General features: G+C 33.7%; 8 protein-coding genes, 1 long non-coding RNA gene and 2 pseudogenes across 9 annotated transcripts in view; 5 read left to right on the top strand and 6 right to left on the bottom strand.

The window, feature by feature from the left end:
* Positions 1-5,592: 5,592 nt before the first annotated feature.
* On the bottom strand, positions 5,593-8,825 carry LOC107648044 (putative glycerol-3-phosphate acyltransferase 2). Its single transcript, XM_016352070.3, has 2 exons — positions 7,923-8,825; positions 5,593-6,619 (listed from the first exon to the last, which is right to left on the bottom strand). The coding sequence occupies exons 1-2, from the start codon at positions 8,703-8,705 to the stop codon at positions 5,720-5,722; spliced, it is 1,683 nt and encodes a 560-aa protein (XP_016207556.1). The 5' UTR covers positions 8,706-8,825; the 3' UTR covers positions 5,593-5,719.
* Positions 8,826-24,233: 15,408 nt separating this feature from the next.
* Positions 24,234-25,046, top strand: LOC107646058 (uncharacterized). Its single transcript, XM_088490393.1, has 3 exons — positions 24,234-24,377; positions 24,618-24,717; positions 24,859-25,046. The coding sequence occupies exons 1-3, from the start codon at positions 24,234-24,236 to the stop codon at positions 25,044-25,046; spliced, it is 432 nt and encodes a 143-aa protein (XP_088346519.1).
* A 2,991-nt stretch (positions 25,047-28,037) lies between these two features.
* On the bottom strand, positions 28,038-31,796 carry LOC107646057 (Zinc knuckle (CCHC-type) family protein). The gene is made up of 6 exons (XM_016350251.3): positions 31,440-31,796; positions 30,881-31,209; positions 30,261-30,705; positions 29,564-29,865; positions 28,733-29,090; positions 28,038-28,430 (listed from the first exon to the last, which is right to left on the bottom strand). Exons 2-5 carry the CDS (start codon positions 31,181-31,183, stop codon positions 28,755-28,757), a joined length of 1,386 nt encoding a protein of 461 aa, XP_016205737.1. The 5' UTR covers positions 31,184-31,209; positions 31,440-31,796; the 3' UTR covers positions 28,038-28,430; positions 28,733-28,754.
* An 11,997-nt stretch (positions 31,797-43,793) lies between these two features.
* On the top strand, positions 43,794-46,899 carry LOC107646594 (uncharacterized; annotated as a pseudogene).
* A 6,137-nt stretch (positions 46,900-53,036) lies between these two features.
* On the top strand, positions 53,037-59,434 carry LOC107646059 (flowering time control protein-related / FCA gamma-like protein). Its single transcript, XM_088491787.1, has 15 exons — positions 53,037-53,424; positions 53,809-53,879; positions 54,044-54,122; positions 54,267-54,349; positions 54,459-54,510; positions 55,369-55,416; positions 55,550-55,614; positions 56,234-56,282; positions 56,611-56,690; positions 56,771-56,835; positions 57,184-57,243; positions 57,359-57,656; positions 58,130-58,294; positions 58,377-59,009; positions 59,179-59,434. Exons 1-15 carry the CDS (start codon positions 53,211-53,213, stop codon positions 59,233-59,235), a joined length of 2,019 nt encoding a protein of 672 aa, XP_088347913.1. The 5' UTR covers positions 53,037-53,210; the 3' UTR covers positions 59,236-59,434.
* Positions 59,435-65,297: 5,863 nt separating this feature from the next.
* Positions 65,298-67,838, top strand: FLN1 (fructokinase-like 1). Its single transcript, XM_016350253.3, has 2 exons — positions 65,298-66,131; positions 66,864-67,838. The coding sequence occupies exons 1-2, from the start codon at positions 65,391-65,393 to the stop codon at positions 67,554-67,556; spliced, it is 1,434 nt and encodes a 477-aa protein (XP_016205739.1). The 5' UTR covers positions 65,298-65,390; the 3' UTR covers positions 67,557-67,838.
* A 605-nt stretch (positions 67,839-68,443) lies between these two features.
* Positions 68,444-69,760, bottom strand: LOC107648045 (uncharacterized). The gene is made up of 2 exons (XR_001621703.3): positions 69,603-69,760; positions 68,444-69,510 (listed from the first exon to the last, which is right to left on the bottom strand). It is a non-coding gene; the product is annotated as an uncharacterized LOC107648045 (long non-coding RNA).
* A 297-nt stretch (positions 69,761-70,057) lies between these two features.
* LOC107646595 (uncharacterized) lies at positions 70,058-70,642 on the top strand. The gene has a single exon (XM_016350772.1). It carries the CDS (start codon positions 70,058-70,060, stop codon positions 70,640-70,642), a length of 585 nt encoding a protein of 194 aa, XP_016206258.1.
* A 23,340-nt stretch (positions 70,643-93,982) lies between these two features.
* LOC107646061 (WRKY transcription factor 71) lies at positions 93,983-95,780 on the bottom strand. The gene is made up of 3 exons (XM_088492141.1): positions 95,002-95,780; positions 94,772-94,918; positions 93,983-94,668 (listed from the first exon to the last, which is right to left on the bottom strand). The coding sequence occupies exons 1-3, from the start codon at positions 95,412-95,414 to the stop codon at positions 94,308-94,310; spliced, it is 921 nt and encodes a 306-aa protein (XP_088348267.1). The 5' UTR covers positions 95,415-95,780; the 3' UTR covers positions 93,983-94,307.
* An 18,976-nt stretch (positions 95,781-114,756) lies between these two features.
* On the bottom strand, positions 114,757-115,957 carry LOC148554592 (uncharacterized; annotated as a pseudogene).
* A 3,801-nt stretch (positions 115,958-119,758) lies between these two features.
* Positions 119,759-121,896, bottom strand: part of LOC107646064 (stachyose synthase-like) — a 2,942-nt gene continuing 804 nt past the window's right edge. The window contains exons 1-4 of the mRNA XM_016350256.3: positions 121,224-121,896; positions 120,967-121,144; positions 120,523-120,890; positions 119,759-120,328 (exon numbers count right to left, since the gene is read on the bottom strand). The exon at positions 121,224-121,896 is cut by the window's right edge and continues 804 nt beyond it. Coding sequence (XP_016205742.1) covers positions 119,759-120,328; positions 120,523-120,890; positions 120,967-121,144; positions 121,224-121,896 — 1,789 coding nt within the window. The remainder of the gene's footprint in view (positions 120,329-120,522; positions 120,891-120,966; positions 121,145-121,223) is intronic.

Raw genomic sequence — 121,896 nt, 5'->3', positions numbered from 1 at the left:
AATTTACTTATCACCTGAGAGAGCTTTTTTTCGGTCCACCTAAATCATATATACCAGTAAGTATTTACCTCCAATTTTTTGGTGTTTACATATTATTCACATAGACTATTACATCTTAAGTCCCAAAATTAACCAAAAAAGATAATATATTCTTAAAAGACATTTCAATCTGCTAAAAACACCTCATCCTTCTAACATTATAGCCCAAACAGCTAACCTATAAGCCTAATAACAATTAGCCTAGGTTAATTATTCAGACCTAAACAAATTTAACAAATTCTTACCTAAACCCATCACGTAATACACTGGACAAAGATACTGTACAGTGCTAAAAACTGTTTTTTATTGGGACATTTGTTGTACAAGGACAGGATTCCAACACATTTCTATATGTGTAGAACTGTCCCTCCATTCTACAGAATTCACCTACAATAAATGTAAAATTAGCGTAGTCAGACACGACAAGAAGAGGCGGTTGATGAAGGTGGCGGAATAGGTGTTTTCCGGCTAGTTAGGTGTTGGATGCATAAGCTTCCTCAACATACACACTCAAACTCGCCAGTCGCCACTTACCAAATTAGCAGCAGTAAGTCAACTGCCTCATGATTGTTATTAAAAATTGTTTTCATATTTTCGATTGGCTATTTAGTTCATCATAAACAACAAGTTAAACCCTAAAATGGTTTCTGAGATTGGCGTTATACACTAAAATCGCCCATGAGATTCCATTGCACTAATTACATTCCTGAGATTGAAAAAAATGCACCATATTAGTCCCTAACCCATTTTCCATTAACGACGTTATGACATGGTACGATGACGTGGACTGTAAGTGATACGTGTCACTTCATGATTTGGCCACGTGTAATGGTATGATGATGTGGTGACCAGTGACACGTGGCATGCTGACGTGGATGGTTGTGTCACGTGTCACAATGTTATTTGGCCACGTGCTCGTTTGTGCTACGTGTCACAACAGTATTCGTCCACGTGTCATCCATTATGTCATCGTTCTATATGTACCAAATTAGTCCCTCACTTTATAGTAAGTGACTCATTTTAGTCCCTGAAATTAAATGTCGTGCACCAAACTAGTCCTTTCACCAATTTTTTCTCATTTTTTTCTATAAATTCAGAATTCTTAATATTTTTGAATGCATTAATTTCAATTATATTTTTTCACATGTTCTTCAAATAAAAGTGTTTTTATAAAATATTTTTTCTCTTGCGAATACCCTAACCGCCGACTTGGAGTTGACGTGAAGGCTTTTCAAACACCTTTACTACCATCTCCGACCTCTTTCAATACTTTTATAAAATATTTTTTTTCTTGCGGATACCCCTAATAACTGTCGTCTTGGAGTTGACGTGAAGGCATTTCAAGCTTCCCTCATTACCATCTCTGACTTCTTTCGTCTAGACTGCAGAGGTTAAAGATCGTAGTGAGGGTGTTTGAAGTGCCTTCAATTTAGCTCATTTACACATAACGAAAACGTGTATTTCATAAGAAAAAAATGTTTATTTTAATTATTAATTTCTTGTTAAAAACACATGTTTTTTTATTAAAAAATGTGTCTAATCAATCATATAATTATTTTTTTATAATAACATACTTATATATTACAAAATTTACCAATGGTAAATTATTAAAAAAAATTATATAATTAAAACTAAAATCTTAAAAATTTTTATGAAAGCACTTGTATTTAAACAATATATGAAAAAATAGAATTGAAATTAGTGTATCCAAGATATTAAAATTTTAAATTTAAAAAATGAAAAAAAAATTGGTGAATAAGGAACTAGTTTGGTGCACGACATTTAATTTTAGGGACTAAAATGAGTCACTTAATGCAAAGTGAGAGACTAATTTGGTGCATATAGAACGATGACATAATGGATGACATGTGGACGAACACTGTTACGACACGTGGCACAAATGGACACGTAGCCAAATAACATTGTGACACGTGGCACAACCATCCATGTCAGCATGCCACGTGTCACTGGTCACCACATCATCATACCATTACACGTGGCCAAATCATGAAGTGACATGTGTCACTTACAGTCTACGTCATTATGTCATGTCATCACGTTGTTAATGGAAAATAGATCAGAGACTAATATGATGTATTTTTTAATCTCAGAAACGTAATTGATGCGATTAAAATCTCAGAAATAATTTTAATGCATAACGTCAATCTTAAAAATTATTTTGGGGTTTAACTCCATGAACAACATAGATATACGGATGATTTGGTTTATCTATGTTTTAATTTTTGCATGTTAATTTGTGACTGTGATTTGGTTCATCTATGGTCATTAGCAATATGATCGATCGCAATGCAATATAGTTCAACGAAAGTGGATTACATGCTCAACGCGTACTTTACTCGTAAAGTTTTGGGGGTTGAAAAGTTAGGATCTTTCCCTAGCATTGAAATTAAAAAGCATATGCATTATATTGTTTAACTTGTGATGTGACTCTCTCTCAAAGTGTTGTCGCTTTCTTTCTGAATTCTGATTGGCTTAATGGCATGTCCGCTACGGCACTGCGTATCTTAATTAATTAAGGTTTAAATTATAAATAATGGTCATAAACTCAGAATAAATAGCAACGGAAAATAGCTGGAGAGAGTAGTTATTAATTAATTAAGGAAAATAATTAAATAATATCCCTATCCGACTATTAGACTGTACGTAGCTTTCTTCATATTAATAAGGACATGGAAGTCACACATATGCATGGATTCATTTGACTATCATTATTCTTTGATCTCTCTTTTATATATATATATAGTGGAGATTCAGGTGCAATTGTATTTATATGAAAGTAAAAATTTATATCCAGTTGTATTTATATGAAGTTGATAATTAAAAATTGTTAGATGATAATTTAGTCAAATTTATTAAATTATTTATTAAATTTTAAATGTCAACTTTACATAAAAATAACTACATATAAATTTTTATTTTATATGAAATTAATAACTAAAATTATTAAATAATTTGACATGCACAATTAAATTAAAATTTAACTATTTTTAATTATTAATTTTATATAAAGATTACTGCATGCATGTGAGTTACAAAATTTTAAAGTAATTTTTTTTTAACCTCTTAATTAAGTATGGAAAGATTATGCCATTTGAGCTATAAGTTTGGCATGCCATTTGAGCTATAAGTTTGGCAAATTTTAAAGTAACTTGTTAAGTTATTTTTGTACGATCTCATCAAAGTTATGATGAGTTTAAATTGTAAAATTAACGTCTCATGATAATTATCAAGTTAGGTTATTATCTAGGTTATATATATAATGCGTCAATTAGTTTACATAGTTGGATTATATCTCTTAGTGTATTATATACTACGTAAATAACAAAACCATTTTTAGATTTTTTAGCCGTGAGAGAGAGAGGAGAGATTATATTAACTCTTCCTCTCCTGGGATCCTTTGCCTTTTCAATTCCTAACGCATCATTAGAGTGCGTAAATACTTACATATATATCAAATCCATTGCATTCAAAACATATGAGAAATTTACTAGAAGAAAAGCAAACATACATGGGAGAAATAATCAAAGAACAATAACTAATTCACAGAAATAGTAATAGTGTTGAATAATGAATGGTATATAGAGAACTTAGATCAGAGAAGCTCCACGTAAATATACATGTATTCACATTTTTCTTTTGGTAGATGAAGTATTTAAGAAGACATTACTACCTGAGCCTGAGATTTTTCATTTTTTATGTAAGCGTAAATCTCTGTTAGTGAGGTTGTCGGCATAAATCTGTCTCGTTCACTTTGTCATCACGTGGGTGAAATTTAATGGTGTGTAGTACGTATTAATAATCTGCGCTGCGATCATAACTAATTATATCTACAATAATCTATAGGGTAAAAAATATATGAAAAAACTAGACGTTAAATTATTTTTTAAACTAAATTTTTAATTAAGTCATTACAGGCTTCTATTTTTTCATTTTTTTGCATGTACATACTACCTTTTTTTTTTTTTTTACATATTTCTTTCTTCAATCGTTATTATTGCTGTCGCTTTTTTGTTCTCTTTTAAATGTGTCTTTTACGAATCTTTTCCAAAAAACTAAAGCATATCTTATTTATAGACAGAAATAAAAAAATCCAATTTTTTTTCATATTTCAGACAAGAGAAATATGAATAATTTTATTTTCACATGCCAGAAAAAAAAACATACTAGATTGTATTAATTGTTTAATTTCTTTATTTTTTTGTTTTATGTATATGTTCTAAACATATTAAGTACAAAATTGTTCATCATGTATCATTATTATTCTTAATTTTGTAATGATGAACAAAACTTGATCTAATTTAAAATTACAAAAAGAAATTAAAATTAAATACGTATCTTAACGTTCAATAATTTATTAGACGACTGCGCCTATACGGGATATATGAATGAGATGACCAAAGTTGGGTTGGCGAATTAATTTTTAAATGTCCCGCACCCAAATATTGTTGGATTACCCTACTACAGCAAATACGAGCCCATTTAATTTTGTGAAGTCATATTTCAGTCCAAGAAAGCTCGATCAATCATATCATATCCAAGTGTATTTAATTTCAGTTAAATATAAAACAATCAATGGCATCATGTAGTAGAGAGTCAAGACTTAAGACATACAGAGGCGTTATACGGAGAAATAAATAAATAAATAAATAAATAATGAACCTTAGCTACTGACATGGTAGCTATAACTAGGTGAGCCATGTCGTTCAGATACTCCATCCATGGCCACACGACATTATTTCAAAATAATTAGATGAAACAAATACTTAAAGCAGGTTAGGACTTAGAAGGGTCGACACTTCATTAGTTGCAACAATGAATACCCAACCACCATATAGGCCACTATACATACGACATGGAACATTAACATGAGGAAAATACAACCTATAGACACTTGTGTAGACAACACTACCCCATTCAGGTTATATTATTGACATTTTAGAATGTTAGAGATATATATGATTATTCATGTTATTCTTTTTTATTAGTTTAAATTTTTTGAAAGAATGATTTCTTAATATGATATAAGAGTTTTATATTTAAAAAATTTAGATTTTGATTCTTAATAAATTTTAAAATTAAAAATAATTAGCATAACGTAATTAAATAAAAAAATATACAAAAATCAATCCACTTCTACTATAAACTTAAACTTTTCATAAGAGTGATTTGATGATATAAAAACATATATATAATATAAACTATCAATAATTATGTTAAAATTTAGAAAAAGTATAGGATACGAATATATTATCTGTCAACTTATTGTTAACAATAATTAATTATTATATTTTAAATATATGTAAAAAGAGACACATCCAGAAAATATATATATAAAGACACTTTTATTAAACACGGTCATAAAAAAGATATTTTTATTAGACATATCCATAAAGACACTTCTATTAAACACAGTTATAAACAAGAGTTAGCAGAAATTGAGAGAAATACAGTTGGTAACATAGTGAGATTGTAAAATTTATTTTATTATTCTTAAATGTTGGCATAATCTCTATTTACATAACGAGAAATACATGAATAAAAATCAATTTTTATTATTATTATTATTGCTTTACATATGTACAAGGATAATAAATGGCAAAAAAAATTAATAAACAAAATGAAAAGTATCTCCATCTCTCTCATTATATATATATGAGTACTACTTGTTGGAACTGCTGGAAACAATGCCTTCATTACCCGCCAAAATCAAGTACTTGTCTTTTCTTGTAAGTTTGGTGCATTGAAATCCCAAAGCCTCAGCAATCTGACTCTGAACTCGATTAGCAACTTCAAACCTACTGCTGACATCATCATCATCATCCGAAGAAGAAGTGGTGACACTGTGAAGAAGGTGAACGGAGTAAGAAGGGAAAGGGTTCATGAGAAAGAAGAGAGGGTCCATGCACTTAAGACCCCCAGCGGTTGTACCATGAAACATGCTCACATGGCTATCAATTGCAACCGGTGATATCTCATCACATAGTTCAGAAAACAAAGGACTAAACCTTAATAAATATGGCTCTCTACATGTGGTCCCTTCAGGGCACACAACAAGGTCCCCTTCCATTAACAACTCCTTCATCATCCTCGCATCTTCCTCGCGCTTCCGAGTTAACCTCACCGTCTTGATCGGCGCTAGTATCTCCGACATTCTGCTTAAGCTATATGTTACAGCTACTACTTTCTTGCGCAACAAGAATGACAAGTACAAAGGGTCCAGCAATGTTCTGTGGTTACACACGTACATGTTTCCCTTTACTTTCTCTTCATTATTATCACCATGTATTTTATTTGTTTGCGCCGGGAGTGAACTGTCCAGACGCATGCCGGTTAGGGCTAATAGTGGAATTGAGATGTCAAAGGGGAGGGTGAGTCCGGCAACGATTCGGACGACGGCGAGGACGACTGCGAACGGGAACCATGTCAAGATGAAAAGAGAATCCAATGGTGTGGGTCTGAGTGCTAATCTTCCGTCATGAAAAATGAGTGATTTAGGGTATTTGTTTCTTGATAGCTTTTGCCAGCTCTTTTTGTCTCCATCGCTCACCAAGTACACTTCCTAATAATTATTGGTCACACAAAACAGACAAATTAGACGAAATTACTTGTGCCTTCTTCTTTCATAATCAACATATTTTCATGATCCTATGTACTTTTTATTTAGATGCATGATGCTAATTACAAGATAGAAAATTTATAGGACTTTAATTTTTCATATTAATAATTTCATTGGACATATAATCATTTATGTGTGTTGTTTTATCAATTAAAATTTTTAAGACAAAAAATTTAAGGTTTCTTTATATTGATTCTCAAATAAAAAATAAAAAATTATGTAAAATCCACACAAACTCACAAAATAATGTAAAGAGATTATATTTAAAATATAATTATTGATGTATTTTTTTTATCAGTCTCATATATAATTGATATTCTATCTTTTGCAATCCATTCTCACGGTAGTTAACATGTAATAAATCAAGCCACAAAAAAAAAAAAATCATGCTCTAGATCAATTAATAGTAAATTTGCATACTGATGATGAATGAGTTTAATTTCATACACCAACCATTACTATTCAATTAAATTCATACATTATTTAAATGAGTTTAAAAACAATTACTTTCACGGATACGATAACAAATGATTAGGTGTTTCTTATATAGAATTTCTTTATATAAATAAGCATGTCTATAATTAACCCTAAAATTAATTAATCACGTATTACATACAAAACCAATCTCGACCACTATATATATGGTAACTCTGTGAATTTTAGCTAAGGTAATTGTTTTTCCTTAGTTTAATAATGAAACTTGAATACAAATTAAAGTTTACAAACACTTTATGTTAAAAATAATTGGGTCTGTACATATGTAATAGGATTTCTTATGCAGAAAATGAAAATTTTCTTTTATAAAGTACTTTTAATTAAAAAAATATATAACTATTTATATTATCTTCATCTATCAATTTAAATTTTTTTTAAAAATAATATCATAACATAATATTAGAGTTTTATGTTAAAAGAATAGTATGAGATAAATAAATAAAAAGTCTATGCAAACAAATTCAAACAAATAAAAAAAAAAGATTTTGTTTAAGAAAAAGGGTTAGAGATATAAACAGATTAAATTTCTGAAAAAGTAATATTATAACATTATTATATTAATCTTGTTATGCATATATACAATAAATTTATGAACATATAAAAATTTTTTACACTTAATATGATCGAATAAAACACCACAAGCAAGAAGCGATAAATGCACCCAATAAGTTATATATTATATATAAATTAACTATATACGAAAAAGTTAATAATAATAATAATAATAATATAATTCATATAGAAGACCAACCTTGCAACGGGAAAAGATCTCATGATGACGAAAATCCTTATTACGGAATCCTGAAATTCCAATAATATTGGAAGAACAACTTCCTTTCCCTTCTTGAACAAGCTCCAAAACATGCTGATCCACATTATTATTATTTTTTCTCTCTTCCATAAACCCTAAGAAGTAACCACAAAACTCTTTCATTTCTCTTCCCACAACCAAGTCAACATTCAAATACTCCTTCAAGAAACACTCTACCATGACACGTGGCATCTTGCTCAACCCAACTCTCTTTCCAGCACCATTCACCACCTCAAAAATCTCTGAACCTACGTCTTCCAACAAGAATTTTGGAAGAACAGCACTCCCAACTCTAAAGTTTTTCTCTTTTATCCCAAAGAAGCACACCATCACCATTATCTTCATCCCCAAGTCTTCTCCGACTAAGCAAACAAGTGGGTACGTGAGAACGAGAACAATGGCTCTTACGAGCCCTCCGGCTTCGAAAGCAACGAGCATGAAGTAAGGGAACACCGAAGAAGACCTCAGGAGCGCACCCTCTACGTCGAACAAGAGGGTGTGCTCGTTGAGGTCTGAACGGTGAAGAAGAGAAGAAGAAGAAGAAGAAGAGAATTTGCGGTACTTATTGAACGATGATTGAGTGGTTGCAATGGTGGTGGTGATGTAACTAATACTATTGGTTCTTTGGAAGTTCTTGAGCGGCTTGAAGAAGAACCGGTACCAAAAGAAGAAAAGGGATTTGAAAAAAAATTGAATGGTGAACATTTTAGCCATCTCCACCATATAATATTGTATGTGCGTGACAACTTGATTTAAATATCTTAGAGAATGTGCAAAGCTAATGTTAAGGTTGCAAAGGATACAAAGCAATATGCTTGAGAAATGTTGTGTGATTGCTAGCTTATGTCCTTGGACTTTATTAAACACTATGTATTTATACTAGGATCAATCCAAAAAAAACCCTTGTTTTCCCTATTATTACGAAAAGTGCCATGCATGAACCATTTCTTATTATTATACTTTTGTCTTGGTCGTTAAGGGTCAATTTTCATTGACCTGGTTTTGGTTGCAACTTGCAAACTAATTACTTTTCTTAATCAGAGAAAAATATACAATTGTATCTTCAATACGTCTCTTTATGTAAATTTTTATATATTTTTTTAATTATAAAAATTTTAATATCATATTATAAAATTACTTGTTTCAAAATCTTATACGCTAATGATTATAATTCTATCGCATATTAAAGTAGTACTACTTCAATCCAGGGTCGTTAACAATTAGACAAGGCTATTCCTTCTAGAAATTTAATTTTCTTATTATTTTAGGTATTCTATCGTTTTTAGATGTTATTATAGGACACCTGCTGCATGATTTAATTTGTATAGCTAGCTAATGATAAGTATAAATTATTGGTAATAATGACGAGAGGCAAATTTTCTCTTAAATTTTATTTTTAACAAATTATCTTAATTTAATCTTTGTACTTATGTTCAAATATTGGGATTATTAGTATGTTCTGCCATCAGGTGGTTAAAAATCATACAAGAGAGCTATGGTTGACTTTTTTTTTATCACTAACTTAATTAGCTAGTACGTAGTAACTTGATTACTGTACTGGCAACAGCCGATTTTATTGAAAATTATATATGTGGGTGCTAATTAATTAAAGGCATTAATTACTGAACATCTATTACTATTTGCATACAGTATACCTACACATAGGACTAACACTATAAAAGTTATTCAGTCAATTTTAGCTAATATTATAATAAATTATGAAATAAATTCAATATAAAACTCATTAAAAATTAAGTTTTATTGAGCTTTTGATCTCAGATATTTCTTTTAATTAAGTTTTAGATGTTCTTAATTTTTAAAATTTTAGATATTTTTTTTTTGTTAAATCTTATCTATGACATTGATCGTACAATGTTGACTTGAAGAACTTTTTCTTTTCTATAATTAGTTATATTTAACTTAATTAGGTAAAGGATCTTAATGCATATGATATTGATTATTTTGCCCCCATATATAGCAACTCTGTACATGCAAGGTTATAAATACAGAATGAAGATAAAGAAAAAACTTTGGGCCACGAAGCTGTGCACAGAGAATAATTTTTCGTATAGTTTCAGGAAATTCTTGTTATATTATGAAATTGGTGACAGATCACAGATAGGGTGGTGTGCGTGTTGCATAAATCAAAGTAGGAACACATTACACATACATGCAAGGAAAGAGTCAAAAAGAGGTGGAAGACTTTGAAATGATAATATAAACGAGTAAGAGAGTATAATGAAGCTTCTCTTCTCCAGCTAGTTTCCGTGCCTAAGTCGCATATTAATAAGGGGCTAGCTAGTTGTGTGAGAGAGTATTATGGCTGATAACTACTACTCAACATACACCATTCATTAACTCATTATTACTCTTTCCCACTTTCCTAATAATACCTATAGCGCGTCTCTTATTTGACAAAGTCAATCTATTACTACTCAAGGTGGGTTATTAAGTATATGCGGTTCTTTATTACACTACATTGAAAATTCTTAAAATTCTTCATCTCATGCATGCATACACCTTATTAATTATTAGTCATTCATGAGAAATGAAAAATATCTTAAAATCATTATTATTAATTACGGTAATGCTAGTAAAAAAAATCTAAAATTAATAGAGATAATTAATAAATATTAAACAAGATAAATTTAAATAATTTTATCTGATTATTTTAGTTAATATAAATATTTAAGAAAAAATAAAAAATTAATTGATAATTTTAAAACATATGTTAATTAAATTTGTGTTATTATTATATCTTACTTTATATAACCTAACATAAACTTCATCGATCATTATTACTAAAATATATTTATATATTAATTTTGATGTACTATTATAGTTTTATGTATACATTTAATTATATAATATTATATTAATAAAAATAATTAATTTTTATATTAATTATATAAATAATCATAAAAAATAGATATAATTATATATTTATGTAAAATATTTTATACTCTTAGTATATATACCTCCGAATTTGGCGTGTTTCAATTACTTCATCAATTTTCTTCTCAATATGCTTGGCACAAGTACTATGAATTGAATAATTTGTGCATGGCTTATGAATACGTTCACTCACTATGTTCATATCTATCTATGGAAATTGTTGGAAAGAGATGGACAGATAAGTTGGATTTGTCAACGCAGAAGAATGATGTGGATGGGTTCAAGCCGACCGCCATTCGGGGACAAAAAAATGCTACAAAATGGTCTTTCTGTTATTTTTGTTATATATAATATGAAATTAATTTCTATGCATGGTAAATATAAACCTTTTTTATATGGTTTGCCAATAACATTTTTCTAGGTGAAGTGTTTCCACTTGTGACAACTCCATGCCACTTTCCTCGCACCGTTGTGGATCCAGACAACTGAAAATTAAAATGGACAAATTATTATAGAATAGAAACTCAGATAAAAAAATTCAAAACATATTAAATAAATTGTTATGTATTAGTTTATTAATACATAATATAAATTAAAAATATTGTTTTTATTAAAAATATTGTTATATTTTTAAAATTTTTAATTTAACTTTAATATTAATTTTTTAATTTGTTTAAAATTTAAATTTTTAATAAAAATTTTATTAAAGGATTGTTTTATCTTTTATTATTTTTTATAAATTTTATAATATTATTTTTTGCTTTTATTTTATTATTATTTTAATATTTTTTATTTTCTAAATTTAATAATTTTTTATAAGTTGAGTTTTTTTTATAATTTTTATAATTATTTTCTTTTTTATTTTTAAAGATCTATATTTTAATGCATCAACTCTTATTGCTAATTATTTTATTTTTATTCTAGTAATTTTTATTTATTTTTAAATTATTTAAATAAATTTATTATAAAATTGAGATTTTTTACAAAATATTTTATATTAATTTAAGAAATTTAGTACCGTTTGAATTAATATTAATTAAAATTATTAATATAATTTTCTAGATCATTACTTTTATTTATAATATACATTTTAATTATAAATTTATATTTTTAAAGTATATTTTTTAATTATATTTAAATATTTAAAATTATTTTTGTCATTTTTATACAAGCGGTGCTCTTGTTATGAGGTGCCGTTGATGATGTGAGTGACTCCTTATGACATAATAGTACACCATGCCACGTATTGTGCAAGCAATAATGCAATAATAAATGCCTGAAGTTGAATTTGGATAAATAATTTAATTAATTTTTTTTAAAATAATAAATATTTATATTAAAAATAATTTATAAATAAGTTATTTTATATTAAAATTTTTTATTTTATAAAAATATGATAAAAAAAATAATAATATTATAAAATAAAAAAGTAATTTTTTTTAATTTTTTTGTAAACTTTTAAATAAACTTTTACAAAATAATAATTTAATTTTAAAAATTACATCAGATATAATACTATTATTTTTTATAAATCAAAAATTCAAAAAAATTATTTTTAACACTTTTCAAACCGGCGTGAGATAAATGGCTAAGGTTGGTAACTTAACATACAAAAAGATGAAAATGCGTGCACTATACCAGAATCGGATATTCTTAAGACTCTTCTCTTCGTATACGAGCGATATTCCAAGACTAGTAAGACACGATCATGTCAAAGTTTGTTTCGTTTTTTTCTTTTTAACAACTGAATTTGGAAGACTACTTTGTATCGCAGCAGCGGTACTACTATCATAATTTAGGAAGGTTTTTAGGTATGTCATCGTACTTTTTTGATATATTGGTATTTCAATTTTCATAACCATTGAGATTTATATTAAATAATATATAGGATTTAAATTGAGTTGATAAAATTATTGTAAGCATGTAATTTGAAAAGTTTATAAAATATCTACAATTAGTCTTTTTCTTTTTTCAGTTTGAATTGATTCAAAATTTTATGTTTGTGTAGTTTGTATTTGTATTGCAAATTTTTTAGTCTTTTTCGAAGTCATGATTTTTCATAACCCTTTTGGTATGTCAGAAGTTAGAACCAAATAAAAATAAATATGTAATTAATATAAAAATAAAAAAATGATAATTAGAAATTAATATTCTTTGACAAATCATTTACTAATCTTTAGTCATATTAAAAAATATACTATAAATTTAAAATATATATATATATATATTGATATTATTTTTTAATAATTATCTCTATATTTTTAAAATAATTATATTATACTATGGAAATAGACCAAAGAGAATAAATGTTATGTTATTTTGATTTAATTAACAAGTATATATAGTCTATTATATGCGGTTATAATAATAATAATAATAATAATAATAATAATAATAATAATAATGTCATATTTTTTAATAATTATTTACATAAATTATATTGGTCCAAATTTACTTCTACTCAAAATTAATTTTACAAAATTAAATTCATTCAAACTTCAGTTTACAAATATCAATTCAAACACACACTTAGATATATAAATTAGTGCCAATTATATATGAGCAATACCCATATTGATATTTAAAGAATTTTTTGTGAAATATTTTAATTTTTAATAAATTTTAATTATCAAGTTATTTTTTAAACTTTTATTTCGTTAAAAAATTTATCCTTATATTAGATTATTATTGATCTATAAAGATGCTTAATTTTTATTAAATAACAACTAAGATTAATTTATCTAATTTTTTAGTAAAATTTAATATAAGAATTAATTTGTCTAACAAAATAAAAATTTAGTAATAAAAATTTGTTAAAGATTAAACTTTTCGACCAAAAATTTTTAAAAATGATTTAATATATTACCCTTATTTTATTGTTTCATGCATAATAGATAACTAATTAATTATTGAGTAATGTATATTTGTTTAGTCATTATAATCTGTATATTAGAACGCTAAGCTTTAGAAAAGGTACTCGAATCTCTATAGTCACTAAACCATCGCCGCCGCAGCCCATGACTTTGTCGACGTCTCTAGGTCTGCCACTGTCAACCCCTTCTATTGCCATCTCTATTTGGTGTGTTTTCATCTCTTTCTTCTCACTATTGGTTATGGTGATTCAACCACCACATATCTTATATTTTTCACGTTCTATCTTATTTTACTTCGTCTTAGAACTTAATTAATTTATAGTTTTCTTTAGAAAAATATATAACATAAAAGATAAGCAAATTGAATTCAATTAATGTTGGTATAAATTTTGACTTATAAAAATTCAATTCATAGAAAGTTAAAATACAATTAAAATTATTGTCACTCGATTATAGAAATCCTCTTTCAACTATGAACAAAAATCAAAGATAATTGAAGTCAAAGAATTGCTAGTTTAAAGTAAGTCGAGCGTCAGGGTCGATATCACGGGATTTAATATAAACACCCTGCAAGAATATGAGATTTGAAGGGTAAGACAAGCTAGAACGTGGGGATACTATATAAAAATTCTTTAGGGTCAAGGTAAAATTATGGCATGAGAAAAAAAAAAGGAAGAAATAAGGTAGTGGTCAAAATTCTTCAAAAGCAGGTTCACTTTTGAGGTCTATAAATAAAAGAAATTCAGAAGAGAAAATGGGACTTCAATCAACAACACTAGATCATCACACAAATTCATAAAAATTCTCAGTCTCAGTGATGCAATAGAAGAACATGAAGTGCAAGTGCATGTGAGTGTTAGAAGTCAACTTCTAATTTATTTTCTTTTGTTTTATGTTTAATCCATTTTCTTTAATTTCTTTATGTTTTGTGTCATTATTCTATTTCCTTAAAACTCAGTTTTACACTTTTCATTTATTTAAAGCTTTTCTTTACTTATTCATTTGTTCATCTTCCTTTACTCCCTTGAAATTTTGAAAAAGTGTGTTTAATTCAGCAATTTTCATTATTAATAGAATTTCTACTACTGTTCTACATAATATCTCACTTTTTAAGACCTTGTATGGAAAGACTCCAATTATACTATGTTAAAAAAATTTTATTGTACTTATTTTCCATGTTTAACACCCTTTAATAAAATCAAGTTTGATTATAAATTAAAATTATGTCTTTTTCTAGATTATAACTCACAATACAGAGGTTACAAATGTATGAACAAAGAAGGTAGAGTATACATATGTCAAGGCATATACTATTTGATGAATTAGTCTTTCCTTATGTTAGAATGTTCACCACCAGATTGGATAATGTAACTGACTCGGGTACTTCTATTTCCTCTTCCTTATCTTCATTTATTTTTTAGCAGAATTCTCTTATTCATGATATACGTAATTCAAATTTTACTCTTGATAATACTACTGATTTATCCCATACTATTATCACTTTTGGTACTTTTTCTGCCTCAGCATCCATTGCTAATAATTTCACCACTAATACAGCTTCAACTTTCACTACACATATCTCACAAGACCATGTTTCTGATAATTCCATTCCAATTTTTGGAATTGAACTTTGTCTTTCTCTGTTGGTGTTGCAAGTGTGAGGAGTGTTAAAATTAGTCCCACATCAAAGAAAGCAAGGAAGAGTGAGGAGTTTATAAGATGAGAGACCCATTAACTTACTACCTTAAGGTTTTGAGTTGGATGTGGTGTCTTCTCATCTTATGTTATCTCACTTGACCCCTCTCCGAAATTTTTCCGGTGGTCGAGAGCTCTCCACGGTTGGCCCAACAATTGGCATCAGAGCTCAGTTTTGGGTATTTGGTTATAACTTGCTTGAAAGATTGAGGCAAATAATTCTACTAGAATGATAAGTTTGAATGGCACTAATTACCATCTATGGAAGGGAAAAATGAAAGATTTGTTGTTTGTCAAAAATCTACATTTACCCGTATTTTCTATACAAAAACCAGAATCTAAAACAGATGAAGAATGGGAGTTTAAACACCAACAAGTTTGTGGTTTTATTAGGCAATGGGTGGATGATAATGTTTATAATCACATTGCTAATGAGACTCATGCTAGGGCTTTGTGGAATCAAATTGAATCCTTGTATGCTTCCAAGTCTGGTAATAATAAATTGTACTTGTTGAATATGTTGTTGAATTTGAGATACAAGGAGGGGTCACAAGTATTAGATCACTTGAATGAATTTCAAGGAGTTTTGGATCAGTTGTCAAGCATGGGAATCAAGTTTGAAGATGAGGTTCAAGGATTGTGGTTGCTAAATACTCTACCAGATTCTTAGGAGACATTTCGCATCTCTCTTACTAATTCTGCTCCGAATGGTAAAGTGAGCATGAAACTTGTTAAAGGTGGTATTTTAAATGAAGAGATGAGAAGGAAGACGCATAATTGTTCGTCACACTCTGAAATGTTAGTCACTGAAACCAGGGGGAGAAATCAGAATAGAGTTCAAAAGGATAGAGGTAAAAGTAGGAGCAAATCCAAGGGAAGATATAAGAATGTTGAGTGTCACTACTGTCACAAATTGGGTCACGTTAAAAAATATTGCTATCTTTGGAAAAAGAAAAACAAAGGTAAACAAGAAAAGAAGGATGATATTGGTAATGATCGTGTATCTTCTATTTCAGATGATCTTCTTACTCTTGATATTGCTGATTATGAGTACAAGGTCAATCTTGTTTCTGATGATGAGTTCAGCTGGGTAATTAATAGTGGCGCCTCAATACATGTTACACCGAAAAAGGAGTTCTTCACTTCTTATACTCTAGGTAATTTTGGAGTACTTAAGATGGGTAATGATGGTTTGGCCAAAGTTATTGGTGTAGGAGATGTTTGTCTTGAGACCAATATGGGAATGAAGCTACTACTTAAAGATGTTAGACACGCTCCAGATGTTCGCTTGAATTTGGTTTCAGTTAAAAGGCTTGATAATGAAGGATTTGTAAACACTTTCGGCTTTGGACAATGGAAGCTTACTAAAGGCAACTTAGTGGTGGCTCGAGAAAAAGGTACTTCAAGTTTGTATGTGATGCATGCCATGATTGCAAAAGGTAGTGTGAATGCGATTGAAAGTAAAGAAGTTTGTAGCTTGTGGCACAGACGACTTGGTCATATCAGTGAAAAAGGACTTAGCTGTTTGGCTCGAAAGGATGCTCTTTCAGGTTTGAAAAATGCAGAGTTGGAGAAATGTTCTCATTGCATGGCTGGCAAACAAAGAAGATTATCCTTCAAGAAGCATCAACCTTCAAGAAAATCAGATTTCTTGGAATTGGTGCACTCCGATATTTGTGGTCCTTTGAAGGTACGGTCTTTTAGTAGAGCTATTTACTTTATTACTTTTATTGATGATCATTCAAGAAAGCTTTGGACTTATGCTTTAAAAACAAAGAACCAAGCTCTGGAAAAGTTTAAACAATTTCAAGCTTTGGTTGAGAGGCAAACAGGTAAAAAGCTTAAATGTATTCGCACTGATAATGGTGGTGAGTATTGTGGACCATTTGATGTGTATTGCAAGCAGCAAGGCATTAGGCATGAAAAGACACCTCCTAAAATACCTCAGTTGAATGGTTTGGTAGAAAGGATGAATAGAACGTTGATTGAAAGAGTTAGGTGTATGCTTACTGAAGCTAAGCTACCTAAAGTCTTTTGGGGTGAAGCGCTACTTACAGCGGCTCATGTGATTAATGTGAGTCCTACAATTGCTTTGAACAATGATGTTCCGAATCATGTTTGGTTGGGAAAAGATGTCTTGTATGGTCACTTGAGAGTCTTTGGATGCAAAGCATTTGTTCATGTTCCAAAGAATGAGAGGTCCAAGTTGGATGTGAAGACAAGGCAGTGCATTTTTATTGTATATGGTCAAGATGAGTTTGGTTACAGGCTTTATGATCCAGTTGAGAAGAAGCTTGTAAGAAGCCGTGATGTAGAGTTTGTTGAAGACCAGACCATTGAAGATATTGATAAGGTAGAGAAGAGTCAATCACAAGAGAGCAGTGACTTGACTGATGTAGATCCAGTTCAGCCGCCTCCTTCGTCAGAACAAACAGAGAATCAAGATCACGAGCATATGCAGCAAAATGAGCCTTTGGTTCCTGATGACCAGGAGATTGGAGATCCAATTGATGCTCCAGTTGATGATGATGCTGATAATCAACCTGAGCTACCTGAAGATCCACCAGGTTTCCATCCTAGGAGGTCTACTAGAGAACGGCGACCTTCAACGAGGTATCCTTCTAATGAGTATGTAACATTTACTGATGGATATGTGACCTTGACTGATAGAGGAGAACCTGAATGTTATGCGGAAGCTATGGAAGGTGACGACAATAAGAAATGGTTTGATGCAATACAAGATGAAATGAAATCCTTGTATGATAATCAAACATTTGAGCTTGTGAAGTTGCCAAAAGGGAATAAAGCTTTACAGAACAGGTGAATTTATAGGTTGAAGCATGAAGAAAATTCTCAGTGTCCAAGGTACAAGGCTAGATTGGTGGTCAAGGGCTACAGGCAGAAAAAGGGAGTTGACTATAATGAAATTTTTTCACCGGTTGTGAGAAGATCTTCTATTAGGACTGTTTTGAGTTTGGCTGCAAGTCTTGATTTAGAGATAGAGCAGATGGATGTGAAAACTGCTTTCCTTCATGGTGATCTTAAGGATGAAATTTACATGGAACAACCTGAAGGTTTCATGGTAAAAGGCAAAGAGGATCATGTTTGCAAACTGAAGAAGAGCTTGTATGGTTTGAAGCAAGCTCTAAGACAATGGTACAAGAAGTTTGAGTCTGTTATGGCAGAACAAGGCTACAAGAAGACTACTTCTGATCATTGTGTATTTGTTAAACAGTTTGCTAGTAATGATTTTATTATCCTTTTGATATATGTTGATGACATGCTTATTGTTGGTCAGAATGCTTCTAGGATTGATATGTTGAAGAAGCAACTTGCAATGTCATTTGCAATGAAGGACCTTGGGCCAGCAAAGGAGATTCTTGGTATAAGAATCGAGCGTGATAGAAAGGAGAAGAAACATTGGTTGTCACAGGAGAAATACATAGAGACAATGTTGCACAGGTTCCAAATGGAGAAAGCAAGGCCGTTAGTACTCCTCTTGCTACACACTTCAAATTGAGTTGGAAGTAAAGTTCATCAAGTGAAGAAGAGAAGAAAGACATGGAAAAAGTTCCATATGCATCAGCCGTGGGTAGTTTAATGTATGCTATGATGTGCACAAGACCGGATATAGCTCATGTTGTTGGTTGTGTTAGCCGTTTTGTTTCAAACCCAGGAAGAGAGCATTGGAATGCTGTAAAATGGATAATGAGATATCTTCGTGGTACTTCTAACATGAAGTTGTGTTATGGAAGTGTTAAGCCTATTCTAGTTGGTTACACTGACTCAGACATGGCAGGAGATATTGACTCTAGAAGGTCCATTTCAGGCTTCTTGATCAACTTTGCGGGTGGAGCTGTGTCTTGGCAATCAAGATTACAAAAATGTGTTGCTTTGTCTACTACTGAGGCCGAGTTTATTGTCATTACCGAAGCGTGCAAAGAGATGCTTTGGATGAAGAAATTCTTGAAGGAACTCGGGTCTACTCAAGAGAGGTATGTGTTGTTTCGTGATAGTCAAAGTGCTATACATCTTGGTAAAAATTCTACTTTTCATTCTCGATCCAAACATATTGATGTGAGGTATCATTGGATACGTGATGTTTTGGATGCTGAGTTGTTAGAACTTGAAAAGGTTCATACTGATGAGAATGGTTCTGATATGATGACCAAGGCATTACTAAGATGGAAGTTTGAAGTTTGTTGCTTAATCGCCGGATTGGCGGTTACCTCCACATAGTCGTGAGGAGAAAATTTGTTGGGTTTTTTGGGCTCCCTTCCTATGTGGAGAAAAAGCCCAAATGCTAGTATCCAAGCCCATGAATAGTTGAAGTGGCTGAGGTGAGTTAGGGTTGGATGAGAGAGAGGTCATTTTGCAAGAGAACACCAAACACTAGAGAGAAGAGAAGAGAGAAAGTTATTTTCGCACATACACAAAGCTGTCTCTGTAAATTGGTCACTGCAGATTCGTTAACCATTGGATCGAGCTCAAATTTGGACAGTGCATTCTAAACATCTGGTTCTTTGATTTCACCGTTCCGATCTTCAATTTGACATCTGTAGCTAGAGATATTGGCCACGCACAGTAGCTCTGTTTTTGTAGTATTTTCATCTTCTTGTTCTTGTTTTGAAAGCTTTGAAGCTTGGATTGTTTGGCTTGTTGTATCCATGATTTGTGCAGTAATTTGTGACTCTCTTGTACCCTATTTTTCATCATAGTGAAGCTATATCCTGATCTTGGTGACTTGTGGTTTTTACTTCTCTCATTGATGAGGTTTTCCACGTTAAAAATCTTGGTGTATTAGCTTGTTTTTAATTTCTGGTTTATGTGATTTTTTCGCTGCTATTGGGTATTATTGTGCTGGTGTTAATACTTGTTGTGAGTGGATATTGTTGCTCCTCTGATTCTTGCAAGTAGGGAATTGTATATTTTATTCCTATCAATTGGTATCAGAGCCGATGGTTTAATCAGTCTGGTTTTAAGGGGTATTCAAGGTGAAGCATCGAAAGTCTTTCCGGCAAAGGTGGTTCGGGCAGCGTGTCCCGCAGTGTTTTGCGGCGGTGTGATGGACGAATACCCGTGGTGGAGGAGCTAGAAAAAGGGGGAGTTGATGCTTGATGTGGAGGCTCACACTTGAGGGGGAGATTGTTAGTGTTGCAAGTATGAGGAGTGTTGAAGTTAGTCCCACATCAAAGAAAGCAAGGAAGAGTGAGGAGTTTATAAGATGAGAGACCCATTAACTTACTACCTTAAGGTTTTTAGTTGGATGTGGTGTCTTCTCATCTTATGTTATCTCACTTGATTCCTCCCCGAAATCTCCCCGGTGGTCGAGAGCTCTCCACGGTTGGCCCAACATTCTCCTCCTACCTTCCATACTAATACTCACAAAATGATTACTAGATCAAAATCAAATTTTGACCATCCATATGCCTGTAGTGATACAATTTATCCATCTTTAGATCTTATTAATAATTTACCCAAAACTATCCAGCAAGTTCTTCAATGTCCCTCACGAAAAGCAGGCTATGGATAATGAATATAAAGTTCTGCCAAACTTGGGATCTTGCTGTTCCACCATCTAATGCCACTGTTGTTGGCTCTAAATGGTTGTTTTCCATAAAAAAGGATCCACAAGATAATATACTTTGATACAAAGCTCCTTTAGTTGCTCAAGGATATCACCAAGTCGAAGGTGTTGATTATGGACATGTCTTTAGTCCTGTAATCAAGCCAAGTACTGTGAGGATTGTTATAAGCATTGCGCTATCGTTTGGTTGGCCAATGCGCCAATTTGACTTTGACAATGTCTTTCTTAATGGTAACCTTGAAGAACAAATTTATATGACACATACAACCACCTGGTTATTCTAATGTTGATTCTGTTCAGGTTTGCCAACTTAAGAAGGCTATTTATAGCCTCAAACAAGCTCCACGAGCTTAGTTTAACACTTTAAATAGCACTTTACATCAACTTAGCTTTACTCATACGAAATCATATCATTCCTTATTTGTTAGACATCATTCAGGATCTATTATTTTACTCTTGGTTTATGTCAATGATATTGTAGTTACTGGTAGTAGTAGTGTTGAAATTGTTTCCCTTATTTCTCAGTTAAATTCAATTTTTTCTCTCAAAGATCTTGGTGCTTTTTATTATTTTCTTGGATTTGAAGTTCACACCCTTTCTAATCATTCTATGCTTTTGAATCAACATAAATATGCCTCTGAACTCTTAAAACGTGCAAACATGACTGATTGTAATCCTTTGCCCACATCAATTATTGCTGGTTTAAAATCAAGTTCCAATGATTTTAAAGTTTTTGACAAACCAAAATTTTACAGATCCATTATTGGGGTCCTTCAATATTTAACAATTACTTGGTCTGATTTAGAAATATCTATTAATAAGGTCTCCCAATTTATGTATCATCATAAGCTACTGTATTGAAAAGCTGTAAAAAGGATATTATGATATCTTAAAGGATCCTTAGCTCATGAAATGTGTTTAATAAAAGTACTAATTTTTGAATCATGGCTTTTTCTGATACAGATTGAGCAGGGGACATTGATGATCGAAAGTTTGTTACAGGCTATTGTATATACCTTGAAGATATTCTTGTATCATGGAAGAGTAATAAATAAACCAAAGTCAGTAGAAGTAGTACTCAAGCTGAGTATCGTTCAATGGCTGCTGCTCAAAGTGAGATTGTTTCTATCAAATAGCTGCTAGGTGAACTCAGAATCCATCAATCAATTTCTTCAACTATATTCTGCAACAACTAAAGTACACGTCTCCTAGCTGCTAATCCGGTTTTGCATAGAAGATATAAACATCTTGAGATAGATCTTCATTGTATTCGAGATATGGTAAACAACAAAGAACTTCATTTAATTCATATTCCTTCTTTGGATCAAGTTGTTGATGTTCTCACAAAAACCCTTTCTCTACCATTATCAACAAATTCAGGAACAAACTTAGAGTGATGTCTCCACTCCATCTAAGTTTGAAGGGGGTGTTAAAGAATAAGAAGTTAGTTTGTTAATAAGCTGCTAAAAGTTAATTATTAATGCTTCTGCTCTTGTATTATTTACTATTAATCTACTATTATATGTATTCTAGTCTTATATCCCCCCAAGGATAGATTACACTTTGAGAATTCATTAAAATTTATTCAGTTTACTCTTCTTTCAATTTTGTTTTGTTCTGCTTCTGCTTCTGCTGCTTGGCATAATGCTAAATTTCATCAGCTTGTCATCTTCACTTCTATTACAAGCTTAGTATAGAGATCCTCTTTCTACTACGAATGAAAATGAAGGACACTCTAGGTCGAGGAATCGCTGGTTAAAGTAAGTTGAACGTCAGGGTCGATACCATGTGATTAAATACAAACATCATGCAAGAACGTGGGATTTGAAGGGTAAGGCAAGATAGAACATGGGAGTACCATATGAAGATTCTTTAAGGTTAAGATAAGATCATGGCCTGAGAAAAATGAGGAATCAAGGTAGTGGTCAAAATTCTTCAGAAACAGGTCCACCTTTGAGATCTATAAATAAAAGAAAGATTTAATTACTCTGTTGGTCCCTATAGTTTCGCAAAATTTTCAATTAAGTCCCTATACTTTTTTTTCTTTTAATTGGGTCCCTATACTATTTTTTTTTCAATTAAGTCCCTACCGTGACCAAACAGTTAAATTTAACAGAATATTCCGTTCCTAAATTAAAGATTCTCTAACTTTTTCTTAAATCTCTAATTCTCTTTCACACTTATTTTCTGAAATACCAAAATAACCCTCCCACACTTAGAATAAAAAAACCTAGCTAGCCCTCAGTTGCTCTGTGGAGATCGCATTCGCTATCATCTCCTGCGTCGGTCCATCATCTTCATCCATCTGTGGCGTCGTCTGCAGCGGACGCTTGGTGGTCGGCCGTCCGTCGCCTCCTTATCTCTACGTTGGTTTGTTCTGCGTTATTCTGTTCGGAGGTCTTCTGTGCTATTTTCCCATCTAATCCGTCACCGTCCCTCCCGGTGCTTTGCCTTGCCTAACGTCGCTGCACCGCACCGCACCGAGCCTCGCCGCGCCTGACCTCTCGTCTGGCCTCTCGTCTCCGTGCTGCGCCTCTCCTCGATCTCCCTGTACTCGATCTGTCACAAAACAGGTAACATATAACATTTATTTTTTTTCCAGCTTTTAAAACTTGATGTAACATGTTCATGCTAATTTTAATTTTCAAAAAATATGGCATTGGTTGAGTACCTAATTTTTGAATTGATTTCTGAATTGTTTTGATATAGTAATTTAGGATTTACAAAATGAATATTTATGTACAGAAATTTTGTTAATTAGTGAATTGACATATAAATTAATTTTTTGCTGATGATAAATTTTGTTTATTGTTGATTGTTGATTGTTGTTTGTTGTTGCTGGGATGATGCTGCTTTATTAGAAATAAGGAAAGAGGTGAGATTGGAGATAAGGTGTTTGATTAAATGCCTTTGAGAGAGTTGAATTGATTATGAGTTCTGACTATGTATTTTATCTATAATTAATTGATTATGAGTTTAATTGATCATTGTCATAGAGGCATACAGGACTCTCAGAGATCATGGTTCCTATCCTGCTGCTCAGGTCGTGAGAGATTTTCAAGGCAAATTTGCGTTTATTCCATTTGATAGTGGTTCTAAAACCGTGTTTATTGTTGCAGTGAGTAATCCTTGGTCTATTTATTTTGCTCTCATATTTATTTGCCAGTAATTTGCTTTTATATGACTATACCCTGGGATACAATGCATCTTCCTGCTCTTTCTCAAGATGCTGATGGGTGTGTTCCCTTCTTTTGGGGAGCTGATGCTAATGGAAATCTTGTTCTTGCAGATGAGAAAGAGGTTGTAACTAAGAGCTATGGGACATCTTATGCACCATTTTTAAAGGTAATATTAAAATGATTTTATGTGAAAAATTGGTGACTGTTTTGTGCCTGCTGTGCTGAGTATTTTTTGTGAGAATTCACGTTTTAAAGATATGCTCGCGAAAAGTGAATTAAGGGGAAGAAGAGAAATTATTTATCCTCCTAATGGTTCCTTTTAAGCATCTTAACTAAATGATAGAAAAACCTATTGGCTTTTAAAATTTTCAGAACATTGAAATTATATACTTCTTATTTCATTTAGCATTTAGAAGGATGTTTAGGAATTCTAGAATGCTATATCAATATCCTTACTCGGGGAAGAAAGGAATTAAGAGTTGGTAACCCAAGAATGGAAAATGTAGGTACATAGATATTTTCTTTTTCCTCACCCACCTTTGTTTTTTATGGTTTACTTTGCAATATCTTTCCCATTTTAAGGTTCTCTTATTATTCCAAATTATACATCATGCGGCAAAAAATAACTTGTATTGCTGCTTGTTTAGGATTTTTCTTTACAACATCCGGAGGTTTGAGCAATTTTGAGCATCCACTTAATGAGCTGAAGTCTATCCCAAGAGTTGACAGTTCTGGTCAGGTGTGTGCTGCAACTTTTAAAATGGATGAGGCTAAGAAGGAATCAACTGGCATGTCAAGGGTTGGAAGTGCTGCGAACTGGTCGAATAATATCTAAATATGAATTCTGTTTGAACTAAGGCTTTTATTATATGCTAGACTCGGTTGAATTTTCATGTTCTAGTACTAAAAAATATGTTGATGTCAAAGCTAGATCATATAATTGCCAAGCCTATACCATACTTGGTTAGAGATGGCCTTGGAGCTGCATTCCCTTTCTTTTATATTGAGCCAAATGTAATATTATATTATCATAATGAATAATTAAAGGATGGAACTGAATTTTATATATATTTATTATTATTATTTCTATTTTATTTTATCCATTCTTTTTTTTTTATGTTCTTAAGATAAGGTATTTTAAAAATAAAAAAAGATATTTTTGATACAATTTATATATAAATAAGCAAAAAAATGATAGTGACAAAATAAAAGAAATTATAGGAATATCTTTCATGTTGTAGAATCAATGAATGAGGATTATTATAAAAATATCTTTCATTGAATATTTATGGTTTTACCGGATTTTCAATTAGGTCCTTATATTTTTTTTCTTTTCAATTTGGTCCCTAAGGGTATACAAGTAATTTCACAATTTACTAACATTTTTTTAACGTTTAACATTAAGAGGGACTAAATTGAAAAAAAATGTATAGGGACCCAATTAAAAGGAAAAAAAGTATAGGGACCTAATTGAAAATTTCGCGAAACTATAGGGACTAACAGAGTAATTAAACCTAAAAGAAATTCAAAAGAGAAAAGGAGACTTCAATAAACAACAATAGATCATCACACAAACTCATAAAAAATCTCAGTCTCAGTGACACAACAGTAGAGCATAGAATGTAAGTGCATGTGAGCATTAGAAGTCAACTTCTAATTTATTTTCTTTTGTTTTATGTTTAATCCATTTTCTTTAAGTTCTTTATGTTTTGTGTTGTTATTCTGTTTCCTTGAAACTTAGTTTTGCACTTTTCATTTATTCAAAACTTTTCTTTACTTATTTATTTATTCATCTTCCTTTATTCATCGTAAATTGCCACTAGTGTTTCGACGCAATTTCTTTTGACATTATTACTAAGTAATTCTCGGGTCGGGCTCCCTCTTTTTTAGTAAAGTCGTTTTTGCTTCTCGAATTGAGATCTTGATACAAGCTCAATTCGACATTCCGTCCAAAAGTACCAAATAATTGAGTGAAACAACTAATTAATAAAGTTCCAAACATGATGAAGTACTTCAGAAGCATAAATAAGTATAAAGATAATTCTAAATTATTCACAATAGTACATAACATATAAAAATTAAATACATTTTACACATAATTAACACACATAATTAACATATATATACATGACAAGACAGGTAATGGAGCGGAGAGACCATTACCCACACCTTTCCTATATCCAAACAAAAATAAGCAGATTTTATCCAAACTCGCTATATATTCAATCAACCGTTGAAAAAACCTGTCCTATTTTGATAGGACAGGTCAGTTCAAATTGATCTGAATTGCCATTTTTTTTTATTGACTAATTTATTATTATTATTATTATTATTATTATTATTATTATTATTATTATTATTATTATTATTATGTTGTAAACAGTAAACATGTCAATCAATTTTTAAAATATTTTATCTTAGATACCTTAAATTTTTAATATTTTATTATTCTAAAAATCTTTAAAGTATACTTATCAAAACTTTATGACTCAGTAAAATTTTTAATATGCGTATTAGATATAAATTCATAATAATTTTATTATAAAATAATTAAATTTTTAAATTATATTGTATAAAACAAACTAATTTTTCTTACATAATGATAAATACAATTCGAGAATTTTTAGAATGATAAAATTTGTTAAAAATCTGAATATCTGATTTAAAATTTTTTAAAGTTTAATTTAATATATATTACATACGTCATATGTAGGAGTCTATAAAACTAGTGATGCTTTAGATTTTATAACATTCGTTATAAACTTTTTATTATTCTTTAAAAAAAAATTTCTTGGAGGTAGAAGCCCGTCATAAATATTGAGAAATAGTTATCGTGGCAAAGGGATACCATGAGATTATCTTTTAGTAAATAGTAACAACTAACAAGGACGAGATGGGCTTGCATGATCTCGTAATGTGAATTCGTGAATAGAGCAAAACTTATAAATTTCAAGATTGGTGGCAGTGTGGCCCTGCCCAATATGCATTGCTTACTACTGGTTTTTCCAGCCTTTACGTTCGCCGAATCAATGGTACGGGAGTGTATATATATATATAATATCCGGCGACTATATTCGTAAATTGTGCAGAGAATTTGTGGAATTCAATTTCATTCAATGTTATTCCCAAAATGCTAATTTGACCTTGAAGAAATTCAAGAGCTTAACATCGTTTGGGATTCACAACTCGTATGACCTAACTAGAGGAATTGAAATTTGTGGACAATTACACATTTACTAAAATTGCAAATACGAAAGTGAAAAATATTAAAATGATAAAAATTGATGTTTTTAGTACATTTAATATATATAAATTTTTTAAATTTTCATTATTGGTAATGTTGTAATTTGGTCGGTCCAATCTCCCCACCCCGCTTCTTTATTTGTCTTATCAGTGTAATGGCATTTTATTAACTTATTTAAGTCTCACAATATTAGACCACGTATTAGTAGTTTAATGTAGTATACGATTTGAGCGAGAGGAAATAATTGTTGCGTAACTATATCTCTTATGCTGTTCCAGCAAGACCTTGTACTAGTAAACTCATGCTACATAGCTAATAATTTTGTAACTAACATAAAACTGAGGGGGGAAAAAACATAAAACTACAAACTAATCTATATAACTTCTATTTGTAAAGGGGGAATGAAAATAAAATTGTCAAGTACATGTTAAAAGATTTATCCATCGCCTGATTTTTTGTTGGGAGATTAATACTACTTGAAACATATATGAAAATGTCAATTCCAATTGATGAATTTTATATAAGTGAATTGTCTCATAGTTGAAAAACAAAATCAATCCATCTAACCGACAAATCTTAATATTGCGAGGAAACTGCGTTGTAGATATCAACCAAATACCAATGAGAACCCTGAATAATTTTGTAGCAAGAGCCAACCAACATACACCTAGAGAAGCTAAACCCCAATAAGCATTCTCTAATAGTACAATATACGCATGAACCTCGTTCTACCAAAATCAATGTTACTACTGAACACAGAGTATGTCTACACAACAATAACCAGGCGGAAAAGCAGTACCACATTACCAGTTTCGGATAACAAAATATTCCATTGAAGTCCTGACAAAACTAATTTACCAGGTAACTGAATTCATCAACCACACTGCATGTCCCATTCTAACCCTACCGTTTATTCAACATACTTACCTACCTTGGCCTCCCCATGCATTATACTTTTCTCCATCAAGCTGGACCCTGAAAATTTTTGGAGTGACATTAAGGTTTACGCAAGAAAAAAAGAATCTGCAGTATCCACTATAGCAAACAGCTTGGTCAACCGAATATAGTACACTGAGTACAGAAGACTAATATATACAAGAAGAATTAAATATACTCAGACTCCAGGTCAAGATTCATATCTGAGGTATGAGGTTCAAAATAATACCACAAGGAGTTACCCAACTGTACAATTAAGAAAGGAACCCACTAATGAAGGCCAATAAACTAAAATTCAAGTTTTTAGCAGGTTTGCAAGACCAATCAATTGAACAACTCACCACTTCATTCACATATAACATTTTAATATCTGTTGAAAGCTTTTGCAAAATCTCCACCACGCCTCTGAAATTCACCAAAATTATCATGAGGCCTGGTAGGATAATTCTCCATGTCTGAGAACCTGTTCCTCGATTCCAAGGGTAAGTTGGGCCCAGCATAGTGAGGATTGACAGCAGAACCATCATATTCGGTGAAATTCTGCTGCTTATAACTGCCAAAACCAGAAGGGATTTGTTGGATTGTGTGCTGTTGATGCCTGTGGGCTTCAAGCTGAAGAAACTCTTCCCATTGTTTAGCATGTGAGACCCTTAACATAGCAACTTTGTTCATGTAGTTCTCCCTCAAGTCTCGAACAGCCTTTCCAGCAGTAAACATAATATTAGCAATCATAAAGTAGCAGTAGGTAAACATCAGACCAGTATTTTGATAAATATAAAACTCATTTTGGAAATAGAGCTCTAGTGGATAAGACAACAGATAATTACAAGCTTAACTACAACATCGGCTGGTTTTTCTTTTCCTCGGTAAAAAATCCAATATATAAAATACCAGAAAAACTTGCAATAAAAGCCAAGGTGCTTGATTATATTATTTTTACTGAAAATTAGAAAATCATAATAAGGAACAAGACTACATTTGCATTCAGTTAAAGTGATTCCTGACAAACACATTTTTAAGTATGACTGTTCAAGTATTCGCAGCATCATATACGAACAAATTAGCAAACAAGTAACATTACATTTGATAGAACCAGCATGGCTTATGCAAGAATGACGATTGTTAATTATGACTCAAGCTGTGGTAAAAACATGAATGATAAATGATCATACCTCACGATGCTTGAAATTTTCTTCATCTTCTTCCCTGTCACGGTTTTTCATTAGCTCAGTTGCCTCTTTCTTATACTCCAACTCTAATTCTTCTAAAGTCTTGGGGGAAGTGCTATAATCAAACTGATGACTGGGTTGGATCCCTGCAGATTCTCTTCTGTGAGAATCCCACCCATCATTCCTATAAGATCCTATGTTCTGATTGCGGCCATCAATTGAATTATATGAGTTCCCTGTGTAAGGGGGCTGTCTTGGAGATCTTGAATGGCTTGACCGACCTCTTGCTCCACTATTACCATAAGCTTCACGAAATGAAGAGTATGTTAAGCACTTGATTCAGGATGCCAACATAGATGGTTTGCTTTAATTCAACAAATTGCACTTGATTCAAGATGCTAACATAGCTTTAATGCAAAAATTATCTTTATATTCGCATAGTGAAACCATGGGAGCCAATCCTTTCAGTAAATATGTTCGTAATGGAGGCAACCCTTCAGGACGGTGATAATGCTTGAAAGCTAAGAACTTACCTCTTGCTGCAAGTAAATTACAAGCAATAGCAACATCATTACAATGCTGGCCATTTCTGTGCAAAGTTTACTCAAAATAATAGAATTGTACAGAATCCTAACAAGCTACGAACATGAGATTACCAGCTTTCTAAGGATGCCGTAAACATATCCTATGCTGTCCCTACCTTGTGGAGAACCTCTTGCAAACTTTTGCATGTCCTCTCGCACGCGGTCTTCAACAGCTCTCTCTTGCCTACCAAACCTTTGTTGAAACTGAGATGCATTTCGCGGTCCAGAATGAGACCTCTGGGGCTCAGATCGTTGAAACCGAGCACCAACAGGACTTTGCTCAGGAGACCTTGACCTGGCCATGTGAGAACTAGAAGTTCCTCTTTGTTCACCCTCCTCTCTAATCTTGTGTACCGCATCAACACCTTTTGCCAAAATTAATCTATCCTTACCACTGACAATAATAAATTTCTCATCCATCTTAATTTTGCAGCCAATTTCCCTTTCAATCTTGTTTAGAACTTTCTCTGTGAAAAGCGCTCTTACATTTTTATCCCTTGCGGGTATCCTTTCAAAGAAATCTTGAGACTTGCGGTTTGCTCCAAGAGTAGTCGGACAACCCTATGTTATCAAGAAAAATGATATTCAACCAAAATAATTATGAGACGTTAATGATATTATACTCAACTAGCAACACCTTATATATCATCAATAGAATTCACAATACAGAAGCGTGAATGTTTGCAAAGGGGTTACAACCCGAAACAAAAGCCGCAGTAGGAGCTGTGATACATACCTGAGTGAAATGCCCTGATTCTCCACAAAGTTTGCAGATCATTTCCTCTTCTTTCCTTTTCTTCCAATTCCTCTCAGTAGCCTTTGACTTAGCCTCCCAAACCTTAGCCTCTCGGCTGGTGAAATCGGTTGGAACAGCATTAGGGTCCCGTGGCTCCTCCTCTTCATCTGAACCAGCATGAGACCTTTTGTTTGATTTTTCCCTATCTTGCGTATTGGTAGGAGCAGATCCCAGAGGACCAGTGTACTCCTTGTAAAGATCACGCAAATCGTCGTCAATATCAGGATCAGCTCTATTTGCCATTACAAGGCCTTATCTATATTGAACTCCTGCATTCCCACACAAAACACAGCAATACTGAAATCCGCATCGTTTAATTAAAAAAATAGATAAATCATGGCTTAATTTATTATTTCTTACGAAGAACACAATAACCGATAATATTTTTCACACCATAATAATCTCAACCGAAGCGTTAGAAAACCTATCAATTACATCAAATTCTAACTACTTCTTAACAACAACAACAATAACATAAAGGAGAAAGTGAAATTGGAACCTGGTGGCCGCTAGAGAGAGTGGCTTCCGCCCGTGGTTTGGAGTTTGGTCGCCACCTATGTGGATGGTGGAGAAAGAAGACTCAGAGAAAAGAAAACAGCTAAGAGATGAGATTATCGAAAATGCATGAAACGAAAGGTAAGAGATGGTGGTAGCCGGTGCGTGTGCGAGAGATAATTTGATTTGAGAAACAGCAGAACGAGAAAGACATGAGTTGTGACTTGTGAGAGTGAAACCCTATGTCTCCTTAGGGGTGCGGCCCAAGGCTCTCAGTCTCAGCCCATCTCGCTTTTTTCTTGCTTAATTCTACGTTCGCCCTTCAAGTTTATGTTATGTTCACGTTAGCCCGTAAAAGCGTAAACTTTACAAAATGCAGATCAAATCCTATAAAATATGATATTTCGAAAACGGTTCCGAGAGAATAGACAACGTGAATAATGAGTTAATTCTTTTATCTTATTTTTTCAGATTTTAACCATCTGCCACTTTACTGATTTCGAAATTTTAAATTTTAAATGGTTGATTTTTAAATTTTAAAATCTGTTAATAATTATTTATCTAATTAAAATATTAATTTTAATTTCACCGTTGGTTTCTCTCTCATCAGTTAGCCTCAAGTCCTCAACGTCACGGATTTTTTTCTTCATCAAATTTTTGGTTTATAATAAAAATAATCATTTACATACCTAATCTAATAAAATGAACATTCACATTCGAAAAAAAGAAAGAAGAATAAAAAAAGGAGAAAAAGGAGAACATAGCAATAGAAGGATGACGACAACAAGACAGCAACAGCCCCACCCAAAGATTACGAGGCAGCATTAGCAACGCCACGTATACAATCCCAAACACATTAATAAGGGTGTTTGTGAAGCAACGATGGCAATGAATGGAACTGTAGTTGAAGGAGCTACGACGATAAGAGTTTGGAGGCGACGACTGTGTCTAGAGAGGGAGAGATCGACACTAGTAAAGGATGCTAGTGGATGTGAGAGCAACTAGCGCGAAAGCGTGGTTGTGGCGGGATTAGGAATAACTATATGTAATATGAACGTGTTTAGGTGTTAATTTTAATTTTTTAAATTTCAAAATCTGTTAATAATTATTTAATTAATTATAAATTGTTGTGATAAGAATGGGACGTGGATGCCCATTCCTATGAGAAGCTAACATTCTCAAGATAGAATGTAATTAATAATGTTGAAGAATGTTAGACTTTCACAAGTATAAATAGAAGGCTTGATCACAAGCCATTTACACAGCAATAACAAATATTCCTACCTCTCTCTTCTTTCATATATTATAATATTATAAAGTCTATTTTCTTCTCTCTCTTCGTGGGTGCTAGTTTATAAATATTAATACATATAATATTAATACATTTTATTAGTGTGAGATATTGATGTGGTGAATATTATTATAAAATTATCTATTTACATATTTTCTTTTATATCTAGTACATCTACCTTATTTATTTTACAACACGTTATCAGGACGAGACTCTGATCAAATTTTAGGAAGACTCAGGTAACAAATTTTCATTATGTCGAAACTCTCTCATCTTGAATTCAATGCTCTTGCTATATCTGGAAACAATTATTTATCATGGATACTAGATGCTGAAATCCATCTTGATTCAATGGATCTTGGAGATACCATTAAGGCTGAAAATAATGCATCCCAGAAAGATAAAGCCAAAGCCATGGTTTTTCTTCGTCGTCATCTTGACGAGGGATTGAAAAATGAATATCTCACATTAAAAGATCCTGCAGATCTTTGGAAAGACCTTGAAAAAAGATACAATCATCAAAAAACGGTGATACTTCCTCAAGCCCGATATGAATGGACGCACTTGCGTCTGCAGGATTTTAAATCCATAAATGAATATAATTCTGCAATGTTTCGTATCACCTCACGAATGAAATTATGTGGGAAAAAGATAACTGATCATGATATGTTGGAGAAAACTTTCTCAACCTTCCATGCCTCGAATGTGCTCCTGCAGCAGCAGTATCGAGAAAAAGGATTTAAAAAATATTCTGAGTTAATTTCTTGCCTTCTTGTTGCTGAACGCAACAATGAGTTGCTCTTGAAAAATCATGAAGCGTGCCCAGCTGGCGCCGCCCCATTTCCTGAAGTAAATGCGGCAAATTATCCCAGAAGAGGTAAATGGCAAGGTTTTAATAACAAGAAAAATTATGGAAGGAAAAAGAATTATATTCAAAAGAGAGGATCTCACCAGAAGTGGGATAAAGAAAGAAATATTGGGCAGAATAAATCAACAGAGGATAAGTATTTCCATTGTGGTGGAAAGGGCCATTGGTCACGTACCTGTCGTACCCCAAGTAGGGGTGGCAAAGCGGGTTGGCCCGCCCCAACCCGCCCCGCCCCGATTAGGCCCGCCCCGCCCCGCCAATTAAAATGGGTTCAAAATGCTAGCCCGCTTGACTCTTTTTTTTTTGAAAAATAAAATTTATTAAAATTAACTAAAAAATAATAATTAAAAAATCAAATACAAATAAAAAATAGTCAAATTATAATATAATTTTTTACTATATATTTTTTTTATTTTTAACTTCAATAAAATTGTTCAAAATAATATTTGTCAATAGAATCATCTTTATTTTAAAAAATAAGTCACATAATTTGAGCATATATACGAAATTGTAAAATAAAATAAATAAAGTTAATAACTAAAAGAAGAATTAAAACAAAAAATGAAAAAAAAAAGTGTTTAAAAATTTTATAATTATTAGTTTTATAATAGTAATCACTTTTTTATTTAATAAAAAAAGAAAAATAAAAATCTTTGGCCCGACGGACCGGCCCGCCCCGCCCGCCAAAACCCGCCAATTTGGCGGTGCGGGTTTGGCAGATTTTTTTAATTTGGCGGGATCCAAATCCTAGCCCGACCTGCCTTTTTTAGCGGGTTTAGCGGATCGGCCCGATGGGTTTGACCCGTTTTACCACCCCTAACCCCAAGGCACCTAGTCGATCTTTACCAGGCATCTTTGAAAAAGGATGACAAAGGAAAGGAAACAAATTTTGTTTCAAATGATGCTGAGAATTCCACCACTCATTATGATGTATCTGATTTCTTTGAGGATCTTGAAGGAAATATTGGTCATTTGATCAATGATGGAATATTTTAATATGTGGAATTGTGAAGTATCTATGTAAATAAATAATGTAAATAACTTATTGTTAAGTTTTATTTTCCATGTATTTAAGTTTCAAATGTAATGTATATAAATAATGAAATATCAATGTTTATGAATTTTGAAATCAATAAATATGTCATGTTTTTAAAATAAAATTTTAGTATATGACATTATTTTATGTGCAGTATTTCTTAGAAAAATAATTCCGATCAAGTATTCAATTTAACTGTGCATACTACTCATTTTATTATTATTTGTCTTTGAAGAGAATGACAAGGATATGTAATGAAGATGTATGCCTTGCGGATAGTGCAAATTCGCACACTATTCTTAAAAGTGATATATATTTTACCCATCTTGTGCCAAAAGAAGAATATGTTAATACTATTATTGGCTCGGGCAATGTGATAGAAGGCTCCGGAAGAGCTATAATTTTGTTTCCTGGAGGAATAAAATTCATAATAAATAATGCACTATTGTCTACCAAGTCTCGAAGAAACTTGTTGAGTTTTAAAGATATTCGCCGAAATGGATATCATATTGAGATTATGAATGAGGAAAATCATGAGTACTTATGTATCACAACTCATGATTCAAATAAGAAAGTTATATTAGAAAAATTACCCTCACTTTCATCTAGGTTGTATTATACCAAGATTAGTGCAATTGAATCACATGTCATTGTAAACCAGAAGTTTACTAGCCCAAATGAATTCATAACTTGGCATGATAGATTGGGTCATCCGGGAACAACCATGATGAGGAGAATTATTGTAAACTCTCATGGACATTCACTAAAGAACCAGAAGATTCTTAAAACTAGTGAATTTTGTTATGCTGCATGTTCTCAGGAAAAGTTAATTTTAAGGCCATCACCAGTAAAGATTGGATTTGAGTCCCCTGAATTCCTAGAAAGGATTCAAGGTGATATATATGGACCTATTCATCCACCATGTGGATCTTTTAGATATTTTATGGTCCTGATAGACGCATCTTCGAGATGGTCACATGTGTGCTTATTATCATCTCGCAACCTGGCGTTTGCGAGATTACTGGCTCAAATTATTCTATTAAAAGCACAATTTTCAGAAAATCCAATCAAAGCAATTCGTCTTGATAATGCTCGTGAATTTACTTCCCAAGCTTTTGATGCTTATTGTATGGCTAATGGAATAAGTGTTGAACATCCAGTAGCTTATGTTCACACACAAAATGGGTTAGCAGAATCACTTATTAAGCGCCTCCAATTAATTGCTAGACCCTTGCTTATGAGAACAAATCTCCCAACCTCGGTTTGGGGCATGCTATTTTACATGCCGCAGCACTTATTCGTTTGAGGCCAACGAGTTACCATCAGTTCTCTCCTATGCAATTAGTTTTTGGCCAGCAGCCAAATGTCTCCCATTTAAGAATATTTGGGTGTGCGATATATGTTCCCATTGCACTACCTAATCGTACTAAAATGGGACCCCAAAGAAAATTGGAGATATATGTTGGATATGATTCTCCCTCTATAGTGAGGTATCTTGAGATACAAACCGGAGATGTATTTAAAGCCCGGTTTGCAGATTGTCATTTTGATGAATCAAAATTTCCAACATTAGGGGGAGAGAATAAGCTTCCTAAAAAGGAACTTAATTGGAATGCATCATCCTTGATGCATTTAGATCCTCGATTAGGGCAATGTGAACTAGAAGTTCAAAAGATTATACATTTGCAAAGAATAGCAAATGAATTGCCTGATGCATTTTCCGATACAAAGAGGATAACCAAATCTTATATACCAGCAGAAAATGCCCCAATTCGAATTGATGTCCCAGTAGGACAAGTAACCACTGAAGCAAATTCACGCCAGAAGCGTGGCAGGGCGAAAAATGCCCCAATTCGAATTGATGTCCCTGTAGGACAAGTAGCTACTAAAGCAAATACACGCCAGAAGCGTGGCAGGCCTGTCGGTTCCAAAGACAAAAATTATCGAAAGAGAAAAGAGGTAAATAATATTCCTGTTGGAAAAGACATAGTAGAGACACCTGTAGTTGTCCAAAATTCTGATATAACGCCAGAAGACGTTCAGGTACCTGAAAATTGTGAAAATGACGAGATCTCGATAAATTATGTCTTTACATAAGAGAAATGGGACCGAAATAAGACAATTGTCAATGAAATATTTCCATATAATGTGGCATTAAATATCATGCATGAAAGTAAGGATCTTGAGCAAAGATCAGTCGAAGAATGTCGACAAAGGAATGATTGGCCAAAATGGAAAGAAGCCATGAAGGCTGAGTTAAACTCACTTGCTAAACGTGGAGTCTTTGGACCTGTAGTCCGTACACCTGAAGATGTAAACCTGTTGGATACCGGTGGGTATTTGTGAGAAAACGAAATGAGAAAAATGAAGTTGTGCGCTACAAAGCCCGACTTGTGGCACAAGGTTTTTCACAAAGGCCTGGTATAGATTATGAAGAAACGTATTCCCCTGTAGTAGATGCGATAATATTGCGTTATTTGGTCAGTTTATCTGCATATCATAAACTGCATATGCATTTAATGGATGTGGTAACAGCCTACTTATACGGCTCATTAGATCGGGATATCTATATGAAAGTCCCTGAAGGAGTAAATATATCTAAACCATCCAATGAATATTCACAAAGGTTATACTCAGTCAAATTGCAAAGATCTTTATATGGTCTAAAGCAATCTGGACAAATGTGGTATAATCGTCTTACTGAGTATCTGGCCAAAAATGGATTCAAGAATGATGATATCTGTCCATGTATTTTCATAAAGAAATATGCATCTAAATTCATTATAATTGCTGTGTACGTTGATGATTTAAATATCATTGGGACTCCTGAAGAGATTCTAACAATTATAAAAACTCTAAAAGAAGAGTTTGAAATGAAAGATCTTGGAAGGACTAAATTCTGTCTCGTCCTGCAGATCGAGCATATAAAAAATGGGATCTTTATTCATCAAACAACATACACAGAAAAGATCTTGAAGAGATTTTATATGGATAAGTCACATCCATTAAGTACCCCAATGATCGTAAGGTCTTTGGATGTGGAAAAGGATCAATTCCGTCCTAAAGAAGAAAATGAAGATATCCTTGGTCCTGAAGTACCATATCTTAGTGCCATTGGAGCGCTAATGTATCTTGCTAATAATACACGACCTGATATATCATTTATTGTGAATTTACTAGCAAGGTATAGTTCCTCTCCAACCAGAAGACATTGGAGTGGAATCAAGCAAATCTTTCGATATCTTCATGGGACGGTTGATATGGGATTGTTTTATCCCTATGAATCTAAGTCACAACTAGTTGGTTATGCAGATGCTGGATACTTGTCTGATCCTCACAAAGGGAGATCTCAAACAGGATACCTGTTCACATATGGTGGTACAACTATATCATGGAGGTCCACAAAACAAACGATTGCTGCAACATCCTCTAATCATGCCAAAATACTGGCGATTCATAAAGCTAGTCGCGAGTGTTTTTGGTTGAGGAGTCTGATTCAATATATTCTGTCATCATGTGGACTGATTGATCATAAGATAGCTCCAACTATCCTGTTTGAAGATAATACAGCATGCATTGCTCAACTTAAGGGTGGATACATCAAAGGTGATAGAACGAAGCATATTTCTCCCAAATTCTTCTTCACTCATGATCTTCAAAATCAAGGGACAATTGATGTTCAACAGATCCGCTCAAATGACAATCTGGCAGATTTATTCACAAAGTCACTCCCAAAATTCTTCTTTGAAAGATTGGTACATGAGATTTGGATGCGCCGATTTCGAGACATTAAATGATGTCGACAAGAGGGGTAGACTGTATTCTTTTTCCCTTGGTCAAGTTTTTTTTCCCGTTGGGTTTTTCTTGACAAGGTTTTTAATGAGGCAGTCCCTATCACAAAGGATTTTGTACTCTTTTTTCTTCACTAAAGTTTTTTCCATTGGATTTTCTTTAGTAAGGTTTTAATGAGGCATAATCCTAAATGGGCATCCAAGGGGGAGTGTTGTGATAAGAATGGGACGTGGATGCCCATTCCTATGAGAAGCTAACATTCTCAAGATAGAATGTAATTAATAATGTTGAAGAATGTTAGACTTTCACAAATATAAATAGAAGGCTTCATCACAAGCCATTTACACAGCAATAACAAATATTTCTATCTCTCTCTTCTTTCATATATTATAATATTATAAAGTCTATTTTCTTCTCTCTCTTCGTGGGTGCTAGTTTATAAATATTAATACATATAATATTAATACATTTTATTAGTGTGAGATATTGATGTGATAAATATTATTATTAAAATTATCTATTTACATATTTTCTTTTATATCTAGTACATCTATCTTATTTATTTTACAACAGAAATCTGAATTTTAATTTTAATTTTATTTTTCTTCTTTAAAGAGTTATTCATATTGTTCACTGTATGTATTGTTTATTTATATTTTCTCTTCAAGAAATTATACCATTTTTATCTCAAATAATAAATTACAAAATAACTCAATTATAATTAAAATAATGTCCAATTAAAATGTGACACACCATGAATATTATTTTTGAGGGGGTTAGGTAGAATTCACCAATTAGTATTTGTCAACTTTTGATTGCTAATTAACATTTTTCTTTTATATATAGAGTTCAAATATTATTCAATTATACATGAAGAATGTTAGAAGGCAGTAGATCGCGACGACGTCAGCGCTTCTTGTCATGACCGGGACGATAATATTTAAAAAGATCGAAATTACGTAATAGAGAAAGAATGAAAGAGTGAAAATGTGCTTTAATTAATAGGAGTGAAATTTTTATATTTTAAAAAATTAATATAACACATTATAAAAAATAACTTATATATTATTTTATAGGAGTCGGATAGAGCCAATGAGTAATAGCTCAAATGGCATAGTCTCCCCATATTCAATTAAGAGGTTGCGGGTTCGAGTCCCCTATCTTTAGTAAAAAAATAAAATAAAATAAAATAATAGGAGTCGGATAGAATTCATCTTTATTTAATTGACAAAGTGGTATCCTTAGTTGTTGGTGGTATATTATATATTTGACTCGTTCATGCCTAACACAACTTAATCCAAAACAAATTTGTTACTTGCAGAACATTATTCTTCAAATTAAATTAAATGGATCCGTAACAAACTATAAAGTCCGATTGGTGGTATACTCTCTTGTTCGTATAACTTCAATTGGCGGTCTACTATAACTGCTTTATTTCACCGAATTAGTTTCCAAAGAAATCAGGCGCACGTATGAATACGAATTGATCGATTTCTCACTAAGAATTAACACAGTACGTAATTCGACTAAGCTTCACTTGATAATTAAACCAATATAATCTTCAAATAAATGTGTATCATATTCCTTTATTCCTCCAACTTGAACGTAACTGATAACAAGTTTGTATCAAGTTTGAATTTCTGATGATATTGCCACCAAGCCTAACATTCGCGCTTTGGCGCTGTAAAATTTAGACTCCACCTAGCTAAGTACCTAACTATACGTAGAATTAATTAGCTGGTAGCTCTATATACTTAATGGCTTCATGCATGTAATCCTATATATAATATATAATAATAATAATTATGTAAGAGTAAGACCAAAATTGATGAACCCCAGTTTCCTATAAATACTTCAAATTGCACATCCATTCTTCATCACAATCACATCAAACAAATAAAATCAACTTCAACAAGCTTTCCTGTCTCATATCCTATATCCTATACATATATACACAAGAGCAGAAAATGAATAAGTTGTTGAAGACCCTTTTTCTTGTGTCCATGCTAATAATGGCGTTGGCAATTACTATGCCAACAAGAGTAGAATCTTTCGAAACCAATAATGAGAATGATGAGGAACCAAATTCTCTGAGAGGAACAAGCCGGTTCCTGTCCCAGAGAAGCAGCAAGGCAACTCTGACATGTGACAGAAACCCAAAGGTTTGCTATAGCATAAGAGGGAGTGGAGGTCCTAATTGCTGCAACAACAAGTGTGTCAACTTCAACACAGATGAATTGAACTGCGGAAAGTGTGGGAAGAAATGTGGATATTCCAAGATATGCTGTGAAGGTAAGTGCATCAATCCAAAGACTAATGAGAAGCACTGTGGCAAATGCGGCAACAAGTGCAATTCCAAAGGCTCTTGTGTCTATGGCTTGTGCAGCTATGCTTAGAAGTTTACAACTCTGTGGCAGCAACTTGATCAGTGCTTCTACGTAGCCGGATTGTTTGCATTATTTATTATTTCTCTGCTGAATTGGTGTAATTTGAATTGTAACATTATTGCAATTCTTTAATTGTACGAAAAATGTAATGTCTCCTTTAATTTATTGTTTGTTTGTTGTTAATAAGTACAACTTGTAATTTGTTTATCAAATAAATGAATGCATCTACTCCATTGTTTTTTAGTGTAGTTTATTTTGAAGTCGTGCACGGAAGTGCATGAGTTTGTGCCTTGGGGACAGAAAGACACATATAAGAGACATGATGGTGGATTTTCTATATAAGTCCCAAAGTGGTCCCTAAAATTGTACTCGAATCTCGTAGTAGTCTCTGAACTTAATAGTTACTTATATTCGTCCTTAAAGTTGCACTCCGGGACTCAGATTCGTCCTTACAGCACATTCCGTCCACCTGACACTACCGAAAAGCTGATCTGGACTCTTTCGTGACATGCTGGCCAGGTCACGGCTAACTGACGGATTAGTAAATTTTTATGGTGCAATTTGGTCCCTAAATCAAAATTAAAAATTTTAATCCCCAAATTTAATTATTATTCTCTTCTCTATAGTAGTAACCCCTCTCTTTTCTTTTCTTTTCTTATCTTCTCTTCTCCATATAGATGTGAAAGAGACTACAAATTACAATTTCATTGAAAGTATGCATATGTTTTGTTAATTAAAAGTCACATACTATGTCTTTGTATTTAACATTTTATACACTCATTTAACTCTAGTTTAATTAAAATGTTTTACAAAATTCAATTTTATATTTTTATATGATTTTACAAAAATCTATCTCTTGTATTTACAAAATTAAAAAGTTACATCGCGTTATTATTATACATTACATTTCCTTTCGAATCCTGTTCCAAAATAACCATGCATTATCCTAATTTAACTGTTATTCACATAGTATTAATATAAAGTGTTATATTATGGCATTTCAAATCGTATGACATCTCCATTAAAATGACGTGTCTAAGATTTTATTATAATTAAATAGGTATTTCAAATTAATTAAGGGTAATATTAGAGAAACAAAAAAATAGCAAAAATTTACCTAATTTAATATTTATTATTTTAGTCTCTAATTAATAAAAAACTAATTAAGCAAAATAATATAATTAACTTATTTAAGACACTAATTTGATTATATTAAAATATTAATCATATCATCTTTTTGTTTGCAAATGTCATGTTAACAGTCACAAAAAAAAATGTCATGTTAACATTTTAACATTTTATATTAGCATTAGAGATGAGTTGAGATTCACAATTTATGAATTTAGGAATCAATTTAATCATTTTTAAAAGTCAACAAATTTTTATAAAGTTCACAATTTTAGAAACTAAACTTTGCATTATTTTTTAATTATATATATCACATAACCTTTTTTATGTTATAATCTCACCATCTTTCTTACAAAAAAGGGGATAAAAGCGGTTAAACTTGTTCAAATAATGGTTGTTAAGAAGACTCTAGTTGTTGTTATTGTTATAAGATACTTCAACTAAAAATAAACAAAAAGAAAAATTTTGTGAATTTGGGATATGAAGATCTATGCCTGTATAAAAAAGAGGGATTACTGTAGAGAATAGAATGATAATTAAATTTGAGGATTAAAATTTTTAATTTTGATTTAGGGACCAAATTGCACCATAAAAGTTTACTAATCCACATCAGCTAGCCGTTACCTGGCCAGCGTATCACGGAGGAGTCCAGATCAGCTTTCCGGTGGTGCCAGGTAGACGGAATGTGCCGGAAGGACGAATCTGAGTCTCGGAGTGTAACTTCAGGGACGAATATAGGTAATTTTTAAGTTTAGAGACTACTATAAAATTCGAGTGCAATTTCAGAGACCACTTTGAGGCTTATCTCGTGGATTTACTTAAAAAAAATGTTATTGAGAGCTTTACTCCCCTCAATAAACTACTTTATCTCTTATTAGATGGATTAGAATTACAAATACCTACATTAAAAAAAGTAACAAATAATGATAAAAAGAGCAACAAAATGAAATTATGCAAAGGATTATTCAATTTTCAATTCAGGAAAATAAGTTAAATAATTGTGGTATTCTTTAAAATAAAATCAACATGTTTCATGTAATTAGTCATATAAAAACATTAATTACGTTAGTATAAATAAAATTTATGTGTAGGGCTAGAAGTGAGTCAAGCCAGTTCGAGTTCAATTCGTTAATAGCTCGATAAGTTAAACTCGTGAGCTGGTGGACCAAGCTTGAGCCTGAAATTGAGCTCATAAATTAAATGAGCCAAACTTGAGTTTAGATAAGCTTAGCTCATTAGCTCGTGAGCTTGAATAAACTCAGCTCATTAGCTTGTAAGATGACTCCATTATATATATATGCATTTAATCTATACCTTTAATATTATATATATTAATGATCTTAATTATTTAAAATTTAAAATTTATTTATAGATAAACAATATATAAAATTTATCTTTTTAAATATTTTTTAAAATATATAAATTATAATTTATTGTTATAGAATTATAGATTATATTCCTATTATTTCAGTCAGCTCGTGAGTTCGAGCCAGTTCATGAACTTTCGGTGAGCTAAGCTTGAGCTTAAGAAATAGGCTCGATTGTTAATGAGTCGAGCTGTGAACCAAGCTCAATTTTTATGAGTCGAGCTTGAGTTTGGTCTAACTCGACTCATTTCCAACCCTAACTTATGTGTTAGACTCACACTCATATACAAATTGAAAATATGCATAGCATATAGAATAAATATAAAAAAATAAAAAATATATTTTTTATATAAAATATAAATTTATTCTCTTTATAGTTTTATGCATTTTCAATATGCATTAGAATAAGCATCAAGTGAAATGATGAAATGACACCGATATTAACTTAGAGATACGATATTACCTAAGAGTTAAGAGTTAGGAAAAAAAATGACAACCGAGAGTTATGCTATGGTTTCGACAGAAGAGGTGGATCTAGTTCAACGAAGTACGAAGAAGGTCAAGTCTCGTGAGGAAATAGACCTAAATCGACAAGGAGACAGGGTGGATCTTGATCAAGACAATTCTCATAAAATAAATGGCAAATCAAAAAGTTCGTATAAGGAGAGCCTTCTCTCGTCCCCAGGTGGCTTGTTAGATGATATGTCTCCTCATAGCGATGACATGGGTGAGGATCGGCCTAATCCAGAAGATCAATGGTATAGGGAAGAGGAAGATCTGAGTGATAAACCTTTCGACCCATGCCCCACTATTCTAGTGTCTAAGGGAGAGTTTGAAGATTGGTGCAAGCCTTGGAAGAATGCTATGATCGTTAAAGTTCTTGGCAAGAAAGTAGCCCTCGGTTTCATCGAGCAACGGTTGCAGCGTGACTGGGCACAGAAAGGGAAGATCAGCATGATTGACATGGACTGAGACTACTATCTAGTGCATTTTGCTGAAGAAGAGGACTATTCCCATGCTCTCACGGGAGGACCATGGATGATAGCAGGACACTATCTTATTGTTCAAAGATGGAGACCTTTTTTCCTAACGACCGAGAACCATGTGAGAAAGATTGCGGCCTGGATTCGCATCCCCAACCTCCCTATTAAGCTATATAACCACCACTTCTTATGGAGGGTAGGATCTACTATTAGGCATATGCTGAAAATTGATCGCGCTACTTCTATACATTCGAGAGGAAAATTCGCGAGGATTTGCGTCAAGATTGACTTGTCAAAGAAATTAGTACCCAGAATATCTATCCTTGGAAGTACGCTTAATATTGAATACGAAGGTCTACATCTCATCTACTTCTCTTGTGAAAAATATGGCTATAAGGTGGAGCAGTGTAGTGAAGCTGGTGAACATAAGCTAGATCAACTGGTGGTGGAGATGGCAGGCGAGGAGGAGAGAGCGACGGCGGCAAGGAGAAGGGCTGATGTTAGCACTGGGGAAGTGGATCGAGAAACTCCAGCTAATCAGGAACGCATTGATGATCATATCGTGCAACGGATAAATAAGAATCCCCCTGATTTTGGTCCCTGGATGATGGTAAGAAGGAACCAAAGAAGGAAACAGGAGGAAATCCCGAGGAAAAATAAAAAACAAATTCAAATCTCTAATGTCATGCCTAATAAGGAAACTAACGGTAGTATGAAGAACACCTTTAATGAGGGAGGATCCAGATTTAATGCCTTGTATGAAGAAAGGGATAATGAGATGCAGGATAATTTGCAACCGAAAGAGGCCATGCAAAGTGGATCCAAATTGGCAAACTCAAACCAGGCCTTGAAAAAGAATCTCTCTCATAAAGGACTAGATTGTCCCAAGCCTATTAACCAGGCCCCTGACCGAGCTCTTGTCTCAACTCTTCCCAGATCTAATAGGAGCAATATTGGGCCGTTGAATCAAACCCGAAACCAATTGAACAAAGAGGAAGGAGCTAAAGTGGTTCTAAGGAAACCAGGAGCGGGTAGAAACCCGCAGGGACCCCAAAAAACTGCTGCCCTGAAGATTGGGCCTATGCTAACAAAAAAAGGCTTTAAACCCAAACAAAAAATGATGGACAAGGGTTCACTCTCCTTATGGGCTGCTATCCATAGCATGGACAACGCGGTGTCTTCATCCTCCAAGAGCACTGATCGAGAGATTATGGAAGGAGTCATTCTTGATAGGATGAGGGAAGTCACGAAACAGTAATAGGAAGACTACCAATTGGCAAAGAATCTTAACAAAATCCTCGAGACCAATGTGAACCACAACCCCCCTCTAAATCAGAAAATTCTGTGCCGTGGTACCCCTGTGTTGACGGTGGAGGATGGAGACGGTAGATGGGCTCCAAGCGAACAACCAGGCACAATCAAGGAGGGAAATAAAAATTCTACCAAGGGTAAGGAACCGATGTTCCATGCAAAGGCTTCCGAGGATATGGAGGGCAGCGCATGGAGGGCAGCGCCTAGTCCGTCTAGTGAAGGTATCTTGGGTCTTGAATGACCATCTCCTTTGTTTGGGTTATCATGAATATTATAGCTTGGAACTGTAGAGAAGCTGGAGGTAAGGGATTTTCTACTCTTATTAGAGATCTAAGGAAGGACCTGGATGTGAATTTTGTTATTTTGATGGAAATCCACATTAGCGGTGTTCGGGGAGAAAGGGTTAGGAACAGATTTGGTCTAAATGGTAGCTTTGTGATGGAGGCGCGAGGGCAGTCAGGAGGTATCTGGTGTATGTAGGATTCAAACATTTGGAAGGTGGAGGTGCTGAGCCATACTTTCCAAACTGTCCACATGAAGATAAAAGATAGGAATGCGAATCAGTGGTTGCTTACAGCCGTTTATAGGAGCCCGAATAGAGGCTTCAGAAAATCTCTTTGGGAGGATCTTCGAAAAATCAGTAGGGAAGCTAACATTCCTTGGTGCGCTATAGGGGATTTCAATGCCATTTTACGTGATCATGAACGGAGTGGGGGGGCTATGTTACGACAGGGCGGGGCGTGCCCCGATTTCAATGCTTGCTTGTTTGATTGTGGCTTACTTGATCTCGGGTACTCAGGCTGCCCTATACCTGGAAAAGAGATTCTTTGGCTGAAAGGCTTGATAGGAGTCTCGCTAATCCTGATTGGTAAATCACCTTCCCAGGGGCTTCCATCCAACACTTGCCAAACCTGAGGTCTGATCACTCTCCTCTCTTCCTTTGTCTTGCCCCTCAGGCCTCTCCTAATAAGGGAAGGAGGCCTTTCAGATTTTTGGCCGCCTGGCTGGACCACTCTGACTTTGACAACGTCGTTAACAGAGGTTGGAACCTTCAGGGGAACTGGAACTCATGTATGGAAGACTTCCAGCAGGTGTTACAAAATTGGAACCATAATGTCTTTGGTAATATTCACAGGAGAAAATCAAAGATATTAAGGAGGCTTCAAGGCATTAAAAATAGTCTCAATATGACTCGAACCTCTATCTGGAGAAACTGCAAAGGGATCTCTGGGAGGAGTATGAGGAGATCATGGCCCAAGAGGAACTTCTCTGGTACCAAAAATCTTGTTGTAATTGGTTAGAGTTTGGGGACCGGAATACAAAATTTTTCCATGCATCGACTATGGCCCGGAGAAGAAGAAATCGGATTGAGGCTCTGCAGGATGACAATGGAAATTGGGTGCATGAGCGCACAACCCTGGACAGAATGGCAACCAGCTTCTATAGCTGGCTATACACCGAGGACGCTCCAGACACCCCTTTTATTCTGAAAAACTGCTTCCCACTACTTGATACAAATGACCTTGTAAGCATTGGAAGCAGCATCTCCCGGATGGAAATAAAGAGTGCTCTATTCTCTATGGGGAGACTCAAGGTCCCAGGGAAAGATGGAATCTAGACTATATTCTATCAGAAGAAATGGGATACTGTAGGAACGGACCTGTGCAGACTGGTGGATAGAATTTTCAACAGGCCTTCGGAGGTCAGGGATATTAATGAGACCCTTATCACTCTCATTCCAAAGGTCGAACCTATAATATCCCTGAAGCAAATGTGTCCTATCTCACTATGCAATGTCTCCTATAAAGTCATTACTAAAGTCCTATCGAGGAGACTGAGAGGAATCATGGAGAAAGTGGTGAAGCCGACTCAGAGCAACTTTATTCCAGGAATGCATACCTCAGATAATATTATTATCACCCAGGAAGTCACAAACTGCATGCGAAATAGGAAAGGCAAGAAGTGTTGGATGGCAATCAAGATCGACTTAGAGAAGGCGTATGACAGGCTGAAGTGGAGCTTTATCAAGGATACCTTGCAGGATATTGGGCTGCCAGAGTATATGATGAACATTATATATGCTTGTATCTTGACGACTAGGATGAGGGTTTTATGGAATGGTGAAGTTTTAGAGGAGTTCGCCCCCTCTAGAGGCATCCGACAGGGGGACCCACTCTCACCCTACTTGTTTGTTCTCTATATTGAGCACCTATCTCAACTTATCAGTGTGGCAATGGAAATGGATGTATGAAAACCTATAAAACTGTGTAAGGAGGGGCCATCCCTCTCACATCTTTTCTTTGCGGACGACCTTATCCTTTTTGCAGAAGCTTCAGTTGGACAGGCTGAGATTATTAATAAAGTGTTAACTGCCTTTTGTGATAGTTCTGGCCAAAAAGTAAATAAGGAGAAGACTCATATCTTCTTTTCCAAAAATGTTGGTCACACTGTCAAGGATGACATTAGAAGGGTCCTTCAATTCTCTATCACGCAGGACTTGGGCAAATATCTGGGAGTTCCGATCCTCCACTCCAGAGTCACAAAAAATACTTATAATGATATCATCATCAAGCTTCAATCGCGCTTGAACAATTAGAAGGCATCTTCCCTCTCTTTGGCAGGGAGGTCAACCCTGGTGAAATCTGTGCTTACTTCCTTACCTAGTTATATTATGCAAACTGCTTTTCTGCCTGTATCTACTTGTAATATCATTGATTCCAAATGTAGGAACTTCCTATGGGGGGGGGGGGACAGAGAATGTCAAAAAGGTCCACTTGGTTAGCTGGAAGAAAGTTAACATGCCGAAAGCAAAAGGCGGCCTGGGTATCAGGCATGCAAGAACCTTAAATCATGCTTTCATGATGAAGGTTGGCTGGGGTTTAGTTGAAAAAAGAGATAGTCTTTGGGTCAAGGTGTTGAGGACTAAATACAAATGTGGTAATGACATCATGCCTGACATCAGGAGGAGAACTAAGGATTCAAATCTATGGGAAGGAGTCTGTTCAGCTTGGAAAGATGTTGAGAGGAACACAGCTTGGCGTATTGGTGATGGGACAAGCATAAACTTTTAGAACCATAATTGGGTGGTAAAAGCAGGACCTTTGGACCAATACTCAAAAAAGGCAATTAACCCCAATGATTATAAATCGATGTTAAATGACTTCCTCCTTGTTTCAGGTGATTGGGACTTGGAAAAGATTCGTGAATGGATCCCGGAGGACTGGGTTTCTAAGATTGCTGCTATGGCCCTTCCATCCCCGCAGAAGAATGCCGATCAAGCTGCCAGGGACCCAAGTACAGATGGAACTTTTATTGTGAAATCAGCTTATAAAGCTTTGAATACGGATCTCACTGAAAATGATCGCGTGTTTCGGTTTGTCTGGGACTGGAAAGGGCCTGAGAGGATTAGAACCTTTCTGTAGCTACTGGCTAATGATGCTCTTCTTACTAATCACAACTGACGGAGGAGAAACATGACTAGTGAAGCAGATTGCCTAAGATGTAATTCCAATGAGGCAACTGTCTTACATGCGGTCAGGGATTGCCCTACAGCAAGGTTGGTTTGGCGAGCTCTTCTACCCCATCAGAGAAATCAACACTTCTTCAGCTTGGATATTCGTGATTGGATATGCTCAAACCTAGAAGTTAATGACTCCTAGCCCATTACCTTCGGTGTTGGAGTTTCCTCCCTTCGGTATCTCCGGAACAAGTTTGTTTTTGAAGGCTCTTTCACTATGTCAAAAGATGTCGCTACCTCTATTATGATTCGCGCCAAAGAGATTTCAAACTAGTGCCGGAAAAAAGTCATCCCATGCTCGATTAACACCAACTCGGAGTTATGTATTAGATGGATCCCTCATGACGAGGGTATTATTAAAATAAATGTGGATGGTTCGGTTTTTGCTCAGACAAATAATGCTGCGTGTGGGGGGCGTGTTCAGAGATTCTATGGGAACTTGCTTCATGAGTTTCTCATGTAATCTTGGAAATTGCTCGATCATTCACGCTGAATTTTGGGCTATTATTAAAGGTCTCCAAATTGCAGCTGCTAATGAGATGAATGATGTGATTATAGAATCGGACTTGCAAATGGCAATTAAGCTCGTTCGAGTAGGTTGCTCTCGGTTGTACCCGTGCTATTTCCTACTACAAGACATTAATATTCTGGTCCGGCAAATCCATCATGTGAGTATATGTTGATGGTTATCAGTGGCTAAGAGAAGGGGGATTGAATCTTAGCCCATTTTTTTTTCATTACACTTGCTGGCCTTTGAAATAACTTCTGGAAACTTTTTGCTTTTTGTCTCGTACCTAGCCACGAGACTTTTTCTTTTTATCTCGTAACCAGGCAAGAGATATTTTTCAGTTTTATCTCCTATGCAGCAGAAACAGAAATGGAGTAGAAGAGAGAGAGAGAATCACACCACGAAGTATCCTGGTTCAGCTGCCAAGTACAATGCAGCCTACATCCAGTCTCCATCACAACAATGATGGAATTTTACTATAATCATCATGATTACATACACCAATTCTCCCTAGGAACTATCCTTCCTATCCGGGACAAGTCCAGAATCTAACCCCAATCCTGAACTTGACTTGGTCACCTACCAAGCTTTCAACTGCTAAGTGCTAACCCAATTTGTAAGGGGATTCCCACAGAATCATGAAACACAACACAGATATACAAAGGACCTCTAGGATATCTATGGCTTTTTCTTTTAATTTTGTATACTCTGCCTTTTTTCTGCTCTATGGTTTTTTCTTACAAACCTCACTGTTTGCCTTTTTCCATGAGACTCAAGACAGACAAAACCAAACAGAAAAATTACAAAATGAAACACATTGAAGGAGAAGAACTTCTGTTAGCTTGGGTAGCTATGAGAACTCTATGCTTTGCATTCTTAACTCCTTACTTCAAGCCCTGACTGTTCTCCCTTATTTATGGAAGGGGAAGCCTCCAAGGTTGAAACTGATGAATCGAGCCAACTTCTTCTTCTTCATGTAAAAACCGGTTCGGCCAGAGAGAGAGGAGAGGAAACCAAATGCTATAACCAACATGCAATTACCTCTGTGTCTTCCCTTCACACCAAGCTTCATCAATCCGGGCCTTCCATCTTGACTTGCTCCTCAAGATGGATTCCTAGCCCTTGATGCTTCCTTGATGTTTGACAGCTCCTCTTGCCCTTATCCTCTGCCTCATCCTCCACGTAGCTACAGTAGCTACCTCCTGTAGTGGTTGGGCAAAGGTAGAGACAAGCCATGCTTCCAAGGGATCTTCTTCCTCTGATCGAAATGGATCTTCACCATTTTTGGTATGGAGAGCTTAAGATCACTTTACCACATCTTACCTTTTGTGTCAAAAATCTCAGCCACACCATACTTCAGATTTTCTTTTTCTTGATGCCATCATCACTATGGCCTTGCTACTAGCTTCTTCTTTCTTTTGATAACTTGGCTTAGCTTCCATATTTCCTCTGTGAAGTGACCGAAGGTGATGAGAGAAAGGAGAGAGAAGAGAGAAAACTTTCAATGTGATTTGAACAAATGAATTAAATTAAATTAATTTCACTTCCCTTTTTGCTTAGTAACGTGTAGCACAATGAAAGCTATCAAATCAATTTTCTCTTTCTCTTTCCTATTTTCAAGGTCTGCATTAATATGCATTTAATCAAAATTTGGAATCCACCAAAATATGAGAGAGGGATCCGTTGATAGCATGCAACCATTTAATAAAGAATTGGATTCCATCAAGTTAAAAGAATAGCTTAGCCATTGGGCCCCATTTCCTTTTTAATTTCGGACCAACCTCCTTGATGGACTTAAAATTGGTTTTCTTAGCCCAACAAATATAACAATTCAGTCACATATTATATAACATATTGCATAAGGCTGAATGTGCTTTTTTAACACAATTGGGCTTGTTTACCAAAATTCTGGCTCAAGCATAAATCTGCACCATACAAAATTATTAATCAATAAATGTTAATTAAAGATTAAATTAATAATTTTATAATTAACTATTTTAATAATATTTGATCATCATCAATTTAAATTGGAGTTTCCAAACTCATCATATGTCATACCTTCCGTAAAACAAACTTTTGTGCGGACGTCATAGCTAAGAAGGGACATCAACTTGGAATTGGTTTGTATTTATTTGATCATCCTATCTCTGAGATCTATCTTCCTATGCTATTTGATTGTGCGAAAACTTACAGATTTAGAGATTTTGCGTAGCTAAATTCTGTATTCTAATTTTCGAGGTCTCTGACCCTCCCCTCACCAAAAAAAAAAAAAAAAGAATAAGCATCAAGTGTTAAATGTAGCCTTTCATAAAAGGATCTATCTACACACTTCATATGTTGGTTGAACATTCAAATATATATATATATATATATATATATATATATATATATATATATATATATATATATATATATATATATATATGTAGTACTTTATTTAGTTTAACTTTCATAGAAATTTTTGGTAAAAGTTCTTGTAACTATCTAGCTATTCTATATAAAAGGGATAAAAGAAATTGAAAGAAATTTAGTGTATAACGTTTTACTTCTAAACTATTTTCTTTTTTAATTTTGTTATTTTTAAGATTTAAATCTATTATTATTTTGTTAAAAATATATATGTGTATATTATTTTGACTAGTTTTACACGTATTTATTTATAATTTCATTAAATAAATAATGAAAAATGCAAACAATGTGAACAATATGTCACATTTTAGGCCTACTAATAATTTAAAAATAAGATTTTAATTAATTCAAAATTTAAATTTTAAAATTAAAATTAACTTTTTTTTTAATTATTGTTTACATTATTAAAAAAATGTTATTTCTCTATACTTTTTCTTTCGAAAATATTTAATCACCCAAAAATTCAAAATATTCAAATAGTACATTCTATCCATTGATTCATTGAACGTGAGATTATTTTTAAGCTAAAATTAATTATTAATATATTTTTGTATAAATATATATGTGTTCTAATTTATTTTTAATATATATTTATATTTTAATATATATTTTATATTGATAATTGATTTTGTTGATTAATTTTAATATATAGCATAATTATTTTTTAAAACTTGTAAAAGAAAAAGAGTGTTTTTTAACAATAAACTATTTAGAATAGCGTGTAATGTTGGAGTGGATAATTAAATGAGGAAAAATAATTTTAGAAAGTATTTAGGGTTTAGTAATAGGTGAGTTTTATGGTGTTTTTATTATGATACAAATAAATTATATAAAATTTATTAAATATTATTTATTTATTTTTTTAGTAACTTAGATACAAAACGATAAGTACCATAGCATTTACTTCAATAATATTATGTGCTACTGAAGTTATTAAAATATATAATGATTAATATTTTGTAATGTATTTTTTTTATTTAAAAATATGAATACGGTCTCTAATTATTTTTCAATTGGTAAACCCTCAGCGGCACGGCAAATCAGTTGAGAACCTCACTTTTCCGAGCTGAGCAGAGTCCGGAGCTGAGAAGACCACCGGAAAAGGGCACAGCTTCTTCCCAAATTGAACCTCCTTCTCTCTCTATCCACCAGCGTAGCTCAGCTGGGGTATCGCTCAAATGGTGAATTTCAGCGGAGACCCTCACAGTTACACTCAACCTCAAACCCAAGACAACAGCAACCACTTCAACCACCCTAACGGCAACTACAACTGCCACAACGGGGTCAATGCCTTCCCCAACCCTAACCCAATCGATTCTCCTGCTTCTGGATATGCTCCTCCTAACCATTCACGTCCACCCCGCAAGCGAGCTTGGACTTCTACTTCTCCAGGTACAATCCAATTTCGTTTCCTCTGTTTACTTTTTTCTCTTTTCTTTTCTTTTTTGATATATGTAAATGGATTGGATTCTATTTTTATGCTCATTTCATGTTGCCCTTAGATTAGATGGTCACTCTATTCTGATACCTGATTTCCAGTTGCACACTGTTAACATTTTTATTTGAATTTTGTTGCTTTCATACCAATGACCATGACTATTAACATGCATTCTACTTGAGACCAATGAGGCTGCACTGTTGTTCCTGTTATTTCTTGAGAGGATTCCTTTTAGCTTTTTTTTTTTTTTTTTTTTTTTTTTTTTTTTTTTAAATAAATAAATGCATAATACGATTGTTTTGCTAAGTATTCTTTTCGCCGGCAATTCTTCTTTGCAGATCAAGCAGATGGTGCGTGTCATGTAAAAGTTTATGTTGCACCGGTTCCAAGAACAGCTACCGAGGCTGATGTAAGTCCTTTCGCCATAAGCATCACTTTGAGATATTAGGATTTTCAAGTTTCAAATGATAAGATTTGTTGTGTCTTTTGCCTGCTGGCACACTGGCTTATCAACTTGTAACCGTTTCTTACCCTTCCATCTCTTTTCATTTTCTACTTTTAATTTTTAATCAGATCCGCCTGGTGTTTGAAGGGTATGGGACTATTGTTGAGGTTGTTCTTTTAAAAGATAAGAGAACTGGTGGACGACAAGGTATAAGCTATGTTTCATCATCAGTTTGTGTAATTTGGTTTCCCAATGGTTGCAAGGATTAATGACTTTAATTTGACACTACCAGTAATCACATACCATATCTGAAAGAAATCACACTAGTTCAAATTTTGATCAACCTTGTAGGAAGTTGTTTTGTGAAATATGCAACATTAGATGAAGCTGAGAGAGCCATTAAGGCTTTAAACAATAAGTATACATTTCCTGGGGTAAGGACAACATTACCTATGATGGACTCGAACCTTTTCTTTCTGCTATACAGCTTATTATTTCAAAGTTAAACATATATTTATTGTTGGGCTCATTTACATGTTCTAGGAATCATCTCCTGTTGTTGTCAGATATGCTGATCGGGAACGTGAACGGCTTGGTAACTCTTTCAAATTTTACTTCCTTCAAAACTTATGAGATAAATACTGTATTAGTGTGCCTTAACCAGGTTCCACTTCCTAGCTGATTAATAGATTATATTTTCTCTATCTAGTTTGGTTCAGTTTAAAGAAGGTTTTGAATGCATGCTGTAGTTTAGTTTCTCAAGGAAAAAATAGTGAAAAGAACAGGTTTCACACTGAAATGTGAACTCATAGGCATATATAGCTTCATCTTGTTCTCTCCCTTTTTATTTTATGGTAATTACACAAACCTTGCTTGAATTTTCTTTATTTGTTACAAACTTCCCTTGACATATGGTCTGTTGAGGGAAGTTCCTGTGTGTTCTCAAAATAGAGAACAGTATCGTATATAACGAAGGTAAAACTCAAGGGAGGTGAGAGTAATTCTATGTTTGTTTGTGTGCACACAAGCGTTTTGAAGCTGCGGTTTAGCCTTGGCACTGTATGTGTCCACACTGAATCTTTATATGTTTTGTTTTTAGACCCCTTTTTTCTTTGGCTTCCCTTGAAAATTGAGAGTCAGCCTTGATGCAATGGTAGTTGCTGCCTTGTGACTTAGAGATCATGGGTTCTAAATTTCAAATCATGGAAAAATAGTCTCCACTCACAAGGGTTAGACTGCATACATTTACCATTTTACTCTCTCTAGACCTTACCAGGCAACAGGTTTAAATTTAACACTACAAAGAATCATCCTATTATATTCAAACATTGAGTTTTATTGATAAAAACTTGTCATTTAGCGTAGTATACTGTCTTCAGTGAGTGATGAGTAATTAAAAGCTTCATACTTGTTTGTGTATTAGTCATTTGATTCATATTTATTCCTTTTCTAGGGGTCCGAACATTTGTACGGAACGTGGAAAAGAAAGATCCTTCAGAAGGTAAATTCTCATCCTTTTTCCCAAGATAACCCATCGCTTACTATTTTCTAACATAAGTTTTCATTCTTTATGCTGTTGCTTTTAGCTTATCACTTCATATTTTATTTCATTTTTTGTTCTTATGTTTCTTCAGAGGTTGCTGATAAAGTATTTGTTGGTTGCATCAAGAAAGAAGCTTCGAGAAACGAAATAGAAGAAGTATGTTTCACCATTCAGATCCAACCAAATATTTTTCCTTAACCTAATTACAAGTTGCTATGGTATCTTTCTTATTATTGAATGTAGTCCAATATTCCTTTTATTTCGCTTGATGATGTGCAAACTGTAGAAATGTGTCTAGACCCACACCATTGCAGGTGTCTCCAATTAAACTGGAAACAGATATTAGAGACAGAAATATTCATAATCATATTGATACATGTGTTGTTATGGTTAACAGATAGCCCGAAAAGCTGGTTACCATCGTCTACTATCTGCTAGTTTTTTGCTGCCTGATTCAGTTTAAGATGTGTTTCTTTCTAAATTTTGCCAAGTCAAAAATATATCTTCCGAAGGAACTTTGTAGATAGTAACATTTTTATTTCGTATATCAAAATTAGTTATTCAATTTCCAAACATTACGTGAAACAATCACCTAAGTGGGTAGATATGATATTTTCTTCTTTATTATGGTAGTCATCAATTTTGCTTTGATACGAGATTATTGTTTATTGTTTGCTTAAGATATTATGGAATATTCTGTGTAGTCTGCATGGCTGTGTGTGATATCCTAGGTTTCATACTAAGTTTCTAAGTTTTGTATCCACATTTTCTGCAGATATTTTCTGCTTATGGAAATATAGAAGATGTCTTCCTGCACAATCGTGGTTGGTCCCTATTCCTGTAATATAATGTTCTTATCATTTCTGTGGCTTTGAAGAATACACAAACCTGATATTTTTGTTTCTTTACTGGACATTGTATTTCAAGGAGATCATACACCTGATTAACAAAAATAATAACTTATTAAGAATGAAGAGAGAGAGCTCTCCCTCCCCACTCCTCACTTAGCTCAGTGTATGAGGAAATTCAAATTATTAACACTTTGGGTCTACGTCATCAAGTTGTGCTTATTTTTGTTGATGATGCTATTATACGTGGTTTTCCTTTTCACCTAGCATGCTTGTCACATGGATGCATTTCTTGTTTTCCAAGGATATGCTTTTGTCAAATTTTCTAATAGAGAAATGGCGTTGGCGGCAATCAAAGGGCTGAACAACACATTCACAATGAGAGTAAGGCAAATATTGTGCCTGATACATATTGTTATGACTTCTTTTGAATGGATACTAAACTGTCATGTTTAATCATTCAGGGTTGTGATCATCCATTAATTGTTCGTTTTGCGGAGCCAAAGAAACCAAAGACTGGAGATCCAAGGTTTTACTGTTTGCCTCTTTATATTTCACACAACTCTATGTTCATGACAGTCTTTGTTATTAATATATTAATGCAAAACTACACGACATGTTTATTTGTTTTGTTTTATTATTAATGAACAAAATATGACACAGCGTATTCTTCATGCATAACTCTACAATTTTCTTGTTATGCATTATTCATCTAGTATATGAAACCCTTTATACTTACAAGATATATTTAATAAAAATAAATACTTCTTGCGGAAGGAAAACTCCAATATGATAATACCTTTCCAGCCAGTAGAATATTGTTGATGGATCTAACTCGGGAATTTTGTTCATGCTGTTTATTTGTTTTTCTTCCCAGAGGCAACTTTTTAAATGGAAATGGAAATTTTGGTCCCCTTCCTCAGGAATCAGCAGTTTGGTTTGTTTGTTTCTTTATCCTCCTCTTTCTGACCTTTGTTTTTTTTTTTTGGTTTTAGTAATTACTACATGCATTTGACATGCTAAAGGAGTTTCTGATTAATATCTTGTCACAGGCCAGTGCCAAATTTCGGTGATCCAAATACTAGAGGAAGTATTATGCCTATGGCTCCACATCGTTCTACAATTGCACACCCACAAGTTTCTTCTCATATGCAGAATTGGGAACCTGGGGCTAACATGGTGCCCCAGCCATTTCCTATCCCACAGCCACATTCACAATTGACTTCGATGCCTTTGCAGTGCAATCAAGCTCCGAAGATGTCTTCTCAACCATTTTATCCTGAGGTGCAGAGACAGTTGCATCCAACAGATATGTCAGTGCAAAATATAGAGCAGCAGCCAAGTTCACAGGTTAGTGACTATTGGGTAATACAGTTATCAATCATTCTTTGGAAGTCACTCTTTCAGGGACATTTTGGTCGTAATGTAAGTAAATTAATGTTATTGAAGAGGTTGACTAATGCTGCTGAGTTGATAGTTAGGTACTTCTTGTTATGTTTTTGTTGTCAATTAAATCATATTTACAATTTTTTGCAGTTACTGTTTAAAGTTAGTCATACAATTCTTTTTGTGGCCTTTGTAAATGCAACAACTTTGAGTGTTCTTTTCTGAAGAAAGATTTTTCTTTCTTAAAAATGTTGTACTATAATTGTGGAACAGTATCAGATAATCACATAATGTAGTTCTCCCCCCCCCCCACAGCTGTATCTCCGACTATTAACTACATTGCTAACCACTAAATGAATTATCATTTGACTAGTTACTAGTTAAGTTTATTTGTTTCTCAGCCCGCAATAATTTTCTTGCTTTAATGTCTTTTGCAGACACCTACGCAGAGTGTAAGCAATTCTAATACAGTTGCTGGCAGTACTTCACCTGATATGCCTACTAGTCCTGTAGATGAAGATTTTCCCGAGTGTGACTGGAGTGAGCACTACTGCCCTGATGGTCATACTTACTACTACAATTGCGTCACTTGTGAAAGCAAAGTAATGTTTCAAGCTTTGGATCTCGATCAGACATGTTTTGATTTTTTGTTATTTTGTGTGATGGTTACTCTTCATGGTGCAGTGGGAAAAACCTGAGGAGTATGCTCTCTATGAGAGAGGGTCTCTGAAGCAGCAAAAGCATGAGGATCATAAAGAATCGCAGGAGCTGCAGGAGCACGATGATCATAAAGATTCGCAGAAGCTGCAGGAGCTCGAGGATCATGAAGATTCACGGAACCTGCAGGAACACGTGAACCATAAAGATTTTCAGAAACTGCAAGAGCACGAGGATCATAAAGATTTACAGAAGCTGCAAGAGCACGGGAATCATAATGATTCATGGAGGCAGCAAGAGCACGGGGATTATAATGATTCACGGAAGCAGCAAGAGCACGAAGATCATAAAGATTTGCAGAGGCCGCAGGAGCACGAGGATCATAAAGATTTGCAGAGGCTGCAGGAGCATGAGGATCATAATGGTTCACAGAGGCAACAAGGGCACGGGGATCATAATGATTCACAGAAGCCACAAGAGAACGAGGATCATAAAGAATCACAGCATCAGCAAGAGCATGAGGATCATAAATATTCACAGAAGCAGCAAGAGAACGAGGATCATAAAGAATCACAGAAGCTGCAAGAGCTTGAGGATGATAGCTGTCTTTTGTCACAATTATCATTATCCTCCTCTGCACAAGTTGCTCAAAGCCAAAAGGTGCTTTCTTTGATGTATCTTTCCCGTTAACAGGATCAGGCAAGGGAGAAAAAACTCTCCCCAACTGATAAACAGGGTTGTATGACAACATTTGTTTGTCTGAAAGTAACCTCTATTTAGTCAACAGTTTCATGGTTTGTTACTTGCCTAACACTGTAATCTTTTGCAGGAAACAGATAATGATCAAGGGCACTCAAAAGCAAGTTCTGTTGTTGGACAGGGGTGATATAGTTTTTCTTGTTGGGTCACTGGTAGTGGTATGACATACTGTTCATAACTATTTTTATTGATAGAAACATTAACCATTATTATTATTATTATCATAAAATGGCTTTAAAATTTCTAAGGAACTATATTTTATTTTCATATTAATATGGACATTAATATTATTTATTTATTTTGAGGAACTTTTATTCAGATGCAAAGAATGAAAGTTATCATCCTATACATTCTCCTTTAATTAGTTATTTTGGAAAGGAAATACATTGCAAATATGAGCTACACATTCTTTGATCATCCGATCAATTATTAACAATGTTTGTAACATGGATTATGATGCTGCTAATAGTAATAGTTGACGTTCTTCTATTCTTCTTTCAATTATACCAATATTTAAAAATTTACCAAATAAATACAGGTTGAAATGATTTGTGTGCGCGTGTATAGGTTTATCTTCTGCACATTTATTTATGAGTAATTATCCAAATCAATTTCTAAAAGTTTTAAAAGCAGACATTTTAGTTTACAAGAAAAATTAATACACAAAAACATTTTCAATGTTTTACTTTGACAAACAAATCAATCCTTAAAGATTTTAAAAGTAGATATTTTAATTTCTCAAAAAAAAAAAATTAATACACATCAATTCTCAATATTTTTTTGTCAGAAGTCTCTTATCTATTTTTTGACGTAATTCAGTAACGGAGAATGTTGAGTTGGTATGCAAATTTATACATGTTGGAGTTAAGCAGATGAGACTAAAAATGGTCCTAATTCTTTATTTAAAATGAAAATTCTATTTATAGTAGATAAAATTTAATAACCTACAAGAGAGTTACTCTAACTTAATAAAATAAAATATCTGTTTTTACTTTTACTATGTGTCAATTTTTATTATTATTAGTTTAGTTTTGTGCACGTGGATGATGATATTAACATATTGATACACTTCTTTCACTGAAAACAAGCAAGGTGAATACTGATATTTTGAAATTCAAATTAAAATATTTTCTTTTAATACAAACATACTTTTTAATATCAGATTCTTGTTAACAATTTGACATTATGCATATGGAATTAAGTTGCAAATTTGACACATTTATTTTTTGTTAATATAGCTTTTGCGCACATTATAAATCAAAGAAAAATAATATGTATGTGCCATATAGATGTGTATATTAAGTTAGTCTAATAAGATTTAGTATATCTCTTTTTGTTGGATTTGGAATTGTGTATGTAATGAGAATAGTTCAATAATATTTTTTTTTTTGAAAAAATACTATATTAGAAATCAGATAGGTTAACTTAACCTTAAAAGTTAATGATTATAATATCTACTAGTATTCTTTTTCTAATAAATATTTGAAGAATTTAGTAAGTTATTTTGGAAAATAGACGGGAGATTGTCATGTCTAACAGAAAAAAGCGTTGAGGATTGATCTGTGTATTAATTTTATTTTTAGGTTAAAATATTCGTTTTTAAAATCCTTGGAGATTGATTTGGATAATTATTCTAATAGAAAATGAATTGGGAACTGATTTATCTACCGAAATAAAATTTTAAAAATATTTTTGTATATTAATTTAAAAAAAAATTAAAATATTTACTTTTAAAATTTTTGAGCACTAATTTGAATAATTACTCTTTATTTATTATATTCTTATGGTGAAAAATTGTACTAATGTTAGAAATGCAACCACAAAGTACATGATCCAAAGAGTAAAAATATAATGTTTAAAGATTGTTAATACTATATTGATCAATCATCAAATTAAGCTACTAAAAACTATGACATTGATTCTATTAGAGATGATTAAGTTCTATATATGTACTTTTTTCCTTTTTGATATATAAATTTGGAATTAACTGCTAACTCCAATATCTATGTACATTTTATGGTGGTTATGATTGTTAGAGTGGAGTTTTGTGGATATCATCCTTCAAAAGATCGGTTTTGATATTAGATGGCGAAGATGGGTTAAGGAGTATGTTTATGTCGGTCGACATCTAAATCCTTTAAGATGGAACGAAGTTTAAGACAAAGCGATCTTCTTTTTCCTTTTTCTTTGTTCTTGTTGTTGATGTGCTCCATAAGATAGTAGGTGAAATTGTGAGGAATAGTAGGATTTTTCCGTTGTTGGTTGGAAGGAACAATATTTAATTGTCTCACCTACAGTTTGCGAATGACACCATCTTATTCTGTTCACAGGATGAGGTTACAATTAGGAATTACAAGAGGTTTTTGCGGTGTTTTGAGGTGATGTTTGGGTTGAGGGTTAATTTTGATAAATTCAGCTTGATTCCAGTTAACTGTGAGAGGAAGTGGATGCGGAGGATGTACAAATTATTGGGGTGTAACCGTGTAAGAAAGCATCCTTGCCATTTAAATATCTTGGTGTTTCACTTGGAGCAAATCTGAGACCTATCAAGACATGAAAACCGATTATAGACAAGGTGAAAAAAAAAACTCAGTTTGTGGAAGAGAAATTCAGTTTGTGAAAAGTGAAAACTTATAAATAAAGCTGGTAAGCTTGTTCTAATTAAATTAGTACTTAATAGTTTGCCAGTGTACTACCTTAACTTATACAAAATGCCAAAAGCAGCGGTAGAAAAGTTAATCTCACTGTAGAGGAAATTTCTATGGAGTAACGCAGATGGCAAGCATGGGATACCATTAGTGAAATGAAAAATAGTACAAGCTCCAAAAAGGCTAAAAAATTTGAGAGTGGGGGATGTAGTATTTCAGAATACAGCTCTTTTATTCAAATGGTGGTGGCGGTTCTCTAATAAAGATTGTCTATTATGGGAGAAGATTGTGTGTTCTTGTAATAATTTAAATTCTAATGTATTGCTTTCTCATCAGTCTGTACCTACTAGAGAGGGTCCATAGAAGGATATTTGCCAATTGCAGATAAATGAACAGGAGGTGAGGGAGAAGATGATATGGGGTTTATCTTTGGATGTAGAAAATGGTAGAAGAGTCCGATTTTGGAAAGACAATTAGTTACTAGCTGGCAGGCACGGACCTACACAGAGGCATGGGGGGCACTTGCCCCCGCTCTGATTTCATTTTTTAATATATAATATGCCTCCATTTTAAATTTTAAATGATCCCACTACAAATAAGCTAAGCCCAATTATTTAAAGTTCTAAATTCATTTTATCTTTTTATCATTTTGACTATTAGTTAACCTAATCAAATTTAGTCTTCTCCCGTTCTCAAATCCCAGCCGTCACTCATTTATTCTCTTAAACCATCTTCTTAGTTTCATATTTTCAACCTTCTTTTTCTATTCATTGTCTAGTGGTCATCTTCTCTTCATTAAAAGATACATTTTAAATTCTATATTTTGTTTTGTATAGCTCTTTATGATTCTGTATCTTTTAATTTCATTGTTTCTCTTTTTGATATTTTCAATTACAAATTTTAATTCAAACAATTTTAGTTTAGATATTAATCTATTTTTTTATTCTCTTTATGGATTTATATATTTTGTTTTATTCTCAATTTAGTGATCCTTATTATTTATTTGTTTATCTTTCGTTTTATTCTATTATATGTAATTGTGTTGCATATAAATTTTTAAAGTAAATTGATTAATTTAATAATTTAAAATATAATTTTTTATTTTTAGAAATAATGATGAAAAAATATTTCAAAAGAAAGCAACTACTAGAATCTGAAATCACTCCATTAGTCTCTTCTAATAAAAAGAAATTCTTATTGTTGAGACAAAAAAGTATATTGTTTATCCATTGGTGTTTCTTCTGTTGAAATTAGCTTTGATTCTACCTGTGGCAATGGCATCAGTTGAAAGAACATTTTTTGCTATCAATATCATAAATAGTCGACTTTGTAATCGAATGGGAGATGAGTGGTTGAATGAATGTTTGGTTACATATATAGAAAGAGAGACATTCAATCAAGTTGATAATGAAATAATTATTCAATATTTTCAATATATGAAAACAAGAAGAGAAGTACCTTCAAAATTTGAAGAGAAGAAAGTTAGCGGCTAATGTAATTTTTGATTGTTTTTTGTATTCGAATAATTAATGTGCACTTTTATTTTTTAAATTTAAATTAATATATCTTTTGTAGTAATGTGTATTATTTTTGTCACCCAACATAAAATTTTATGGGTCCGTCACTGCTAGCTGGTGTGTTGAAGGACACTTTCCTAAGGCTTTTCTCGGTTTCAAATCAGAATGGATTTGTTATAGGGAATTGTGGTTTTTGGCATGCTTTAGAGTGGATATAAAATTTTTAGTGGAGAAGAAAACTATTCCAATGAAAGTGAAAACTAGTTAACCAACTTCATGAAGTTATACAGTCAGTCAACTTAATAACTGAAAGAGAGAACCGACTGGTATGAAAATTTAATAAATCAGTTATTTATTTTACTAGCTCCTTTATGCAGATTTTGCAGGCGAAAACACTTTCAAAGGATATTACGAGCTATAGTTTCACTAGTTCTATTTGGAGAGGTTTAGTACCTCCACAAATTGAGTTATTTACCTAGGTTGTGTTAGTTGGTAGAGTCAATACCAATGAGATATTATGTAGGTTAGGCATTATTGATCAACATGATAGTGTGTATGTGTGTATTATATAATAAAGATATTGAGAATTTTCATCACTTATTTTTTCGTTGTGAGTTTACATGATAAGTATGGTGTGTGTGGTTATTTGACTATGATAAATTGTGGGATATTTCAGGGACAATTAAGCAACACTTTGAAAAATAGACATGAATGGCCTGTAAAGAAGGAGGAGCATAATAGGTAGTTAATTTATTTTTTTGCTATCATTTGACATATATGGATGGAAAGGAATAACAGAATATTCAGAAGTTAAGAAGCAGGAGTAGCGGATGTTATTAATAGGTCATTTATGAACTACAAAGAGTGTAATGGAGTTGATCCTAATGGTTGTTGATGGCAATGTCGAATATGATTATGGATTGAATTTTGTACTTACTGTTTAGTTTTTGTTTTTTTGTTGCTCTACCTTATTGTGTTGAGCTCCTTTACTTCAAAAGAAAAAAAAAAAGTCACCTTGCATTAACTTCTCAAATAGTGAGAGAATAATGATCTACTATTAAAAAATATCTTCATCTATGATCAAATTATCTCTACCCTATAAATATCCAACACATCAACAAATATTTATTGAGTTTTAACTACCATCAGAACTAGCTAAAAATTCTTGCTGGCTTAAGCATTCATCCAGGCCCAACAGCACTTTCTCTATAGGGATAGCAACATATATCCTATTTGCATGTATTCGATCCAACCTGATCAATTCATATCTTATATATGTATATGTAATGTTATATAAAATTATTTTTAAGTGAGTGTTGAATCAAGAGCTTCTACCTTAGTGTAAAAGACTTCTAACCACTAAATTAAGGTTATTATTTGATAATTTAATATTTTTGTTTATATAAAAGTCAATTTAATGTATAGAGAATATGCAAATGGAATGCTCATGGAACTATAATGATTTTATTTGTATTTGTGTTATTAATTTAAATAAAGATTTTTATGTAAAATTGAATATTTGATGATTATATTATTTGTATGCTCGTTAGGTATATATTTTTGGTAAACTCACCGTTAGAATTAAGTACTTCTGCGAGTAGAGTTAGGATTTAGTCCGACTTATCCTACCTATTATCATCCCTACATTTTTATTTCAGGTCAAAACAAAAACATATAAATATTTGATTGTCTATAAAATATCTTTTAATGATTTAATTTGATATTGCATATTATTTTAATGTTAATGAATAATGGATAAAATATGAAAATTTTTATTGAAGAGATCTAATTTGACTAATTTTACTTTTAAATTTATAAACATGTCCAAAGTAGTATTATTAACAATAGATTAATAAAAATAAACAATACATGTTATATTCCAAATACACTTGTATTTTATAAAACTTGTTAAGATAGTGAAATAGTCAAGTAAAATAGGTTTCTAACTTAACATGATACTAACAGTTACTTTTCTCCCTTTATCTAATAAACGGGTCACTAAAATCCCCGACCCGATACATATAATGCAGAATGGAAAATTCCCCGTTGACCCGATAAGAGTTGTTGCAGACAAAAAATTCAAATGGATAAACCCTTCCCACTGATCCAAAACCCAAATGGCTTCCTCACTCCACCACCACCTCCTCCTCCCCCTTCCACCCTCCCACCACCTTCCATCCCTCCACCATTCTCCAAACTCCGCAAAATGGAAATCTCCAACCCATTCCAAACTCTCGACCTCCGCCACCGCTACTGACAACACAAACGGCGCCGTAGTTGAAACCCCAAAACGACGCGGCAGGAAGACGAAGAAATCCGGAACTGAACCAACAACAACCAAGCCCGAAAACGGCACCATGGAACCCCAAAACGCAGAACCTGATTCAGATTCGGAATACGAATACGACGACGGAATCGATTTCCCTTACGAGGACCCGCCATTGGTGTGCTGTTTCGGCGCGCTGCAGAAGGAGTTCCTCCCGACGGTTCGCGTGCACGAGTTCCAGATGCATCCTGACATATACTCCGAGTGGAAGATGCTCCAGTGGGACCCGCCGGAGTTCTCACGGGCCCCCGGTGGCCCCCCGTCGAACGTGGCGGTGGCTCACGTGAGGCTGGGAGGGCGGGCCGCGGTGATGGGGAAGGTCGGGAAAGACTCGCTTGGAGAGGAGATGGTGCTGATGATGAACAAGGAGAAGGTGCAGACGAGAGGGGTGAAGTTCGATGATGGTGTTAGGACTGCGTGTTCTTACATGAAGGTGAAGTTTGAGGAGGGGAAGATGAAGATGGTAATGGCTAAGGATTGTGCTGAGGATTCTTTGCGTGGTGATGAGTTGAATCTTGCTGTTTTGAAAGAGGTACCCGAAGCAAACTTAGATTTTTTTTGTTTATTATTTTTTAATTTTTTTTTTTTTTGGTTAACGATTTTGGTTTATGAAATTAATTTTTGTTGTGATGTTAGTTCATTGATTGAGAAATGGATAGAGTAATGTGTGTGGAGGGTAAAATGTGAGTTTCATTTTATTTTAGAAGTGTTTAGTATAATCTGCCAAACTGGAATTTTGCAAACTGAAAATCAAACATGCCTTAGTTTTGATGCAGTGGAGTTTGTTGGGGGCAGATTGCTTCATCAATTAAGGTGCAATGTGGTTGCATGGCAATCCTTTGGTTTTGATATGAGCTAAGTAACGATTGTTGAGGGGAAAAGGGAAAAGAGTGAATATAAGCAATAAATTACAGCGTGCATTGTTATTTAGGTTTTCTACATTACATGGTTTGGGTGCATCGCTTTTCTTGACTCCGAGTAACAAGGAGCTTGTTCACGTGGCTGCCCATGTAATGCAAATTTTGGTCCTGGAAACTTTCACGTTATCAAATTCCCAAGTTAATTTGTAGTTGAATTTAGATCCCCCCAAAATTGAGTTTTTGAGTTGAGTTTAGTCATATGAGTTAAGGTTAAACCCTCCAATTTTAGTAACCTTTAGGTTTAGCGATAGTAAGAATTGTTATTGTTTGGTAAGAAGCTTGTACATATATATTCATCGTGTGAACTGAAATAGTCGTCTTTTTTTTGGTGTGGACTACTGCAGGCTAGGATCTTCCATTTCAATTCAGAAGTTCTTACATGCCCCTCAATGGCATCAACTCTTTTCAAAGCAATTAAGTGGTCTAAAAAGTTTGGCAGCCTTGTATTTTTCGATTTGAACCTGCCATTACCTCTTTGGAGATCACGCGATGAGACGAGAGAAATAATAAAAAGAGCATGGAACGAAGCTGACATCATTGAAATTTCAAGAACGGAGCTAGAATTCCTTCTAGATGAAGAATATTACGAGAGGAAGAGAAACTATCAGCCCCAATACTATTCGGAGAGTTATGAACAAACCAAGAATCGACGGGATTATTACCATTACACCGCTGAGGAAATCTCACCTTTGTGGCATGATCACCTTAAGTTCCTGTTTGTTACTGATGGTACTATTAGGGTTCACTATTATACCCCATCTTTTGATGGGATGGTGATTGGAACCGAAGATGTGCTCATAACCCCATTTACTTGTGATAGAACTGGCTCCGGCGATGCCGTTGTTGCTGCTATTTTAAGAAAACTAACCACCTGCCCAGAAATGTTTGAAAATCAAGATGTTTTGGAGAGACAACTACGCTTTGCTATTGCAGCGGGAATCATAGCGCAATGGACTATTGGCGCTGTTAGAGGTTTCCCTACTGAAAGTGCCACCCAGAATCTCAAAGAACAAGTTTATGTGCCTTCATTGTGGTGATAAAAATGGTTAGTGTAATTTTGTTTATCAAAAGAGAAAAAAAGGATGAAAAAGGTTTGTGCAACTCCCACTAGAGCTTAGTCCAGTCCTGTTGTTTGATAGTGTTATTGTTTGATTATTTATCAAAAGTTCCCAAGAATTTTTCATCTCAAATGGGAGGAGTCATCAGAACATATAGTGTGAGATTGCACAATCTAAAAATCTGTTGACGATTGTCTTGGCTCCAACTAATGTCATCCAATACCACTTCTCAATGAGCAGATGGTGGCGCCAATTTGAAAATTGTCTTCTCTGTTTTTGGAGCAGCTTAGTTACAACATTTTTTTAAGTCTAAGACCCCTCTAAAAATGAAAAGGGGGAAAACATTAAGGATGCACTTGGTCTGTGTTTTTGGATTGGGTATGTGTATCGTCCTCCAAGCTTTGGTCCTCAAGATCCAAGAAGTATCCCTCTTGAAATGGAGATCAACCAACCGTTGGAACCTTTGTTTTTCCCTTTTTAGAGAATCAATGGCTGCTTATGCCTACAGGCTACACCACCGTTGTGCCCTCCTCTCCCTTTCCGCTGCCGTGACCAAAACAACATTAAAGAATAAAAAATGAAACGCCGAATCTAACATCTTATCCGTTGTCATACTAATAGCCAAAGATAAAACTCATATAATCTTTGTGCGTAACTAACATTTAAGACTTTGAGTTTACGAATCTCTCATCTTATAAATTTTTCGCTTATTCTTTCTGATGTAGAACTTTCTTCACATATGTTACTCGACAATGTTGTTTTATTGAATTCGTGCACACAGAAAGACTAGATAAAATTAAGAGTAATTTTTGTCAGACAAAATTATAGAATATCCGCCTAGAGGAGGTTCAAGTATGTGCAAATTAAATGAAACCACTAAAGCCTCACTAAGGAGAGTGGATTGGATGGATGCAAATCAAATAATTATAAGAGAACTACAAGAGAACTGCACAAATGATTTTAAATATAAACTAGCCTATTGAGAAAGAGATACAAAACGGACTCAAACAGGAAGCTTAAAACGGAAACTAACACCCTACCTTAATATATATACAAAATGGGGGGTTAGAAACAAACTCTTCTTTCTAACCTTCCCCCCTTACACTCAGTAATCCTTTTGGGAAAACTGCTTTTGGATTAAAACTTTACAAAGACAATTTGACACAGGTTTTGCAAGCAAATATGCCATTTGATCAGTTGAGGGAATGTTTTTGCCATTTGATCAGTTGAGGGAATGTAAGACAGGAAACATCCATTTTAGCATTCTCAAGAATTGCAAACCTCTTCAATGTTCTCAGGCATTAACCACTTGTTGCTTTTCTGCTCTGCAATCTTGCTTTCATAGTAAAGGTTCTTCCATTTACTTATAGTAAGTATTCAACTATAAGCAACCTTGCCGCGTCATCCTTCCTTTCCACCTTGGGTTGAGAAACATTATCTTCATATTGTGTTGAGCTCCCAATTCAGTTTAGTTTTCAAGAGAACAATTGCTCATATTTTTCTTTTTGGGAAAATCTCGGGAGCCATCAATTTTTTAAAAAGTTGGCCAGCATTTAACCATAAAAAGGAAATTGAATGATTTCACACCATTGGATTTAATCTCACACCATTAAAAACATTATCGATAGCCAATTGATGGTTACAAAACACAAAAGTTGCTGGCCCCTTAGTACTCCTCTTTTTTTTTTTTCTTGAAAAAAGAGGTCCAAAAATTCAATAATAATACTGTAATAAAAATTTAGCTTGAAGTATCAGTTAGATTTCCAGATCAAAGGTTCAAGTAATTCGCAGGACAATTAGAAAAGATACAAGGCACAACTGATTCAAGTACCTACATGTTCACTGCCAAAGAGGGTGCAGGTTGTGCATCTAAAGGCTGTGCGTTCTCACATGTAGCAAAAGCAACAACTTGAAAGCAGTTGTGTCTTTGCTCCTATGGAATTCGGAAAAGCTCTCTATGAGGAGGTATTCCATGTATGTAAAGAAAGATACAGGACATTAACGTCAAGCAAGAGTAGACCATACCTCTTCTTTCCTCGACTTCGGGGCAAATGGAGAGTTCAGACTTAGATCCAGCTTGTGGTTGGACTTAGATCAAATCCAAGAGCATTCTAACAACACAATGTTAAAAATAAACTTGATGGTTAGAATTCAAGAATGAACAGAAATCACAATTTGTATAAATTATCTATATTTAATTTTAATTTAAACCATTTGTTTATTAGGATGTATTAAATTTAGATATCAAAGAAAGGTATAAATACATATGTAATAATCATTTCAAAATAACAACACACAAATATATTCAATACATACATTCCTCTTCATTTTATATTCTTCGTGAGTGTGTGCCTTATTCTTTTATTTTCCAACAAAATGGTATCAGAGCCACTTATAAAATGTCTTTGTCAAAAGGAACTACTTTATCTTTTCAATACCCACAATTATCTAAGCTCAACTATGACAATTAGGCAGCCTGAATGAAAGCAATTCTCGGTGCTCAAGGAGTGTGGGAGATGGTTGAGAAAGGGTATGTAGAACCAGAGAATGTGGACAAGCTAACAGAAGCTCAGAAGGAAGAATTAGAAAATAAAAGAAAGAAAGATCAATGTGCACTTACTATTATTCATCAAGGCTTGGATGATGATATGTTTGAGAAGATTGCTGATATAACCAATGCAAAGAAAGCTTGGGATACTCTTCAAAATTCCGTCATAGGAGTTGAAAAGGTGAAGAAGGTTCGTCTTCAAACTCTAAGGGCTGAGTTTAAGTCTCTAATGATGAAGGAGACTGAATCCATTTCGGATTATTTCACCAAAGTTTTGACAGTAGTGCACCAAATGAAAAGGCTTGGAGAAAAATTAGAAGATGTTCGTGTCGTTGAGAAAATCCTTCGTTCTCTCAACTCAAAATTTTATCATGTGGTGGTAGCTATTGAGGAGTCCAAAGATTTGGATACGATGTCCATTGATCAGTTGAATGGTTCCTTACGAGCCCATGAAGAAAGAATGGATAAAGGCAAGCAAGAACGTGTGGAGCATGTCTTGCAGGCAAAACTTTCGTAGAATGGTAGAGGAGAAACCAACGAAAGTGGAAGACAAGGACGAGGTCGAGGCCGTGGACGAGGACGAGGACGTGGTTACGGAAGAGGAAGAGATGAGAAAAATTATTCTCAAGAGAAAAGAAATCAAAATTTTGTTCGAAGTCGTGGAAGAGGAAGAACAGTTGACAAAAGACACATTGAATGCTATTCATGTGGAAAGAATGGACATTATTCTTGGGAATGTCTGACATCCAAAGAAGAAGAAAATAAACTTGTTGTGCATAGTGAAGATGTTGAAAAACCAACATTATTTCTTACGCTCAAGGAAGATCAAAATTCTGAAGATAGTACGTGGTATCTTGACAATGGAGCTCGCAACCATATGACAGGTGATAAGAGTAAATTTGTAGCACTCGACACCAACGTAAAAGGACACGTGCGTTTTGGTGATGAATCAAAAGTAGAGATCAATGGCAAAGGGACGATTCTATTCGAGCTGAAGAATGGAAGTCATAAGATTCTTTCTAATGTTTATTACATCCCAAAGATGAAGAATAATATCTTGAGTATTGGACAACTTATGGAGAATGATTGCAAGATAGTCATGGAAGATCGCTATCTTTGGTTTAGAGATAAAAATGGAAATCTTATTGCTAAGGTTTCTATGACAAGAAATTGTATGTTCTTGTTAAACATGAGAAGCGGTGGAGCTATATGTTTAAAGTCATGTATTGAAGATCCACTATGGATTTGGCATATGAGATATGGACATTTAAATTTTGGTGGGCTCAAAGAATTAGGAACAAAGAAGATGGTAAAAAGAATTCCAACAATTGATCATCCTCATCAGTTATGTGAAGCTTGCTTACTTGGAAAACATTCAAGAAAGAGTTTTCCAAAGCAGTCCAAATCAAGAGCTACCAAGCCACTTCAGCTTATCCACGCAGATGTTTGTGGACCTATCAAGACTTTGTCACTTGGTAAGAGCGCTTATTTTTTGCTTTTCATTGATGATTATTCAAGAAAAATATGTGTTTATTTCTTGAAGCAAAAGAGTGAAGCATTTGAAGCATTCAAGAAGTTTAAAGCCCTCGTTGAAAAAGAAGGTGGCTATGAGATAAAAGCTCTCAGAACTGACAGAGGTGGATAATTCACTTCAAATGAATTCAAGATGTTTTGTGAAAATCATTGTATTCAACATCCCCTAACTGTTCCTAGATCGCCTCAACAAAATGGAGTTGCTGAAAGAAAGAATAGGACAATTCTAAATATGGCAAGAACGATGTTAAAAAGTAAGTCATTACCAAAAGAGTTTTGGGGAGAAGCAGTTGCATGTGCGGTTTTATCTCTCAAACCGCTCACCTACCAAGAGTTTGAGAGATATAACACCTCAAGAAGCATTGAGTGGTTTGAAGCCTAATGTATCACATTTAAGGGTATTTGGATCTATTGCATATGTCCAAACTCCTGAGCAAGAAAGATCGAAGCTTGATGATAGGAGCCAAAAGCTTGTATTTATTGGTTATGAGGAGAATACTAAAGGCTACAAATTCTTCAATCCCATCAATAATAAAGTAATAATAAGCAGAGATGTTGAGTTTGAAAAAAATGCAAAGTAGGACTGGAGTACACAAAATGAAGTCACTTATGATTTTCTGCCTTACTTTGAGGAAAAAGAAGCCCCGATGCAAGAAGTGCAAGGCGAAATCGATCCTTCAACACCAGCATTAACCCCACTAGCATCATCATCGTCATCTCCATCCTCTAGTTCAAGCGAAGACCCTCACAGATATCGAAGCCTCCCTGATCTCTATAAGCAAACAGAAATACTAGAGGATGAAAATTTATTGTGTTTACTCTCCAATGATGAGCCTTTAAGTTTTAAAGAAGCTATCAAAGATGAGAAATAGATACAAGCTATGGAGGAAGAAATTCAAGCAATTGAGAAGAACAACACTTGGAAACTTGCATCACTTCCAAGTGGTCATCAGGCTATCGGAGTCAAATGGGTTTATAGAGTTAAGAAAAACTCTAAAGGTGATGTAGAAAGGTATAACGCAAGACTCGTTGCAAAAGGGTATAAACAAAAGCAAGGAATAGATTATGATGAGGTGTTTGCTCTAGTTGCTCGCTTGGAGACGATAAGGCTATTGTTGCCACTTGCAGCACAGAACAATTGGAAAATCCACCAAATGGATGTGAAAGTCAATCTTCTGGAAGAAGTTTATATTGAACAACCTTTGGGTTTTGTTGTTAAGGGTTGTGAAGATAAGGTGTTAAGGCTTAAAAAGGCCTTATATGGACTAAAGCAAGCTCCAAGAGCTTGGAATGATCGTCTTGATACGTATTTTTAAGATAATAGTTTCACTAGGTGTATTCATGAATATGCACTCTATGTGAAAGAGGAAAAAGAAAATTTGTTATTTGTTTGTGTCTATGTGGATGATCTTATATTCACAGGAAATAATCAAATAATGTTTGAAGAATTTAAGAAAGTAATGGCTCAAGAATTTGAGATGAGTGATATGGGACTAATGTCTTATTATCTGGGAATTGAAGTGAAACAAATGGAGGATGGAATTTTCATCTCACAAGAGGCTTATACAAGAGAGCTATTGAAGAAACTCAACATGCTAGACTGCAATCCTACCAATACACCTATGGAGTGTGGAGTCAAACTTTCCAAAGAGGAAGAAGGAGTAAGAAAAGTTGATCAAACATTATTTAGAAGTCTCGTTGGGAGTCTAAGGTATTTGACCTGTACCAGACCTGACATTTTATTTTCAGTTGGGTTAGTTAGTCGTTACATGGAAAATCCAACAGAAACCCACATGAAAGCAGCCAAGAGAATTCTTCGCTATCTTAGAGGCACTCTTGAGTATGGCATGTTTTATTCAACTACAGATGAATTCAAATTAATGGGCTATTGTGATAGTGATTATGCTGGGGATATTGACGACAGAAAGAGTACTACTGGCTTTGTTTTCTTTTTAGGAAATAATGCAATTTCTTGGTGTTCAAAGAAACAACCTATAATCACTCTTTCAACTTGTGAAGCTGAATATGTTGCTGTCACTGCATGTGCATGTCATGCAATTTGGCTGAAGATATTATTGAAGGAACTTCATTTTGAGCAAGCTGAATCCACCAAGATCATGATGGACAATAAGTCAGCGAGTGCCCTAGCAAAGAATCCAGTGTTTCACGACAGAAGCAAGCACATAGAAACAAAGTATCATTTCATTCGACAATGTATTGAGAACATGTATGTGGAGGTTGAGTATGTGAAATCACTTGATCAAGTTGTTGACATTTTCACAAAACTTCTGAAATATGATGCTTTTCAAAAGTTAAGGATTATAATTGGAGTCAGAAAATTATCAAGTTTAAGGGATGATGTTAAAAATAAACTTAATAGTTAGAATTCAAGAATGAACAGAAATCACAGTTTGTATAACTTATCTATATTTAATTTTAATTTAAACCATTTGTTTGTTAGGATGTATTAAATTTAGATATCAAAGAAAGGTATAAATACATATGTAATAATCATTTTAAAATAACAACACACAAATACATTCAATACATACATTCCTCTTCATTTTATATTCTTCGTGAGTGTGTGTCTTATTCTTTTATTTTCCAACACACAAAACAATTTGATTATTCTATGTTGAGCAATGTATTAATAATTTTGTCAAAGTGAGAATAATTTTCAAAGAATTGTTTTCTTCAGCACACGAGCATTGGAACATAAATGTGAACTGCATTTTGGCTATGACAATAGGGCAACCCAAAGAAGAGATATCAGATGAAAATTTTGGCAATATTTAAGTGAAAATATCTTGGTAAAGATCTTGCTTGGTTGAACCAAATTGAATAGATTGTGCTAAAGCACCAACCAGTTTGCATTCAATTTCTGTCCTGAAAACAAATAAATTACATTTAAGTTTTATGGTTATCATGATAAAAGATAAGAGTTGAATCATGGAAGGTTGAAGTAGGACATTACTCACTATTTTGCTATCCATGACGTGTAGCATGATGGAAAGTTCAGCTATGTAGGAACTTTGATTTATGGGAAGCCAAAAAAAAGTAGTTAGACCATCTCCAGTACAGAACTCATCCCAATTTTTGTTTATGGTCTACATGTCATCAAAAATAACTTCACATCAGCTTTTGCGTCATAAACAGTAAATAGGAATTCAAAGCATCTCTCTCTTCTTCATTAGGAAGAACTAACTTTAGTCCATGTTGTAGTCCCACTTAATTAATTAATTAAAATACTTGAAATTAATGTAATTAATTTTTTTCAATAATGTAATTTAAATTTATAAATTTAAAAATAATTCACTATTAAAAGATATTAATATTAAATAAATTCATATATAACAATAATACATAATATATAATTCGGGGTTACACTAATTTGTAAAATTACTTAATACAAAGAAAAAATAATTAAACTCTATAGTTGACGACAAGCATTGTGAAATTGCCAAATGTGTTCAATCAAGTCCTCTTTCAATTGTCTATGCTGCTGCCTATTTCGAAGTTGGTCATTTCTTTAGAGAAATTGATGGTATGGTGCAAAATATTCTTTTCAATTCCTGTGTTGAATACTATCTTGCCTCCGATCTTCAATATCATCATCATTGAGGTCGATAGCATCTAATTCACGAGGGTTGGCAAAATCTGAATATTACGAATTTGGACTAGATTGTATAGGAATCTGAGAGGATGGGTTAGAAGAGCCACCAACACCAGATGAGTTATGTCTTGGTGCATTGAATTGAGTTAGAAACGGCAAGAAAATTGGAGTAATATTTCCGATAGAGGGGTTAAATATGGATGAAAATGGAAAATGAGGTGTTTGTGAATTTTGATTTTGCGGTTGGAATATAGGAAACTGATTATTATAAGGAACTTGACAATTGAAATTAGAAAGATTTTGTGGATTTGGATTTTGAAATATATTCAGTAGTGTTAAGTTTTGATTTGGAACCTGAGAGTTTGAGGTTTGAGATTGTTGGGTATTTGAAATTTGAAAAAAATTGTGTAAGTAATTGAAGAAAGAGTTGAGTTGGTTTGGATCCATTTTTTCGAACAAAAAATAATAGTAGCATAACTGTGATTTCGTAAACATGGAAGAAGATGAAGAAGAGTAGTAGAAAGTGTGAGAATAGAAGTGTATCTAAGTGGTATATATAGAGTAACAAAATATTAATTTATTAATAATAACAGTAACATAGTAACGACTAGTTTTTAACGGCTAATTTTACAACGGCTAATTTTGCAACGGCTAATTTAATATAATAATATAAATATAAATAATATTTAATATTAATTATGATATAAATAATTAATATAAATTATTAATTAAATAAAAATATCAGTATTTAATATAATTAATCATTATAATTATTATTAAATTAATTATTATTTAATTATTTAATACTACTATTTAGTTAATTAACATAACTATTTAATTAATTAACATTTTATACAATTATTTATTTTTTACATAACTTTTCATTTGGCAAGTGTTGATTGGATAATGGGAGTCCCATTTTCAAAGGACTCCCTCTTCTTGAAATCAGTGAGAGAACTCACTTTAGTTCCACTCCAATGCTCCAATTCTTCTTTTTCTCTGACACAATAGTAATCGGGCTCCAATTTTTAACCTGTTGGAAATGCTCTTAGAAGAACGCTAACGAAATAAAAGATCAGGCTCCTGACTAATATAATCACAGTGAAAAAAATGAAGATAATAAATAGATAAATGTTTGAAATTACTATTGTAATGCAGCTGAATGAAATTGATAAGTGAATGTCAAATCTTTCTGTTTTTTTTTATATATTTAAAAAGAAAGATTAGTATGAATTTTCTCTATTTTATATCAATTTTTGAGAACAAAAATTTTTATAAGACGAGTAGATTATAACATTCTATATTTTTAAAACTTAATTATTATTAATTTATTTTAAGTTATGATTTATTTACTAAATAGAATTCATTATTTTTAAAAATTATTTTATTAAAAATAATTAAATTAATTTTATAACTATTTGACTTTAATTAAATTCAAATTCTTATATATATTTTTATTATGATAAAATATTTTACATAATTGAAACTATAATTTTAGTAATTTACAAGTAATAAAAATTATATCTACATTTTAACTTGAGTAATTGATTAATTTAAAAAAGTAGAGTTTAGATATTAATATTATTATCGAGTTTGGTATCTGCCGATATAAGTAAATATCGGTACTCTTTGATGAATTTAGCTTTGTTAATACTTCATCGTATATTTTTTATTATTAAGTTACTAATGTCATTATATATATATATATATATATATATATATATATATTATATTATTATATTATATTTTATATTATCTATAACAATATATAATGGGAAAACTCATTTTTGGTGTCCAATTTTTCTTTCCATTTTTATCCTTTTTAGTAACCTACCTCCAGTTACAGCTACTACTTCATTTCCATCCACGTTCACCACAATACAATATAACTTCTCCACGTTAATTCTCTCAAATCACGTTAATGCATCAGTTACAAAATTCTACTACTTAATTCTCCACTACTACTGCGTCAATTGTATTATTCCCAATTTTTTCTCTTAATCTCTCTCACTTCACTGGTTACTCCATAATAAAAAATTTTTTCTTTATTTCTCCTCTGTCTTCTCCTGCATTCTTTTCATGCATCTTTCTTACTTCATCTAATATAATTTGTTTTTTGTCATTAAATAAAAGTGTGAAACTATGTTTATATGTTTGTTTTGATTAATTACCGTTGACAGGATACCAATGGAAGTGGTCGACCGACTTGGCAAGACTATGTGTGGCGGCGACGAAGACAAAACATGAGCGAAAAACAAAGGCAGCAATACTTCGCCAGAAGGCGGCGTGCCAGTTAAGTTATACATCCCATTAATAAATTTTTGCCGTTAGTATATCATTTAATATGAATTATCTTTTACAATATATTTTCATGCTAATAACAAATTTTTTAAATATTCAGATACTAATAACAATAGTGAAGTTGGTCCAAGTAATAGACTGAATGATCCAAATATAGGTAAGAATCCTGTATATTTATTTAATTAATAATAATTTATTTTTTCTTAAGTTTTGATTCGATAAACCTTCCATAATTATCCTAAATAATATTGTTATAGATATTATTATAATATTTTAATGTACTTTAAATTAAATATCGATAACAATATATAAAGGGAATATGAGAGTTTAGTGTCCAATTTTCACTTTTCTATCTTAATCTTATTGATAAATCGTGTTTAATATAATTTTCGTCTTAAAATTTGGTCAAAAATATAATTATTAGTTAATTTTTCTTTATTCTTTGTACAGTTACTTTTTTATTCTACACATAACTTCTACCCACGTTGTCTTTTTCTTTGTTCTATGGAGTACATATAGTACTCTCTCCCAATCTTTATTTCACTTAATTAAAAAAAATAATGATAAATATGTGTATGGACTATGGAGAATGGTAAAAAATAATAAAAATAAAAATTAAATTTTTTTTAAAAATAATGAAACAAAAGATAATTTAACATATTGAATATAAAATAAAAAAAGTAATTAAAATTATGTGAGAAAAAGAGTTCTATAAATTTAAATTTTATATCTGCTTCAAATTAAATAAGATTGAAAAAATAAATAAATTTATAAATATTTATAAATCTTTATCTTAATTGTTACATATAAAAATAACATAATAATTTTAGTATCATATTTAAATTAATTTAAATTTTATTATTCTATACATTAAAAAATAAATAACTTATAAAATTTTTATTTTTTATCTCAAATTTATAATTTAAAAGCATAAAAATTAATTTTCTAAAAATATTAAAAAAAATAACAATATAAAAATTACAATTTTGTTTTGAAATTAAATGAAATTTTAAGAAAATCTTAAAAATGTTATTAGTTAGAGACATAGAAGTTGACATATTAGATTTAGAGAAAGATTAAGAATGATTACAAATAAGTGTTAAAAATAGGGGAGGTATTCAATATTACAATATTTTTATATTCAATTGTATATCTATAACAATATATAATACCAATACATGGTAGTTTGGTGTCCAATTTTCTATTTCTTATTTTAACCCTACTAAAAAAATTCAAAAATATTTTACGGTTACTTATTTCACTGACAAATTTCACTAACAGTTACAAAAATTTACGCATAACTTCTATTCAATTTTTTACTCTCACAATCTCTCTTTTTTTATTTTTTTATTTTTTTCTAATTCTCCTTTATCTTATGAAACTCTGTACGGAATAATTATTTAAATAAGTTTTTGTGACATCTTAAACTAGGTAAAGACGATGTCAAAAAGTTTATTTTCATAGCCATATATGAAATGAGAAAAAGAATAATTAGAAGCCAACAAGTGTTTAACCAGGGGTGATAAATAGTTTTTTGTATAGATCTTATTATATTGAAGTATTCATTTAAATTATATTTTGTTTAATTTTATGTTAGTTTTTGTTTGTATAGTGTTATTTTGAGTATGTTTGTACTTTAATGGTCTGACTAGCAGTTTATCTTCATTCTAATTATTCTATTAGAATTTTTTTGTAGTCATAAAGAATATATCTTTTTTATTTTTTTTATAATTTCATCCATTCTACTACTTTTTTTTTTACTTCTCAATACACTTTGTTATATTTCTCTTGCTGTCGTTATTTTTTTACCTTCAATACCATCTATTTCAATTTTCATCACATCCATCGTTACAAATTTCATTTAGTTTTATTATAGTTACTACATTCACGTATAACTTCCACCTATATTTTTTTTCTCTTTAATTTACTTACCCAATTAATATTTTCATCATTCTTTTACCTTTTTAATTTGTCTCCAATATTTTACGTACAAAGATAGTGTTCTATCTTTTTCTCTTACCAAAAAAGAACTAATTTTTTTATCTTATATGTATTCTTTATTTTTTTAAATATATCTGTACCTATCAATGATGAATTGAAAAAGTCTAATATTTTGTTAAATTTATTTTTTCTTTTTTAAATTACTTCATAACATGGGATAATATTATTTTTTAATTTTTAAATTATTAATTATACAGAGTATTATATTTAAAGTCACATCAACATTAAAATAAAAAAAAATACTTATCTAATAAATTTAAAGAGTGAATAATATATTAATAAAGAAATAAAATTAATTTCTTAAAAACAATAGAAAAGCGGCTGAACAGGCACGTTAGTGCCTGTTGAGCCGCTAGTATATATAATGCGAAAACCTCAAGTTTGGTGTCCAATTTTCTTTCCTATTTTAACCCTGCTAAATGCCAACATAATCCAAAACTAATTTTACAGTTATGCATTTCACTAACAGTTGCAAAAAAAATCACACGTAACTTCTTTCTCAATCCTCCACCTAAATAATCTTTTTTTTTTTTTATCATTTCTTTAATTTTCTTTACTTCTCTTACTCAACTCTAATATTTTCACCTTTTGAATAACTTTTTAGACAACTTTCTAAAATAGACTATGATTATGATAAATGTTGGTTTTAGAAACATGTACAAAAAGAACAAAAGAATAATTTATGATGGAGAAAGTGTTCAATTATCATCAATAATAGTGATAAGTAATTTTTGGTAAATTTTATTATATTTTGTGATATTCATTTAAATTATATTTTATTTAGTTTTATCTTAGTTTTTGTTTGTACCGTTTTGTTCTGAATGTACTCTGTAGCTTCACTCTAATTATTTTATTAGAGTTTTTGTTGTAGTTTTTTTAAAAAAATTATTATTTTTGTATTTTTTTATGTTTTTCTTCTTCTTTCTTTAACATTCTCAGTTGAATTGTCTCCATCCTACTCTTTTGTCTTCCTCCACTGCGGTTATAATTTTTTTTTCAATTTACTTACTCAATCTATATTTTTAATCTATTTTTAATTTTTTTAATTTGTTACCATTTTTTACGTAGACAAATTGCCTTATGTCTTTTTCTCTCATTAATTTGATTTGACAAAAAAAAATAGTTTCTTTACATTTTATATGTACATTTTATTTATTTTTTTGACATGTCTGTATTTAATTATCTGTCAATGATGGGATGAAAAAATTTTATAAATATTTTTTAATATTTTTCTTTTTAAATTGCTTTTAATGGGATAATTTTTTTTATTTTCTAAAATACTTGATTACTTAGAATATTGTATTTAAAATTTGAGTATATAAATATTTTTAAATTAAACTAAAATAAATAAATTATATTACAAAAAAATTTATTAATTTTACCTTTTACAATATTATTTGTTTGGCATATTGGCTTAGTTATTTAATTGGTATATAATGCATGCAAGAAAGTCACACCTATCAAGTGTTTCTTAAAATATTCGTATACTAATTTTCTAAATAATTAATTATTTAGAGTACTGAATTTGATATTTAATTATATAAAATATTGTATTTATCATACAGAAGATACAAAAAGTATGCACATATCAATGATAAAGTGAACAAACTCCATATAACATTAAAATGGATAAGATAAGAACTTTGTTAATTAATTTTGATTTTTTAATTTATTAGTTTTTTATATATCTTTTATTTTTTGGATTATTTTATTTTATTAGGCATTTTAATTTATTTTATTGTTTTTTTTATTTTAAAAATTTTAGAGTCTAAAGAACTCCTATTCAAACGATTCAAACTAGATGATTAAAAAGTGGTTTAAGAGAATAGATTTAAATTTGGATAATTTAATATTTATTAATGAATAACTATTAGAAGAGATAAATTATTGCATAAATAACAGATATAAGTTGATAATATATGGGCTAATTTAGAAAACCAAAAGAAAATGAAAAAGTAACAAAGATTAACTTTAATTTTGAAGATAAATAAAAAGATGTGACATTTTATGCATTAGATAATTTAAATAATACTTATTATATAGGAAGTTAAAAATATTTTTACCTAAAAAAAATTTCATAACAAAATTGAGTTTGGAGAGAGAGAGATATAAAATTTTCTAACTAATTACAAAATTTTTCTATTTATCTTTACTTAGCGTTTCACTTTAAGTAACTGTTTTTTAGCGATAATATTCAAATGATAAATTAATTTTACCTTTATAATACGATGACATTATTTCAAAACATGCAAAATAAAATAATAAAGTACAGTTTATTTAATGTGCATAATAAAATAAACATAAAACTTATATAGTAGTAGTCAAATACGATAATAACAATGATTACTTTTTGTCCAAGGTACTATATTAAACTCCGTCTTTAATTTATAATTATTAATTAAAAACTTACAATGATGTATTTTTATTTTTTTATTATTTAGTTAAAAATAATATAGTTTGATATTATTTTTTAAAATTATTGACATCAAATTTTGTTAATATAACAAAAATTTTGAATTTTTTTGTCTTAAATTTCTTCTTGATTGAACAAAATAAGACAACTAATACGCACATCAAGAAAAAAATTATAATTTTTATACATTCAGATATTCAAAAGACACAAAAAAAATTTTTAGTAAAACTTAAACAACTTATAAAATTTAACAAAATAGTTGGTTATAAATAAAAGTGATAGACAAAATTAAAAGTTGTGATAATGATATTTGGTGATAATTAATAACCATAGAGTGAAGATGAGGTGGAAGGAGAAGAAGACGATAAGGGAGAACAATGCAATATCATAGTGGCGTTGAGACAATAATAAAAATATAAATTAATAATTTAAAAAATAAAATTAAAGATAATTTTAAAAAATGAATAATAAATTTTAAAAAATATTTTTTATCAATTATAATTATGCATAAAAATAAAGAATACTTTAAACATAATTTTTTTTGTCTCTAATTCAAATTAAATACTATTAAAAATAAATAAATAAACATAATAACATTTATAAATATTTATTTTATAAATAATATTTTTAAATCTTTATTTTAATTTTTGTTTTCACATAATAACAACATAATAAAATTTTTTAATATTTTATTTTATTAAATTTATAATTTTAAAATAAAAATATAAAAATTAATTTCTTAAAAATAATAGAAAAGCGGCTGAACCTGTTGAGCCGCTAGTAATTATTAATTAAAAAACTTACAATGATGTATTTTTATTTTTTTATTATTTAGTTAAAAATAATATAGTTTGATATTATTTTTTAGAATTATTGACATCAAATTTTGTTAATATAACAAAAATTTTAAATATTTTTTGTCTTAAATTTCTTCTTGATCGAACAAAATAAGACAACTAACACGCACATCAAGAAAAAATTATAATTTTATACATTCAGATATTCAAAAGACACAAAAAAATTTTTAGTAAAACTTAAATAACTTATAAAATTTAACAAAATAGTTGGTTATAAATAAAAGTGATAGACAAAATTAAAAGTTGTGATAATGATATTTGGTGATAATTAATAACCATAGAGTGAAGATGAGGTGGAAGGAGAAGAAGACGATAAAGGAGAACAATGCAATATCATAGTGGCATTGAGACAATAATAAAAATATAAATTAATAATTTAAAAAAATAAAATTAAAGATAATTTTAAAAAATGAATAATAAATTTTAAAAAATATTTTTTATCAATTATAATTATGCATAAAAATAAAGAATACTTTAAATATAATTTTTTTGTCTCTAATTCAAATTAAATACTATTAAAAATAAATAAATAAACATAATAATATTTATAAATATTTATTTTATAAATAATATTTTTAAATCTTTATTTTGATTTTTGTTTTCACATAATAACAACATAATAAAATTTTTTAATATTTTATTTTATTAAATTTATAATTTTAAAATAAAAATATAAAAATTAATTTCTTAAAAATAATAGAAAAGCGGCTGAAAGTGCCTGTTGAGCCGCTAGTATATATTACTTGTATTTTAATATATCCAATTTTTATAATTATCCGTTTAAAATATTTATAATTTGAATCGTTGCCTCAACGCCTCCATATCGTGACACCCAAACCCCCATGTGTCACCTAATCAATTTAATCACTATTATACCTCATTAATCATCATGATCACCGAATTGAATTGGAGACGAGAAAGAGAGAGAACGTGAAAGCTTTCATGGCACCCGAAAGCTTCTAAGTTCAATTTTTTTAGTTTCGTAATCTGATAAAAAATCTAATCCGATTAAAGTATTTGTATCTTCCATTTTTTTTAAGTTGTTGTCACTTTTATTTGGAAAAAATCAATAGTGGCGCCGCTGATCTTTCATGCATGGTTCGGCCAAATAGGAGTTTCAAAGGTGGAGTAGCCGATTTTGACGTTTTTTTTTTTCGATTTTTCATTCAGAAAGCTTTCTTGGTGTTTTGGTTTGGTGGCTGTCATACAAAGATAAAGTTTTGTAATTTTGTAATAATTGAATGTGTTCTTGATGTGTGATTGTTGATTTGATGTTTGTGGCTTGAAATTGAGTGATGATTTTATGCGTGTTTGATTTGTGATTAAATCTTGTTGATTTCTTGGAATAATCATGGTCCGGTTACCATTGGACAGCCAAGAACCAACTATTTGTGGCTTTATTTGGGGCTGTTTCTAAGTTTAAAACTCTTGAGAATTTGACAAAATTTGATGGTTGGAAGGTTAAAGTGAACTTTGTGAAAAATTGGTAACCGTAAAGCTCGAAAATAGATTAAAAATTAAGCAGAAAACTTGAATAATTTTGAGAATGGGGTTCTGTATCTTTGATAAAGGGATAAGTATTGAAACAAAAATTTATTTTTGAGATTGAAATAGTAATTTAATAAAAATCGAAGTTAATTTGTAATTATATAAATTTTTGGGTATTTTTATAATAATTAAGAAGTTCAGGGATAAAATAGATATTTTATAAAAGGTGTAAATTTATTTTGGTAATTATATTATATGTAAGGATATTTTAATAATTTACAAATTTTGTTCGGGTAAAAATATAAATGTTTTAAAAAGCTCAGAGATACAGAATAATTTATAAAAACTTAATAATAAAGCTTAAGTTAATAAGTTTTGAGTAATAAAATTATTTAAAGTTTAAGTTAATAAGTTTTGAGTAATAAAGAAAAATACTACTTTTACTCCAGTATTAAGATTATTATCTATGTATTTTTAAAATATTATATATTAGTAATTTATATTATAACATAATAGAAGAGTTAAATAGTAACTTATTTAAAAGTTGTAAAAAGATGAACATAAGTTGAGAATCTTATGGTTCACTCTTCATAAAACATCTAAGGAGAGATGAGAGAAGAGTGTGAAGATGATTTGTGGTATCAAAACAAGGAAAATAAAAGAATGATAAATAGAAAAGAAAAGAAGAAGAAAGAAAATGATTAAAGAAATCTCTGTCACAGGAGAACAGAGAGCAAAGACTAAATAGTTCTAAAAAATTTCTGTTATAGCCTTATAGGAGAGCAGAGCACAGAAAAGAAGATAATGTATTAATTAAAGGAATTTCTGCCACAAGAGAGCATAGGACAAAGATAAAAAGACTTTAAAAGACTATCTGCCATATGAGAGCATAACCAACCTTGTTTAGGTCTGGGACAAATGTATAGTGGGGACGCCCACACATTACAAACTGTTTTCCAGATGTAAGCATATTACAATACGTTTAAAAGTCACATTGTATGTGGCCTAGCCGTAAGACTTATATGCACAGTGTATGCATTTGGAAAGCCATATCCGGGACTTGTGCCCGGGTAATATCGGAAGCGGGTAGGCAACTGACACATGAGCTCATGGCCTGCATAGGACAGACATGCATCATACTTGTTTGCGCATACTTCTCTGTGATATATGTTTCTGTAATTGTGTGTGTGTGTGCTTCTTGACTTGTAATTTTTTCTGTATTTTTGGTTTGTTAAAGTTGTTTGTATTTGTTTTGAAAGTAAAAGCTCAACACAAGACAGTGGAGCAACAGTACTAACAGACACAATAGCACAACAGCACATAAAGTTTAGAAATAGTGAGACAACAACACAAAGAAAAGTCCACATGTCATCTCCGGCATAGCCATCAACAACCAAAGGGATCTACACATTTCCATTCGTTAAAGCTCATCACTGTCATGTTAATTATCTCTTCCACACCTTTGCTCTCATTCTGAAATATTCTTCTATTTCTTTCCAACCAGATGTTCCAAACAATCGCGCAGAAGCATCTCAATCGTTGCTCTTGATCCTCCTTTCTCCTCGGTTCCTCTGTCCAACATAAGAAATGTTCTCTCATTGAACCAGAAAAAGACCACTGTCGGCAAAATATCGATATCCAAGCACTCCATACCTGCCAGGCAAATCCACATCCTAAAAACAGGTGGTGTACATGCTCCACCTCATTATTACAGAAAACACGGATATTGTCTTCCTGGCTGATAATTCCAAACCTGCTAAGCCTGCTTTTTGTACTCACTCTACCTATCAGAACAAACCAAGTAAATAGCTCCACTCTAGGTAGAACTAAACCTTTTCAGATAGTCTTGGTGAAGCTGTAACTGGTAACCTCCTCTGAGATTGTTTCCTCCTGCCAAACCTGCACAAATGAGTTAGTTGAAAAAACACATTTTCTATCAAATTTTCACAGCACTTGATCCTCTCTATTATTTATTAGTGTCACAGGTCTCAACACCTCGTGTAATTGACTCAGAAGTTCCAACTCCCATTGAAAGAGCTCTTTTCTCTATTGAAAATTCTAAATCCACTCTAACCCGTCCCAGAACCCACAATCCCCTATGACAGATCTACATTGGTTTGAAACAGAGAAAAGCCTGGGGAACCGATCCTTCAACGATCCACATAGTAACCATACATTCCCAAAAACGAGTACGCCGCCCATCACCAACCTCCATGGACAATCCTGCAACCATCTTATCCCTTATATGTTGATTCATTAATTGTAACTGGCATATATCCTTCCAGGGGCCTCCTCTAGTAGGTAGCACTTGAGTTGACAGTAGCTCAATAGGATTTAGATTCTTACAGGAGCACACCACTTTCTTCCACAATGGACAGTCCTCCTTGGCAAAACGCGACCACCACTTAAACAACATAGCTGTGTTACGAATCATAGCATCTCCAACTCCCAACCCTCCCAGTTTCTTAGGGGGCCGCACCACTTCCCATTTAACTAATGCCATCCCATTACTTCCATCATCCTTCCTCCACAGGAACCCCCTCTGTAGGGAGATCAATTTTTCAGCAACAGCTTTTTGGCATCTTAAACAAACTCAGATAATATACTGGTAGACTATTTAAAACTGATTTGATTAGCACCAACTTTCCAGTTTTGTTTAGTACTTTTGCTTTTCACAGGATGAGCTTTTCCTCCACTTTGTTTATTATGGGCTTCCAGGTCTTCACCATCCTCGGATTCGCTCCTAAAGGGATTCCCAAGTATTTAACTAGAAGGGAGCCTCCCTTACAATCCAACAAACGGCACATGCGCTGGACCCACTACTCGTCACAATTTACTGGAATCAAGCTTGACTTGTCAAAGTTAATGCTAGGTCCTGACATCAGCTCAAAACACCTCAAGAGTCGCTTGTAGTTCTTTATAGTCTCCTCTTCTGGTGGGCTAAATAGGATTGTATCATCCGCGAATTGGAGATGCGATAACTCTACTCTATCTCTCCCAACTAACAATGGTGATATACGGCCGTTCCTGACTGCCTCTCCAATCATCCGATGTAGCACATCTACAACCAGTACAAACAAGAAAGGTGAAAGTGGGTCACCTTGTCGCAATCCTCTTTCCATTTTGAACGGCTTGGATGGCGAACCATTTATCAAGACTGACATAGAAGCTGTCGTCACACACTCCATAACCCACGATCTCCATCTAAGCCCAAATCCCATCTTTTGCAGTACTAAGTCCACAAACCTCCACTTGACTCTATCATATGCTTTTTGGAAGTCTAGCTTGATTATCGCTGCCTCCTCCTTCCTCCGCTTAAGCCAGTCTACATTTTCACATGCAATGAGTGCTCCATCATGTATTTTCTTGCCTTTCACAAATACACTCTGGGTCTCCCCTACTAGCTCTGGCATTACTTGTCTCATCATCCTAACCAATACCTTGGAAATGACCTTGTATACACACCCAAGCATACTAATAGGTCGCAGGTCTTTAATCTCCCTTGCACCAACAAACTTTAGAGCCAGTGCCACCCAAGTGATATTGGACTTCGCTGGTAACCTGGATGTCTGAAAAAACCCAATCACAGCTGCCGTGAATTCTGGCCCTAACTCGTCCTAACACCTCTTTATGAAATTCATGTTGTACCCGTCACAGCCTGGTGCCTTAGAAGACTCACACTCCCACACAGCCTCCCTGATCTCCTCAGCAGACGGCAACATTTCCAACTTCACAGCATCATCCTGACTTATCCTATCCACCAGACCGTCCCTAAAGCCCATCATAGGAGACTCTTCCTGTTGATATAAATCCTTATAGAAATTTCTAATAGCAATTTTTATCCTAGCATGATTCCTAACCAATCTGCCATTGATTAGCAATGTATCAATCCTGTTATTCCTCCTTCTTGCTGAGGCTATATTGTGAAAATATCTTGTATTTTTGTCCATCTCCTTAGCTTGTCGCGATCGAGACATCTGCTTCCAATGAATCTCTTTTCTCACATACCACCTCTCACAGCAAGTGACTAGCGCCTTTCGTCTAGTCTCCATCGTTCCATCATACACTCCACTGCTCACCATATCATCAATCTTCTTAATTTCTTCCTCAAAGGTCGTAATATTCTTATCCATATCACTAAAATTGGCCTTATGCCACCTCCCCAACGGGATCGTCAACGCCTTCAATTTATCTGTGAACTGAATCTGCCCCAAACCTCTCCACTCCTCTTTCACCAGTCTGAGAAATCCTTCATGTGTAAACTAGGAATCTAAGCTTCTGAAAGGCCTTGGACCTCCCCTCTGTTTTTTGTCTTCTACTATAATAGGACAATGATCTGATAATCCCCTTGGTCCACCTTGTACCCGAGTCTCCGAAAATTGCTCTAACCACTCTAGGATAACCAGAAATCTATCAATACGACTGCAAGAACGTCCCTTAAACCATGTGAACATACAATCAGTGAGCGGCAGGTCCACTAGCTCCATATCTTGTATCCAATCCTTGAATTCTTCGGCAGACCGAGGTAACCCGCCAGCACCTTATCGCTCCCCCACATGTACTATTTCATTAAAATCTCCCATATAACAACTCGGCACCTGGCATAACCCAGCTATATAGCTCAGCTCTTCCCACACCTGCAACTTCGCATCCCTGTCATGTGCATCATATACCAAGAAAAACGCACAGTTGAAACTACTCTTTACCAGGACCCATTCAATACACAGTCAACTCTTCCCTTTATAGCAGTTATTCAATTTAAATACTGATTCATCCCATATTAATAGAATTCCACCTGCTGCACCTTCAAAGCCTACATATTCCCAACCCGTACCATCCTGCCCCCATATTCTTGCCACATCATATCTCGTCACTATCTCCCTTTTAGTCTCAATCAAACCCGACAGATCTAATCTATGTTTATTCTTAAGATTCTTTACCATGCTAAACTTCGCATCACCCCTTAACCCCCTAACATTATAAGAACCAAAAATCATTTAAAAAGCTTCTGAGACACATGTTTTTTATATTTGGGTCTGCAGCCTCTCAGTTTCTTCTTCTGCTTTGCTAATTTCCTTTTCTGATCTATTTCTTCATTTTGTGCTTGGAGTATTGCCATGATGTCATCATCCTCATTGTACAGCATGGCGCCTGACTCCTTTGCCAACTCCCAGGTTCTTCTGTTCTCCAGCATCTGTTCCTTCACATTCGAAGGCTGAGCATTACCGTCTTCTGTACCTGACATTCCTAGCTTGTCCCCACAATCGTTTCCTTCACTTCCATCCTCCCCGTGCTCGACAGCCAATCTCTTCTCACTTTGAGCAATAACCTGACCTCCATCAATGCCTTCCTTGAGTGCCGCTGCCAGCTACCTTCACGCCTTCCTTTGCATCAACCACAATCAATCCTCTCCTATCACTAGCTCCCTTCTAATTTTGTTTTCCATCCTCATTAGCCCTACAATTAATTCTGGCCACCGAATCTGTCGCCCTACAGCCATCCTTAGAGATGGGATCTTCACACGCCGGCCCTCCCAGCCCAAGTTCATTAGTGAGAGTTGGAGCAGCTACATTGCGGCGCAACCTATTGGCAAGAATCAGTGAGTGTTGACTTCCCCCGTACCCAGCCCCAACGAACCTGTCTGCGCCATCCTCGAAGGTTCGCTTGCTGTTAGTGCTGCACCCACACCCGTCGCTCGCGTTGTTCCGTGGTTTGGCCAGCACCCGACCCGGATCTCCCAACTCAGGCCCAGTTGCGGATTCGCTTGCTTCAGGTGATGTTGGGCCTGTCTGGCCCTTAACCCCCTTATCCATCTTGCTTTTGTGACTGACCCAAACTGTATTTAGGGAAGCTGCTTTATGTTTGGCCTTAGTGGACCCCCTTCCTAATCCATTTAAAACACACGTGACTGTCCTCTCAGACCCTGCCTCCTCCCTTGTAACGGTACCTCCCCTAAAATCTGCCATTCCTTGATTATCGCCATAATTACTTGATCAGTTACGATTTTCAAGCGATTATGGTAATTATTGTCATCAGGCCATTCATTTAAAAAACTGTGTGAAATTCCTAATTTGCCCTTGTCTTCTTCCTCTCGTCGAGTTATCAGTAACAACATCTCCTCCTCATGACGCTCTCATCCAATGAATCATATTGATGTCGCTGCAACAAATCCACTCCTGGCCCCTTGCTCGTTCTGCCGTGATTTCTTTGCTCACTGTTCGTTATCTTTTGATCACCAAGTCTTTCAGTACAGTGCAGGTCACACGCCTCGTGTCCAATCTCTTTCACTAAGACATCATATCCCCGGGTTCCAACATTGATATGAACCCATTCTTGGATCCCGTCCATGATACACGTATCAATCTGCACCCGACCTATCGTGAAAGAACTGCACGATTCCGTCTCTCTAGCACACTCAACTACTTCACCCCATTGGCCTCCTATCCTTTTAAAAGTGTCCACAGACCATGCATATAACGGAACCCCAAAGCACTCGAGCCACACTATGAGATTGTAAGTATTTTGAGATTTGTTTGTATTATGAGATTTGTTGTTATTAGCTATCTATTGAAGATTGTAAGTATTCTGTTGTGGAATTGATGTGTAGCAAATAATAAAATGGACATAATTATCCACTCCTGTCCTACTAAGAATTGAGTTGTTAATAGAATTTATTTTTCCTCTCGCCTTATTAGTTTGAAATTTTATTCAGAGGGATAGGTTTTGTAGTTGCTTTTGTACGTAACACTATAATATATTATTAATATTAAGTATGTGAATATGTATTATTTGTTCTTGATAAAAAGATTTTATCCTTTTAATAAAATTGTCGACAGATTAACGCGTAAAGGCTCAATATTAAATAAATAATAAAAAGAATTAGATTAGTAACGCTTTACTTTTAATACGATCATGACGTACTAAAAATTGGTTGTTACAGCTCACAACTATTCTCTTTGAAACTATTGAAGTAAGGAAAGGGTTAAAGTTAAAAAATATAATAATGCTATCTACACAAATTTCTACACAGACTTAGTTTACAATTATTCATTTGATTATTACTTTATTAGACTAGGTGTGTGAAATTTCTACACAAATTGAAGATGATGATCGTGAGAGAAGAAAGGGAAGCAATTAAGCAAATGCTGAATTTCCTCAACTGCAAATTCATTATGGAATCAATATGTTACATTCTTTCAAGGGTTGTTATTTATAGCAGATAACATTTAACAGAAGTTAAGATAGGAAAGTTAACAAAAAACAGAAAACTAACTATATTATATTACAAAACTTATTACAAACTAGAATGAGATTGGGCGATGTACGGAGAAATTAATTAATTATATTATATAATATATTCTAATAAATATTATATTATTTAGATGTTGATTAGATAATATATAAACTAATATAAACTCGAGTTTCTTGCCTTTTTCTTTTTTTCCTTTTACTTTGGGCTCATTTGTTCATTGGAATTTAGTAGTCTGTTGTTGGGGAATTTATTATACGTGTATCCTTGATTCCCTCATTGAAAGTGCATCTAAAAGGGGTAAACACTGGTTAATTATTTCTAATTATGGATTATAGATTTAGACAATTTGGTTTGAACTCTTGGAACATTGAGAGGCAGGGAAATTCAGGTTTTTGTAAACCCCCAAACAGCGAACAAGAAAAGTAGAGAGAAAAAGAGTGCGGTGTTACTTGTATACGTGAGATAAATTTTAATGGCAGGCAAACCAACTTTTGTCTTCTTTTGGTGCTCCGTTGTCTGATTTTCATGTAAAAATATTTGGTGTTTTTTTCTTTGTACGTGTATTGCAACAAATAGAGAATTGAAAAGGGCAAATGTGGCTCCACATGCACACCAAACCAGGGACTCCAAAATTTAATTTAATCTGTCAACTTGGTCTACGTGTAAGAAAGATATAGCAACATATAATTATTGTCTATTATGACGGAACTGAATCTGAACTTGAACGTACTCATCAACTCCGGTTATGCCATGTTGAGGTTTTTGATTTGTTGTGGGTGGTTGCTTATATTGTAGTTGGTTTTTTAGGGTTTTTTTTAGTTATATTGAAAACAAACCATTATATATTAAAATGATCCTGCTAAGAAACCAACTAAAGTTTAGTCAATTTGAACTAATTAGTTAAAAAAAGTATTTATTACAAAAATAATAATAATCTTTTATTATTCTAATTTTTTAAATTTTAAAATTAAAAATTTAATTAAATTAGCTTATATTATAGTTAGTCTTTTATATTTTTTATGTTGAAATAGAGGTTGTATTTAAAAATTTTTGCACAAGAAAATAGATGGGAATTTTCTAATGACTACTTCTATGAAAATATTTTATATAAAAATAGTATTATAAATTAGTAGAAGGTTATAATCTACGAAGATATTTTTATGAAAGTAGTCAATTTTTTTTACCACCCACCAAAAGTTTGATGTGTTTGAACAAGTCAACTGTGTTTATGTAAATTTTATTGGCATCACTATTGGGGGATTGAACAATTCAGGCGTAAGAGTATAATGGAGTTTGTTAATTTATTCCCTGCTCTATGCCAATTTGAAAACTTTAATTCGGTGCAATGTATAGAGCGTATAATTTGAAAAGCAGGGCCCCACACCACCAATGAATTGGTGGTGGCGTATCATGTACAAACTCTGTGTACTTATCTAACTTGCTTTTCAATTATTCTCTCACAGATGAGACTCTCACCTGCTCAAATCTGCTTGTCCTAACTAAACGATGAATCATTAGGTGTTTAAAAAGGATTATATTCATGTCACTAGTAAATTGTCATGTGTGTTAAACTTAGACATACAAAATAATGGTGGATTTTGGGTGAAATTATCGATAATAAATGGTATGAATATAATATGAGCACCTAATAATTTCTCACAAGAAATAGTACTAATAAACGGGTATTAATATTAGACGTAATTCAGGTAATGTAAAATTAATAATTGAGAATAACTAAATAACTGCTTGTAAATTACTAAATTTTTATCATAATATTATAGCGAGTAGTTTAATTATAATTAGTGTCTCTTAAAGAGGAGTCGTTATCAAAGATGAAGATGTATTCCACTATGGGGACTAGTTATCACGCTCCAAATCCAAAGGTACCGTTTCGAAGTTTTTCTCCTTTGTGTTAACTTTTCTTGTTTGAATTGCCTGCTGTCACCGCTTTTTAATGAATCAAATCCACTAGGGGATTGCATCGTATGTAGGACAAAAAGAGGCATTAACTCAAGGATCTTAAAATGGATTGTTAATGGTTGAATTACTCCACCATTTAATTACCTCATTGACCTTTTTGGGGCACAACTTTCACCACCGGATCCTTCAAACATAAGAAAAATAGAAGCACATTTCCCTATAATTCTTTACCCGTTGATTCCCGGTACAGAAGAAAAAGCAAAACTCACACACCAATTGTAGTTACCCTTTAAAAACCTAGACCTAACCCTCTTTCCTGTTATGCCTCAGTGAAACTAATGCACATTCCTTCAATAAAAAGTAACAATTATACAAGACAAACGAGGAGTCAGAAACTAGAAGATTCAAAATAGGATTTAGTACCAGTACTAGACTACTAGTACTATTTTTTAATCATTCTCAGACACTCCAACGGAAACTTTGTTGTTTTATGTGGCAATGACAATGTAACAAGTAATTTCAAATTCAGAGTATGCAATTTCTCTAAAAATAATATTAAATAAACTTTAACTTAGGATCCATCATGTTAGAGTGGTTTGTAAATAAATATGATGATAATTAAGGTCTATATGTGCAAAAATAGATAAATGAAGTAGGAATCTCACAGGTATATATGATGATCATCCATCATGAAATGAGAAGGAAACTAAGATATACTACCACTACCACTACCAATGGAGCTTCCTAAGTCAGCATCGCATAAATAAACCAAGCAATAAATCACATGTCTATATCTATGTTTATCTACTCCTGCTTGAACATATGTGAAGGAAGAACATCTTGAAGAAGGCCATGGTCGCTTAGAGGAAATAATGCATTGTTATTGGTGGTGTCCTGAGATGAAGAAGAAGGAGGAGGAGGAGGAGGAAAATCAAGAGAAGGGAATGTATTAAATAAGAGTTGTTGATGATGTGGGTGTAGATAGTGTTGGTGGGAGAAGTAGGTTTGAGGCATTGATGATGATGATGAAGAGCGAGGCATTAGAAGTGGACTTGGATGTGTGTGTTGACCTTCATATGTTGTGACCACAATTGTTGGATCAGTGAAAGACCTTTCCACACGCTTCTTCACATTACATGATCCACTGGTGCAACGATAATAGCTCCTATATATACATATATTTATATAAATATGAGCATGAACCATGTATATTATGTTATTAATTAGTAAAAATTAAAGGCATGATGATATAATATATAGTTATATACCTTGGAAAGGGGCTGTTTTTGACAGCTTTTTGGCCGTACTTTCTCCATCTGTAACCGTCTTCGAGATGATCCACCTCGCTTTTTGTCATGAACGCGTATCGAGCTTCCCTCTCTCTTTTCTTCCCATTTGTCTTCTTCGCCTTCAACCTAATAACACCACATACCACAAAAATTCCCAATTAGCCCCTCCTATTTTATTAATTAATTTCTTCTAAGGCATTATCACATACAGTTTGTCGGCGTGTTGAGATGACGGTGCAGCTTGGTCCACAGTAGTAGTGGTGGACACAGATGATGAAAGAGGTGAAGCTGACTTTGGAGTAGTAGGAGTAGGTTGCTGTTGAGTCTCTGAATTTGAAGGACACTCTTTCACAGTCGTAGCTTCTGTTGAATCCTTCCCTGCTACCTGAGATGGAGAATTATTATCAGCAAGCAGAGGAGCACCACCACCACCACCACCGTTGTAGTAGTCTTGATGCACACCAAGTAGATCCATAAACCCTAAAGAACCCTTCTCCTCTGTTTCTTGACACAAATCAAACACGCTCCATAATGGAATGTTATTGCTGTTGCTGTAACAAGAACTGAATAGCGATGATGCATCTTCCATCTTCACACTCATCATTATCTCCTTCTTCTCCATCTATTAATTCCTACTGCATCATTTATTTTGGGTTTTGGAAGAAAGAAGAAGAAAGTGTTTTGGAGAAGGAAGGGGAATAGAAACTTAACTAAAACTAGAAAGTGGAAATGACAACTTGTATGTATAGTAGTAATAGTAGTGGCTGGTGACTGGTGAATGTGAAAAAGCAACAAAAAGAAGATGAAGAAGAAGGCTTCATCACCGGCACTTGCCGGTAATTCTTCAGTACGGACAACTCCCAACAGGTTGCAGGAGGTATATATGTATGTGTAGACGCTTACGCCTTCATACGTATACCTAGCTAGCTACTACTAACCCTTTGCCTTTGACCACCTTCATCTGTGTGTGAACGCGATTCTCTCTTTCTCTATTTGATTACTCTTTTAATGTTATAACCAGCAAATTAGGACGACAACATCACTATCATATCGTATAAATCCATTTTATTCGTTTTCTGTTTATCTCAGAATTTATACCAAAGCGAGGGTTCAAGAACAAATTACATTATACACGAGAATATTTTTGAAGCCTCACTTAGCCGCATATTAATTAGAAACAAGTAAAGAACCGATCATCTAGTCTTAGTTGTTGGATGCAAATTAAACCGACCAAATCACAGGGAGGCTGTTAGGTTTATTCTGATGTTACATCTAACATACATGTTCTTCCATAGTCAAACACATGTTTTAATTAATTTACTTCTTTTAGCACCTGATTAGATCCATATAATAACATTCAATGGATAAATATAGGGTTAATATCTAAATTAACTTTAAAATATATTAACATTCAATATTCATGTGGACGTTTATAGTCGGTGGACGGCGACTAGTCTGCTTTTTCAATGTATATCTATATGATGAATTTCAGGTTATATGTTTTTTGTCTTATATTTAAATCAATATTATTGGTTTTAACATTTTTCTTTATACATATTAGTATATCAATTCGTGTTTATTAATTCACTGTTTTGTTTATTAAATATATATAAAAGTAATAAAAATCAAATTAATTGAAAAGATAAGTAATTTATAATTTCATTAAGAGATCTTTAGATTTATTTAAGTCTTGAAAATAATAATATAAAAAATAAAAGTCTTGAAAATAATAAAAAATATTCTTTTATATCTGATTATATATAATAAAATATACCTTTTCTGTATTCTTTGAATTGCACTCACACAAGCAAGCATTCACATTAATACATGGAACCTTAATACATTTGAAATAAAGTGTAACAATGACCTTAATCACTGATGAGTGAGGTGATTAAAACCTAAAAGCAGCAGGCAACAAAGTAAACAAAGAAAGAAAAGGATAATTACAAACAACAAAATACGTTGCAATCTGCTGAGATCTTTTCGTGATCTTATTATCATTCTATGTTAGATAGAAGAAGAACGGGAAAAGTTCATGCACGTGTGGCTTTAACTGTGCCACGAGATACATTATCTGTCGACTACGGTTTCGTGTAACTATATACTTTGTTCCTAGCTGCTATTACTCTATTATACCTAGCATGCTTCAATAATTTCTCTCTTTTTTCCTTTTTTCCGGTAATTAATCATGTCATTCCTTCTTTACAATATATATTTCTCATGTTTCTTGCTTTCTTCCAGGCCAGCACCCATACATTAACATACATCATTTTTCTTTACATAGATAATAGATTATTATTATAGAAATTAATAATTAAAAATTATGATTAAACTACTTGATAAAAATATATATACAAAAATTAAGATTAAGCAACATATGAAAATTAATTCTGACAGACCAATGACTAATTTATTATAAATCAAAATTTTATTTTTAAATTTCTAATATTTATTTAAATAGAATAATAAATAATAAATTAACTATTATAGCAACTAACTTAATTATAAAAAATTAATTTTATTTTGTGATAAGAGGAAGTACTTTTGGGGGCCTGAGGGGACTCCTTTAAGGGTTGGGCCCCTCACCTATATATGACTATGTAAACCCGCAAATATAGCCACTACCCACGCTGTTTGCTTCCCCACTCTTTCAATTTCTTTCACTCCTTTGGTCCCACCTTACATGTATATATCTATGTTAGTTCATCTCTATCTATATATATACATTATTTATGACATGTTACACATTTCTTTTCTAGTGAATGAAAAAATATAGGTACATTCATCACTCAATAAATATCCTATTATATTAATCATAAGGTATTTCTTTCAATGTAAATTATGTACAAATTTAATTCTACCAATAAGAATTGATCTTTAAAAATTATAATAAGTATTTATGTTACATATTTTTAACTTAGGAGATACTGTTTCCAATCAACACACAATTATAAATTATAACAAAATTTTATTGAATTAAGAGTGAAATTATTAAACATATATATTGAAGTGAAGTTGACAATGACAATGACAGAAGCAAAATTAATAAATGTAACTTAATTAAGGGGTTACAAGCCTACTGCAGAGATGGTGCAGGGCTCTCTGCATATGAGAAGAAGAGGGAGGGGGGGGGGGGTGCCTAATTTCACCCACCACATATAATGCAGTGGGTGTACGTATTTTGTATACAGTGAGATTTTATACCGTCCTTTAATAAATCAATTTACTGGAAGAGAAATCATTCGTACATTCATTTTTTTGTTTTGTAGTGCTGCAAGCAAATAAACAGCATGTATTCTTATTAATTTTGTTATATACAATCCTACTACTAGAGAAACACCATTCTATATGCAAATATCAGCCAATTTCAACAATTTTCTTTTAAAAATGTATTTTTAATTTTATATTCACAACTCCCTTCTTTTTCAATTTTACTTCGAGGAATGTTGCATGTACTAATTTTACATACATCTCTCTTGTATACCTTTTACTTTTGGTATTTAATGTAACTATAAGAAGTGAAAGAAAAAAATTTATCTTTTATATTATAAAAAATATACAACAAAATAATATAAATATTATTTCTCTTTTTCTTCTTCTTCTTAATACCAATTATAACACCACTATAATTTTATTTTTTATCACTGATCATCTATTCTCACTGTCATTATTATCATTGTTTTCGCTAGCTACCTTAAATCCTAAAATATAAATCATAAATTATAAATCTTAAATACTAAATCATCTAAAAGTAATGAGTAAAAAAATTAATTTTAACACTAAAAAGATAATTGACTAATATAAAAATTAACTTTCTATACATTTTTTATGAATAAAGAAAAAAAAATTTCTATTTATCGGATTCGAAGCTAAAACCTTATAGTTAAAGTGCAAAATACTGACCTAATATCATATTTTCTATAATTTTACATATTTAATAAATAAAAATATAATTATTTTCGGAGGCTGAAAGTATGGTGGAGGGAAGAATAAGACGAAAAGGGCATCTTTGCATAGGATATGGGCCGTGCCGTTAGGATGGAATGACGAATGATGATTCATAAGTTAGGATACATATGGAGTCACTCACTATTCACTAACAATACTATTTCTCATGTCTCATTGACTCCATATAATATATAATCATCTAGAAGCCGATTCATTCAAATTTAATTATGTTGATTGCATAAAGATTGCAGAGTATTTTAATTTGGGTGGAGGTTACTTCTCGGATACGTTTGGGTTGCTCAAGGAAGGGCCAAAAATAGCTTACCTAAATAAAGGAAGGAAGGGACAAAATTACAGAGAATGATAAGAAAATCTTGATTTGTCTTTTTGCCAAACGTCATCGTCTTATCGGTCCCAGATCCAAAGAATTGACCAGCGTCATTAGTCCACGCCACTCATCCCATATCTACGCCCTCGGTCAAAACTATTTTTCTTCCTCTCTTTTTATCCATATCTTAAATCTACTTTTTATTTTCAATATTTTTTGTTTTTTAAATTTTATTAAAAAAATAAAAATAAGAAATAAAAATAAAAAATAAAATTTTATTAATTTTAATTATTTTTTATAAAATTTAAAAAATAAAAAATATTAAAAATAAAAATAAAAAATAAAAATACTAATCAAAGGTATCTTAGTTAATTAACACTTGTTTAAAATTTTTGATCTTTTAATGTGTGCATAATTATTTTGGATAAGATTTAGTATTTTTTTTATGATGTACGAATATAGATACGGGATACGATATGGGACATATAAATATACGAATTTTAAAATCTTATAAAATACGAATATACGGTATATATATAAAATATGAAGATTTTTTAGATAAATTATAATAATATTTTGATATTTATTGATATTAAAATATAAATTAATTTTTTAATTATTTTTAATATCTTTTTTTAATCATATAAAATATTTAAAATATGTTTTATTTTAATAAATAATAATATATATTGTCACCAAAAAAAATAATAATATATATTATTTTTAAACTCATTTCTAGAATACATATTAAGAATAAAGCTGAATATACTGACACGTAATTGTATTTAGGTGTGTCCAAACATGTCCGACAAAGATTTTTTTATTTTTTATTAAGATATGGTTAAACACAGCAAACACGCATGTTAAATGAGTGTCAATTAATATCATGTCCAAAATGTGTCTAGCATGCGAACAAAGCAACTCGGCGAAGTATCCGTGCTTCCTAGATATCCTTAGTGCACATGTTAAAACTATAAATTTTAAAAGCTTTTATTAAAAATATAAAAAATTTAAATTTTCAATGTATTTATTTTATATTTATCAAAAAAATAATTAAAATATTTTATCAATAATATAGTTTTATCATGTGTCTACAGAAGACATGTTAACTAAATTTTTTTGTGTATTTTTATATTTTATATTTTATATTAAGTTGTTTGTTTTTGTTTTTGTTATAGAAAATTTGTGTTAAATTTTTATATTTTTTTTGTATTGGTGAGATGTATATTATTTTTGTTTATTTCTGTTAAAAATATATATTATTTGATTTGATATTGCAAGGTATTTGAGTATATTTGCAGTTTGAGTGTATTATTGATCATCATTTTAATATCTCATTAAAAATTTTAATTTAAATAAAATTATCACATATTTTTTTTAAAGTAAAAGAGCTCAACACATTAGAGTGGAGCAAATAGTATCAAACAAACAAAAAGACAAGCAACTCCCACAAACTCCTTGAACAGAGAAATAACATCATGACGTCATCTCCGGCATAACCATCAACAACCCTAGGGATGCATACCTCTCCACTTGTCGCAGCTAAGGATGGTCAATGTGATGATATCTTCTACGCCTTTCTTTTGATTCTGAAATATCCTCCTATTTCGCTCCATCCAAATATGCCAAATGATCGCACAGAAACACCTTAATCGCTGCTTTCGATCTTCTTTCCTTCGCGGCTCATCTGTCCAACTCAAGAAATGGTCCTTCATTAACCCCGGGACAGCCCATAGCCGGCCAGCCATAGATAACCATGCACTCCACACCTGCCAAGCAAAATCACATCCAAGAAACAAGTGATGGACCTGCTCAACATCCTTATTACATAAAACACAACTCTTATCATCTTGGCTAATAATCCCGATTCGACTTAGGCGTTCTTTGGTGTTCACCCTGCCTACCAGGACGAACCAAGCAAACAGCTCCACCCTTGGTGGAACCAAACCTTTCCGGATGGTCTTTGTGAAGCTTAACTGGTTACCTCCTCCGATAGCATTCCTTCTTGTAGCACCTGCACAAAAGAGTTAGTCAAAAAAATACCAAGTTTATCATATTTTCACACAACTCTATCCTCCCTATTATTCGCTAGTCTCACAAGTCTCAAAGCCTCATGTAACTGACTCAGAAGGTCTAACTCCCATTGAAAGAGCTCCCTCCTCCATTGGAAGTTCCAAACCCACTCTAGCACATCCCAAAACCCACACTCACCAATCACCGCCCCACATTGGTTTGAAACAGAGAAGAGCCTAGGGAATCGATCTTTCAAGGAACCACACTGCAACCAAACATCCTCCCAAAATCGGGTCTTTCGTCCATCCCCAATCTCCATTGCCAGACCTGTTATCATCTTATCCCGCAGATGTTGCTCCTAGAATTCTATATGGCAAATATCCTTCCATGGGCCTCCTCAAGTAGGCAGCACTTGAGAAGATAATAACTCATTCGGCCTCAAGTTATTACAGGAGCAGACCACCTTCTTCCACAATGGGCACTCTTCTTTAGCAAAACGCCACCACCACTTAAACAACAGTGCTGAGTTCCGAATCATAGCATCCCCTACTCCCAGCCCACCGAATTTCTTCGGGGCCTGTACCAACTCCCATTTCACCAACGCCATTCCCTGTCTCCCATCCTCCTTACTCCACAGAAATCTTCTCTATAGGAAAATTAGCTTCTTAGCAACTGCCTTCGGCATCTTGTATAAGCTCAGATAATACACTGACAAGCTATTCAAGACTGATTTTATAAGCACCAGCTTACCTGCTTTATTTAGCACCTTAGCTTTCCAAAGGCTTAGTTTCTCTTCCACCTTATCGATTATCGGCTTCCAAGTCTTAACCAACCTCGGATTAGCTCCTAAGGGAACTCCGAGGTATTTAACAGGGAGCGTACCTTCCTTGCAACCCCACAAACTACACATACGACGCACCCACTGCTCTTTACAGTTGATTGGAATCAAGCTGGATTTATCGAAGTTGATACTAAGCCCTGACATCAACTCAAACCATCGCAGCAGCCGCTTGTAATTCTGCATAGTCTCAGCTTCTGGTGGGCAGAACAGAATGGTATCATCAGCAAACTGAAGGTGTGAAAGCTCCACACTGTCTCGACCAACCAGCAAAGGAGAAATACGCCCGTTCCTGACCGCCTCACCAATCATCCTATGCAGTACATCGACAACCAGCACAAACAAGAAAGGAGAAAGCGGGTCACCTTGTCTCAAGCCGCTTTCCATTTTAAACAGTTTAGACGGCGATTCATTAATCGAAACCGACATCGAAGCTGTGGTCACACACTCTATAACCCAAGCCCTCCACCTGCGCCCAAACCCCATCTTCTCCAGCACAATATCCACAAAGCTCCACTTCACTCTGTCATATGTCTTTTGGAAGTCTAACTTGATTATGGCTGCCTCCTCCTTTCTCCTTTTAAGCCAGTGCACCATTTCACATGCTATGAGAGCTCCATCATGAATTTTCCTACCCTGCACAAAGGCGCTATGAGTCTCTCCTACTAGCCCAGGCATCACTGCTCTCATCCTCCTGACAAGCACTTTCGAAATGACCTTATATACACACCCAACCATACTGATAGGTCTGAGATCTTTGATTTCTTTCGCACCAGTGAACTTAGGAGCCAGTGCCACCCACGTAATGTTGGAGTCCGCAGGTAGCTTGGATGTTTGAAAGAACCCCATAACAGCTCCCGTAAATTCCGTCCCAATCTCCTCCCAGCACCGCTTAATGAAATTCATGTTGAACCCATCACACCCTGGTGCCTTCGAAGACTCACAATCCCACACTGCCTGCTTGATTTCCTCAACTGATGGCATCACCTCCAGGAACACAGACTCTTCCTCATCTATCTTAGCCACCAGACCATCCCTGAATCCCAGCAATGGAGAACTCTCCTGATGATACAGATCTTTATAAAACTCTCTTATAGCTATTTTTATCCTAACTTGGTTCCTAACCAGTCTTCCATTGACTACCAAAGCATCAATCCGATTATTCCGCCTTCTTGCCGATGCTATATTGTGGAAGTATCTTGTGTTTCTATCCATTTTCTTTGCTTGCCGAGATCGAAACATTTGCTTCCAGTGAATTTCTTTCCTCACATACCATCTCTCACAGCAGGTAACTAACGCCTTCCTTCTAGCCTCCGTAGTTGCATCATACACTCCAGTGCTTGCCAGGTCATCAATATTCTTGATCTCTTCCTTAAACTTCAAGATCTTCTTGTCCATCTCACCAAAGTTGTTCTTGTGCCAATTTCTCAAAGGACCCGCTAACGCCTTCAATTTATCTGTGAACTGCAGTTTCCCTAGACCCCTCCATTCCTCCTTAACCATCCAGAGAAAGTCATCATGTGTGAACCACACGTCAAGGCTTCGAAAAGGCCTGGGACCTCCCTTCATCTGCTGCTCTTCCACAATAATAGGGCAGTGATCTGACAAGCCCCTTGGACCCCCTCTTAACCGAGTCTCAGAGAACTCTTCTAACCATTCCACACTCACCAAAGCTCTGTCTAGTCGACTGCAAGAACGACCTCAAAATCACGTGAACTTGCGATCTGTAAGCGGCAAGTCCACTAGGTGCATATCCTGAATCCACGACTTGAAGTCCTCCGCTGACACAGGTAAGTTAACAGTCCCTCTCCATTCCTCGACATTCAATATCTCATTAAAATCCCCCATAAAGCAGCAAGAAACTTGACATAACCCACCAATGTAACTCAGCTCCTCCCACACCTGTCTCTTCTCTTCTCTACTATGTGCACCATAAATCAAGAAAAAAGCACAGTTGAAACTATTCTTTAGCAAAACACCTTCAACACATAACCACCTTTCCCCCTTATAGCAGTTATTCATCTTAAAAAATGTGTCATCCCAAATCATCAAAAGCCCCCTGGATGCACCGTCTGACCCTACATATTCCTACCCTGCCCCAGTACACCCCCAAATCCTTTCCACGTCAAACCTTGTCACAATCTGTCTATTAGTCTCAACCAAGCCTACCTAGCTCATGTTATGTTTATATTTTAAATCCTTCACCATTCTCAACTTCCCATCACCACGTAATCCCCTAACATTTCAAGAACAGAAAGTCATTTAGAACTAATTTTACACACCTGACTTTTAATTTTAGGTCTGCATCACCGCAGCTTCGCCTTTTGTTTCTTCAATTTCTTCTTTTGTACTATTTCTTCATTTTGAGCCTGAAGGATTGCCATGATGTCATCTTCCTCGTTGCACAACACCGCCCCTGATTCCAAAGCCAGCTCCAAGGTCTTTTTATTTTCCGACAATTGTTCCTCCACGCACTGGGTATCCGTATCCCCTGTTCACTCTGGTTTCCGTCTGCGTCCCGTACTCCAGCATCTCCATCAGCCACGCTAACCTCTCCCTCTTCCACAGCAGCGTGGTCGTCTCCATCCGCCTCAGATTCCACTATCCTCAACGCAGCTTCAAGACCCTCCTTCTCAACCGGTTCTTTGGGTGGAGGTGCGGCTTCGTCAATCTCAGGACCAGCCACCCCGTCATGGCCTGCACGATCTCTGCCTCCGGTCCGTGCCCAGTCATTGTCATCGCGGCCCAGTCTTCTCCCTGGATTCGAGGCCATCCGTCTCTCCCCGTTAGCATCCTCGAAGATGGTGTCGCGCTCCCCCTCAAGGCACCGCAAGGTGTCCCCGAAGGATCCTGCTGCGCGTTCAGGAGCGCCTTGGAGCATTGCCTGGCACACTTTCCCTGACCCGGTTCGAGCCCAATGGCTGAAGGGATGAGGCCCAAACCGGTAGAGCCTCCTTCCTCTCCCATAGAGCTGTGTCTGGCCCAATGCTTAGTGCAGCCCCCTTTTTTTGTTTTTTCCTTTCCCATAGAGCAATGTCTGGCCCAATGCTTAGTGCATCCCACTTTTTTTATTTTTTCCTTGTGATTAGATGAGATTCCTTTCAGCCCATAGTGCAACGTACAAAAATCACCAGTCACAGTTCTATCTGAATTTGCTTCGTAACTGATACAATTTTCACACTCAAAATTAGTAAGCCCTTGAATGCCGCTGTTATTTGGAGCCGTTACTAATTTTTCACGATTCTGATTTCCACTGCTCTTAACCCACTCATTTAAAATATCAGCAGAAATTACTAATCTGCCCTCCTCGTCTGCCCCTCCAGGTTCACCGCCATTAGCGAAACTTCATCTTGCTCGACTCCCTTTGATGAATTCAGCCGCCTTTTCTGCCACTTATCTCCCTCGGTACTCGTACTTGCTATGCTACTATTCAAAATCCCACTGGTTTTGGACCCACTATCCAAAAAGCACTCACTGCCCTCCATGCCCCCCATTCCATGCCCATTCTCTTTCACCAAGACGTCAAATCCCCCGGAACCAACAAAGACATGGATCCTCTCCTGAATCACTTCCATAACACCCGTATCAACCAATACACAACCTACAGTGAAGGAACTGCACGATTCTGTCTCTTTTGCACAGCTTACTACTGTTCCCCATTGACCTCCTATCAAATTAAAAGTGTCGACTGACCATGCATGCAACGGGATTCCATAACACTCGAGCCACACCCTTCTGGTATCACTACGCTCTGACTCGTTCCACCTTCTCACCTTGTGAAAAGTTTGCAGGAGATAATTCAACTTAAAAGTGTAAGCTTCGTCTGCATTCAGAACACTATCAAAGGTCAAGAGAACTTTAAAAGCTCCTATTTCCCGAACTTGGACTACAGAAGGCATATTCTTAGCTATTATATCCCTCAAGGAGTTAAGATTGATCGGCTTCATCGTAATCCCTATAAGGCTTCTTTGTAAGCATCCAATATTTTCTGGCACCACGGCAGCTTCCAGCATCTTAGTCTCGCCAGTCCCATGGCAAGGTTTTACGATTTCCTTCGTCCGTCCCTCTTTCTCAGTTAGCAAGGAGTCTTCATCACATATGATCCGACGTGGTTGCTGTGCCGACGGGTCTGGTGTACGATCTTCCCGTCATCCCTTGTCACCATTCATTGGTCCCGACATTCTTCTGTACTTCGCCTCGCCTACAAAGATAATCTTACTTCTCAGCCTCAGGCGATTCATTTTCGCTATAGCTTTCAACGCCCCTCCTTTCGTCGTGTACCGGATGAAGGCAAACATATAAATGTCTCCATTTTTCCACTTTCGGGACAGGTAAATATCATTGATGCGCCCAGTCCAGTTGAACAACTGAAATAACTCTCTTTTTGATATATCTTCCGGGAGATTATCCACAAAGATGGAGATGGAGAAAGATTCAGATTCCAACTGTCGATACTCTTCTCTATTCCAAACCCTGAAATCTTTATCATGATCCTTAGACCTACCCCTCACTGTGTTTTCCCCATACTCTCGCTCTCTCTCTCTCATATTCTCTCTATTTCTTTTGGTAATAATATGTTTAGAATGGTAATAATAATTATCACATATTTTATATATTATATTTTATAATAAAATTTTTATTTGTTGTCTTTTATATATCATTAAATTGAATCACACTAATCTTCTTTTGTCAATTTTTGTTGTCTCGCTACTCGCCTTATTTCTTGACAAGTTATATATACATACATACATGTCATTTCCGTTTATTTATTCGCCATTAGCTAGTAATACAATAATACAACGGTTGCATGTCTAATTGCTAATTCACTATACGAAACACTGAAACCTAATGTTTCTTTCTTAGTTGGGTCTATTCTCTGAAAAAATTATTTTCTTTTTTGTTTAATTTTTATGAGTAACGTAATTGTTGAAGGATCCACTATTATTATCCATCATGAGACAATAATTTGAAAGTAGTATATATATCTTAGTGTACCAGTGAATATTTTAATTTCTTTTTTTGTTTCCGGGTCTGTTACTACCTGCTTTGATTAAACAAAACCTACACATTAGCATCGTATCAAACACACAAAACGACCTACTTGATCATCATAAATCCCTCCTATCACTACCTAACAACTAGTTAGTGTTGGTAATAATAATAATAAAAAAAAAACAAATTAGTTTAATTTAAAATAGAGAAGAGAAATCACAAATGGACAGCTAAGTTTAGTTATTATTAGTGACATCTCCATTATTGCTGGGTCATGAGCTGAAAATTTTAATGATATAGTAAAATTGTTACATATAATTCATGATTGCTTAGTTTTTCATGATTCCATTATTTATTTTTCTTACCCCACTACCTTACCGCTAAATTTAATCACAGTTGACCCACAAGCATAATGAACTTATCATTCTCATCACTTAATTAAAAAATAATAAAGTAGTGCTTGAAATTAATTATTATTTATATCGAAAAAGTCCACGAGATTTTAATTACACCTAAATTTCATCGAAATTTAAAAAATTATACTACATTAATTTCTCGTTCTTTTTTTTTTATTAAATTACTCCTCACATTTTAAATGACCTAGTATCTCCTTTTCATCCATTATTAGACAAATTAGCGTCACTTTAATTTTGTCACTATATACTTGATGAAATGATATTGTGTAATTCTAATGGTCATAAATTTTTTTAGGATATAAAATATTTTGTGATTCATTAAAATTAAATGATATCTGTTCTTGCTGAGTTTGGCCGGTGTATAGTTCGTCCGTCGATGAATATCTTTAAATTTCTCGTCGGGATGAGTTATACGTCGGCAAGGAGAGAACAAGGGGGTGGGTACCTGCAAAAGATACTCCGACGCTCAAGTCAGTAAGTGTTTAAGAGCTATAAGAATAATTCTATGAATATAGAATGTAAGACATAAAATAAAAGTTATCATATATGTTGTATATTATAATAATTCTATGAATATAGAATGTATATAGAATATATCTATAATGTCTCTAGAATTTATTTAGAATGTATATAGAATCTATAATGTATATAGAAATTGGTGCCTTTTATAGGCATAGAATTGATGAATAGAGTTAATGGTATTACCGTTGATCATTAAGTCAGAATAATGGTCATTAAGTTGGTAATAAAAGTGTCGGTTACAGAATGAATGATAATTAAGGCCAAGTTATAACTTATAATGCACAATAAAAACCGAGTTATAAGGTGACGGATCATAGCCCCCAAGCTTTATCTGCCGATCATATGATCCAGGCTAAGCTTAGAAAATAAAATGATTTATAACTCGGTTAAAAGATAAGTGAATAATGATATGGTGAGCCCCCAAGCTTAGTCGGGTTATTATGTCGGCACTTATTCAAAAAATAATTGAGTGATAAGAGTCATTCAATCAAGATAATTGTGTGAGGAATACTTTTCCGCTTAAGAACAATTTTAGCATTTAATTGTATGTGAACTGAAAAGTTTAGAGATAGATATCCATTGACGGAATCGATTGTATGATCCAAAGATATAATGGTTAATTGTTTTGGGAATTTTTCCGGCCCACAACAACTTATTGATAAATTTCTCGCTCAAAGCAATTAGTTATTGAATATTTAGAATTTATAATGAAGGTGTGGCATGAATAAGATAAATTGAGAAAATGAATAGGTATAAAGTCGCAACATATATTGAATAATGTATATTGTAAAAGTAAAATAGTTCAAAGTAAAAAAATATACCTTGAAAGTTGATAATTGTAGAGAAGAAGACGACATATATGAATGTCATACATGCCAAATGTGAATATATGAATTTTGTTCTGTAGGATATGCTTTAATTTAATAATAAAGCAATAAGATAACATTTATTGAATTATACATTTAGTATAATATTTCTAGCAGTTACAGTATGACGAAGGATATTTCTCGTGCAATAATAGTAAATTTTAAATGTTTGCATGTGTTTTTACTTAACTTTTTGTATTAAACAAACAGTAACATAAAAGTTAATAGCATAAAGTGAATAGTGTAACAGTTATATACAATTGATATACAATTAATTTTCGATGGAATCCAATTTTAAGATTTGAATTCATCATTACCGTCATTTAATTGAATAAATGAAATCATTAAGCAATAAGAATATAATACATAATGAAATAAAAATGCAATTGACATAGTTGTTATATGTTATTATTGTATAGGACATATATTGAGGTTTGAATATAACTAATAAATCAATAAATATTAGTTACACAAAATATAAATGCATAAGTATGTTGAATAAAATATATAATTTTACTTGTGTAAGTAAAGAACTTTGAAAAAGTTAGCAAATTTGATAGGTGAGTTTGTACTTGGATTGATTGAAAATTGGATTTTTTTTTTTTCGGATTGGTTGAAAGGCGAGTTTGTTCTCGGATTGATTATAACATGTGAAATATTATGATACGTTAGATTAAAATTTGATAAAATGTATTAAATAAAATCTTAAACAAGATTGTTGAAATTGGTTCAAAAATTTGAATGTAATTCAAATTTTATGAACCTGAGAGGAGTAGAAATTATTTTACTCGCTCCCCACAGACGGCGCCAATTGTTCTTGCTTTAATTTGATAATAAAGCAATAAGATAACAGTATTTGAATTATACATTTAGTATAATGTTTCTAGCAGTTACAGTATGACGAGGGATATTCCTTGTGTAATAATAGTAAATTGCCTGTTTAATTTTCTACATTAAACAAATAGTAATATAAAATTTAATAGCATAAAGTGAATAGTATAACAGTTATATACAATTGATATATAATTAATTTTTGATAGAATCCAATTTTAAGATTTAAACTCATCATTACTGTCATTTAATTGTATAAATGAAATCATTAAGCAATAAGAATATAATAGATAATAAAATAAAAATGCAATTGGCAGGGTTGTTATATGTCATTATTGTATAGAACATATATTGAGGTTTAAATATAACTAATAAATCAATAAATATTAGTTACACAAAATATAAATGCAAAAGTATATTGAATAAAATATATAATTTTACTTGTGTAAATAGAAAACTTTGAAAAAGTAAGCAAAATTGATGAGTTTGTGCTCGGATTGATTGAAAATCGAGTTTGTTCTTAGATTGATTGAAAGCCGAGTTTATTCTCGGATTGGTTCATTGATCGATTATGATATCTGAAAGATTATGATACGTAAAAGTAAAGCAATTCAAATGTATAAAGTACATATTTTATAAAAAGTTACGATAGATTAAAATTTGATAAGTGGTATTAAATAAAATCTTAAAGAAGATTGTTGAGATTGGTTAAAAAAATTGAATGCAAATCAAATTTTATGAACCTAAGGGGAGTAGGAATTATTTTACTCGTCCCCACAGACGGCGCCAATTGTTCTTGCTGAGTTTGGCCGGTGTATAGCTCGTCCGTCGATGAATATCTTCAAACTTCTCGTCGGGATGAGTTATACATCGGCAAGGAGAGAACAAGGGGGTGGGTACCTACAAAAGACACTCCGACACTCAAGTCAGTAAGTGTTTAAGAGGTATAAGAATAATTCTATGAATATAGAACGTAAGACATGAAATAAAAGTTATCATATGTTGTATATTATAATAATTCTATGAATATAGAATGTATATAGAATATATTTAGAATATCTCTAGAATATATCTAGAATGTATATAGAATCTATAATGTATATAGAAATTGGTGCCTTTTATAGGCATAGAATTGATGAATAGAGTTAATGGTATTACTATTGATCATTAAGTCAGAATAATGGTCATTAAGTTGGTAATAAAGGTGTCGGTTATAGAATGAATGATAATTAAGGCCGAGTTATAACTTATAATGCACAATAAAAACCGAGTTATAAGGTGACGGATCAATGTTCTTTTAAATATTTAACGTTAAAACTAAAATATCATAAAAAAATATGTGTCAAATAACTCAAGTTGTGATGATTAACTCGGAAAAAAAAATAAGTGATACAACTTTTTTTAACTTTTAAGAATTTTTATGAAGGAATTGAGAATCACTTTAGAATTTAACTCCTGCAATGAAGTAATTTTTTTTTGAAAGAGAGAAGCTCAACACATCAAGTGGAGTGAAAACTAACAAAAGAATCAGTGAAAACCATAAAGCAATCTAGCCAACTCCTAATAACTGTGATGCTTAACCCATTGTCAACTCCGGCATTGCCATCAACAACAAAAAGGATCCACACCTAACCACTTCGTATAGTTCATAAAGGACATATGAATGATCTCAGCAACCCCTTTTCCTTTATTCTAAAAAATCCTTCTCTTCCTTTCTAGCCAGAGGTTCCAGGTGATCGCACAAAAACCCATCAACCACCTCTTGCACTCCTCCTTGCTAGCTGATAGCTCAGTCCAACTTATAAAATATTCCTTCAACGTCCCCGGGCAAGACCATAGCCTTCCCGCAAATGATACCCAAGCACACCAAACCTGCCAAGAAAAATCACAACCAAGGAACAAGTGGTGACCATATTCAATACTCTTGTTACAAAATACACATACAACATCTTCCAGGTGGATAATTCCCAGCCGACTCAACCTCTTCTTCGTATTGACTCTTCCAGTCAAAACAAACCAGACAAACAGTTCAACTCTTGGTGGAACTAAACCTTTCCAGATTGTTCTTGTAAAGTTGTAGCTTGTTATATCCTCCGGGATGATGTCCTCTTGTATTACCTGCATAAAAGAGTTAGTAGAAAAGATCCATTGTTTATCAAATTTTCATACAACTCTATCCTCACTGCCATAATCCAATTTGACCAGCCTTAATACCTCATGCAGCTGGTACACTAGATCCAACTCCCATTAGAAAAGCTCTCGCCTCAAATGGAAGTTCCATATCCACTCAGTCCCATCCCAAAACCTGCAATCCCGTATAAAGGATCCTCTTGGGTTTGAAACTAATAAAAGTCTCGGAAACTGATCTTTCAGAGCACCACCACGCAGCCAGACATCCTCCCAGAACCGAGTCCCTCTTCCATCACCCACTTCCATAGCCAACCCAGTAATCATCTTCTGTCTTACTTGCTGATTCTTGAATTGTAACTAGCAGATGTCCTTCCAAGGACCCCCTTGATAGGTAAGAACTGAGAGGACAACAACACATTTGGGTTTAGGTTATTACAAGCACAAACCACCTTCTTCCATAGCGGACGATCCTCCTTTGAAAACCGCCACCACCACTTAAAAAGAAGGGCTATGTTTCGCAACATGGCATCCCCGACACCCAACCCACCAAGCTTTTTGGGCGCCTGCACCACCTCCCACTTGATTAACGCCATACCATTCCTACCATCCTTCTTACTCCATAGAAATCTTCTCTGTAAGGAAATAAGCTTCTCCACAATAGCCTTTGGCATCTTATACAGGCTCAAATAATATACAGGGAGGCTATTTAGTACAGATTTAATGAGCACCAACTTACCGGCTTTATTAAGAACTTTGGCTTTCCAAAGGCTAAGTTTTTCCTCCACTTTGTCAATAATTGGCTTCCAAGTCTTAACAAACCTTGGATTAGCTCCTAGTGAAATCCCCAAGTATTTTACTGGAAGGGAGGCTTCCTTGCAACCTAGTACGCAGCACATACGATGTACCCATTGAGCATCACAATTAATAGGAATCAAGCTAGATTTATCAAAGTTGATGCTTAGCCCTGGCATCAACTCAAAACAGCGAAGGATCCTCCTGTAGTTCTTAACTGTCTCTTCCTCTGGGGGACAGAACAGAATGGTGTCATCCGCAAACTGGAGATGTGACAGCTCAACCTGCTCTCTACCTATCAGGAATGGAGATATGCGTCCGTTTCTAACCACCTCCCCAAGCATCCTATGTAGCACATCAACAACAAGGACAAACAGAAAAGGAGACAGCAGGTCACCTTGTCGTAGACCCCTTTCCATCTTAAATGGCTTAGAGGGCGAACCGTTTATCAAAACTGACATGGAGCAAGTACTGACACACTCCATAACCCACCCCTCCACCTTCTTCCAAACCCCATTTTCTGTAAAACAAGATCCACGAAGCTCCACCTGACTCTATCATATGCCTTCTGAAAATCTAACTTTATTATCGCCGCTTCTTTTTTTCTCATTTTGAGCCATTGAACAGTTTCGCAAGCAATAAGAGCCCCGTCATGGATTTTCCGACCCTTAACAAAAGCACTCTGTGTCTCACCTACAAGCCGAGGCATTATTGGTCGCATTCTCCTAACCAGCATCTTCGAAATGACTTTGTATACACACCTGACCATACTAATAGGCCTAAGGTCTTTGATTTCTTTTGCTCCAGTAAACTTAGGAGCCAATGCAACCCAAGTGAGATTAGCATCTGCCGGTAATCTGGAGGACTGGAAGAAGCCCAACACCGCTCCCGTGAATTCAGAACCAATTTCATCCCAACACTTCTTTATGAAGTTCATGTTGTAGCCGTCACTCCCAGGAGCCTTGGATGAATCACAGTCCCACACTGCTTCTCTAACCTCCTCAGCGGTCGGCTGTATCTCCAAAGCCAAGGCATCATCCTCACCGATCTTCTCCACCAGCCCATCTCTAAACCCCACCAACGGCAACTTCTCCTGATGATACAAGTCCTTGTAGAAGTCCCTAATCGCAACCTTGATTCTAGCTTGATTCCTCATCAATCTTCCATTAATGACCAATGCATCAACCCTATTGTTCCTCCTTCTCGCCGAAGCTATGCTGTGGAAGTACCTCGTGTTTTTATCTATGTCCCTGGCATGTCTTGAGCGCGACATCTGCTTCCAGTGTAGTTCTTTCCTTACATACCACTTCACACAATATGTCACAAGCGCTTTCCTTCTTGCCTCTACCATCTCATCATAAACCCCTTCACCCACCGTGTCATCAATCTTCTTGATATCTTCCTCCAACTTCAAAATTTTGTTGTCCATGTCTCCAAAATTGTCTTTATGCCATCTTCTCAAAGGAATTGTCAAAGCCTTCAGCTTATCTGTGAATTGCATGTCTTGTAACCCTCTCCATTCCTCCTTTACCAACCTCAAGAAACCTTCATGTGTAAATCACGAGTCAAGGCTTCTGAATGGTTTAGGGCCATCTCTCGGTCTCTTATCTTCCACTATAAGAGGACAATGGTCTGACAATTTCCTTGGCCCACCTCGTAATCGAGTCTCTGGAAACTTCTCTAGCCACTCCAAACTCACCAGGGCCTGTCAATACGGCTACAGGAACGTCCTTTGAACCAAGTGAACTTGCGGTCAGTAATCGGCAAATCCACTAAACCCATGTCTTGTACCCAGTTCTTGAAATCCTCCGCCGACAAGGATAAGCTATCGGTGTCTCTCCTTTCTTCAACATGTAAGATCTCATTAAAGTCCCCTATGAAACAACAGGGGACCTGGCATAGACCGGCTATGTAACTCAGCTCCTCCCACACAACAAGCTTCTCATCTCTGACGTGTGCACCATAAACCAATATAAAAGCACAATTAAAATTATTCTGCAACAGAACTCCTTCGACACACATCCACCTCTCACTTTTATAACAATTTCTAATATCAAAAAAACCCTCATCCTATATTAGCAACATCCCGCCAGACGCACCAGTAGCCTCAACATAATCCCAACCAACACAACTATCTCCCCATATTTTTGAAACATCAAATCTATTCACTGATGGTCTTTTAGTCTCTACCAAGCCTAGCATGTTTAAACTATATTTTCTCTTCAAGTCCTTTACCATTCTCATCTTTCCGTCACCCCTCAACCCCCTAACATTCCAAGAACTAATAATCATTTTAAATAAATATTGCACACATTTTTTTGTGTTTTGGGTCTGCTTCGTCTAGCTTTTGCCTTCTGTTTTGCCAATCTCTTTTTTAAAGCAATTTCTTCATTCTGTTGTTGAAGCCCTGCCATAATATCCTCTTCTTCATCATATAGTTCCGCTCCTGACTCCTTTGCCAGTTCCCAAGCCCTTTTGTTTTCTAGCAGCTACTCATTCAATCTTGATCTCCCGTTATCACTGGCTTCATTGTCGTTTGCAGGCGTTCTGTTCTCCACACTATCCTGATCATCACTAAATCCATTTCGTTCCTGAAACTCTGGTACGATTCGGTGGCAAACCGCTTCAATTTCACGCGCTATACGGTCATCTTGTTGAACTCCTCCATTGTTCTCATTGTAATCATCGTTACAGTGCCCATTATTCGGTTCAACATCTATACCGTTGATCCCTCGTGCCCGTTCTGCCGTCCCTATCACTGTTCTCTTTCTACACCCTTCCTCCATTACACGGTCTCCTCTGTTACCAGCCTTCCTTCGCTTATCCTCACTGCCCAATTCGGACCCCCCCAGCAATTTCGCATGGTATAGTTCCTAGGAGGAGCGCCGGCCCCGTCGACCACCCAGCACCGCCGCCTTCTATCCGGGATCCTGGCCGCTGCTTTGGGCCACTCCTTCTCACTGACTCCTCGCATCCCCTTACTCCAGGAGGTGTTCGTAGCTTGGGAACCACCCCTCCCACGTCAGGAAGCGTCTCCCGCGCAGCTGCAGCAGTGAGTGACGCTTCTCCACGCTGCCGCATTGCCTCAGGCTGACCCGGTCTCCCCCAAGCCAGCCCAGTAGCAATTCCCGTGTCATCCTCATGTTGGGCTTCATTGTAGCTTGTTTCGAGGCCCAACAAGTTACTTCGTCTATTGCTTCCTTCGATGGGCCTATGGCTAGCAATAAGTGTAATCGGCCTTATAACTTCCTTAGCCAGCCTAATAGCCTTGCAACAATAATCCCAGGAGACCGTTAATTCGGAGTCCCCTTTAGTACTCCCCTCAGATCCCACTAATTCAGCTAAACCATGAATGCCGGCATTAAGAGGATGAAATGTTACTAAATTCATTTGATTAGGACTTAAATATTCATAACTCCATTCATTTAAATTTTTTTCTGAAATTCCCACTTTATCCTTGTCTTCAACCACCTCTCGCAGTCCTTCCATTATCATTTCTGCTGCCTGGTCTGTACAGTTCGTCGATTTTACCAAATTTTCCAGCTACCTAACCGCGTCATCACAAGCCCTTGCACATCTGTTCTTCTGTTGTTTACATCTAACTGCTTCCCCTTCCACAGTAACTGTCTGACAATTCATCCCAAGAGTTTCACGTTCCACTTCTTTTACCAGCACGTCAAAGCCACTAGTGCCAATTGTGATATGGACCCATTCATTGATCACATCCAATACACAGGTGTCAATTTGTGTACGGCCAACACTAAAGGACTGACACGATTCTGTTACTTCATCGCATCCGACTACCTCACCCCATTGGTTTCCTATTATACTGAAAGTATCCACGAACCACGTATGCAAAGGAATCCCGAAGCATTCCAACCAAACTCTTCGAGTTTCACTCTTTTCCGACTCGTCCCATCTCCATACTCTATGAAACAATTGTAGCAGACTATTCATTTTGAACGTGTAAGCCTCCTCCGCATTCAGCAGACTGTCAAAGGTCAACAGAGCTTTATATGCTCCCATGTCCCGCACCTGAACAACTTGAGGAAAGTTCTTCGCAATCGATTCTTTTAGAGACCTAAAGTCAATGGCTTTCGTCGTTCCACCTACTAGGCTTCTCTGCAACCAGACCAAGTTGTCTTTCGCCACCCCCACTTCCACCTTCTTCGTCCACCCATTCTTGTGTGGATCTTGGACCGTTTTCTCCTTAGTTAAATCTTTAGTTGGGGCTACTAAATCTTTCTGCTTCTCTTCTCCTACTACTGGCTACTGACCTCGTGGCTGCACGCTATTCATTTTCTTTACATGAGACGTTCTTCGATATTTAGCTTCCCCCACGAATACAACCTTCCCTCTCAATCGCATACGATTCATGTCTGCTATAGCTTTTAAGGCTACTCCTTTCGTAGTATATCGTATGAACGCAAAGATATATAAACCACCATATTTTTATTTTCTTGACAGGTATATGTCGTTTATGCGTCCTGTCCAATTGAACAATTGGAACAGCTCCCTCTTAAAAATGTCTTCTGGAAGATTATCCACAAAAATTGAGAATGAATCATGCTCTAATCGTCGATACTCTTCTCGGTTCCAAACACAATGATCTTTACCCTGACCTATCCTTCTACCCCCAAGTGTTTCCCACCCTCTCTCGCTCTCTCAATCGTGCTCTAAATTTGTTAACGTAATCCTCTCTCTCTCAATATATATGTGAGAATTAACAGTAGACCTTCTAGAATTTGACGTAATTTAAGGAAAAGAAGTTACGGCATTTAGTGTAAATCAAACTCGTGATTGTTCTAAAGAGAAGCTTCCCTTTGGCTTCTTCCTTCTTACTTCTTAGCACTAACTAGTAATTGTAATTTGTTAATAATAATAATAATAATAATAATAATAATAATAATCTCAACTCATCCAATAATTGGCCACTAAATGAATATTCAAAACCAACAGTAAAAAATAGAAAGCATTTGAATTTGGTTTTGGCTTTGTTCTGCATGTGTGTTCAAATTCTAAACCACACATACACATATAGCGCAACCTATAATAAATAGGATAATGATTTATATATTTGTATATTTGTCTGCAAATGGTGACACCGTGGTGGGAGTCAAATAGAAAGAGACAAAGTTCCGAAAATTTTTACACTAAATAAATACTACATGTTCGTAACAATATCTTTTTTATATTGAGAGTATATATTTGGAATCGAATCAGCAAACCCCACCACCGATACCTTCAGTGTCTTCTTTCCCCTTGGAGATAATATTTTTATATTTTCTATTCATATGCGCTAATTAACCATCTGGGAAGTTACTATATATAATTGAAGTTTAATCACGTGGTTATCCATATTTATTTGCGTGTAGTCAACAATATTTGAATCAATTAAGTGGGTTTAGATTAATTCCAAAACTGATGATTAAATATCTTCAATGATATGAGAGATCCCACATGTTCCTGGAGTACATTTTATAAATTTTCAGATGATATTCTAATATAGTATATATTGGCGTGATAATATGCTAAAAAGAACTTTAATGATAAAGGATAAATGGAATGTAGAGATCGTTAATATTAATATATTGCCTGTGTGATATGCGGGATATATTATACTAGGTTTTCTACTTTACTAAAATAATTCTGATTTTGTTTTAACTACTAGCAATGAAATGATGGCAAATACAATTTGGCAAGTTTGACTCATTATTGGGCATTAAAGGTGCATCATTCCGTTAGTCTGTTGTGAGTCCCACTTGAAATGAGAAAATGATGAAGATTCATGGCTTTTAGTGACCAATTTGTCATTAGATAAGAGAAATTCTTATTTACTCCAAATCTTTTTCCACAACAATTTCTTGGAAAATACTAACTCATCATGAAATGTGATCTTCTCACATCATAACTTTGTTTTTAGAACATTTTTTTTTTTGGTCTTGGGCACATTTTAATCTTCGGCCAAGAATGCTGATTTCATTTTGGGTTACCAAACAATACCACAAGTAAAGGCCCATTATTTACTCGAGGATACTTCACTAAACCTGATCCTAAAGAGTGGTTGGAGGCTTGGTCTAAGTGGCATCTTATATGCCTCCCAAACAACTACATCGAGGTTCAAATCCCTCCGGTGGAAAAAAGAACTCATGTAGTGTAGTATAGTGTGGGTGTGTGTGAGTGAGTTGTGTCTTGTGTGGGTGTGTTGTGAATCTTGTGTGTATAAAAGACAAAAAAAAAAAACCGTGATCCTAAAGATAGTTTTTCGATTAATAAGAGAAGGCCAACAAGAACTAGACTAAAAACAGTTATACGTTCAGCCCAAAAGGGACGAAATATCATTTTTTCAAAGGATAAAGTATCAAGACCCACACAAAAAAATGAATAAAGCATAATTTTTTATCCATAAAATTTATCAAAAATTTTTAAAATATATCTAAATTTTATTTTATTTTAATTTTGTTCTTAAAACCTTTTATTTGCATCAAATATATCGCAAAATTTTCAGAAAATTTAGAACCAATCCAGCAATAACGCATGACAAGTATGTCAAATTTGCGTGTGTTGAAGGTTGTGTTTATAAAATTGTTGTTAAATTGATCTTTTAAAAAAAATAGTCACTAGGAGTATATTTGATGTAAATCGAAAACTTTTGAAATAAAATTAAAACAAAATAAAACTTAGAGATATTTTTAAAACTTTTAACAAACTTTAAGAATAAAAAATATATTTTACCATTTTTCTAAATAAGTTGATTAAGAAAAATCAAAGTATTGACATGCATTGTAATCATATTCATATGCATTGTAAATTTGTAATAAAAATATATCCTGGCCACTTATGTATACTTATGCATACCAGTGACCTAAATTAGGAGCGAGGAGATATTATATGGAGGAAATAAAAGGAAAAAGTATGTACATCATAATTGAAGATTTGATACTAAAATAGTAAAATATACTGCTAGAAAAAAGAATTTTTAAATCAAATGGTAAAATATACTATTTTTATTCAGTTCAATTTTACTGTTTAATTTATGTGAAGAAAACAACAAATGCAGAAATAATGTAAAAATAAACGGATAAAAAAAAGAAAGTAAATTTATATTAAGCAATTAAAAAAACCTGCCATAAGAGAATGGTTTTAATATAACACCAATCTCAAATTATGAACAATATTGATTATTATGCAAAACCAAAATTCAAGACTAAGCTAAAAATGCTAAATAAAAAAAATTACTATAAAATAAGAAAATTAGAAACTCCATTTCACAATCCTATAAAATAAAAATTAAAAAAAAATTGCTAAATCAGAAACACCATTATCCTCTTGAATCCAAGAAAGGTTAACCATCAATTTGCCATTAGGAAGCCACTCAAAATCCACATCAGAACCATTCACTTGGAACTTCTTTGGAGGTTCACTTGAGTAAGCCAAAAATTGGCCATCACCCTTAACCTTAAGCATAGCAACACCCTCAACATATTCCACTTCTTGAATTACACCTCCATTATTGAGCATATTTGTTAGTCCAATTGGTGCAAATTTGATGCTGCCAGTGCCACCTATCTTTGTTATTGGCACAAAGCTATAGAGCTCAAAGCTGGAAGGTTGGATGGTAAATTCAATTGGTTCAGAATTAGGAGTCATCAAAGCAAGTTCTTGAGCTTGGTTAAGGTACACTACATACTCCTCTGCCTCACCCATGGGGGCAGTTTCGTCATTCTGATCCCACTCAACTTCATTCACATGAACTGAACCATCTATTGACTTGTAACATTCAGGATAACCCCTTAACCTGTGCTCTTTAGGATCCCAACCAGCCCCTTGGCAATTGAAAGTACCAATAACTCCTCCATACTGTTGCATAAACATTAAAATTTATATCATAAGGTACTCCATAAGGTGCCAACTAAATGAAGTTGATAGTTGAAAATCGTTAGATAATAACTTAGTCAAACATATTAGATCATCTAATGATTCTTAACATAAAGACAAATATACGTGAGTTTCGAAAGAATCAGAAAGAGATAATAATATAGATGGTTAGGTACCTTGTTTAAGTTCCAAATTTTGAGAACAGTTTTATGGTCAAAAAGAGGATTTTTGAAGAGACAGTCTCTGGTAGGAAGAAGGAAGTGTATACACTTGGGTATGGTGCCATCAGGGAAAACAAGCTTCTTAATGAGATCAAAATCATGGGAACCTACATGGTCACTCAAATAGATTGGACCACCACAAATGGCCCTAGAAGCTGCATGGAATTTGGCACAAACATGGTTTGATTGAAACATGTCCCAATCTGGTAGAATCATTTGTGACATCCACAAACTGTTGTATGAACAATGAATCATGTGCACCCCTTGAAGCCAGAACACTCCCATAGGGTCACCATTTGGATCTTGGAACCAAAAATCATCGCCTGAATAAAAAAAACAAATGATGTTTTATCATAATAATAAAACAAACATGCAGTGCTTAATTAATGAATTAATTACCAGCTCTTCCCATGGAAACTTGCTTTGTTCCCAAGAAGAAAAAGTCATTGCACTGTTGCATGCTAGCAATGAGTCCACTTCCATTGAAATTCTTGGCCATAGAATTTGTCAATCCATCATAATAAGCCTTTGCAAGCTCAACTCTGCCTCCATATTCATCAGACACATATTCAAGACACTGAAGTTATAGAAAAATAAGTTAGTTTACAACAAAATACTTGGTTGAATAAAGTATGATAAGTACTATTTATACTCACATGAATAACATCAACTTTGACTCCTGTAACACCAGATTGAGCAAGATAAGAGTGCATGGAATCATAAAAGTCACTGGCATGATCAGGATGAACAAGACCAATGGAACCTTCAACGATTCTAACCACAGCGAGATCATGCATTGTTCCATCAAGTCCCGGTGAGAGTTTGCAAGGGACAAGTTTGGAATTAAGGGTTGTAGCTCCTGGCCTAACACCACCCCATGCACCACAAAGTGCATGCCATACATAAATATTATCCAAACCTTTAAACTTAGTCCTTAAATCTTTGGTGAAAGCCTTCATTCCATACTCTTCTTCTTCTTTACAAGAACAAGAGCTTCCACAATCTTTCTTTTCAATTTGTTCTGCACCTCCAAACAGAACATCAATCTCTCCTTTCACTGTCTGAATCTTGGATTCAATTAGACCCAATTCAGAGCTTTGAGTGTTCTTTGCAGCTTCCTTATCCCTGTTCAAATGTTCAAGCTCAATACCCTTTCCTATCAACAATTTCGCGTTGTTCGGATCAAAAGGAGGAGGATTAGGACCCAAGAATTGTCCTGATTTGTATCTTCTAAACTTTCCACATTCATCAAGCCTATGAAGCCTTGCATTCATTTGATCACCACAGAGAATGAGATTTTTTGCATCCTCTTTAGGATCACCACCATCT

This window comes from Arachis ipaensis, chromosome B6, assembly GCF_059453495.1.
Source record: "Arachis ipaensis isolate K30076 ecotype BB chromosome B6, ASM5945349v1, whole genome shotgun sequence".
Classification (NCBI taxonomy): domain Eukaryota; kingdom Viridiplantae; phylum Streptophyta; class Magnoliopsida; order Fabales; family Fabaceae; genus Arachis; species Arachis ipaensis.
The sequence above is the reverse complement of the archived record's forward strand: the minus strand, read 5'-3'. Positions and strand labels throughout refer to the sequence as shown.

What these genes read in the sequence shown, in the direction of transcription:
- LOC107646059 (XM_088491787.1), top strand. Translation starts at nt 53,211, where the DNA reads ATGGTGAATTTCAGCGGAGACCCTCACAGTTACACTCAACCTCAAACC. An exon ending in TCGGGAACGTGAACGGCTTG is followed by an intron (nt 54,511 to 55,368) that starts GTAACTCTTTCA and finishes TTCCTTTTCTAG; the next exon opens with GGGTCCGAACATTTGTACGG. An exon ending in GCGTCACTTGTGAAAGCAAA is followed by an intron (nt 58,295 to 58,376) that starts GTAATGTTTCAA and finishes TTCATGGTGCAG; the next exon opens with TGGGAAAAACCTGAGGAGTA.
- LOC107646057 (XM_016350251.3), bottom strand. Translation starts at nt 31,183, where the DNA reads ATGGCAAATAGAGCTGATCCTGATATTGACGACGATTTGCGTGATCTT. An exon ending in AATCAGGGCATTTCACTCAG is followed by an intron (nt 30,706 to 30,880) that starts GTATGTATCACA and finishes TTGATAACATAG; the next exon opens with GGTTGTCCGACTACTCTTGG. An exon ending in TGCAAGAGGTTCTCCACAAG is followed by an intron (nt 29,866 to 30,260) that starts GTAGGGACAGCA and finishes CATTTCGTGAAG; the next exon opens with CTTATGGTAATAGTGGAGCA.
- LOC107648044 (XM_016352070.3), bottom strand. Translation starts at nt 8,705, where the DNA reads ATGGTGGAGATGGCTAAAATGTTCACCATTCAATTTTTTTTCAAATCC. An exon ending in AGATCTTTTCCCGTTGCAAG is followed by an intron (nt 6,620 to 7,922) that starts GTTGGTCTTCTA and finishes AATAATTATTAG; the next exon opens with GAAGTGTACTTGGTGAGCGA.
- LOC107646061 (XM_088492141.1), bottom strand. Translation starts at nt 95,414, where the DNA reads ATGGAGAAGAAGGAGATAATGATGAGTGTGAAGATGGAAGATGCATCA. An exon ending in TCTCAACACGCCGACAAACT is followed by an intron (nt 94,919 to 95,001) that starts GTATGTGATAAT and finishes TGGTGTTATTAG; the next exon opens with GTTGAAGGCGAAGAAGACAA. An exon ending in AAAAACAGCCCCTTTCCAAG is followed by an intron (nt 94,669 to 94,771) that starts GTATATAACTAT and finishes ATGTATATATAG; the next exon opens with GAGCTATTATCGTTGCACCA.
- FLN1 (XM_016350253.3), top strand. Translation starts at nt 65,391, where the DNA reads ATGGCTTCCTCACTCCACCACCACCTCCTCCTCCCCCTTCCACCCTCC. An exon ending in ATCTTGCTGTTTTGAAAGAG is followed by an intron (nt 66,132 to 66,863) that starts GTACCCGAAGCA and finishes GGACTACTGCAG; the next exon opens with GCTAGGATCTTCCATTTCAA.
- LOC107646595 (XM_016350772.1), top strand. Translation starts at nt 70,058, where the DNA reads ATGAAAGCAATTCTCGGTGCTCAAGGAGTGTGGGAGATGGTTGAGAAA.
- LOC107646058 (XM_088490393.1), top strand. Translation starts at nt 24,234, where the DNA reads ATGCATCTTCCTGCTCTTTCTCAAGATGCTGATGGGTGTGTTCCCTTC. An exon ending in CTTATGCACCATTTTTAAAG is followed by an intron (nt 24,378 to 24,617) that starts GTAATATTAAAA and finishes TATTTCATTTAG; the next exon opens with CATTTAGAAGGATGTTTAGG. An exon ending in CCCAAGAATGGAAAATGTAG is followed by an intron (nt 24,718 to 24,858) that starts GTACATAGATAT and finishes CTGCTTGTTTAG; the next exon opens with GATTTTTCTTTACAACATCC.